This window comes from Eulemur rufifrons, chromosome 18 (genome assembly GCF_041146395.1).
Source record: "Eulemur rufifrons isolate Redbay chromosome 18, OSU_ERuf_1, whole genome shotgun sequence".
Taxonomy (NCBI): Eukaryota; Metazoa; Chordata; class Mammalia; order Primates; family Lemuridae; genus Eulemur; species Eulemur rufifrons.
Genome location: NC_091000.1, coordinates 36,749,256 through 36,893,434, shown reverse-complemented (window position 1 = coordinate 36,893,434; position 144,179 = coordinate 36,749,256). Strand labels below are relative to the sequence as shown.

At 42.6% G+C, this 144,179-nt stretch overlaps 1 protein-coding gene across 2 annotated transcripts; it reads left to right on the top strand.

Annotated features, from left to right (window-relative positions):
• Positions 1-64,072: 64,072 nt before the first annotated feature.
• GATB (glutamyl-tRNA amidotransferase subunit B) lies at positions 64,073-136,808 on the top strand. 2 transcript variants are annotated; one of them, XM_069493138.1, is made up of 13 exons: positions 64,073-64,248; positions 66,099-66,249; positions 92,943-93,056; positions 95,406-95,604; positions 96,055-96,177; positions 103,637-103,750; positions 105,358-105,442; positions 106,139-106,183; positions 108,560-108,749; positions 119,816-119,949; positions 127,762-127,840; positions 134,670-134,804; positions 136,261-136,808. In XM_069493138.1, the coding sequence occupies exons 1-13, from the start codon at positions 64,073-64,075 to the stop codon at positions 136,408-136,410; spliced, it is 1,695 nt and encodes a 564-aa protein (XP_069349239.1). In that variant the 3' UTR covers positions 136,411-136,808. The 2 variants fall into 2 exon arrangements, with proteins under 2 accessions (XP_069349239.1, XP_069349240.1); XM_069493139.1 differs by lacking the exon at positions 134,670-134,804.
• The last annotated feature ends 7,371 nt before the right edge of the window (positions 136,809-144,179 follow it).

The window sequence follows — 144,179 nt, the reverse complement described above, 5'->3', positions numbered from 1 at the left end:
AATCTGGAAGAATGTTTAGTCCTCAATAAACATGGACACACCCTACGTATCCTAGACTGTCCATCTCCAAATATTTTTTGATTAAGAAAGAAAAATATTTCCACCTTATTTAAGCTACTACTTTTTCAAGTTTCTGTTATGCATAACTTAACCTAATTCTAACTGATAATTTTAAAATACATATATACCACCATACATAGTAACAATATGGAACCAGATAAACAGAGTCAAATATATGTCCAAAAGTGAATATCAATTAACTATGGAAGAGAAGCAGGCTTCAGTGTTTCAAGTGGAACAAACAATTATAGATTTAAATTTTAACATTTGTCATGAGTGAAAGTACATATTTTCTTTTGTGGCTTTATTTTGTGTGTGTGAGTGTGGTTGTAGATTGCATTTATGGGTAGCATCATTTCTGAAAGTTGCAGTGTTTGCACTGAGTAAATTAATGAATGGTTAAACTGCTATATTAAATTGAGATATTGTTTTATGTTTTAAAACAGTTTTATAGAGCCATAAATTTCCCATTTGCATTGGGTATTCCATGGGAACATGTTTCATCTGCATTCTAGCCCCCTTTGTCTTCTTTCATCAAAGCATCAGCACCATTGAAATGCCAATGCTGCAATCCTATCCTCTTGTTAAAGCACCAAAGCTATCCTGATTTACATATTAGTTGGCATAAATTTGAATATTAATTTCAATAGGCATTGTCTCTAAATCCAGAAAATAAATACAGCTTGCTGCAATTATACAGATAACCAGTATTTAGGGCTCATGAGTGCATAAAAGTTTTAAATCTTCTATATTTAATTATACTCAGATTATACATATACTCAGACAAACTGACTCATACAGTGGCCAAATTACAGGTTATAAATTTCACAGTGAATTTATTCCCATGTGTCCAGATGTCAGTTTCCAGTTTGGAAGAACTGATAATCCAATTTGGGGAAGGTATTCATCAGGACCATTCTTTTAGCTACAAATGATAGAAAACCAACCTAAAACTGCTGTAAGCTAAACTGAATTTATTGGCTCACTGAACTTGGAAGTCCAACGGTTGTCTGATTTTGTGTACTACTGAACTCAGGTGTTCAAATGATTTCTCTCTCGCCATCTTTCCGCTCTGCCTGACTCATATGGCTTCATTTTCAAGCAGATTCCCTCTACATGTGATAGCAAGATACCCTTGCCGGTCCCAAGCCTATATTGTTCTTGCACCTTATGATTTCAGAAGAATAAAGAAGGCTCTCTTCCTCTATATCAATTGCCCCCCAAAAAATTGTTCCCAGCCAGCCTCAATTAGGTGCCCAGCCTTTATGCTTGACAGCCTTGCCAGAATCACATGCAGTTAGGAAGACATGGCTCCCAAAATGAAACAATGGGAGTAATAAAAAAAAATTAAAAAGGAATGTATACTTCTGGAGAGAAGCATGATGATCATTCACTGGCTTTTACGGATATGAGGATGAGATCATCTTTTCACTAAGCTAGAAAAGCTGTGTCCCTTCTTAGCAAGTCCAGGCTACTACTGTGGAAAAACCACTAGGAAGATGGCAGCAGATACTACTGCTTCTCACAGTTTCATGTGCAAATAAATCACCTGGAGTTTTGAAAAATACATATTCTGATTTGGTAAGTTTGTGGTAGGGCTCAACATTCTGTAGGTACCACATGTTCCCAAGTCATGCTGATGGTGCTGGACAATGGACCACACTTTGAGTAGCCAAAGTGGACCATCCATCACTACTGAACATCTGTTTTGCCCCAAGAGTGCAGCTCCCTGGCCCCCTTTCTTTGCAACTGTTTCACCACCTTCACTTTGCCACAGCCTTGGGTCCCATGGCTAAAGCTGTCTTCACTGTTACCATCCAAGGGTTAAGATGGCTAAGGTCTCTGCCTTTTTTAATCTCCTGGAGCAGTTTTGCTGTCTTCTGTTGTGGGTATAAAAGAGTCCCTGGTAGGCAAGTTCCTCGTCTGTGACTGGCACCTGTCGAAACTGATACACTATGCTGAGCAATTAGGCCTTGTCGCTGTCTGACTGCCGTTCAGTTTGCATTCTCCTAAATTATGGAGAGTTTAGAAAAACTGTACCACTGATAGCACTACTTTCTGGACATACGAAATTACTTGTTTGCATAATTTACACCAAATTCATAAGTCTTACTCAGCACCTGGGTGTTCTTGCTCATTTAGCATGCAGGTGTATAAAAGATGTATAAGACCTTCCCTGGGATGCTCTCTAGACATAATACTCATCAGCTGCATCCTGAACAAACAAGAATTTCATCTGGGCTTCCGCACAGGGACAGGAGAGTGTGAACAACAAGTGGAACTATGCATTAATTTGGCTGATGGCTACACTTCTGTGCCTCCCCTGCGGCCTTTTTCTAGACATGGCCTGATTCCCCCCTCCTCCACTCCCCAACTTAGCCCATACCCAACTTTCTGCTCATTATCTCTGTGAAAGAGCAAGAGGTGAAGGAAAAACCTAGCAGGACTGAGAAAAATCACATCAGGCGCTTTTCTCCAGCACCTATAATAGGTGAAATCAGGAGAAAATGAACTTCAAGGATGTGTCAAAGGGGAAGAGAATTCCTGAATGGCACACATGGAAGCCGAGAGAGGCAATCCTATGCATGTGACCCAGGAGATCGCCGGAGTTTACAGGCTGATTGTATGTGCAGAAGATGACAGGTCAATTTTATCTGGAGAAGCCATCTCCTTCCCCTTTCCTTTTTTCCCCTCTCTGAGTCACTACCCAGAGAGCAGACTGCTAGGAAAGAAAGCAGGAAAGGGAAGCAAAGCAGAGAACGCTCAGAGCTTGGGCAACACCAGCTGACTCCCTTGCTGCGCTCCATCCCCAGCCCTCCAGGTCAGAATTGCTTTGGCCAAACTCTTGCAAGGGTCTGTTCTGGAGTCCTAGCTCTGTACACATTGCCCAAAAAGACAAAAATGTCAGTCTAGTCAAGTGTTCGGTTGCAGGCACTTGCTTTGAGGCACAGGGCTCAATTTCCTGTACGGAAAATAAGCCGTTCTTGGGAATCGAAGACTCATACCACATTTTGCGTAAATCTGATGGGAAATTTTGTCTGGGGAAATTTCTGCAACTTAAGATATGCAAATTCACTGTTTGATTGTAATGCCAGTGCATGATCCAGTGCTACTACCCTGCCTCTTGTAAGATGAGAGGCTATAAACACCAGTATATTAAAAATATATCCACTATAGTAAAATTAGCTCTTGGCAAATACTTATTTTTCTAGAATTTTATTTCTCAGATGAATTGGTATAATTCTTAGTGGTACATATTGCCAGCCTATAATAAATATATAAGCCCATCAAAAGCTGATAGAAAAGTGCATCAGATAGTACACTGGGAACGAGGGATTAATTCTGTGCTAGCCTCTGGGGATGTACCTTGTGACCTAATAGAATGTTTCCAATTCTAATTTCTCTGGTTCTGTGAAATCAATTTTTCTATAAACTATAACCAGTACATGAGTGTTTTGCAAAAACTAATCGTATTGGCATAATAAGCGTGTCAAGTTACAGTGAAATGGACATTCTGTTGTTCTTTTATTGGAACTAATAGACTAACATTAAAAGGAGTAAAATACTGAAAAACGATAACAGTTTGTGGCTTTGATTTTTTTTTTCTAGCCCTTTAAATTTGATGGTAGAGCACTGCAGTCCCCAAACCCTGGGCAGCGCACAGGTACCCGTCCATGGCATGTTAGGAACAGCTGCTCCCCATCGCTTGCAGCACCACATAAGCTCCGCCTCCTGTCAGATCAGCGGCGGCACTAGATTCTCACAGGAGCACAAACTCTACTGTAAACCGCACATGCGGGGGATCTAGGTCCTTATGAGAACCTAATGCCTGATGATCTGAGGTGGAGCTGAGATGGTAATGCTAGCATTGGGGAACGGGTGCAAATACAGATTATCATTAGCAGAGCGGTTTCCCCAGTAAATGCAATGTGCTTGAATCATCCCAAAACTATCCTCCCCACCCCCGGTCCCTGGAAATATTGTCTTCCCTGAAACCAGTCCCTGGTGCAAAAAAGGCTGTGGACTGCTGGTATAGCATATTGGCTGTCAATCTCCTTTTATGGATATTTGAGTTTTATCCTCTTAAAAACTGACAAAGAAATGGCTAAGAAGAAGCATTTTCCCACTATCTTATCCTCAGCAGTGCAGTCAAGAAATAGCCATGCTATGGCATCTTCATCTGCAGGGTTCATATGTCAGCAGCTGCTGCTGGTTCAACGAGGGAGAAGAGTATTGAGGATAAGGCTCCCGCTTTGTAATGTTGACAAATTAGCTGATCTCAGCTCTTCATCTCAAAAATACTTCTACCCAAGGAGAATCAGATGAAATTGAAGTTGGTCGTTCCAACCCAGGATGACCTTGAGTGAAACAGATCTCTCTGTTTACCAGGCATGAAGATTACAGTGGACTCATCAATCAGGAGGCCAACAGTATCATAAATTTGCCTCATAATCTGAACTTTCCAGGCATTGGAAGCTAAAGCTTCATTGTTAATTGTTGTTGTTACTATTTAATGGCATTCAGAAGCCTCTCCCAACACAGATGGGCTTTCCTCTTTGATATTTATCACAATATGGCTGATAATTAATTTTGTGATACTATAGTCAATGTTCAACTCCCCCACTGGGCTGTAAGTGCTATGAGGACAGGAACTGTGTTCGTCCTTCTAACCTTATAGCCCCACTTGCTGGCCAGGTGCTCAGTAAGCAGAGGGACCAGCTTGCTCAGTAATAGTTTTCACCTGTTGTCCTGGCATGATAATTAAAAAATACAGTCATTCTATCACCAAAAAATGTATTAGATGGATGGATAGATGAGCCAATACTTGGACATGTTTTAGAAATGGTTCTGGGCTTAGAGTCAAGAGAAACTAGATTGGGTTCTGGCTCTGCTCTATATCAGTTACAGGACTCAAACAAGTGACTTAAGCATTCTAAGCTTCTTCACAGTGAAATGGGAAAAAGATAGATCAAATATGATGCCTATCACATTGTAACTTCTCAATAAACATTTCTTTTCTTCTTTACATAAGGCAGCACTATCCAATACAGGCCAGCCCAATCTTCAGCAACCACCACCCTGGTCAGTCAGCAACCATCAACACTGAGGCAAGACCCTCCATCAGCAAAAATAAAATAAAATAAAATAAAATTATGACTCACTGGAGGCTCAGACAATCATTAGCAATTTTGAATGATAAAGTATTTTTAAATTAAGATTAAAATATACACATTGTTTATATATACTGCTATTGCACACTTAATAGGCTACAATGTAGTATAAACATAACTTTTATATGCACTGAGGAACCAAAAGAATTTGTGTGACTTGCTTTATTGATATATTCATTGTATTCAAGTGGTGGAACCAAACCTGTATTATCTCCAAGGCATGCCTGCATGGCTTTCTGCAACAATGAAAATGTTCAGTGTCTGTGCTGTCCAATATGGTAGCCACCAGCCATAGGTGAATATTGAGCACTCGAAATGGGCCTAGTGCAATTGATGGACTGAATTTTTAATTTTATATCATTTTAGTTAAATTAAATTTAAATAGGCACATGTTGCTAGTGGCTGCTATTTTGGACAGCACAGGTGTAAGGAGCTCCACAGGTTTTAGAAGACCTAAACTGGGGAATAATACAAATAGTGAGTTTTAATGGAGTTCCCAATAACTGTTCTGGAATCTTTAGCCTCTAGAATTAATGAGTGCATTCCAGCTCCTTTTGTGAATCACATATTCTGGGGCTGACCAGTGTGCATTGTTTTAGTAAATTGTCACCATTTGGATGCTTGTTAACTTTTTTAGAACATGGAACAGTTCTCAAAATAGCACACATCTGATATAAAATGACTTTGCCTTTTCACGCATGAGAGATAGACCCCCAGAGAACCCTGACCATGCTGGGAGAACCATAATTTTACAACACCACTTGGCTCCCATCAAACTTATGCAGTCACCAAATGTTTTTTGCTTATGACATAAATCACTCATTGTTACTTGGACTTTTTCCTAGGTTTGGTGAATAATATTTTCAGCAATTTTGAATGTCAGCCCTTTTTAATTTTGGATTTAAATTTAGGGAAGGAGAGAAATAGGTTTTATTCAGTTAAGATTTCCTATGGTTGCATTAGTCTTTGAGCAATGGTGAATTGTTCACTTGAGAGGGGAGGAAAATGGCATGGTACATTTTCACTGGTTTCCAGAAAAATTAAATGCAAAAATTATTTTTGACACTATAGCTGGAAAGAGGACATCGTTTAAAAATTCAGATGACTTTTCTCCATAGCTACCATTGAAACTTGCAGCCATAAGTCATTCACTGAAAACAGCAGCAGATTGCATTGTGAGCTGATTTTTAAGGAATTATATATACATATTAATACCAGAGCTCGTGATCACTAGAGAAATCAAATATGTACTGGTTACAAAATACTCTGTATTAGAAACTTCAAAAAGCTGAAAGGAGATCGAATATGTATTTTTATAATTTGTTTGAATTAGTAGTAAAATGAAGTTTCTCTGAAGATAAAACAAATTCTTTTTTCACTGCAATAGTGTAAGGAAGGCCCAATAATACCTAATTGGACAGATTTTCAGACTGCTGCTCAAGGCAGCAAATTTATAGAAATTATCATTTTGTCCCTTTTGGGTTACCTTGCAAGTGTTTCTCTTTATGGATGCCCAGAACTGACCTTTCGGAATATGCCCAGATGAGAAAGTCATTTCGAGTCATTGTCACCACAGCTTTAGCTAAAAAATCAGCTCTGTTCCAAATCAGGGCATACTAGAAGCATAGACTTTACACAGGCAAACGCAATTTCCTAACTGGCTCTCCTCAGAAGCCATCGCGCCCAGTTGTTGGTTTCTTGCTGATGGAAAGCCAAGCCGGGAAACATGCACACCAGTGCACACCAACAGTTAATTATGAACTCCAGCAGAGAGCGGGTCATGAGATCACTGTATATGCAGTTACAACATGATTAACTCTCTGCTCATCAATTCAATTTTTTTTTATCGGAAATGTTGCTGCAAATAGGGCATAAATTTCCTGGGCACAGCGTTCAGTTTCACCTTATTATGCAGCACAGCTTTCAGAGATACAAGGTGCTATAGCTAATCTTAATTTCATTTTAGAAGAAGAAGTCAGCTCTCTGGCTTGCAAAAAGCTGCATCCCATTTCTGATGTTATCCACAACTCTAACTGAGACGGGCTAGACATACCTGTGTGAATTGTGCTACCAAAGAATAGCCCTGAATCTGGAATAAAAGTGCAGAGTCTCAGAAATTTCTTGGCATGGCCCATTCTGTGCCTGCAACAAAGGCAGCTGGACTCCACTGCATAGTTTATATGTGGTAATCAGATATTTGTACACCCTCAGAATCTACTATTCAGAGCATCACTCTGATCTGCTAGCATCTCACAATTCCCAGAACTAAGCCACTGGCCTTTCAGGAGAGAATTCGGTGTTCAGCAGAGTCCCTCTCTATTAGAGGAAATAAGTAAGTTGATGCCTTTCTAATCTGAGCAGATGCATGGAATTTCCTATGGGGGATTCTCACAAGGATGTTTATACTTGAATGTTTTTCTGCAAGAGGGAAGGAAGAGCCTGGTGTCCTCCTGGATCAAAAGCACTGGCTTTTCATTAATTTGCGATGAATATATATTAAATCCACATCCACTTTAAGAAGTGGAAATTACTCTCTTGGTTTATTGGACCAGACAGGGACTGTGAGTCTCATCAGTTCTTAACAGAGCCTCAACAACTCCATAATTAAAGAAATTCTTCCAGGACCATGGATATCATTTAGCCTTTCTATTACCTAGCATCCACACTGGGAAAATGATGTGCAAACACAAATCAGATATTCTCCTGGGATTTATTTGTTAAGTGTTGCTTGGAGAGAACTCTCACAGCATCAAAATTATGCTTGGAGAAAAAATGGAAGACTCCAAGTGAACCATGCTGTTTTTTGCAGGAACAAAGCAATATAAAAAATACAGCCTGCAACGAACTTATTTCCTCCCCATTGCTACTCTCTTTCAGTTTCTTGGCCAGCCTGCATGTAAAAGAGCTTCTCAGGCAAACACTGCTACAGTTTCTGCTTCTGAAGAACTTTAAAATATGTTGAAGCTAACAAACAAGAAGTACCAAAAATATTTATGTAGTATGTATTTGTGAGTGTGTGCATGAATATGTGCACATGTGCCTATGTGGGAGCTATGAATACCTTATGCCTTAGGTAACCCTGTTAAATGAAAATAAAATTAAGGTTAAAACACCTTAAATTAAAGCTGCTAATTTGTTCCTCCATGATTTGGGAAAAATTTGACAAAATTATCCAATTGCTTGTCTAGAAAAATAAACATTCAAGAAGAGGCAAGAAAAAAGATTTAGAAGAATAAAGGAGACTTGTGATACTAGATTTTAAAGCTTATTATAAAGGTACAATAAATAAAACAGTGTGGCGGCAGCACAAGGCTGGACCAAGGAGCATAATGAAACCATAGACCAAAAAACTATATATGGTTTCTGCTGAGAGAGAGAGAGCACGCGCGCGCACATGCATGTGTATATATTTGTGTGTGTATGATGCGTTTCGTGATAATGTTGGCATTATGTGATAAATTAGAAAGAGTATGACCTTTAGAATCAGACAAATTCAACCCTGGATTGGAATCCAGTTCTATTACTTCCTAGCTGTGCGATCTTGAGCAAGTTAACACTCACTCTTACTGAATATAAATTACCTAAAATCTAATGGAGATGATGATGCGTTTCTTTAAGGTGTGAGGATTTGAGAATCAAATGATACCCTGTGGTACCAATGAAGGTTTTTAGTTACAAGCAGCAGAGACATACTCTGGCTAATCTGGGCAACAGAGGGATTTCTTCCAGACTATTGTGCTGCCCACAAAATTTCAGAGAAGGGTGGAGAACCAGATTTGGAAAAGGGGAAGAGCAATGAAGTCTGGGCAGCAACCAGGACCTCAGAAATTCATCCCCCACAGAGCATGTGAGGACTGCCAGCCCCACCCTGTAGTCCTGGACGCCATGGTGAGCATGGCCATATGTGCTCCTGGGCAGCAGATGTTACTGGCACTGCCCATCAGAATGGCCTTGGTTTGGTCCACCGTCTTTGGATCAATAGATCCAGTTGTAAAGTCCAGAGTGGGTCCATTGATTGGTCGCTTCTAACCTAAGTGCAGAGGAAACTAGGAAAATAAGTTCTTGGCGTTTTTAAGTTTTATAATCAAGGCAAGTCCTCCTTCCCAGCAAGATTCATAAGATAGAGAATTTACCAAAAGAAGGGAAGAATTTCAGATTCTGGGTCACCTAGAAAATGCACAAATCCATTACAAAATATAGCAAAGCACCTAATACATAACAGGCATTCAGGAAATGGTAATTATGAATATTTTCACAAATCAGTGGGGAGAAAAGAACAATCCATTATTCAACAAATGGTGCTGAGACCATTAGCCATTTGGGAGGAAAGAAAAATCTGTGATTCACCAAAATAAATTCCAATTGGATCAAAGATTAAAAAGAGTTTTTTAGCCAGGCATGGTGGCTCATGCCTGTAATCCCAGCACTTTAGGAGGCCAAGGCAGGAGAATTACTTGAGGCCAGTAGTTTAAGACCAGCCCAGGCAACACAGTGAGATACCATCTCTACAAAAAAAAATTAAAAATTAGCTGGGTGTGGTGGTGCATGCCTGTAGTCCCAGCTACTCAGGAGGCTCAGGCAGGAGGATGGCTTGAGCCCAGGAATTTGAGGCTGCAATGAGCTATGGTTGCTCCAGTATACTCCAGCCTGGGTGACAGAGTGAGACCCTGTCTCAAAAAAAAAAGTTTTTAATCAAAGATTTAAATCTGTAAAAAATAACTCATCCCACTCTGCCCATCAGTTCAGCCTCCTGATCCACCCTGAAAGGACATTAATTTAAGCGCAGTGGGTTTTCTAATGGTATCTCTTCCACTTCTGGAAACACAGGAGAGGCCAACCACCTTATCACTTAGAACCAGACTCACATGTCCCACTCTTAATTTTGCATCTGCATCCTAACTGAAGCCCTCCTTTTTTATTTACTGAAAATAAAATGTTAAAATAGCTTCTCATGTAAACTTTTAAGAAACTTAACTTCTACAAGTTTCTCTTCGGGTCACCCCAGCAGTGTTGCAGGTGACGTTACCAAGAGTGCTCTGATGGCTTGGGTTCTATGTCTCCACTGGATTGTAGGTTTCAGGTAGGCGAGGGCCTTGTTTTACACGGTTTTTCCTTCCTATTATGCCTGGTACAATGCTTTGAACATAGGAGGCCCTCAGGTCATGACTGAGGAAGAAACCTGAATTGCTGGTTAGCTGTTTCAAAGTGTCTGATAATGGCTTCAGCTTTGAACACTAACTCAGGTAAAGTACCAATCTCTCTGATCTCTCCTTTCCCCTAACAGAACGAGAACACTCCCATTGCCTTTACTCCCCCAAAACTTCACGTAACATCCATTACTGATCATTTCAGGTTTCATGAAACAGTTCACAGGTGACAACTCTTAAGTTCGCAGATGGACAGCTTCCCAGAAGGTATGCTACTCTTTCCCTTCTCTTACTAATATCTATAATCCTTAGTGTTCCCAATGCCCACCTGCCCCTCCTATGTCCAGTTCTGAAAGGCTAGTCAAAGATAAGTGAGGCCAGGCCCAAATTTTTCTTTCTTAGCTGTATTTCTTGGCAGTCACATTCTTTCTCTTCATTTAGTTCCTTTCACTACTGTTAGACCAGATATGTGATCTGAAACATTAATTTGCTATGACTCGGGTGCAAGCTGCTTTCCTTGGGGCTGTCTAAAAGACCTTGATATTACTTATTTGAGAGAGCACTTTCAGTCTCTGAAATGCAAACAACTGTAAGTATGTATAGTATTGTTTCTATTGCAGAGAAGGGGAAAACTCCATTTCTTACATATATACAATATTTTTAACTTTAAATGTTTAGAGCAAAAGAAGCTATTAGCCATGATACATCCCTAAATAACACGAGTGAGAATTCGCTGTCTCTGAAAAATTCTACTCAGCTCCAGACCTGAAAGAAGGCCATTTGTCTAGCCTCTCTGATTCATCTCTGAGAATGAAAAGGACCAAAAGTCAGCTCCCTTTTTGGTACAAACTCTCTTTCATATTTTATTTGCTAATGCACATCTCATTTCTAAATTAAGAACATGCTTATAAGAAAGGTTAGGAAGTTATTCACTTCAATCCATTAGTAAGTCTGTTTTTGATTGAACTTTTAAATAACTTTTGATAATTAGTGCATCTTGGCTTTTGGATTTCAAATAAGATGAAAGAATCCATTTTCTTTTTTATTTAAAATTATGCCAGATTTAGCCCAGCCAAAAAATTCCAGAATTTCTCCCAGTGAGACAAACACTTTGGAGAATTCTTTAATTCCCCAAATACAGTGGACCATGTACTCCCATCACCAAATTTTAAATGACTGAAGTATTGAACTGTATTTGTGATTAGGTCAGGGGTCAAGAAACTTTCCCCATGAAGAGCTAGAAAGTAGGTATTTTCAGCTTTGCAGCCAAACAGTCTCTGTCGCAACGTCTCAACTCTGCCATGACAGTGCAAAAGCAGCCATAGATACACAAATGATGGAGTGTGGCTACGTTCCAATAAAACTTTACTTAAAAGCACTGACATTTGAATTTCATATAATTTTCATGTGACATGAAATACTATTCTTTTTTTGATTGTTTTCCAACATGTAAATGTCATAGCTCATGGATCATGTCAAAAGAGGTGGCAGGTCAGATTTAGCCAATGGGTCATAATTTGCTGTCCCCTGCTTTAGATGAATTGAGGACAGATTTTTTTGAGACGTTTCCACTAAATAGCATATAATATTGAATCACAAGCTTTACATATCTTCCATAATTCAAGCCCAATTTCCTTCCATTTATGCTATGCACTCATAAAAAGAATGTGGCTGTTTATGTACCGATACTGAATGTTCCCAAGGCCCACATGTGCAGTAGGTCCTCATTTGTGCCTAAAAAAAGAAAACTATATATACATGTATGCCTGCATATCCAAAGATCTCAGGAAGGGTATATCAGAAATTTGTCACAGTAGTTGCCTCCATAGGGGGGAATTAGAGGACAACAGAGGACAAGAATGAGCAGGTGACTTGATTTGCACTGCACAACATTTGGTACCTTTTGACTTTTCCACCACTTAAATGAACCTATTTTTAAAATAATAAATTAATTTTTAAAAATGTTTTAACTACTGAAAGGAATGAGTAGCCCCCCAAGGATCCTGAAACCAGTACTGAATATCCTTCTGATGGAAAGACAGGGGCTGCATTGCCAGCTCAGGACGCGTTTTATAAGACAGCGCTCTAGCAGATAAAAGGAGCTTGTACCAACCACAGAAAAACAGCCTGGGCTGAAAAGGTGAGCATCTTTATAGGTGCAGGAGATATATGGTATTTCCAAGACAAGAAACCTTTCTAAATGCAGAGGAGATATTGACCTTTTTACAACTTTAGCCTCAAATGAATTTTTTAAATCTCCTAACAACCTAAAGGAAAAATAAACACACAAAAGCAGGTCCAGTGACACTTCCTAAATCTTGTCATTAATTAGCATTTCTATACCTGAGAACTACCAGAGTCAGCAGGACATAACATTACCCACAGCTGTGCATACTTGGAATGGGTGGAGGAGGGGAGTGTCATTTGTGGGCCCCAGCACGAGTACAAATGGAGACCTTGGCCCACTGTGCACCCACTTTTCTTCCCACTCCCACTCCCTGCAGCACCATGCGAACTGGCAACTGACACACCATCGCCTGTGGATCCGAGCTCCATCCATCCCCTTGCTGCCCCATAGGTAGAGCTGTCCCTAGGCCACCTCTTGAGGGCAGGATATGCACGATATAGGAAGTTTGGGGCAAGGTATTCTGGATGCTCGGAGCCCAAGAATCTGGAGCTTGGTCTAGAGAACACTGAACTCCAGTTGGGCGATTATCTTTGATGGAACAGTTTTCTCTAAACAAGAGGGTCCCATGGATAGTACCACTTGTCATAATGGGACTACTGAAACCAACACAGAGGGCCAAAAAGACTATATGAGTATAGTACTTGTGCTTTTGCTAAAATAAATAAATAAATAAATAAATTAAGTAAGTAAATGAAGGAAGGAAATGAAAAGAAAAAAGGAAGAAAATACTTCTCTAACTTTTCTAACAAAATTCCATAGTAGGAATAAAGGGTTGAAGAGGTAGCAACAGGGGCTTGGAGATGGGTCCAAAGCTAAAAATTCAAAATGTCTTTTAAGTATGATTTTATTTTAAAACTGCATGTGATTTCCCCCATGCTTTTAATAATGCATTTTCATATTTTAAAACATTTGAAATTAGCTTCTCATTTATATTTAATTAAATTTTTTTGCCAAAAATCTTCCATTAAAAGTGATGATACAGGAAGACATACTGTTTACCCTTTGTTGTCAAGCACCCAGTTTAAAATTATAACATGACAAGCTCTATAGCCCAAACTGAAATTCAACAGATGCTTGGGCCAGGTGCCGTGGCTCACGCCTGTAATCCTAGCACTGTGGGAGGCCAAGGCGGGAGGATTGCTTGAAGTCAGGAGTTTGAGACCAGCCTAAGCAAGAGGGAGACCCCTGTCTCTACTAAAAATAGAAAAATTAGCTGAGTGTGATGGCATGTACCTGTAGTCCCAGCTACTTGGGAGGCTGAGGCAGGAGGATCGCTTGAGCCCGGGAGTTTGAGGTTGCTGTGAGCCAGGATGACACCACAGCACTCTAGTCCAGGTGACAGAGCCAGACTCCGTCTAAAAAAGAAAAGAAAAGAAAAGAAAAGAAATTCAACAGAGCCCTGACTCTGTCCCTGATTTCCAGGGTCAATCTCACCTATAAAAGTAAGATACAGGTAATACCAAAGCACAAGCATGGGTTCTTTGGGGGTGGGGGAGGATTAACTTGCTTTTGCAGTAAGAGCCCCTTGTGGTCATTTCCTTGACGGGAAAATAATGTTCACACAACAAAACAAGGCGGTGGATTTCAAAGTGCCTAGAGAGCTCCTGGCTTACAGTAGGCCCCCAAATAGATGGAACCCTCACTTGAATGTGAAGTCTGGATAAAAACCTTTACCAGTGATTATGTTTCTGGTGGTTTAGAACAGGAGTGAACAAATTACAACTCATGGGCCAAATCTAAACCAAGTCCTGGGAATAAAGAAAGAAGGAAAGAGAGGGAGAGAAAGAGGGAGAGGGAGAGAAAGAGGGAGAGGGAGAGAAAGAGGGAGAGGGAAGGGAAAAGGGAGAGGGAGGGAGGGGATGGGGGAAGAGAGAGAGAGAGAGAGAGAAGGAGATGAAATGCAACAGAGACTGTGTGTGGCCCACAGAGCCTAGAGCATTTACTGTCTGAGCCTTTACAAAGCTTGCCAACCCCTGGTTTTGGAACAACCATAAGGGTAAATAATACCTTAGAGGTCCAGTCCCTGGAAGAAATCAGGTAGCAGCCTGAGAGGTACCAATTTTCACAACAACGCCGCATAACAAACCATCCCAGTTCTCTGTGTCTTAAAATGGCAATGCCATATTTCACACACCTGTGGGGCTGTTGGGCTCGGCGGGAGCAGCTCGGCTAATCTTGGCTGACGGCACGCACGTGTGGGTTGGCTGAGTGAGGCAATGGGGGCCAGGCGGGGCTGGCAAGGTCTGCTCTACACTGCAGGTCTGCCTCCCACCCTCCTTGGAACAGTGGGCTACAAGCCAAGACGTATCCTTCTCATGGCAGTGACAGAGGCCAAAAAAGAGTGGAAAAGTGTGTCCGCTCTTAGGGGCCAAGACGTGGGACTAACACATTGTCACTTACTTACTCTGCATGCAAGCAAAGCATCAGTGACAGCAAGCCACAGGGCAGAGCCCAAGTGAAGCAGCAAGGGGGTGTTCTCCTCCAGCAGAGGAGCTGCCTGGTCACATGGCAAGGGTTTGACTAGGGAGGGTGGGGAACTTGGGCCAACAATGCAAATTGAAACGGGATTCAATACTTACTGAACACAACATGTGCCAGGCATTCTGGGTGCTGGGCGTTATCGGCAAACAAGACTGACTATCACCCCCACCGCAGGAGCTTAGTTCTAATGTGACATGGAAGGGACTTACTATTTCCATGCTCCTTGCCCATTCTGCCTCGTTTCACTGGGGGATGTGTTGTTGGCACACTGTCCCTGGCGGGCAGGCATCTCCTTGGCCTTGGCCAGGTTTGCATCCCCCAGGATTCAGCCCTGGGCCGAGGGCGAGGTGAGTGCTCCATAACAAATGAATGAGTGAACGAGTGAGTGAGTGAGGCATTTTTTTCTCTCTCCTTTCTAGAAATCACTGAATCTACAGATGGAAAGGAGGAAGATGACAGAAATTCAGATCTCCAGATTAGCAGACAATGCAAAGCTGGGACACAGAGCAAATGGCAAGTGACAGTGAGACTGGATTTAAGAGAGTTTGAATCATTAGGGCGAGAGAGCCCGCAGATGGCACATGCTGCTCGGGGTAGAAAAATGGGTCATTGCTCCCAGACCAATTACTACACAGCGGAAAAGACCCATGAGAGGAACAGAGCATTTGTGCTGCAGGCTGGCCAGGGACGAGTCTGGGTGGATTTGTGGAGACTCTGATGCTATTACGGCAGCACCTGGGTGCCGCAGGCCCACGTGGATGGTGAATCAAGCTGGAGAGAGAGTGCTGTGCCCAACGAGGTTCCTGCCTTGGGCCCTCCCTGGGTAAAATGAGGGCGGCCCCACTGCACAGCAGAGGAGGTTTGGTGAGGCTGGCCCCTGAGCATAGCGCTCCTGCCACCATGGTGCCTAAAAGCCAGAGCCTTCAGAGAACTCACATCCACCATGCTGAGGTGGCCGTGGGTGGCCACAATTGCTCTGGACAGGGAGCCGGGGGTGTTCATTCCAGCCCTGGCTCTGCTTCCTGAAAAAAAAAAAATCCCCCTGACCTCAGTTTCTTCATCTGTGAAATGGGCATTGAGATACTGGTCTATGTAGGTCACGCGATTTCAGAAAGGATTGAAAGAATCAGCAAGCACAAAAACAAACCCTCGACCAAGATAAGGCTGACTCAGGGAAAATGAGGGTTTGGTTTCATCTTGAGCAGGCCAGCGATGCTCTGTGTTTGGGGAAGGAATGAAATGCATGAGTATAAAGAAATTCTCAGAATCGTGAAAGAGATTGTTTTCAAAGTTGAAAGTAAGACATCCTTCCTGTTAGGAAAAAAAATAACGGAGGCATAATTTTTTCAAAGCTTGAAGAGTGAAAGTTTCAGAGGCCCAACTCCTCTCAGGAGGATAATAAATACGGAAAATAAGTTACTCTTGAAGATAATGGAAGCAGAGTGTGAATGAGTCCAAAATACACCTCCCTCCCTTTTGAATGAAAGGGAACCACGGAGAGATTAAGGAAAGGAGGGGTGGGGGGAGGGAGCAAAGATGCATGTTACAAAGGCCAACATGTTCTTTCCCTCAGATGGCTGTGACCTCAGACATGGGGTTGGCACTGACAGGCATGTCCCCGGCCCAGCAATTCCCCGCCAACCTGCAGCCGTACCTGCACAGGCGCCTGCCACTGGAAGGCGCCCTGCGAGCTGTCCTGTGATTGCACCTCAGCTCATCTGAGCCATCACCTGTCACTACTCTTATTTCAAGCCCACCTCTTCCTCTCCGTGACCTGTGAGATGCTAAGAGGAGGAGGGAGGGGTGTCGTAGCGGTGTGGAAGCCACTTTAAACATCCACTGGGCCGAAGGCAACAACCACCACAAAATTTATGAAATCCATGAAAGCACAGAATTGGGTAATAAAACTGGATAAATCATTTCTCTTTATAAAGCAAATTCTTGCCAACTGCCACCCAGATCATAACATATGAGGAGCGCCGCTTTTCACCTGGACGCACCTGCCCCCCTAAAACTGAAGTGCCTTGACGCCTCTGAGAATTATGCAAATGAGGGCACATGCTCTGCGTGACACATCAAGTATCAGAAGGTGTCTCCGGGCATGAGTTACAAGGCCTTTAAAAGCAATGACTCTTTTATAGGGTTTCAGATTATGGTGATTTTCCGTAAATCCTGCCCAAGTCACATAACAGGCCAAGAGCAATTAACATTAATTAAATGATCCCCATCGAGAGGTTGCCTTGCTGACACATCGCTAACCTCTGAATGCGCTTAGCCTGCAACGTTCTTCAGGGGGTTCGTTCAGCAGCACCGGGGCGCTGGGCAGGTTCCTGCTGCCCCAGCTGCTGCACACACACGTGGGGAATGCCACTCACCCCCCACACAGTCCTCTAGACCCCTCGTCACGCTGAAATGTGTGCATAAGAGCGACCTGGGAAGCTTGTTAAGACAGGATTCTGATGCAGTAGGTCAGGGTGGGACTAAGAGTCTGTATTTCTAACAGGCCCCTTGGTGATGCCAAGGCTGCTCATCCCCAGATTTCGCTTTGGAAGCAACATTGCACAAAAGCCCTGGAAACAGGCCTGGTGGGTGGGTGGCCTGGGGAAGGTTCAAGGAGAGCAACCCAAAATATCCAGTGCATTCCTAATGCATAGAAGCCGCAGGTAGAAAGTGAGTGGCGGGTGCAGCCAGGAATGGGCAAGAGTCAAACATCAGAAAAATAGCCCAAGAAGTTTGGTGGGGACTTACTGACCGTGGAGGGGTGACGGCTGTGAGGAGGTGACCCGAGTGTGGCCGCCAGCAGAAGGAAAGAGCGCTCCGTCAGGGCTGGGACAGGAAATTTAGAAAAAATAGTGCAGAGAGAGGGAAGTTAGGGAGCTATGAGGGCCCATGTCGGGGAGCAGATGTGAGGTTTGTAGCAGCCCTATAAAATCGTAGGCCAATCGGTCGTAAAATTATATTATGATAATATAATGATGCGGCTGCAGAAAGCAGCAGTAGCAATGTGTTGCCTGTGGAAGGTTTCCATTTTAATTCAGTAATGATGCGATTGAAATTAGAAGTGTGCCGTGAGTCCACAGAAAGGGGTCTGGGTACTTTTCTTAAAGTAACCTCGTAGCAACTTCCTGATTCAAAATAAATTCAAGCGTGAAAATGTTGGGGAAGGAAAAGGGAAATGTTCAATTATTGGATATCTTAGAAAAGCAAGTCACAAGAGAAGTGGGGGTGATGGCCCAGGGATTTTACGCAGAGAATTTGGGGGATTCCTTGGGAGGCTGGAGTCTTCTGACCACGAACTTTGCCCTTGAGCCTGTGGCCTTTCCTTTTTCTTCTCTCTGACACCCTTCCTCCAGAGCATTTTCAGGGCAACACAGGCCAAGTTGGCTATTTATAGAGGGAGGACAATTTTGCCACAGGGTGTGGTGTTTAATTTAAAGAGAAGTCAAAGCGCGAGGGGCAGATGGCTGAACAGGCAGTGCCTCTGAGTGACCTTGGTGGGGGCGTCCAAACCCAGTGACTCATCCTGAATCTTACAGATCCAGACATGTGCTCTGACAAATGAACCCTGAGTTGATCAAGCTTCAGGGAAGAAAGGATAAGCAGATGAGCCAGGGGCCTGCTTGTAAATTTCTAGAGGATCTCCGGGTAACTTGTGAAATGAGACCACTCATCTGTTCAGGCAATCATTTCTGGAAAGGTGTTCCATTTAATGGACTCAATTATATATCACAAATTCACTTGATTGTGGAAGATCCCAATCTTTAAAGAGAAAGAAGAAAGAAAGAAGGAAAGAAAGAAAGAAAGAAAGAAAGAGAAGGAAGAAAGAAAGCAATTGAAAGCAATTCTCACAACACTCCTTCCTCAAACCATGCTGAAAGAATGACCAATTCCTGCCTATCCCACTCTATCTTCCCATAAATTTAATGCAGACCACTCTCCTGTTAACGCATCTGTTCTTTAGCTGGTTATTTGATTGGTTTCCTAGTACCACAATTGAGTGGCTTAAAAACAGAAATTTATTGTCTCACAGTTCCAGCGGCTGGAAGTCAGAAATCAAGGTATTGGCAGAACCATGCTACCTCTGAAACCTGTAGGGAGTGCTCCCTTGCCTCTTCCCAGCTTCTGAAGCTTTGCTGGCAACTTTCGACATTCCTTGGCTTGTAGCTGCAAACTCCAGTCTCTGCCCTCGTTGGCACATGGCATTCTCCTGTGTGCCTGTCTCCAAGTTTCTTCTGTTATAAGGACACCAGTTGCAATGGATTAGGAGGCTACCTTATTCCATTATGACCTTATCCTAAATAATTACGTCTACAACAACCCTATTTCCAGATAAGGTCACATTCAGAGGTACTAGGGGTTAGGATTTCAACTTTGGGTGGCGGGGTGGACACAATTGAACCGTAACAGTGATGCCACAGCGTGGTTCAATTAAACATTAAGCATCCATTAAGCATCACTCAGACAGGTGTGGCGTTAACTATGAGGAAGGCCAGTCCTTGGCTTTTCCCACCTGGCTTCAGGATAAAGTTTAAGATGTATTGATGCTCGGGCTCTAACCCAGACCAATGAAACCAAACCCCCCAGGGCAGGACCCAGAAAGGTCAGTATATTTTAATAGCTCCCTGGGTATGATGATTAATTTTATGTGTCAACTTGGCTGGGCCACAGGGCACTCAGATATTTGATCAAATATTATTCTGAGTGTTTCTGTGAGGGAGGATGTTGGACGAGATTAACATTTAAGTGGATAGACTGAGCAAAGCAGATTGCTCTCCCCCATGTGTGGGGTGGGGGGGCTCATCCAACTAGTTGAAGGCCCAAATAGAACAAAAATGCTGATCCTCCCATGAATAAAATGGAAGTCCTCCTGCCTTGCTTGCCTTCAAGCTGGGACACTGGTGTGTTTCCTGCCTTCAGACTTTAACTGAAACATCCGTATTTCCTACATCTCGAACCCACTGGCCTTTGGATGGAAACTACACCATCGGCTGTCTTCGGTCCCCAGCTTGCCCACTGCGGATCCTGGGACTTGTCAACCTCCATAATCGTGTGAGTCAATTCCTTAGAATAAATTTATATATTTCATATATATCTCCTATTGGGTCTTCTTCTCTGGAGAGCCCTGATTAATATATACCAGGTTATTCTAATATGCAACCAATGTTAAGAACCACTGACTTTTAAATCACAGATAAGAGAATGATTAATTCTGTCTGGGGAGAAGACTTCACAAAAGCCATCACATTTGAGGTGGTCCAGAAAACATTAGCAGTATTTGCCTTGCCTTGCCAAGCAGATGGGGACAGAAGAAAGAATATTAGCAAGGGAAAGAAAGAAGAGAGCGTGGGAAGAAGGAATGAGTAACTGTAGATAAAGCTAAAATGGATGGGTAGGACCTGATTCTGCCCTGCTGCTAAGGCCATGGTTAAATAATACAGGGAACTATTGAAAAGTTTTACCCAAGGGAGTGATGTGCATTTCTGCATTTTAGAAAGACAAATCTGAAGGCCGTGTAGATGAGGCAGGGAAAGACTGAAAGTGAGGGGGGCCATAAGGGCAGAGTGTAAAAGCCTGTTTGTATAGTCCCCAAATTCACATGTTGAAGCCCTAACCCCCAATGTGATGGGATTAGGAGGTCTTTGGAAAATAACTAGGTTTAGATGCGGTCAAGAGAGTGGATGGGTTGGATGATTGCATGGTGAAAAAAAAGAGAAAACGAAAGAGAGTGGGTGGGACCCTTTTGGTGGTATTAATGCCCTTACAAGAAGAAGAAGAGCTACCAGAACATTCTGTCCCCATGTGAGGACACAGCAAGGAAGCAGCTGTCTGCAAGCCAGGACTAGGGCCCTCACTAAAAACTGAGTCTGCCCACATCTTGATCTTTGACTTCACATCCTCCAGAACTGTGAAAAATAAATGTCTATTGTTTAAACCACCCATTCCGTGGTATTTTGTTATAGCAACACAAGCTAAGCAAAGCCCAAGCAAGAGGTGGTGTGGTCCTAGCCTAGAGAACAACAGAAAGGGTTTTTTGGTGTGTTTTAGAGCTAGGTTCAACAGGATTTTGGTGACTAGTCTTGGAAACAAGGAGGAGGCCTTAACTATAAATAACCTCCAAGTTCCTAACTCAAGTGCCTGAGAGGAAAATGACATTACGATCGGGAACACAGGAGGAGAAACGGATTTTTGTGGAGAACATAATCAGTGTAGTTTTGGACATTTAAATTAGAGGTGCCACAGGGTATTTGCTTAGAGGTGTCCTTTGAACTGATCAAAATAGATTTCTGGCCCTCAATAAAGAGGTTGTGCTCTTTATAGATAAAGATTTAGGATAATCAGAATGTAAGTGATAACAGAATTCCACAGGAGCAGGTAGTGATCTAGGAAAAATATGAAGAGGGCTGAAAACAGGAGCATAGGATATATAACTGTTTAAGGCATGCATAAGGTGAGGGAAGTTATCAAAGAGATTAAGAATGAGCAATCAGTGACGAAAAAGAACAACAGGTGAGAATGGTATTGTGGAAGTTTTCTGAGTCCAATCAGCAGATAGAAGCTGTACATTCATAACAGAAGCAATTTAATATAAAACATTGGTAAGCAGTGGCAGGAGAGTAATTATAGAGAACTCTGAAGTTTATCCTAAAATTGAAGGAGAGTATCCAAGGGGGGAAAGGAATTCAGACTTCATCGAAAACTGTGCAGATAGGAAAGTACAGTCACGTGTCATTTAACAACAGGGATATATTCTGAGAAATGTGTCATTAGGCAATTTTGTTGTTGGGCAAATATCCTACAGTGCACTTACACAAACCTAGATGGCACAGCCGACTACACACCTAGGCTCTACAGTGTAGCCTGTTGCTCCCAGGCTACAAACTGTCCAGCATGTTACTGTACTGAATACCGCAAGAAATTGTAACACAGCGGTAAGTATTTGTGTATCTAAACATATCTAAACATAGAAAAGGTACAGTACAAATACAGTATAAAAGATAAAATATGGTGCACCTGTCTAGGGCACTTACCATGAATGAGCTTTCAGGACTGGAAGTTGCTCTGGGGGAGTCAGTGAGTGAGTGGTGAGTGAATGTGAAGGCCTAGGACATTCCTGTACACCACTGTAGACTTTATAAACACTGCACTTAGGCTACACTAAATTTATAAAAAATTGTTTTCTTTCTTCAATAATAAATTAAACTTAGCATACTATAAATTTTTTACTTTATAAATTTTTTACACTTTTTGACCTTTCGTAATAATACTTAGAACACATATTATACAGCTGTATAAAAATATTTCCTTTCTTTACATCCTAGTCTATAAGCATTTTTCTATTTTTAAACTTTTTTAATTTACTTTTTTACTTTTTAAATGTTTTTGTGAAAACCTAAGACATAAACACACACATTAGCCTGGGCCTACACAGGGTCAGGATCATCAACATCACTGTCTTCCACCTCCACATCTTGTCCCACTGGAAAGTCTTAAGCTGTCATCTCCTATGGTAACAATGCCTTCTTCTGGAATATCTCCTGAATGACCTGCCTGAGGCTGTTTTACAATCAATTTTTTTAATAAGTAGGAGGAGTATGCTCTAAACTAATGATAAAAAGTATAGTATAGTAAGTACATAAACCAGTAACATATAATATTATGCACTGTGCATAATTGTATGTGCTAGACTTTCATATGACTGGCAGAGCAGTAAGTTTGTTTACATCAGCATCATCACAAACACATGAGTGATTCATTAAGCTACATTAAAATGGCTATGATGATCACTAAGCATAGGAATTTTTCAGCTGCATTATAATTTTATGGGACCATTGTCGTATACGTGGTCCATCACTGACCAAAACACCATTAAATATGCGGTGCTCAACTATGTACTCTTCCCATGGAAGTCAAAGGGGAGAGATTTAATATTTTTCCAAATAATAATATAATCTAAAATTAACGGAATTATTGATATTGTCAAATCTTTCAAAAATATCCAGGAATTAGAGGAAGACAAGAAGAGAAGGGGAGGGGGAGGTGGGGAGGAGACTTTTGTCTGGCCCTGGGGTAAGTGATGAATAATATAAAACATTATGTTTTGTCTTAAAAATAACTATTAATGAATCATAGAACAGAATAAAAGTTTAGCATAATTTTTAAAAATTAAAAAGAGAATTCAAGGAAAAGTGTTCTCAGGTACTTTTATAACTAGAGCCTGCCTGCATGCATTCTTCCCCTCCGCCACTAGGGGCACTGTGATGGGAAAGTCTGTGCCGGCTGCCATCTGCTGAAGAAAGTGCTGGAAACCTCAGCTGAACTAAATACCTGGGGAGCCTAAATACCAACACAGGAATTTAGAGCAATCATAGTAGTCCAGTGACTTTTTCTTTTTCTTTTTTTTCTTTTTTTGAGAAAAAGTAAAATTTTGGAGGAGATTTGGCAGGATTCGTGAATCTTACCATTTCCCATGATTTCTTTTATTTCTTTAGAGAGAAATTATTTGGTTGTACAAAACCGTTTTTCCTACTATAAGCCTATAAAGCAAAAGAAACATCCTCCCATGGCTGACTGGGAATTCACGTAAGTGGCACTCCGGTCCTCTCATCAAGTCATTCCAGTGAGTCCTTGGTCAGGGGTGACCTGGGACTCTTTGTCTAAAAATACAGCAGTCCTGGTTCTCTGCGGCCTGATTATTGACAATTGGCCCCTACTTTTCCAAGACCTTTTTCTCTACAAAACAAGTATGGTGCCTTAACCTGTCATTTCTTGAAGAGAAAGCCCAGAGCGTTCACACAGCCCCCGCGGACGGTTATTGTCAGGACCCCAATTTCCTCACTGGGTTGGGCTACATGATCTCTAAGTTTCCCTCTGTCCCCAGGGGTCTCAGAGTCTCTGAAAGAATTGCTGGAATAAATGCTCTGTTTTGTCACAGTTCCGTCCACAGCTGGACTTTGGGAGTTTCCGCAGTTCTTGGGCTCCGGGCTTGGAGAGAGATGGCTCACGCGACGGAGCGAGAGGACAGACATTCAGCAAGTACGCGTGAAGAATTTATTGTGAGTAAAGTTTAAGGGTGCAAAGCAAAAGTACATTTCCTAAGGGGAAATGGGTCTGTCTTCAAGAGTGAGGAAGTGTCTACTTCTATGTTTTTCTTTTTATATGCCGTATGTTTAGGTAAAGGTTAGTTATAATTATTCATAACTATACGTCACTATTTTGGGGACTGAATTCTTTCCAGGTATGGACATAACTTAAAGGTTATGTTCCAGTCATTTCTTCTAGTATGTGTATGATGGGGAAAGTTCCATAACCGTTCTCCTACTGGCGGTCAGTGTTCCATGGCTTAATTACACTTTTCTTTAAGACTGAAATAACCATTCCTTTTCTTTTTTTCCTGTAACCATTTCCTCCTTATTGTTTTCCTGTAACTGTTTTCTTCTTTCTGTTTTCCTGATTTCCATTACCTCTCACTCCTTTTTCTATCCCTAATATGCTTATGATGACAGCTCATTACCCTGATGGCCCGGGCAGCACACCCTTCCTGGTACACACACCTGCTGGTAGCCATGGCCCCATGCACTCCACTCTGGGTTAGGCCTGTGACTAGCTTTAACCAAGGGAATGTAGCAGACGGGATGCTGCACCTGTTTCAGGACTCAGCCTTAGTAAGGCCTGGAAACTTCTCTATCTGCACTCTCAGGAGCCCTGAGGTGCTGTGGAAGATGTCCAGCTTCTCTGCGGGAGAGATCATTGGGAGAAGGCAAAGCCCTGAGTCTTCAAGGAGAGAGAGACACATACACAAAGAGAGATTGAGGCCCAGCCGTGCCAGCATTCCCGCTGAGCCCAGGACACAGCTGTCCAGCTAACTAAATGCAGTCATATGAGTGACCATTGGCAAGGCCAGCAAAAGAACCACCCAGTTGAGCTCAGCTCTAATTGCAGAATCACGAGCAAATAAAGCAGTTGTTGTTTCAGGTCGCTGAGTTTGGGGATAGTTTGTTACACAAAAATAGATAGCCAAGTAAGAAATAAGATTACGATCCTATAAAACAGAGGTTGTCGTTGAACAATATGCCAAAGGTCTGACCCTTTTCCATGTGGGGGTGATAAAAGGTGGTATTGCTAATTAGCCCCAACCTGTAACTGTATCAATCATGTCTTTTTAGTCTGTATTTGACTCTTAGACATCTTGGGGCCTTGCTGACCCTGAGGGACTCCCCCCCGCCCCAGGGCTAGCCATTCCTGGAGATAGTGAGCACAGGAGTTTGCTTTTCTGATGCAAAGCAATTAATCCAGAGCCCACACCCCCACCACCTCCTTCACTGAGCTCTCACACTCAGGGCCACTGTCCACCTGCCCTGATCACCCCCCCCAAGACAATCAGAAACAGCCTCTATGCCCCACTGAAGTCATTCAAACTAGCTAATCCTAAACCTGCTTATTCCCACCCGCCTCCTCCCCCAACTTCACAGAAACCACAGAAGCTCTGGGCCATGTTCTCCCCTCTCCCTCTGCCTAGGAGCAGCCCCAGCACTCCCAGGGGCCCCCCACGGTGTGGTGTGCCCCTCCTCTTGGGATCTGGAGGTATAACCACCTTTTTCATTGGCAGTTTTTCCTTTATCTGTTAGCTTTGCCATACCTGAATAATAAAATCTATACCTCAAAACAATAACTTGTGAGTATAAATGGGTGGGCAAATCTCCTAGCCAGGGTGACTCTCACAGGTGACCAACAGAAATGAGGCAGAGGTGGCTGGAAAGAACCACCCTGTAACATTGTGCCATTCAAAACAAAAACTTACTATTTTGGAATGCTCCCCATTAATCCTCAAGATAATTTTAGGAGGTGGATTTTGTCATCCCCATTATTCAGAAGTGAACATTAGGCTTTGATTAAATAATATGCCACTAGCAAGTGGCAGAACTAGGATTCCAACCCAGTTTTGCTTTAACCTGAAACCAGAATTCTTTTCCTAAGCTGTCGCAACAATCTTGGCCAGGCTCGCGTGGGTCACCAATCCTTCCTACATATTAAACAATACCTTGACAACTTTTCTGGGTCAAATTTTTAAACAAATGAGTTTTATATTTTTAATCACCTTTTTCTGATTATAAAAGTAGTAGTTCTCATTGACAATTTTAAATATAAAGAAGAAATTTAAAAATGCTCATATAAGCACTCAGAGATGACCTCTCAGCATTTTGGTGTATGTCCTTGTAATCTCTTTTCCATACATATATTGTATATATTTTACAAAACTTAGATTAAACTCACTATCTCTTATAACTTGTCTTTTTAACCCACCAATATATTGTGAGCATTTTACCATGTCATTAAATATTCTCCAAAGATAAGAAATTTAATGGCTAATTTCTAGTTTCCTAGTTTATAAATACTGTTGCTATTTGCTAATCCTCTGTTGTCATCATGTGGATTATTCCTGTTATTTTGTCATTAAAAGTGCTGTGATGAACATTATTATATGTCCTTATACATAACTCTCTGTGAGCATCTCTGATTAATACTTTAGGATAAATGCCTAGATGTAGAATTGCTGAGTCAACGGATATGCACATTTTTAAGACTTTTGGTACTTACTTGCCAAATTTCCCTCTATATATGTTGTACCTATTTCCACTTGTCCCAGAGTCCTTTGTTTTTAACATAAAATGATTTCCTACTAGAGCTTGCATGTGTGTGCATATATTAATAAAACACACCCAGGGTCCTTTCCATGCTAAGTACAAGCAGAGTTTAATCTTTGATTAGAATCTATAGTTGGTAAGTAGAGAAACTTCTTAGATTTAAAATCTTTATTCCAAAAGAGCAGCTACATTTCTCAAAAGGGCTTGCCAGCCTGAGAGCGGAATAACTATTGTTTTTCAGTCAAGTAATACTATGACACATGACTACCTATATTGCTTAAATGACAGTTTTATGTCCACTCTTCAAAGTGTATTCACATTGTGAAGAACCTGTGAACACTAGCCTGGAGAGAAGGCCACCAAGCAGTGCATCCTACTTCAATAAAGGAGGGGTGCCTGGAAGAGATGTCACTTTATCTGACTCTAAAAGAACTGGAGAGAGCCAGAGTCCTGGAATGCAAATAAAAGGCTGCATCACTCTCCTGTGTGTTTAGGCAAAGAAATACACTACCTGCCTGCTGTGATCCAAAGTGCCCCCCAAGCAGACTCATGCCCCCAAATGTCACCCCATATGCACCAGCCTTTTGTTGTGTGCCCTACCTTGGCCTTTGAGCCAAAAGGTCCCTGTGAAGATGCAAATAAATGAGCCAAAGGGTTAATACCTGACATCATCAGCAGCTTCAACAACTTAACTCAAATGAGCTTATCAGATAGCTGGTGTCACCCATAGAGGCCCCAAGGAAATGAGAGCAGACTACATGATATTGCTCATGGGCCAAAGTCAGGGTAGAATGGCAAAGAAGTGTCCTGGATGACTGGGGCAGAAGGACAGCTCTGGCAACAAAAGGGACAACATAGAGTGTTTTGGAGGACCCTGAGTTGAGAGGCTTCAGGGCAAGTGGTCAGTGGGGCTCGGGCAATTAATTGGATTTGCTGGACTGAAACCTTGAGTTCCATTCCCTGCTGGTCTCTTAACCACACCGGTTTATAGCTTCTACTTCCTGCCAACAACAGAACTCCCAGCTAACAAATTACTCCAAGTGGCCACGCCTCGTACCTCCTCTCCGCAGGTGTGTATAGGTAAGTATCCGAGGTGGGCCCTGCACAGACCGGGTCACGGCCATTAACAAGGCGCTGGTTATATCAATGGCAACCCTGAGGAGATTTCTCTCTGCTCAAGTAAGGCACTAAATATAATAGCCTCTTAACTGGCACATTGTTATCAGTATCATTATGGCTTTCCCTTCATGCCTGTCACTGGATTATGGTAATTTTTTTAGTCATGGGTTTTAATCGGAGTTGAAGTCTCTGAGTTGCTGACAGCTGGGGAGAGCCGTAAATGCTCTAAGATTGACTTCCCACTGTCACCATGTCATAACACAAGCAGAAGGCTAGAGGTTCTCTCAAGCCTCCTCCGGCCAATTAAAAACACAGCAACTTTCTAAACAGCAGGCTTCTTTGCCAGGCTCCCCACAAAAGGGGAGGGAGGCAGAGGGCACCTACTTCTGCCCTCGTCCTTCCCCCAAGGTTCAAAGCGAGGAACCGTGATCCTGGCAAAGGCAGGGCAAGAAGCAGATATTGCAATTTAGCTAATGGTATCTACAGGAAGCTAGAAATCATTCCTTTGACACGCTGTGGTATTGAAACAGCATCAGGCCTTGCTGCGTTCTCCTGACCTTGCAGCAGCTCGTCACAGACATTGTCTGTGGTCACTCATTTGAATAACCACAACAGACCCTGGGAAATGTGTCATGTTAGCTCTCCTCCGTGGAGGCTGTGAGACAGAGGCAGCGTCTCCTCTGGCCTCGCCTTCTCACCATCTCGTGTGATGTGAGTTCCAGCCTGACCAAATGGCACCGCAGCTGTGAGGCATCTAGGATTAGGCAGACAGAGATCACCAAATCTCTTTCCTGTCCCCACGGAGAAGCCATAGGAGACCACAGTACCAACCTTGGACAGACCCTGGGTATTCCTGCATTTTGCCTTCATGGTGTTTCCACTTCCTCCATTTGCAACCCTTTCCCTTCCCAGCACCATCTTCCTTGGGAATCCCATGACCAGACCATTCTGGCGTCTAACTCAGGTTAGTCCTTTGCAGCCATCCAAACCATCGTTTGCCTGAGGTCCTTGTTCTCAAGTAACTTTCACAGAAAGAGATGGCCTGAATGTATCGGTCAGGATAGACTAGGTCATGCCATAGTAATAAACAACCCTGAAATCTCAGTAGCCAAAACAAGGGCTTCTCTCTCATGCTGTACACCTAACCCAGCCAAGGGGCTCTGCTCCTAAGAGGTACTCAGTGACCCAGGCTACCATCTTAGAAGTTGCAGTCATCATCCCCAGGGGGAAAAAAAGCACTAGAGTCTTGTTCTGGCAACTAAATGCACTGGCTCAGAAATTACCTCCACTCTCAAGTCATTGGCCAGAATTAGTCACATGGCCTCATGCAATCAAAAAGGAGCCAGGAAGTACAATCTTTTGTACCTCAGAAGGGACAGAGCCAGAAATATTTGGTGCATTGCATATATGACTGACACAATAATTAATTATTTTACACTAAGGAAAAAAGAAAACAAACATTTGCAGGGTAAAGAATGACCCCCCCCACACACACACCCCCACGAGGTATGTGCTAGTACAATGGAGCTTACTTATTAAGCTCAGTTCTCTAGCACCAGGCAGGGATGGCTGGATAATGGAGAAAGGGAAACCTCTTCCCAATTCAGGCCCTATGTTTGCTTTATTTACTTGCAGTTTTCAAAGTGGTTTGCCAGAATCCAAAATTACACAAATATGTGCTGGAGATGGAAAGAATGGAAGGGAGAATGTGTCCCAAGAATACGCTAAACAATTTAAGTTTGGTGGGGAGAAGGGAGGGGCAATGGAAGGAGAAAGAATTGGAAGCCCAGACAGGAATCAGAAAGGGACAATGAGATGAGAAAAACAAAGACAGACAATGATAATTTTTGCTGCTGGCTGCTAGCTTTCTGGCAGCCTGACAATGAAAAAAGCCTGTATGATTATTGCATCAGTCTAAACACAACAGTTAAGACTTGGAACAGAGTTTCAAGGAAAGAGACATCTGAGGTTATGGTGGAGAAATAATGGATGCAAAGAGGTGATAGTGTGTGAAAGGATGGAGATGTTTGCTGGTTTTGGATCCAGGAGAACTGCTGAGCTTTAGCAGGAACACCTTGCAGTGGCAGCAAGAAGATGAGTTTCAGAAAACACAATTGGCAGCAGAATCACATTCTGGTGCCCTAGAAAATGCTATAGATGTGCCCGGGGCAAAAACCAGCAAAGGAAGATGAAACCCCTAAATATGACCAATGGTGTAGTGTTGAGCGCCCATCGTCAGAGCCAAAGCAGGAAGGAGGAGGAATCTCAAAGCTCTTCGTGCACCTTGTAGCAATTCCAGGGAAACTGGCCTGTGAGGTGAACCACATGCAATCTGTCAGCAATTCTGTTGGCTCTACCTTCAACATAAAACCAAAAGTAGAATCCATCTTAACACCTCCACCGGCCACCTTCCTCCAAGCCACTCTGATCTCTTGGCTCTATTTTTATAGTAGCCTCCCAACTGCTCTTCTTAAACCCTTACCTTCTAATTTTCTGTTTTCTATGAAGCAGCCAGAATGATCCTCTTGAAATGTAACCGTTGATCTGCTTGAAACTCTTTGCTGACTTCCCATTCCTCTCAGAAGATCCCAAGGCCTGCCCTTGACCTAGGAAGCCCTATAGGATCCAGCCTTCAAATCCTCTGGGACTTAGTGCCCCACCACTCCCCTTGTCACCCACTCACCCTGCTGCTCCCTCTGCCAAGCCTGCTGTCCCAGAACCCTTGCCCAGGCTGCCTACTGTGCCTGGAGACTCTTACCCCTAAGATCTGCACAAGGACTGTGCCCATGTCTCCTTGGGCTCTCCACTCAAATACCATTTTATCAGTGAAGTCTTTCTGATCCATTCTGTGTGAAAGAACAACACTTACTCCCAACCCCAAAGGCCCTATCCACCCTAAACTATCTTTCCTAAACTGGTTTTGTGAGTTGTTCAATGTAACATATTTTATGTTCTACTTATCTGGTTGTAGTTTAAGTAAGCTCTAAAGGGCAGGAGGGGTTTTTTCTGATTTGTTCATAGCTGGAACCCCAGCATCTAGAACAGGACCTGCCAACAGCATTGTGTTGATTTAATAGATTGGAATTGATCCCAACCCTCCTGCTACATGGATTAAGTGTCAAAGAAATATTCAAGGAACGAGGCATTTGTTTTTCTTGAAATACCCGATGAGGACTCAGGGCCTCCTTCTCCTCCTACCTGACATCAACTGCCATGGATACAGCCTTCTTAAAGGGGTCAAGGATGTGGCAGATGCTTTACATTAGCTTTTATGCCTTCCATAAAATTAACAACAAGCAGACCTTGAGTAACGAAGCTGTAATTCTGTCTCGCAATTCTGATCCGATACAAACTGTAGGAGCTTGGCTCTTGAGGCTAAAAGCTGTTTCCAGAACCCTCAATGCAATTATACCTCTGTAATTCATTTACTGTTATTCATTTTATATATGTTTATAGATAGAATGGAAAAAAATCACACAGCCAGCAGAACCAAAGAAGAAAAGATACCTAGCGGTTTTCATTTTGAAATTACAATCGTTATGTAAGAGACAATATTTTGCCACACTACAGCACTTCTAGGCTAAATAAGAAATACACTCAACAGCAAGGTAAACATAATGTGATAGCTTCTTTAAAAATGAATATTACCTTGATCTGTCTTCAGGGGTGTTATTTTCAATAACAATATCAATTCTCAAAGAAAAGAGAATAATCATGGATGTTTAGCCAATAGGACTGATATATGTAAATAAGATCAGAAGAAGTCTGGGATAGTACACTAGAGAAGCCTCTAAAGCTACTGTCCACCGCAGCTATTCTCAGCTACATGCCCCAAAACAATCCAATAAGCTTTTGTCACTTACGTCCAAGTTTCTAATGAAATAAACCTCATGAAAAATAAACAAATGTATAGATGCGCTTGGAGAGATCTGACATCAAATCTCCCTTTTATGTTTCTTTATTTCATTTCATATTTAAATAATTTAGGGTATTCAAAAGTGATTTGTTAGATAGCATTGAGGGGCAAATAACATTTCCTTGCACCAGACGTAACCTAGATAATAAGACGCATATGCTTTCCCCCACCAACAAGCTACAATGTCATTTGAGAAGGAACATCAAGGACCTAGAAGATTCTCTCATGTGGATTTCTATCCACAGGATACTTGGCTGTCATGTACAGCCTATTTCGCATTATAGGCAGCTGAACAGCCTCCAGATAGTGTGTGTAAGATTTTACAAATGTTTTTCTTGTTGCAATCAGGCATGACCTTTCCAATATATAAAACAAGAAAACCGCCCACAAGACTTCTAAAAAAAAAATAAGCAAATTCAATTGAGAAATATTTTTTGAGCACCTACTAAGCATAAAGCACCATTCTAGGTACTGAGGATACAATTGTAAACACAACAGATTAAAAATCCTTGGCATGGACAGTAAGTAAAATAAATAAATTGCATATTATCCAGTTAACAACTGCCATGGGCTATAGAGAAAAATCAAATGGAGAAATGTCGGGGAAGGTGGGTCAGGTGCAATTCTAAAGAGAATCAGGGTAGACTTCTCTGGCAAGGAGATGTTTAAGCCAAGACTTGATGGGTGCCAATATCTAGGAGAAGAACTTTCCAAGCCAAGAGAACGGCAAGTGCAAAGGTCCTGAGGTAGAAGCACACCTGGCATGTAACTGGGCACAGAGCAAGTGAGGGGGAGCAGCAGATGAGGCCAGAGAGGTTATGGGGTCACACCCTACACTAGCTCTGGCTCTGCCCCCAGTGAGGGGGGCTATGGAGAGGGCACAGGTGACATGACACGACCAATGATTTCAAAGCATCACTGGCTGCTTTGTCGGGAAGAGCTGGGCTGGGGTGGGAGGCAAAAGTAGAAGCAGGAGTCTCATTAGAAGGCTCTAGTGCCGGTGCAGGCAGGGGAGGATGGCCACCACCCTCGGACCAAGGTGGTAGCCAGCTGTGAGGATGGTACAATGTGGTCAGATTCTGGATGTATTTGGTAGATATATAAAATAGGATGGAGACTACAGGATTGGAACACTCCCAAAGGATTCTTATGGCCACTGTAAGCATGTATGGTCCTCTCCCAAATAGGGCCGGGGCAGTGTTATTTACAACATTGCTCACCCACCAAAATTTGACTGGCATCAATGGAAATCAGAAGGATAGTTCAGAAATGTGGATTCTTTGGGAAGACTAAGAACCCATGTTAGACTGAAAGGGTTAACAGAAGGTGTAATGTGTCTGCTGCTCTATCTGTGCATGCTGGTGGGGAGGGTGCCACCCTGTCTCTCCTCTAATCACCATTTTTCTTGCTGATGCACCACCATGCTAGGAGCTGTGAGCAGTAGAGCCATGGAGTACGATCTCTGTGCTCAACAATTCCCAGGCTGGTTGGGGAGGCCTATGAAACTGCCTCCTCTTCTTCTGATCTTCCTCCTCTCTGTTTTTCTCCCCCTCCTCTGCCAGGTTTCTCTGGGGCTCTCAAGGCACCAAGGACAAAGAGATACTGACTCATGCTCCTGACAATAGTGACCTCCTTGGAGACTGTGCTTGTGCTTTTCTTCCCTGTCTCCTTGTCTGCTGCCTGATGCCCATTTAAGTTCTGTGTCCCTTTCAGGAGCGGTGTGGCCCTGCCCCAGACTTTCCTGCCTTCCTTCTGTTGGCCTCTAATTAAGGTAAAGCCTCAGAGCAAACAGTACCTTCAAACTTCAAAGTCATCAACCCAAGACTATTGACAGTGTAACCTTCTGTGGGGCCTTTAACATGGATGCTCAAAATGCCACGGGCTCACTCCTCCCAGGGAGGAAGGAGAGAGAAGTAAAACATGCTGTTGTGAGCAGCTGTGCTCCATCTTCCAGGTTGCTTGGACCTTTTAATGAATGAAATCTCCCATTACCAGAGACTTGCAGAAGATCCTTATTATTTTGCTTCCTCATGCTTTGAAGATAGAGCTAAGATTTTAGACTGGAGATCATGTGGGCCAAGGAAACCTGAGTTTTACTGTCTACTTAGTTTATAAACCGTGACTTTGAAGCATATGCTGTGGCAGATGGTAGGTGATACCGGGGTGTGTTTAGTTAGATGGGATCCTTGCTAAAGCTCACCCGTCCAATATGCATTCTCTAGAGACCAGGACATAATGGTCCCTGAGCTAAGAAATCCATCAAAACCAAGAAGACATTTTAAAGGGTAAATAACTGTAATGGGTCTGTGCTGGGTGTGTGCTAATAAAAATGCAAGAGCTTCTCCACCCAGAGTGGAAAAAACCAAGCTAAACCCAGCATCAGTGATTCTTCCAGAAAGGCTGTCACAGTGATCTGCGATGTACTATCAAGATGAAATTGGAACCAAGTGTACTTTATTCAGGACATCTTTGAGATAAAAAAATATAATGCTCCTTTTCTATCTTTGTGACATTGTTCGCAAAGATGTGATTTGGCTGTTAAAACCATTTGCACTGTATCTCAAGGCTAAGGCTGACAATTCAAATAAAAGCCTCTCTCTCTCCCTTTGGTTTGTTATCTGAACCACAGCGAGCTGTCATGGCCATCTACACACTCTGGCACTGGGAAGGGGGGAGGCATCTGACTGGCCTGCTCTCGCATCCCACCTGACTCCATGCCTCTGATCTCCATTTAATTCAATTTTCTGGAAAATTTCTATTTTGTTTTGTTTAATGACCTCAAACCAGGTACAATGTTAAAAGGCAAATGATGATGTTTCATTTTTAATAATTTTATTTTATGCACCTTGAAGAAAATTTAGAATACATATTGGTACCAAAAAGAAAATAGAACTCCACCATTTTAGATTAACCCTGTGAATATTTTAATGTATTTCTTTATGATCTTTTTTCTATACATATGTGTGTGTGGTGTTTGTTTTTGTTCTTTAAAAGGGGATGGGGGAGTTTGAATAAACAATTTTGTGAATTCCTCATTAACAATTTATGATGAACATTTTCCAACAACGTTTAATTCTCAACAGATGTGGGCACACTACTTTTTGCCATCCCCATTAATCTGCAAAGAATGCCATTCCAGACAAGTATCTGTGAATTGTCATAAATCACTTTAGAATCTTCATTAAAAGAAACACTGTGGGCCGGGCGCGGTGGCTCACGCCTGTAATCCTAGCACTCTGGGAGGCCGAGGTGGGCGGATCGTTTGAGCTCAGGAGTTCGAGACCAGCCTGAGCAAGAGTGAGACCCCATCTCTACTAAAAATAGAAAGAAATTATATGGACAGCTAAAAATATATATAGAAAAAATTAGCCAGGCATGGTGGTGCATGCCTGTAGTCCCAGCTACTCGGGAGGCTGAGACAGGAGGATCGCTTGAGCTCAGGAGTTTGAGGTTGCTGTGAGCTAGGCTGACGCCACGGCACTCACTCTAGCCTGGGCAACAGAGTGAGACTCTGTCTCAAAAAAAAAAAAAAAAAGAAAGAAACACTGTGAAATGTCTCTTCCCTCAAAGATGCAATGTCACAAATGCAGAATCTTACCTAAAATACTCAAACTCACTGGCCCTTCTGAGTCTAACTCTGGAAAGCACCATATTCTTGTCTGCTCAACCTCAAGTTCCCTAGAAGCCGCAAGTCTGCCTGGTATGCAGGGCCGTCATGACCTGCAGTGGGTCCCCTCACAGTGTTCTACTTCCTACCCCTTCTCCCCCAAGAGCGCCTCTGACTTTCTGCAAAGTATATGATTCCTACAACTGAATCCAAAAGAACTCTTTCCCTATATAAAAAAAAAAAAGGCCACTTCCAGATACATATATTTGTACATTTCGCTTGGAGAAACTAGGTTATTGAATTGGTATTGAAATGTGTTGAAAGTTCGTTAAAGGATTGTGGTACTAAGAGGGTAGGGAAAGAAGAGCAGATTAAATCTGAGCAAAGAAACACTATAAAGTCACTTGCTAGGATCTGCAGTTGGTGAACAGCTATTCAGCCAGCCCCAGTGTTTGCTGTTCATTGGATTGTGACATTGTCTTTTTTTATTAATAATAACTATGGCATCTTCCCATGAAGGCACCCTCAGGGAAAACTGTAGTGGTTTGAGGAGAAGCAGTTTGGCCTCCTTGAAAGAAATTTCACTTGTGGAACAGGAAGATGGTGTGCAGTGTGCTCACTTGTCTTTCATCTCCTGAGCTTCCTGACATAAGATTCAAGCCAACTGGAGCATGGGGCTGAGATTTCCATCTTGGAGGCAAAGTGATTAGGACCAGCCAAAGGCTGCCATGGGAGCTACAGATGTCTGAGACCAAGTTTCTTGTTGAAATTGTAGGCAGAGTGGTACCTGCTTATTTTATTTTTTCTACAGTCAGCATAGACATCTGTTTCCAATTTCATACAAATTTTTTTTAACGTTTTCCGAGGTGGAGGTAGAGAAATCAAGGTATCCACATGGGCAGGAGATGAAGAAACCTTTTGTATTATGTTGCTTCCTTCCCCTTTTCTGGGTTGTGGAAGGGGAGAAAGAAGAGAGGAACTCAAACTACATTGTGACGTTGAGAAAAGTTCTGGCTAAGGTGCGGCTCAATGACTGCTAATACAAGAAGCTGCACGTGTTAAAATCTGTACTAATTTTCTCATTTAAGGGCAATTAGGAGCTTGCTATGGCTATTCCACCTCTACCCCTGATGGTTTCCTCCATTCCTTTCATCATTGTCAGCTATTTATAATAACTACTGCCATCCAATAGGTGAATCCCAGGCTTCTAAGCAAAAAGAGTTAATGTATTACATTAGGACAGACATCCTGAAGTAAACTCATTGATTGTGTGGTTAAAAATCCACAAGCACTAGTGGCAGTCTCTTAGCCAATTGATTACACTTTGTTATTATAGTTTTCATGCTAAAAATAATGGACAATCCAAGTAAAAACTGTCAATATGAGTGAGGGGAAAAAAAGCTAGAAAACAAAGCTCTCAAATATAAAAATATTGGGCTCATGGCCCAGCACAAAAATGAGAGAAAATAAAACAAAATTTCATTTTGATAGAACAGGTCAGGATCAAGGGCACTTCCATTAAAAATAATATTCCATAAGGGAAGAAATAAGCTAGTTCTTCCCAGGAAATTTTGCAAGAGCTAGGAAGAAACTCACAGGTGTTGACATCTTCACTGGGTAACAAATTCTGACCGCCAAGGAAATACATCAACAGATGCCTAACCTAGAAAAGGAGAAAAGGGAAATCTAGATGAGATTTATCTCCAGAGAGAAACGTGAACAGTTCTTGGAAACTGAGAAGCAGGGAGATGGTTGGGAAACAAGCAGAGAGGGAACTCTTCAGGGGGATCACACCCATTTAATGGTGTGAGAACAAGAGAACTATACAAAATGGTCAAGCTCACAAGACAGAAATCCCAGCCAAGTCATGTCATCAACAGTGTTTAAAGGACAATTCATTGAAAGGAATTGCCCGAGACAATAATGCAAGTGCCTCTGCCATCACCTTGAGCAGAAGACAGATTTTAAACTACAGATTGGGACAGTCATTCTCATTTCATAAAGCCTGCGCATTTGGAAAATTGGGTTCCATAAATTGAGATTTTCCTGCAGTTTCAAAGGGATAATTTATTCGAACCATTTGGAAGTCTAGAATAAGCTTGCAAGATAAAAATGCATCAAAAGTGTTAAGATTAATTGAATAAATCAATTTGATAAGTATCAAACAATATTAGTTTTTTTTTTCAGAAAAAATAAATTGCTTCTCAGTCAATAAATTTGAGATTAAATGTGGTCAATTTTCAATAATCAGTCCTAATGAAGAAAAGACAGGAACAAGAAACAAGATCCATAGAAAACCTGGAAATCTCACTTCCATTTCAATCTTTTCTTATTCTTACATTTTGATCTTTTATTAAACTAATTTGAGTTTTAAAGCTCTCTCTGTTTCCTTTCTAGTCAATAAATAAACATTTATCAAGGGCCTACTGTGTGCCAGACCCTTAAGGCATCCAGGAAAAAGAAGCCAAGGCCAAAGAGCTGACTAAGACCTTAATAATAACAGAGTTGGCTTCAGTTGTTTCCTTTTATAACCTCAGCAAAATGCACAGCATAAATTTGAATTAATAAAAAGGAAAAAAAGGCCTTAGTAAATAAGGGCATCTTTATCTCAATTCTTCTCTAAAATAGAGTTTTTCACTTGCTTTCATTCTTAATCCTGATCTATGTATGAAGAAGAAAATAGCAGCTGGGGGAAAATGGAGGTAGAACAGAAACTAGGCAAAAAGCTAAAGAAAAGTACATAGAAAATTAAGAAAAAAAATAGAAAAATCGAATATAATTCATTTATGAACAGCATTAAAGTTAGCCCCAATTTTCCCTAGTAGATAAAAAGCTATAAAATGGATTTATACATGTGAATGTTATGATTGACAAACCAGAGGATAATATGGTGAGGATAGAGGAATGAGACAGAAATGATGTCATTCCAGCAGACAGCCAGGAAGAAAAGGTCACTGGAGAGATCACTAAACAGGAGAATCTGATCTAAGTTTATTACAGAAGTGACCAGGCAAGAAAGTCTGGAACTACTGCTGAGCAATTATTGGGTTGAGAATGAAATTAAGATGAAAATCAAAAAATTCTTTGAGTTGAGCAACAAAGGGGATGCAAGCTGTCAAAGTCTTTGGGACACAGCAAAAGCATTCCTTAGGGGAAAATTCATAGCCTTAAATGCCTATATCAAAAAGACAGAAAGATCACAAATTGATAACCTAATGTCACACCTCAAGGAACTAGAAAATGAAGAACAAATGAAACCCAAAGCCAGCAGAAGAAAAGAAGTAACAAATATCAGAGCAGAACTAAATGAATTGGAAAACAACAATAAAAATACAAAGGATTAACAAAACAAAAAGATGGTTCTTTAAAAAGATAAACAAAATAGACAGATCTCTTGCTAGATTAACCAAAAACAGAAGAGAAAGCACTCAAATGAGCTCCATCAGAAAAGAAAAAGGTGACATTACAGCTGATACTGCAGAAATACAAACCATCATCCATGAATACTACGTAAATCTCTAAGTGCATAAACTAGAGAATGTAAAGGAAATGGACAAGTTCCTGGGAACACATAACCTGCCAGGATTCAACCAGTAAGAAATAGAACTCATGAACAGACCAATAACAATCAGCGAGATCAAATCAGTAGTAAAAAACCTCCCAACCAAAAAAAGCCCTGGACCAGATGGATTTACAGCCAAATTCCATCAGACCTACAAAGAAGACCTGGTACCCATACTACAAAAATTATTCCATAATATTGAGAAGGAGGAAATCCTCTCCAACTCATTCTATGAAGCCAGGATCACCTTGATACAAAAGCCAGGAAAGGGCACAACAAAAAAAAGAAAACTACAGACCAATATCCCTTATGAATGTAGATGCAAAAATCCTCAATAAAATACTTGCAAACCGAATTTAATGGCACATCAAAAAAATAATCCACCAGGACCAAGTGGGCTTCATTCCAGGGATGGAAGGATGGTTAAACACATGGAAATCAATAAATGTGATTCACCACATAAACAAAAGCAAAAACAAAGACCATATGATCATTTCACTAGATGCAAAAAAAGCATTCGACAAAATCCAGCATGCTTTCATGATAAAAATCCTCAATAAACTAGGCATAGAACAAATATATCTCAGAATTATAAAAGCCATATATGACAAACCCATAACCAACATCATACTGAATAGGGAAAAGTTGAAAGCATATGCCCTAAGAGCTGGAATGCCTACTTGTCTCTACTCCTATTCAACATAGTTAGTGCTGGAAGTCCTAGCCAGGGCAATCAGGCAAGAGAAGAATATTAAGGTATCCAAATCAGGAAAGAAGAGGTTGAACTATCACTCTTTACTGATGATATGATCTTGTATCTAGAAAAACCCAAAGATTCCACCAAGAGTGTCCTGGAGTTGATAAATAAATTCAGCAAAGTCTCAGGATACAAAAATCAATGTACATAAATCAGTAGCATTTCTATATACTAACAGTCAAGCCAAAAGTCAAATCAAAGGCTTAATACCATTCACAATAGCTACAAAGAAAATAAAATACCTAGGAATATACTTAACCAAGGAGATGAAAGATCTCTACAAGGAGAACTACTAAACTCTGAGGAAAAAAATCACAGAGGATAACAACAAATGGAAAAACATATCATGCTCATGGACAGATAAAGCCAACATTGTTAAAATGTCTGTACTACCCAGAGTGATTTACAAATTCAACGCAATCCCCATCAAGTTACCAAAATCATACTTCACAGATTTCTATGCTTCGTTTGGAACCAGAAGAGAGTCTGAATAGCCAAAGAAATCTTAAGCAAAAAGAACAAACCTAGAGCCATCACATTATCAGACTTCAGACTGTACTACACAGCTATAGTAACCAAAGCAGCATGATATTGGTACAAAAATAGAGACATAGACTAATGAGCAGAACAGAGAACCCAGACATAAAACCATCCACCTACAACCAACTGATCTTTGACAAAGCAGACAACAACATACACTGGGAAAAGAAGCCCTATTCAATAAATGGTGTTGGGAAAATTGAATAGCCACATGAAGAAGAATGAAATAGGACCCACTCAGAAAAATTAATTCAAGATGGTTAAAAGAGTTAGATCCAAGGCATGAAACCATAAGAATTCTAGAGGAAAATGTAGGAAAAACTCTTCTAGCTATCAGCATAGGCAAATAATTTTTGAAAAAGACCCCAATGGCAACCATGGTAATAACAAAAATTAATAAATTGGATTTGATTAAACTAAAAATCTTCTGCACAGCTAAGGAAACAATCAACAGAGCAAACAGACTACCTACAGAATGGGAGAAAATATTCTCAAGCTACACATCCAATAAAGAGCTTATAACCAGAATTTACAAAGAATGCAAGCAAATCAGCAAGAATAAAGCATAACAAATTTATTTGACCAAAGTTTTACATGACACAGGAGACTTCAGGGAAACAAAGACCCTAAGTCCCAGGGAAAACGGTTTATTTTTATGCGAAGCCTGATGAAAGAAGTGGAGAGTTGTAGAGAAGCATAATTGGATAAAAGCAAGTAGACCTAATGGTAATAAACTGAGGGGAACTCAGCAAGGCCCCTTTGTTTAGATTCTTTTCTGTGTCTCTGTAAGACATGGCTTCACCCCTGGATATGAGACAGGACACCTGCTACATAAGGACCAGTGAGAGGAAGGGAGTTCAGAGAACTTCCTAGGTTTCATGGCTTGCTTTTAGAGAGAGGGACTCTAGTTTCTGTGACCTGCTTAGGGGAAGAAAGGAGGGTGAGAGACAAGAGGATGGGAGAAAGTCAGAGAAACTTTCTTGCTTCTGAGGCCCTCCTGTCTTCTTCAGCTCAAAAATACTCAGCATGCCAAGGCACCATACTTTGGGACATTGTGTTCTAAGCTCCAACAATAGTACCACAAGAGATTCTATTTCTTCCTTCTCCCTTCTCCAGGTTCCACCATGAAAATGACACGTATTTAGAACATAAAATAGTTACTAGATAAGGATCTGAGAGTGTCACAAGCTTTACCCAAGACTAAATCACTAAGAAGATGCTTGTTGGTCTGAAATAACTGGGAGAAACTGTAGTGGTTGACTGGTCAAGGCAGTGGTGGAATGTGGTCCATGCCTTAATGAAGAAAACAAGGTGGGCTTTTGAGGCCTTTCCTGTACATTTTTCCCCCCTTCAAGGCTGTTTGATGGGTTGGCAAGCCCTCTGTAAACACCCACCCAGTTACTCTTGCTATCTCATCACCCAGTTGATTTCCTCTTTGGCCCTTGTCACTGAGTAACTTGTAATTACTTAGTATATTAGAAATGATATTTTGAAAATTACTTAATCAGCTTTTCCTGTTTGTTTTTGTACTTGTAGGCCCAAGGTATGCTTCTGCCTTGGAGATTAGAATTTATTGTAAAAGTAACAAAGAAAAAGGGTGGTATTCATTTCTGACATGCAAAATAGGATTATGCATCAAAACAATAGGTTTACAAGGCAGTCATTTGTATTGGGAGGATTTTCTGAATTCCTCTGATAGCCACCTTATTGGGGCCAATAATGGAGCTCTTCTGCTGTGGTAAGAAGCTACCTTTTCCCCCTAGACAGGAAAGCCAGGGAGACTTGTTGCTCAATAAGAGGAAGATATAATGGAGGGGAAGTTAAAAAAAAAAAAAAAAAGCCTGAGAAAGAGTGAGAGAGTGGGGAGGAAGAAGAGAAAAGGAGAGAGTGGGTGGACCAGCTTTGGACCAGAGAAGGGTAGTTGTTGTAAATAAATGAGGATAGTGAGATCAATGCCAAGGGCACATGTGGGCACTTGCACCCACCCTGTGCTTAGGACTCTGTAAGACAGCACTCAATTCAGGGCTTGGCTCCTTCAAATTGACCTTGAGCTGCCACCAGGCAGAGAAGACTCTGAGCTTTAGTTTTTCTGAGCCACTCTCAATTCCCATCTAACATGAATTCTGAGTTAAGTGCACAGAAACTTGACCTTTTGGTTAGCCTGTGCAGCCTTTCTCTGGATACAAGCACCACTTCTGTCAGGTTTATTGAAATACTGAAACTAGTTTTAAGAAGTCAAGCTGTAGTGTTTGTATCCACTGTAGTCAACATTCCAAAGGATAATGAATTCTAGACACCCCAGGAGTCTGGGGCCCCTGTTCTACCAAGTGCCAACATTTCCCCCACCTGGCAATTATGAATATGTATAGTTTGCTTACTCATTAATCAGTCGTTATTTATTGAGCACTGTGATGTACCAGGTGCTGGGATATATATAGCTGATAGAGAACTGTCCTCAAAGAACTCACAATGCGGTGGAAAATAGTGAAAGGTAAACAAAAATTATAATACTGCTGCAGGTTGAATTGTGTCCCCAAAATGGTGTGTTGAAGTTCTAACCCCTATACCTGTGAATGTGACCTTATTAGGAAACAGAGTCTTTGTAGATGTAATCGAGTTAAGATAAGGTCATACTGGATTAAGTTAGGGCCCTGTTACCGCCCAACTGGGTTCTTTTGCTCACTGCAGGGAGGGAAAGCCGATACATTGAGATAGCAGAGGTTGGAGGGGAGAAAGAGTTTAATTATTGCAGGGCAGTCAAGCGAGGAGACAGGAGAAATTCCTCATATCTGTCTACTGGAGAATTTGGAGTCTTCTAAGGGTTTTTTAAGGATGGTTTGGTGGGCAGGGGGCTAAGGAACTGTTACTGCTGATTGGTTGGACTGGGGAGTGAAATTGTAGGGGTGTAGAAATTGCCTTCTTGCACTGAGTCAGTTCTGGGGTGAGGGTCACAAGACCAGTTGAGTGGGTTTCTCAGTATGGGCCACTGGTCTGGTTGGGTCAGTTGGTCCACTGGAATTCAGGGTTTAGAAGGTATCTCAAAGACCAGCCTTAGGTTTCACAATGGTGATGTTATTTATGGGAGCAATTAAGAAAGCTATGGATCTTATGACTATCAGTTATGTGACTCCTGAGTAGTAAGCAGTTATAGGAAAGCAAGCTAGGGAACAATGTCTGGTTATTTTTTTTTTTTTTTTAAACTATGCTTATACCTTTGCAGAGCTCAGGCCCCTACCACAGTTTCCACCTGAAGCCCTTCATTAATTTTATAAAGGGTGGTTTCAGCCCTAATCCAATACGACTGGTGTCTTTATGAGAATAAGATCAGAGACACAGACACAAATAGCGAAGGATGCCACGTGAAGAAGTAGGTAAAGAGGGGAGCCAAGGAATGCTAAGGATTGCCAGCAACCACGGGAAGCTAGGAGACAGACAAGGAATTGCTTCTCCCTCAGAGCCTCCAGTAGGAACCAACCATGCCAACACCTTGTTGTTTTTACTTGTAGCCTCCAGAACTATACAAGAATAAGTTTCAGTTGTCTTAAGCTACTCAGTGTGTGGCAATTTTTTATGGTAGCCCTAGGAAACTATTACACATACGATGTGAGGAATACTTCCAAAGGGCATTCGCACAGTACCAGAAAGCACATGGGGAGCCAAGGCCCTCACACAGAAAGTGGGATGCTATCCATCTCTTTGGAGTGGCGCACAAGTGGCTGGGGGGAGCAGCTGCATGGTTGGTGGTAGCTCAGCCAGAACATGCAGGAGACCTAGAAAAGACCCTTCTCCACACTCAGAAACTGTATGTAGCTGCTCCAAGAGAGAACCAAGCATGTAGTGGACCAAGATGGAACTCAACCATAAGATGCCAGGAAGAAGTTCTTCAACTGTACAGATAAAGGAGATGAGGGCTCAGTGATAAAGCTTGAAAACAGGAGAAGGAACAATGTTTCTCCAAGAATGTGTGAGTGGCTTTTAGGGCCTTAAGTAAAGAAGCCCAAGGAAATGAGGCATTGGGGAGCAATGTAAATTCATAATCAACATGCAGCACAGCCAGCCACTGGTGCTCTGCAGAAAAAGGGGATGAAATGTTGCTCAATCTGTTTTCCAAAGAGATATTATCATCTTTATTATTATTACTTCCACCAAGTTGACACTTTATCTACCACGCTGATATTTCAAGAAAGGCTTTCTTAGTTGAAATGGATTCCTATCTTTTTCTACCAGGTTCCAAAAATAAATGCATACTCCAGAGAATGTGTATTTAGAATTCCAAGGGATTTTTCTATGTAAAATCTACTCTGCCATCTTTTAAAACAAATGAGTTCAGTTGCACAAATACATTCACGTCAGACCATTTCTAAAAGAAATACACTTCCAGCTCCATAGATCATATTCAGGAGGTTTGTTTTTTTTTTTTTTCCAATATTGGATGTCATTGTAAATCACAGAAAAAGTAAGGGTGAGAAAGCTTGAGCAATCATTTCACATTTCAGGAAATGTCATTTTTTTCCTAATTCCAGTTTAATTGAAATTATTGGCCGGGCGCGGTGGCTCACGCCTGTAATCCTAGCACTCTGGGAGGCCGAGGCGGGTGGATTGCTCAAGGTCAGGAGTTCGAGACCAGCCTGAGCGAGACCCCGTCTCTACTAAAAATAGAAAGACATTATATGGACACCTAAAAATCTATATAGAAAAAATTAGCCGGGCATAGTGGCGCATGCCTGTAGTCCCAGCTACTCGGGAGGCTGAGGCAGTAGGATCGCTTAAGCCCAGGAGTTTGAGGTTGCTGTGAGCTAAGCTGACGCCACGGCACTCACTCTAGCCTGGGCAACAAAGTGAGACTCTGTCTCAACAAAAAAAAAAAAAAAAAAAAAAAAAAAAAAAAAAAAAAAAAAGAAATTATTTACCAAGATAAATATGTTTACCTTGCAGGAAATGTTTTAAGACACAGGTAGGAGGAAACACATACGTTTTTCTTAATAAGACCATCGAGCAGTGTCTTTGGTAAGTCTTCTGGAAAAAAACAATTAGCTCTTAAATTTTCAGAGACTGATGATGTACATATGTCTTCTTTCCTACTACTGACCAAAGTCAGGGAGATAAGGTGGCTGGATCAGGAGCTTCCAGGTCCTTCTCAGTCCTTGCCTTTGGTATGTTTGGATTTTAAACTTTACTTCTATTAAAGGGATTTCCTTCAGAAGGAGCTATTTTATGTGCCATGGCCTAAAACCTCAGCACCCAGTAAGCAACATTCTCCTCCTCTTCTGGGAAAGGCCAGTTCTGCAAAGGGAGGGATAAATGATACTAGAGAAAAAGACCCAAAACAGAAAATCTGCATGTAATTAAGGACCCCCAAGTCCAAATGGCTGGTTTTGATTAACACACACCCTTTTCCTAATGCTAATTCATTTGTTCATTTATTGAAATTTAAAATTGCACCCTGTGCCCTCCAGCCTCAGCAAACAAAGACATAATTTAAAATACCAAGACACAAATGTGCTATTTGTTCCTGTGTAAAAGAGCCATTATTACAGTGACTTATTTTTTTCTTTTCGTCAGGAAACCAGCTCTTTTCAAGTTATTTGCCATGTTGTCAATTATTGCCATCATTAATAATGATAATGATAATCATTGAGAACTAGCAATGTGCTGAGGGATGAATGGAACACAGAGCTAGGCATGGTCCCAGCGTAGTGACACAATGATGATTTTGTTTCACCCCAGATTTCACAAAGTGGGGATGGCAGATACCAGGAAAGTCCTTACCAATTATTCAACTTCATCTTTTTCGTTTCAAAGCTCCCTTTTGCAACTCCTTGTTTATATGGCGGGTGTGAATTCACAGTCAGCCTCTTATGCATGACCTGGCACGCGGGCACCCCAGCCCTTGCCGTCCTTCAGGCTGGCACTAATTGCCACATTCCCCCCAGCTGAGAGGGACTGGATGTAAGTGCCACTGGGTGCACTATTAATGGAATCTGTTATCAAGTCACAAGACAAGATGCCAGTCTGGCACTATTCTGCGAACTGGAAATGCATGGGGGAAACACAGACACCCTGTCTGACGATGAATAGCTAAGCTGTGAAAGCAATTGACTGGGCACCTACTAGAAATTAGCCTGTCAAAAATGGTTGTACTGTATGAGGGGGCATCAAGTATGTGCATCTGTTTGTCTATCTGCATGCATGTGCTTCCTTCAGCTTCATAGATGCACGTGCAAATATAATGTATAAGGAGAGTAAATAATAACTGAAATTCTTGGGCAGTATCTTGCTTGGATTAATGTGTTCTTATAACGTTATGCACATAAATCTAAGTGAAACATTAGGGACAAGAGTAGAAATTGTATAATAGCTCCTTTCTGAGACGTAATCTCTTTGGAATAATTTATTTTCACTATTTCCATGGATGCCTAGAATAAATATGTAATTTATTTTTTTATCATTTTATGAAATTTGACTGAATACAAACTTAAAAGTACACCCCCATCCACCCAATGTCAATACTTTTCATTCCAGGGTTTTGAAGCTTAAACATGAGGATTGTGGCTATGGAAGAAAAGTAGTAGCCCTTCTTCTTTTTCTTCTACCCCCTCCTTGGCTCAGACATCTATAGAATAGACATCAGGGAAAAAAGCAGGCAGTGCTAGTGGAGGGAAGCATGGTGAGGGTGAACCTTGGTTGATGGTGCTTGTGTTCCATGGCTTCATTTGCTATTTGGCCATTTCATGGCCACCTACAGATGACTATTAAATCGCTAATCACAGAAAATCAGAAGCTACCACCACCACACAGGAACCCCTAAAACATAAATGTTTCTGAAAGCCATAGGTCAAGATTATTTAATAAGAAGGAAGGTGAGTACCTATCTTCTTAGCCTTAATTTCTACCGAACCAGTTTCTACCAGTCTGTTCAGTTCTCAGAACCTCTCTCTTCATAGGCAGCGAGGAGAGACACAGAAACACTACACATACACACAAACATTATGTGTGGATACAGAACACATGCATACATGCTAAAGATCAACTTCTGCCCTTGGAGAAACATACATTATTCTAAGATCTAAATACCACCTTTGCTTTTGTATAATTATCTCAGTGGGAGTTATCTCTGTGTATCAAAGGGTGAAATTTGGTCTAGGCTAATTAAGTTTGTTTTCCTTTTATAGTTTAGAAATGTAGAGCAGTATTTCCAAAATGTGTTTATCATGCTTTCAGAAAAAAATTTTCTTACACACACTTACGTGTTACAAGTGCCGTGGGTACCTAAAGCAAGGACTTAGTTGTCAATAGCTCTCAATTTTCTCCTCTCTGGGAGTTACAGACCTGTATCAGATTATTTCTAACACAGATGTTTTCCTTTAATTTTTAGAAGAGAGAAAGGGTGGAAGGAGTATTGAGCTTTTTTTTATTCAAATGACCTGATATTTGTGCCTTTAAACTTCCAATTACAGGGCACAGAGTTGCTATGAACCTTCTGTAAACCTATCAGTTAAAAGCCTGTACAGTTTCATGGCGTGTCACTTCCAACCTCTGATTAGCAAATTGCAGGCCAAGTTAAAACACTTCGGCGACGCTGCTGCTTGTCTCGTTCCAGAGGACTAGATCATTACAGTTCAGTAATTTAGATAAATCCTTGTGGTCTATCCTTCTTCCTTCTGTAGAGATCTGTAGCACAGGAAACACGCTCAGGCCCAAATTATACACTACATTTTCCTTATAAGAAAATGTCAACAATTTTTGATAGAATTTATGGGAGAATTTTTTGCACTCACTATCTGAAATTACCTTGTTCCTTTACTCACTCATGGGTTATCTCCCCTCTAAAATGTAAGCTCCATGAGCTCACAGACCTCATCTATCTGGAGCACTGCTATATCTCCAGATTATGGCTTGGAGTGCAACAAATATTTGTTGAATGATAAATTCATTCATTCATCTATTCCTCAGATATTACACATAACAAAAATAAGTCCCTACCTTTCAGAGGTTCATAGTTCTTTAGAGGAGACACAAACACTAAACTGCTAGAATGCAAATGCTATGAGCTGAGGGGAGGGAGCAAACCCTACATATTACCTTTAAAACTATAAGCTAGATATTGTCTTTATATAGCATATATATGCTATGCTATCAACACAGACATATTCACTATATTACCTCTTCCTCCCCCGCTGATTAGTTATTCATTCAACAAATCGTCATTGAGCACTTGGGCAATGCTGCCATCCCCATAACTTGGAAGCATGCAAGAACGTGGAGCTGGCAGTCCCAGTGCAGAGGCAGCTTAGAGTCAAAGGCAAGCCGGGGTAAAGTTGGGGCTGCTGAGTAGCTTAGGAGGTCTCTACAGTTAATCTAGTCATTGGTTGGGGTAGGCAGCTAGTATTGGGATATCTAAAGTCAGGAGGGCAACATTCAATATGTTCTATAAGTTCTCAAATTTTTTCAACAAATGGAAAGACCGTGTTGTCTAAAGCTATTTGGGATGCCCATGAAGTCTGGAAGGCTGATTAGGAGATAATTCATCTTTTGTTGTTTTCCAATTTAGGGCTTTCTTTTTCAAGATCAGAATCAGAACTTGGCCCAGAGCACTGACATCAGAATGTCTTCAAATGTTCTCACTCCCTGGCTTAAGGACCTATGGGACCAGGGACACAGGACTAGAGGCCTTTAGATAATGAGCCACCTGTTGTCAGGACAAGTAATCTCTATTTATTTATTATGTGCAAATTTGCTGTAGCACATGCTGTGGTCTGAATGTTTGTGTCCTCCCAAGATTCAAACATGACCCCCAAGTTGATGGTATTAAGATGTGGGGTCTTTGGGAGGTGATTAGGTCATGAGGGCTCTGCCCCCATGAATGGGATTAGTAACCTTATAAAAGAGACCCGAGGGAACTTGTTCATCCCTCCTGCCATGTGAAGACACATAGAAGGGACTATCTACGAGGAATGGTTCATTACCAGACACGGAATCTGCTGGTGCCTTGTTCTCAGACTACCCAGCTTCCAGAATGGTGAGCAATAAATCTTTGTGAATAAATTGTCCAATCTAAAGTATTTTGTTATAGCAGCCCAAACAGACTAAGACACCACACAAATTGTATTGCAACTTTATTTGGACTCTGAATGACTTAATGCATAGTTGAAATAATTGTCTTGTTGTTTAGTGGCCAATAACAATAGCTAATATTTGCTGAATGTTGATTATGTGTCAAGGCTCCATTCTAGACATTTTTCATTGACTAACATATTTAATATTTACAACCACCCTATGAGGTGGCTGCTGTTACTATCCCTTCTGTCAGATGAGGAAATAGGCCCAGAGAGGTTGAGTCCTTTGCCCCCAAATCACATGACTCATAAAGGGCAGAGTGAGACAGAACCCAGACAGCCTGACTCCAGAGCCCGTGGACCTCATCACTGATAGTTGCTACTATTTGTTGAATGCCGGCTCTGTGCCAGGAGGCTTTACGTTTATTTTTATCTCTGTAAGTCTATTTCTTATAGCAACACTGTAAGGTTGGTATTATTTTCCACATTTTTGCAGACAAGGACATTTACAGATAGTCCAACAAGTCCTGGAATCAGGGTGTGAATCCTGTCTGTCTGTCTGTCTGTCTGTCTCAAAGGCCTCTGCTCCATCCACTGTCCAGAGCATTCTCTACAATCTTCCTTTCCACAGATCTTCCTTCCACTATCTTACTTGATTCTTGCTTTATTTTGTTTTTCTTGGTCAAAAAAAGCAACAGTGAAATAAAAAGAAAAAGAACCAGCAACAACGAGTGCTGAGCATTCATCAAAAGGTTCTATGTTCCTTCCTGAGAATTACAGTCGTTCACATTCACGTGCCACTACACATCTTTCCAATAGTGTTCATTCACACGCCCTCATTTGTTCATCACACTCTGAGCTATAAAAGGTGGACGTTGTGGCCCCTCATTTCTGAAATGACTAAACCTTACAACAGAGAAGATGAATAACATGCCCCGTGGGCTTGCCCCTGGTCCTGCTCTACTTCCATTTACTTGCCTTTCTTTCTGCTTCATGTAAACATCCTGAAGAAAAGTTTTGATAGGTGGGAGAATCAGACCAATAAAAGAAAATCTGGCTCTCATCTCGGAGACACCATGTGGGTTTCTACAATAGCTTCCTTACCTGCAAGAAAGACATCTGAAAAGAGAACGGTGGATTCCAGTCAAATACAGAGCACCAGATACATGTATTTACCACTGCTTCTTCTTGAAATCATGTGAAAGAGACAGAAAATGCATAAAATGAAGCATAAACCCATAATAGCAAAGATATTGAGAGAGAAGATCAGTCCAGGAGCCTTAATATCCAATAGGAGCTGCAGAAAGAGAACAGGCAGGAAGGAGTTACCTGGAATGCCCAGCTCAATATATTAAAAAAGACCCACATGAAGAGACATTGTTATGAAATTTCAGAACACTAGGAATAAAGAGAAGATCCTAAAAACATTCAAAGAGAGAGAGAGAGAGAGAGAGAGAGAGAGAGAAAGACACCCAGGTGACATAAAAGGATTGGGAAGCAGGATGGCATAGCACTTGGAACAAAAGCTTAAAAAGCCTAAGAAAAAACATATATTTTTAAAGTCTGGGGGAAATTATTTCCAATCTAGAATTCTAAACCCACCTAAACTATCAATCAAGTGTGAGTCTAGAATAAAGATGTTTTCCGATATACAGTTCAAAAACTGTTACACCAAAGCGCCCTTTCTCAGGAAGATACTAGAGAATGTGCCTTAACCAAAACAAGAGAATAATCCAGGAAAGAAGACATAAAATGGGAACAAGGAAGTAGGAGCCTCAATAAGTGCAAGGAGGGAAGGAAAGGCCCAGGGTGGTGGTGATAGGACTGCTCAGAAAGAAGTTGTGCATCAGGACCAGGGAGCAACCATCCCAGATTGGAACTATAGGAAAAAGCATATCTCTAAAACAAAGATAAAATTGATAGACAAAAATATGTTTGACTATACTGAGAAGCAATTTACACTTGAATGAAAAGCTCAGGGATAAATTAGAGACATATAAAACTAAGCAAATAAAATAACAATTCAGTGAAGTTTTTTTTTAAATTTTAAGGGTATGTAATTATAATATACTCTATTACTCAGCTTTGAATAATATTAACATGGTCATAACAATATAAGCATTGAGGAAACACAATTATGACATAATTATATTGCAAGAATGGGTGGAGGGAAGTGGGAGTGGTTTGGGCATAAGTATACAAAGCAGGCAAAATCCTCATTTTATCCTATTTAAAACAAGGAAATAATGAATTAGCAGCACAATGTTGCTGCTGTCTCAATATGAAAATAAATCCTAAGAGTTACAGTTAAAAAAGGTGAAAATAGTTGCTTCTAGGGAGTGGAAATCAGAGTGAGAAGGAACATGGTTCAGGAATTCTTCATAGAACTATACCTAGCATTCTTCCCTTTGAACTTGGTAATAAAATTCCAATTTTACTGAGAATAGGAGTATGCCCAGATTAAAGGCCAGGCTTCTCAGTCACTCTTGCAGCTGGATGTGGCAATGTGACTTCATTCTGGCCAGTGAGATGTAAGCAGAAGTTATAGGATAGATATGTTTCTTTGTCCTTCCCGTTTTTTTTTTTTCCTTCCTGCTTCCTGGAATGCAAACATGAGTGGCTGGAGCTCATTGTGACTAAGGATAAATAAGCAGGAAGGTAGAAGGAGGCTTTTATTCCGTCACCCTAAAATGGGAGAGTGAGACTTGAGGAACCAGGTGATTAAAATAAGTCTGCTTCTGATCCAGAAACCTCATGTTTGCTCTCAGGACAAAATAAATAACTATATATACTAAAAAAATTTAAATCATGCTAGACACCCGCCTTCCATCCTGGGTAACTCCATCACTATCATGGTCTTCAGGACCACTTATGTCCTGATGACCCCCAAATTTATATTTGCAGTCCAGACTTCTTGATTTTCAGACTGGTATTTTCCACTATCCCTGCATACATCTGCTTAAATGTCTCACTGACACTTCAAACTCAATGTGTCCAAAATTACACTAGTATCCTCTCTCACACACCTGCTTATTTTACTATGGAGGCATCATCTCCACTCGGTCACCCATGCTAGAAACCCTGTGATCACCAAACACATGTGACAGTACAAGCAAGTAATCAGATATCATTTCAATGTTTGTAGCTGGAATGACTGAAAGAGTGGGATTGTCATGAACAGAAGAAAAATCAGCCTAGGGCAGGAACATTCCATTCGGGAGGGAAGATGCTGAGATTGCGGACGTGTCAATTTCCAGGTGCTGGCAGGGCATCCGGGTGGAGATTTCTAGCAGTCAGTTGGAAATGCCACTGTACACGACAGATCTCTGATCTTGGTTACAGAAATGAAAGCTCAAGAGCTTTTCTGAAAAGTTTAAACTGTGGTTTGACAGGAATCACACTGTTTCTAAGAGTGAAAACACTTGGAAGCACTCAGCTGTGGAGGACAGACCATAGCGAGGAAGAGAAAGAGGCGCGCTGAGAAGAAGGAGGAGTGGCATTTGGAGCAGGCTTTCCTGGCCAGTTACGGGACAGAAGCGCAAGGCACTACTAGAGGGTTCTTGGATATATGAATTCTTTCTTCTTCACTGCCTGACAAAGTCTCTTCCTTCTGTTTTCTGTTCCTTCTCTTGCTCTTTTTTTTTTCCTTTTTTTCCTTTTGCATAGCCTGGGAGTGCCTCCATGGAGGAAGGCAGTGTGAAGGACAAGGGCCTGGCTGTAGGCTTTTCACTCCACTACATTAGGAAGGCAGACAGCAAGGAACAGGCTAGCAGGAAAGATCTTCAGGCCCTGTCTGCCCTTTTTGATTTGTGCACTAATGGCGTGGAGTCGACAGCCTGCCTGGGAGGGGCTGAAGGGCTGTGTGTTTTGCATGTCTAGAATTTATTCCTTTGGCTCTGCAAGATGTGACACTGCATAATGGCCCTGAAGAAGTAATTTTGATTCTGTGTCTATCTTGGCAGAAGTTCCAGAAAGACACATGGACATAATCTTCTGGACATTTGTGGAAGAGCCTTCCCTTGGGGACTGTCCTTGCAGTCTTGCTCTCACGCCCAGGCCCGTGGCTCTCACCTTTGCTTCGTCCTGTTTCACTTAGCAGATAAAGGGCTAAATGGTTTTCAACCGAATGAACTAAAAATATTAATGTAAGAGGAAGTCATCATTATGACACATATCAATTTTTCACCTCTCAGGCAATGCACAGAAACAGGGCTCTGGATATTAACCCAGCCAGGATTAGAGAAAAAGACATCTGAATAGTTTTAGATACACACTGTGAAAACACGAGTTTTCACCCTGCTAGGATCCAGCATCTTCATCTATAAATTGACAGACAGGTGACATTGAAAAAAACAAAACTTCCTAGGAACAATGACTCGCTTATGTATTATCCTGTAACAAGCTGCTTTGCATCTGTGACCCTAAATTTCAGATATATTTGTGGAATTATTCATTTCTCATTGGAACAGATTTCAGTCTATACACATTTTTATTTTAACATACTTGAGATAACACAATAAATCCAGCTAAGCTTCTGCTAAGTTTCTGTGTATGAGGTGGGAAGTAATCATTTGTTAAATTTCAGCTTCATCTAAGCCCTTCATTTTACCCTGATCCTTGTTTCTTTTCTTGTAGAATCTAACAGGGCGATAGAAAAAACTCACAAAATAACAAGGCCGAGATCTTAGTCCATGGAAATTGACTGTGCTGTGCCCCTAAAGTTGCCCTGGAAAACTAGCTCCCTGAAGAATGCCAGTCAAGAGGTCTGCCCACAGCCAATTTTTCCTCATTTGCCAGTGTTTTGTAAATCCCCTTTGAGAAAATCCTTGGGAGTTGTACTTTTGGGAAAAGGAGAAAGAGACCAAAACTGTGAGTATGAGGGTATGAGGTCTTCTTTGCTTAGACTTCAAGTGCTTTTCCCCTAAGGCAGCACTCAGAATCATCTTGCAGTTGGAATGCTAAAAAATTGCTTTGGCTGATCGTTAGTCTTAGAGGGACAGGTTGTTTTGTTTTGTTTTTATCTCAGTGATCATGACACTATCAAGGTCTAAGCAAATTACTGTTCTATAAACCTTAGCTGAGAAAGATGAGTAATCAAGCACTTTTCTGCATTTTTACGCACGTATGGCTATGGATTAAGTCTGGCTTACAGAATCTGGTTATAGACTCAGAGAATTACAGGACTGGAAAATGCTTAAGAGGTCATCTGCTCTGGCCTCCAGAGCTTCAAAGCTAGTGGGCAGTAAGCTGCAGGTCAGCAGGAAGACTAGCAAGCTATTAGTACGTTGGATGATATTTAGGGCACGTACAAAATCCCCCTGCATGTGTCTTAGGTAGGATGAAAGGATATGTGCTCAGCACATCAACAGCTTTCTTCACATGGCTGGAAACAAGATTGCTAATAGATCCCTAGTTTTACCCAACTGGGACAATTTTTTTTTCTTAGTTCTGGTATAAATAATCAAATAAACCAGAAAAGAACTCTGATTGGTCTTATCTGGGTTAGATATTCCCTTCCCCTAGAACCCAAGAAACCATGGCTGGGGTGGTGGGGGGCAGCACAATTGGGCACAACCTGTGCAGTTGCATAGGAACCTGTGCTTAGGAGGGTCTCATATTTGGCTTAATGTGCTGTAGCCATCTACAAATTCTTAATAATTTTTGAACATGTGATCCTGCATTTTAAATTTGCATTGAACCCCAAAAATTAAGTAGACAGCCCTGGCATGGAGTATTAGCTCAATCTGGCAATCCCTGACATGGCCATGTGGATGGGGGTGGGTGGGGATGGGAAACTAGTTCCCAGGAGCAGTGGGTCAATGGTGGCCAGTACAGCCAGCATAGTTCTAAGTACTGAAAGGACACTGCAACACGAAAGGTATGGTTCTTGTCCTCAAAAAACTCTCACAGTACAGGAGGACAAATTTTATTTATGAAAGATTGTTTCTCTAATCGCCACACCAAATGAATATATTCCTTTTGAGTATGAATGGGAACATCCAACTGTTGTAGGAAAGTAAGAAATAAGAAAAGATATATAGGGAGAATGTCCATCTTTGCTTTAAACATCACAAAGACCAGTTTTATAAAGTGTAAGCTAGTCTATGATTATGGATAGAACTAAGTGTTTCCGGTACAACAAGAGTGATGCCATTCTAGTACCAGGACTTACTCTTATGAACTGTTACAAATATTCTTTTTATCAAGGTCTATAAAGAATAGGACAATGTAAGCCCTGGAACAGTGTCGGTAGCCTTGTAAGGACTCAATGAATAGACAGAATATAAATAGGAGAAGGAAGCTGAGTGAAAAAGAAACAGAAGAAATGGTGGGGAAGGAAGGAGAAAAGCTGACCATGTTAAGTTTGTCAAGGTACAGGCAGGTTGTCCAGGAAGACAGTGGGTAGAGACTATAAAATAAAGGGTAAGCCATATTTAGAGTAATAAATTTTATGAAATGTTAATTGGGTTTACTCTCAGAACTCCCCTTTTCATTGTTATGTTTAATACCAAACACTAAAAAATTAATCAAGAAATTCCATCTGGCCAAGAATTTTAATTTATGAAATTTCTTTTGCTTCAGAAGATTAAAAGCAATCCTCAGAGTGAATTGAGTATTCCAAGATGGCTCTAAACAGCCCCGAGCAAAGACTCTAGAGTATCATTTTCTTTTATATTGAAACATCTTTGAGTCACTTGCAATCTATAAATAAACTTGCATTTTATAGAAATCCCTCTACAAAAGTAGTACCATGCTCGAAGTCAACACACAAGACTATTTTTAAAAGTGTCTTGATTAAAAAAAAATTAATTATAGGCCCTAGATAACACAGGAGTTATAACTTGACTTACTACAAGTTTTATGTTGCTTAACAACTCCTTAAAACAATTCTACATCTGTGCTTTATTTTAAGCGCAATTTAAGTACAAGTACAATCTTCAATACTAATTGAAGATTTTGTTGATTATGGCTGCCCTGTTCTATAATGGAGAAAATGAAGTCAGTAATATTCTGAAATCAGTAATCAATGTTGTGTATCTTAATATATATATATATTCATTGCTCCTATTTTTAGATTTCTTGGGTTTCCCTAGTTGTAATTTAAGAATTCCCTAGTTGTAATTTAAGAAGTTATCTTATACCAAAAGGAATCTTGGAAACAAAAACCTCCCCTTAAAAGCATATAAAAGAGAAAAGCAAGAAAAATTTGGGGGCAATGTTTTCTTGACAAAAAGGTATGTGCCGGCCGGGCGCGGTGGCTCACGCCTGTAATCCTAGCTCTCTGGGAGGCCGAGGTGGGCGGATCGTTGGAGCTCAGGAGTTCGAGACCAGCCTGAGCAAGAGTGAGACCCCATCTCTACTAAAAATAGAAAGAATTATATGGACAGCTAAAAATATACATAGAAAAAATTAGCCGGGCATGGTGGTGCATGCCTGTAGTCCCAGCTACTCGGGAGGCTGAGACAGGAGGATCGCTTAAGCCCAGGAGTTTGAGGTTGCTGTGAGCTAGGCTGACGCCACGGCACTCACTCTAGCCTGGGCAACAGAGTGAGACTCTGTCTCAAAAAAAAAAAAAAAAAAAAGGTATGTGCCATGGTAAGTTTATAAAACAGTAACATTATGAATAATGAAAACTTTGGGCTGAAACATATTTGCCCAGTTGAATTTGTTAGTTGATTTTATATCAAGGGATAACAGAGAACAGTTCTTGACACAGATCAGACTTCTGTGAAACCACGTGCTGGAGAAGCATTATGGTCTTTCCCTTATTTAAAAAGGCATAGAAAGTATGATACAGAAGTTGTAGCATTTGAAAACTTTAGGCCTCAGAAAGTAAATGTTAACTTCTCTTTCAAGAGTATATGGTTTAAGAGAGGAAGTAATTCAAAGAAGAAATTTATTTCTACCTTCCTCTTAACTGACAAGGATTAAATGCCTAGGTCCTATCAGGTTTTTGCTCTAGACAAAAAAATCTTTGGGTGGTTTTCTCCTAAGAATTCCTTTGGAGAGGAGCAGACACTAGCTGTAGTAACCAGAGACAGAACAAGACCTCAGATACATTACTCTTAAAATAGAAACTAATTGCTTTTCCATAATTTGGCCTGTCTTGCCACATTATATTTCAGACAGAGTGAAAATTACCACTTCCAAGCTTGCTGTTTTTTGACAATTGAAAATGAATAACAGCATTTTTTTTTGAAAGAAGAAAGAGTAAACAGAACATTTGATTCAATGGTGCCATAGAAATCCAACCCAAAACACATACTCAATTTTATTTTTCAACTTCATGGATGACTTCTATTAACTTATACAATGAGAAGCATAGTTCCTTTGATCCACTGCACAATGGAACCAATGCAAAAGGGTATTACTACTTTGAAATAAGTGATACCTTATATCTCTGTTAGGTGAAGAGAACACAAGGGCATAAGGATAAGCCTGTTAGAAGTTTCTAGAAAGAAATAATAAACAATGTAGGTCAATAGCAAAACACTCTTTGTCTTCCCTGGGGAAGTGAGCTACTGTTCTAGTAAGGAGAATTGCTATGAGAGGGATGGTTACTTAGCAGCTAATGTCCTCTGGTCATACATTCCAAGAGGCCTCAGGCACCTAAAGGCCTCAGGCACTAAAGTAGTGGCTGGCCTAGAGAAATAAGCAAGACAAATATTTTCTTTTCTAAACTGAAGATTCTTCATTTTGACATTTACTAAGGACACTAAACTCTGAGAAATTGTGAAATGTCAAACTGACCCTCATAAACTATGAGAACATTTCATGAGATTGTGTGAGTTTCAATGTGGTAAGTAGAAGATAATGTATTTATTTAATAAATCTATATAAAATGTTAAAAATCATGGGCCCTGAATCACTGCAAAATGTTTCCCAAAGATACGATACCAATCAATATACCACGGCAGCCAAAATAAAGATAAGAGCTTTCTCGAATGAACACAAATAGGATATTAGGCTAGATGGGCTCTTGTTTGCTAGAGTGGCATTTTCTATATTCTTACTTTCTTTTGCCTTTTGAAAAACACAGTATCCAGTCTCATTCTTAACACCATTTATTTTCGTTTTTACTATATGTGAAGGGGTGAAAAATGCCTCTTAGTAGCTAAGCTGGTCTAAGTATGGAATCCACATCCACCTGAAATCACTGTTGGGCCAAGTCATCAAATCTTATTGTTGAATTAGAATCTAAAGTCAGACTCCAAGAAGACATGAATAATGTCTGTGCTGGTCTTTCCCTCCCCAATTAGTATTCATGAATCCCTGGGAATTTTTTCCTGGCGCTCTCTCTCTCTCTCTTTGTCTCTGTCTTTTTCACTTTTATCTCAGCGGTTGTTTCATTTGATTGCTGCTTGATTTTAATTCAATCAGGCACCTCTTCATGGAGCACTAAATTTCCTCTTCAATGGCTATACATTAAACTGTGGTGAGCCCTGAAGCTCTGCCACCAACAAGATTTCAGCCTTATTGCTTTGTACAGCCCATTCATTCTTGGTTCAAGGACGGCCTAGATACATTGATACCAATTCAGATATGCACAGATAATGACACCGATTACCCCGCAGGATGTGTAAGATAAGCCTTTCTGTTCTTTTCTGTACCACCCTAGTGGACTCTGATACATCTTCCCTCCAATTACCACGTAAGAGTTCATTCACTGAGAGAAAGTTCTCATCAAAGTCTATGTGTCTTGGTGGTGTAGTTCTTTAACATACTTTTCTCCTTAACATCTTCAGGCTTAAAATCAGGAGAACCATCTGATATATAAAAACATAATCTGTTTTGCAACCTAAAAGCTCCTGATTATTATTTGTGCATTATCCTGAATTAAGATATTGCTTAGAAGTGTGTGTGTGTGTGTGTGTGTGTGTGTGTGAGCTCTGTAACTTGGAAGGCTAAATACCCAATTCCAAAACACAAAAGAGAGAACTTCTTAGTGCATAGCAAGGATCTGACCACATGCAAAACAGAGTTTACAGGAACACGGAGTTTAACGTGTTTTACCATCCATTACTTACAATTCAGGAGTATCTTCTTTCAAGCAAGTGGTGAATCAAAGAGATGTGTGGAGGTGGAGCTTCTTTCTTATACATAATTCCTATTGGCTCCCAGGGATTAGCCAGATTCCTAGAACAGAAAATGCCTGGGGAAACTGCAAACCATACCCTGAGACCAGATAAAAGAGGGAAGACTGTGGAGAGATTACAGTTTATGGACCAGGCCTAACAGCAGCAATATGCGGGCTTCATCGTCCCCACGTGGCACTTCATCTCTACAAAGACATTGGACAGGGTGCTCTATTTCCTTGCATTGGAAAGCAAAAAAGAGTTATAGATTTGTTTGGCTCAAAGCAATCTTCTAGAAAAAGCAATTGTTCCCTCCACATCAGTATTTTATCAGAATCAAGACTTTAATGGTAAAATAAAAGGAAATGAATCCTGTTCTCCCAATTGCTCAGTGTGCATGTATTCCCAGTCTTTCTTTTCCCCCTAACGATACCTAACTGGATCTTAAAATGTGGTTTTCCAAGAAGGAACTTATGTTTTCAGAATGCTTTTTCAAAAATGGGACCTCTTCTAGTTCCAATGTTCTTCCTACATGAAAATGATGCTGTCAATTTTTGTCATATGTACATCACCTTAAGTGGGTTTTTGTTGTTGTTTTGGTTTTTTAGAGAATTTATGCTAACCTAGCCACCTTCCCTCTCTACCCACATGGCATAAAATTTCAAGATAGCAGGCTGAGTTCCATAGCCACAGAACAGATAGAAACCCATAGCCAACAAAGAGTTCAAACTCATAATTATGCTAAGAAATACTAAGATAACCATCCACATTCAGCTCTGTTAGACTACAAGGGGTATTTTACTGGCCTGATAAATGTTTTTTAAAATATTGCCTTTGTCTCCACAGGACAAAAAGTTAATCAAAGAATAAGTTAGTTGACACAATTTTAAGATTCAAAAATGTATACAGATAGATTTTGAGATATATTGCCATGACAGTGGAAACTATATCCTTTTAATTTTACTTGAAATTTTAATGTTTGTATTAGAATTGTTTACTTCATTTTAAAAAATGGAAACTTAGAACCACTTGTATTATTCCTCACATTGTGCCCATGTTATAAATCCTAGATCACCATGTTTTCATATTATTTCCCACATCAAAAACTAGTGAAAGGTAATGATTACAATCAAACACAACTTAAATTTGAGGGAACAAAATTTTTTGTGTTCAGAAATCATTGTGTTTTTATAGACATGTTACCGCCCAACCAGGTTTATTGCCCTCTATTCAAGAGGAAGCCAATACACTGAGATAGCAGGGGTTACAGCAGAGACAGAGTTTAATATCGCAGGCACCATGCAAGGAGATGGGAGGAATGTCTCAAATCTATCTCCTCAAGAATTTTGGGGCCAAGGTTTTAAAAGGTAGCTTGATGGGCAAAGGGCTAGGGAATTGGGTCTGCTGACTGGCTGTGGATGAACGAATAGGGTCGGGAAGCAGAAATTTTCTTCTTGTGTTGAGTCAGTGAGTCAGTTCCCAGGCCAGAAGACCAGTTGAGTTGGTTCCTCAGGAAGGGCCACTGGTCTGGTTGGGTTAGCTGGTCCTCCAGAATGCAGGGTCTGGAAGATATCTCAAAGACCAGTCTTATGTTTTACATGGGTGATGCTATCTATGGCAGCAGTGAAGAAAGCTAAGAATCTTTATGACCATCAGTTATGTGACTCCTGAGTAGTAAGCAATTATAGGACAGCAAGCTAGGGAATAATGGCTGGTTTTATATACACATTTATTATTATTATTTTTTAACTATATCTTTGCAGAGTTCAGGCCCCTACCACAGTTTCCACCTTATGGCCCTTTATTAATGTTATAAAGGGTGGCTTCAGATACCTAGGAATCTTGAATCAAATACACAGATGAGTCAGTTTATTCCAACTCTGACATTCAAAGGCCCACTGAAGAATACTAAAGAAAACCAAGTGTTATTTTGCACATTCTTTTTAACAATTGGCATTTATAAATAAAAACTCAAAATTCTGCTCCTGCTTACATATCTTTTAAAAAACTTGTTCTAAATCTATTTGTACTGTGTCAATTATGTGGATAAAATAATAGCTGAGAGACTCTCCCCTAAGAAAATGTTTTTGCTAGAAACTGTCCTGCTACCTCTGAGCTTCTTGAAAATGAAAATCTCTGTGTCTTCCAGATGACAGCCACCTTGTCGGTGGAACCAAAATAGCTCTCTCAGCTAGAGAGCTGTCTGTCAGTAAGAGTTCTGACAGATATCATATTTGGCATGCAGGAAGAAGGCAAGAAATGGTCCCACAGAGGGAGGTTTGCTGGGAACACCTGACTAGCTAAGGAGCAAGGCAGGAAGAGTGCTTGGAAAATAGTGCCCTCCTAGACAACAGACCAAGCACAAGGACACCAACAGGAATTTCTGGAAATGACAGATAGTCTTGGGGGAGAGGGGAGCCAGAGAGATGGTTGACAAGTCCCTATTTCTACCATTAGTTCTTGTGGGATTTTGAAAGGGCAATGATTCAATGTAAGATGCACCAGACTGGAAAGTTTCCATTTGTGGAAAGAAGCAAATATACTTACATGCATAGGATTTTTATCTCCCTCTAGTGGTGGGGTGAGGGCCTTTGATATGATAGCCTCTCACTGCATAATATATTTCATAAACAAAGATGAATTTCCATTATAGTGCATTTTGCCCATAATATTAGGATTTCCATTAGGTGTGCTGCTCCCTCTTAGCCAACCCTCCACGTGAGAGAGTGAATTGCCTAAGTATTGTGTGCCTTACCACTGTTAAGTGGTAAGACAGCAAGAGTCTCCCTTTTTTTGGCTAGAGATACAAGATTCCCTTGTCCTCCATAGTCCTAACAAAGGTGAAACCATGCTGTGCTCAGAGGCAACTCTCTTGAGCTCTAGTCTGGGCCAGAAAAACCCGAGGAGGTAAATGAGAAAGATAAAGCAAGCTTATCAAGAGTGAAGGTGGAAAATATGGAAACTCAGAGGAGAAACACTAGTAAAGGATCTAAAGAGTGATCCGAACCTGACATAAAGGGCAATAATTAGGGACAGATTTTGGAACAAGTCTCCACCTCAACCTTCCATCACTGTCAATTCTATCATTTTCATTCTTGCTTGTGTGAAAATACTTCTGGTGTAGCAATTTGGATTGGCAATAGTGGATGAAAAAGTAAAGATAGACCAAATAAATGATGACAATTTTAAAGAGAGAGTAACTGAAATTTCTTCCACATGAAGGGATTAAATTGCATAATACTCTACTGTACAAGAATTAATGGAAATAGAGCAAAGATTACAGCCATCTAATCAATAAGTTATTGATCAATAACTGAAAACATATCAGTGTGAAGTATGCAGAGTATGCAGCTTTTCCCCTGCTCTATACTCAGAATCAGGCATCAGTGATGCCCACATGACTTCTCCTCTTCCATGTCTCCAAAGCAACCAAACTCATAAATTTTCCCTGCAAACCTGTTCCTTTTCTGGTTTTCTTAGCTCAGCGAATAACTTCATCAGCCATCCAGTTGTGCAAGCCAGATATCTAGGAGTTACTAGACACTCACACACACACCCCAGTCTTCCACCATCATATCCAATCAATCACTGGGTCCTTCAATCTCACCTCCTAAATTCATCTCAAATAGATCAATTTCTCTTTGCCTCCACCACCACGTTAATTCATCATCTCTCTCCTAATAGATTACTACTCCAAAGGGCATCCACTCCATCCTTTGTCAAATACATTCTCCAACTGGATTACTTCATTCAATAAATATATTTGCAAGACCAACTTTGTACTCTGGAAATACTGTAGTGAACAAGACAGACAAGGAGCTTGTGGAGACAGAAAATAAGTCTCATAATTGTCATGAGCACTAAGTGGAGAATTAAGATAGAGTGATAAAATAGAGAATGGCTGAATAGTTATTCTAGACTGCATGCTCAAATATAAGAAATCAGTAGGAGTTTTAACAAAGGTTATGAGTTTTGATGCTGGAAAATGAAAGAAGTCCACTGGGATGATGGTATCTGCTATCAAGCCTTCCTAGCATATAACGAGAGTGTTTCAGATACTGGCCAAGAACAAAAAGAGAATAAATGAAAATGCACATGAATATTCAACCTAGATGTTTGTTTCCAGGCATCTCTGCTTAAATGCAGTACTTATTATTTACATGGAAGTATCTTGTTCTTGTTAACTTCTTTTCTGTATGTCTCCTTTCTCTAGAATGTAAGCTCCATGAAAATAAGGGGCGATAACTGTCTTGGTTTCTGCAGTATCTCCAGGGCCTAAGAACTGTGCCTGGCATAGCGTAGGCACACAACTAAGTATCTGTTGCATTTATGCACATATTGCTGTGTGAAGTGGGAGCGTAGACAGAAAATAACTGAGTGGGTTTGAGAGTTCAGGAAGTATTCGCAGAGATGTCAAGGTCATTTACTTCAGCACGAAAGGTTAACTGGGATTTAAAATTCAGGCCAGGCTTCTCAACTCCGGATCTCTGTCACAGCCATGAACCTTTCCTACTCCCCGCTAGGAGGAGTCACACCTCCCGACCCAGACACCCTCCCACCCTCTCCTCTACTTCTCCTTCCCTCCCTTCCCCGCGAGGGTTCCGGCAGCCTTTGAGTCGCATTGGTCCCTGGGAATAGTAGTCTTCCTGTCGGAGCCCCTAGAGTTTTTATATATTTCCAGAACTACGCTTCCCAGAGAGCTTCGCGGCAAAGGATGGCTGAGTCACCTGACCATGATTCTGGTGGTGCAATGGCGGCGCCCGTGCTACGCTGGGGCTGTCCTGGAACATGTCGGGCTTTAGCCTGGGTTTACGGCGTTTCTCGCCGTCGAAGAGGAGCTCCGACTGGGTCCACATCCAGCTGGATTAGGGGACAGAGTTCATTGGCTCAAGAGCCCCTCCACACGTCCCGGAAGCCGAGGAAAGGGTATACTGTTTCACACCATTTCTGCCTACTCAAGTGTGAGCTGGAATTGCGAGACTGGGGAGATGATGGCCATTACAGCCCAGCTTTAGACGTTTTGGTGGACGGGAGGGTGTTCGGTTATAACCTGGAGTACAGAAACCTAAATGAAAACACAGGCCCTCTATTAGCCCCGCCAGCATATATAAACTACTGTCTTCAAATAGACATATTGGGGGAACTCGCGAGTGTAAAATAGCAAGCGTTTTCTCAAGTCGAAGGCTGCATAGACAGAAGAGTGGATTCAGTCACCTTACTAATAACACCAGCAGTAGGGGCGGCGACACTAGGAGCAGGACCATATTTCGCTGACATTTATTTAGCTAAAGGGACAGGCATTGTTCTAAAGGTAAAAAGGGAGCCTTTACCTACAAGCTCTGGGTAGTGGTGGCTTAATGTTATTAGTCAGAAAACACCAGCTGTCTGTGGAGGCGTTTTATGTTGAACATGTGTGTCTAGACCTAGGAGGATGCAGCCAATAGAAGAAATACTCCTTCTGATTATGTAGTTTTGCTTATTTTTCTAGCTATCCCCTGAACAGATGTTTATGCTTCACTATATAAGATTTAAATTGTTTCTTTTTAAATACAGAAACATAAGGCACGTTTTAAATTTTTTTTTTTATTCTTTGAGATTGGTTGGCATTATTTTTGCTTTTCAGTTGGAACAGAGGGAAAATGTCCAGAAGCATTCAGTTTGTATTCCTTTCATAAATTAGATCATCTCCCTGTGAATGGAAAGTATATTTTTCTCCCATGTAATGAAACTGCAAAAACACTGAATAATGCTTTGGTGAATGCAGAACTTATGATGACTTGTTAGTTTAATGCCTCTCTCTTAGGGGCTGTGTTTCCAAATTTTACAAGGAAGGAATTGATCTTCTTGCAATATTTTAGATAATAGAATTTTGTGTGTTGAAATGATTGAAACAAAACAAAACGAAGTAAACAAGAATCTAATGACAGAAGATAGCTTGGGAGAAGATCAGGATAGGAACATAAATTGGTTTCATACGGAATAAGCACATTTGCAAGAACCCCTGTGTATAGACCTAACAGAGTAGCAATGGCTGAATATAAGAGATTAGAGCATTTAACAGCTGTTTAGATTTGATAGCAATCAAGCGTAAACAAGCAAAGTTACCTGAAATTAGATCTCTGGAGTTGGAAGTGATTTGGGGGACCAAAAAAAAAGTCACTATGTGATGATTTAATGTTTTCCTTTGCACAAAATTTTCAGGAGTGTCATTTAGTCGTAATCTATTAATTCTGTTCCACCTTTGTCATTATACTTGCAAACCATTGTTATGAAATGAATTCAAAACATGTTTGAGAATTTCCTATTTTAATAGTGAGATGTCAAACTATTTACCATTATTTCTGTAGTAGTAGAATCCTGTCATGTCAGTTCTGAATAATATGTGAAAGATCAGATTTCTTCATTTACTGAGTGATTGTGAGGTACAAGTTAATTGAAAAAATGCCTCTTCGTTGAAGTTAGCCAAGCAGTTATCACCTGATACCCATTTCTAAATTGTACTAAGATGCTACATTCTTCCTTTCTATCACCTGCCTCTTTGTACGGGGAACATCCTAGTGCCATGTTGTAAATGAATTTTAGTTTGCCAATCTCATTTTAGGTGTTCGTTATTTTTTATTTAGTCACCAATAAAATATGACACATTTTTACATGTAAAGATATAAAATTTTAATAAGTTAAAAACAAAATAGCATGTTAATGTTTGTGGTTTAAGCTCATAGAAATTCATGCATGGTGACTGATGTAACTATTAACCATTATCTTTTTCTCTTTAGTGAACACAAATGGGCTGCTGTCGTAGGTTTGGAAATTCATGCTCAGATTTCCTCCAATTCTAAACTCTTCTCTGGATCTCAAGTCTGCTTTGCAGCACCTCCAAATTCTTTGGTTTCTTTTTTTGATGCCTCTCTGCCTGGAACTTTGCCGGTAAGGTTTTTATTTAATTCTATTTCTGTTAGAAAATGTTTATCTTATATTGAACATAGAAAATGATTTCCTTGTTTTAATGTCTTGACATCACTCTTGGGAAATACTTGTTTAGGGAACTTTGAATGAAATGGGATGGACTAAATATTTTCTAAGTCTGAACATATTCATATGTGTATTTACTCATTTCACAAATGTTTAAGAATGCTTGCTGAATACCAGACATCGTGCTATGAACTGGCTCATAAAGATTAGCAAAGAACCTTACCTTTGAGGAGTTCAAAGACCAGTAGGGGAGATGTGTCTTATAAACAAATAGAGTACAGTGTGATTCCTCATGTGAAGGTTGCAGAGAATGGTTTTGGAAGCCAGAGGAGGGACACCTAATTCAGTAAAAGGAAGGACTGTTGTGAAAAATTGGGGTAGGAATACACTTGGTTAAGGAAGGGTTGGTGGAAGAGGTGGTGTCTGAGCTATTTGAGAACCCAAGTAGGAGTTAGTTAGGCAGATAAACAAAGGAGGAGGAGGAGTCTAGGCAAAGGAAAAGCATATATCACATAATATTACAGTGTAAGGCCAATAATGATTGTGGTTATTGCAAATTAAGAAATGATCAATAATGGAGAAAATAGTGAACCACAAGATGCAGTGGGTTAACTACTGTACTCATTTAACTTCTCATTTTTACTTGAGCCCAAGGAATGACTGGCCCAGTATATCTATCAGCAAGATTTTTAACACATATTTTTATATCATTGGCTGAATTTTGAAGAAAAGGTTAGAAGGAGCAGTGTAAATATTTGAGCTAATAAATAGCTTATGGTCTGTCCAGGACCTATAGTATCAACTGGGTATAGGATTTCCTGCCCTCTTTAGAGGGAATGTGTATACATGGTGGTGATTGGGAGCTGGGGGGATTGTTATGTGTGAATTCCACACTTGCAAACATTTAAACACAGGTGAAAACTGGTTGAACTGAGTATTGGAAGGCTTGCAGGTGCAGAGGTATACTTTTTTCAGTCACTGCCAGAGTAGAAGATTGTGGGCAGTGTCTTCAACGTGCCTGCCTTACCCAGGGCTTTGGTTGTATTGAGGCAGCATCTCTGTCTTGGAACTTTTTCTTTACTTGCGTTTTTTTGTCATAGAGGACTTCTATCCCTGCAAACCATATCCAAAGTCAGCTTTGATTTACTGTTGGGTCTCTCTCTGGGGAAAGACAAGTATAGAAGTATCTCTTCTCTCTCTCTCTCTCTCTCTCTCTCAGAGTATTAGAGTATCTTTCTATGGAGAAATTTGTTGTTTGAGAAGAGACAATTTTTCATTTATAAACATATGAGTTCTTTTTTGGACAGAGACTCAGATATAGTAGAAATAAAATAATATCTATTCAGGCAGATAAAATGGAAGGCAATTTATCACAACACCTCTACCTTTTTTTCCCTCAGTTCAAAACATTTTTTCCCCATATTTTGGTTAATTATCAAGAGAGTAGGCATAATCTCTGAGTTCTTTCTAAGGTTTTTTCAGTTGGGAATGTGATGTCTAGTACGGCACTTATAGTTAAATTTAGAAACAGATCCATTTGCAGATAGGCACATTTTGTATAAATAGACTCTTTAGTGGTGCTTAAGTGTGGTCAAATATTAGAGAAAACTCAAAATAACTAAAATGCCAACGTGCTTTGAAAGACTTCTTGTCATGCACCAAAGAAGAAGATGCTTGTCCAGTGATAAGCACACCAATAAAACAGTGAAGGTGTTTGGGACATTTGAGCATTGAGAGCTTGGCTTACGTTGCTTAAATGGCAGACTGAGGCTAGAAAGATAGTTTTGCGTGAGCTAGGATTTTTTTTCCTCTTCAAAGCCTACAGCGCTTATGGTTTGAGTAGCCTAAATGGGTTATTCTCTTAACAGAGCTTATCTACCTCTTTTTCAGAAATGTTTCTGTCTTTAAAGGACCTCTTTGAGTATATGAGCAAAATTATACCCAAACTCCCAGAATAAAACATTGTCACTCAAAACATTTCAAAACCCTGTGATTTACCTCTAAATAGATTTAAAATCTACTAGAACATTTGGACAGTTGTCCTTTCCTAAGCCCTGTGGAGTTGGTCTAATGACTCTGCAGCTGGTAGCTACTTTTCACAAACCAAGAGTTTGTGAGTATGTTTCTGCTTCTGAGGATTTGAGTAGAACATTATGTTTTTGTTTTGATCAGTTAAGCCAAGAAGTATGTGTGATTCATGATGATGTTTGATGCTCTCTCTGCCCAAGGCTCACACTGGTCCCTTCTCTCCTGCTGCTTCTCCTTCCTCTAACTGGCTGACTGCTCCTTCGCTCACGGCTGTTTTCCTCCACTCAGCCCTGCAATGTTAGTTTCCCATGCACCATGCGTTGGCTCTCACTTCTTCCGTTCCCTGTGTTCTCCTGAGTAATCTTTTCACCCTCAAATAAAGCTCCTCTCTCTTCTAGGTAACAAATCTCTATTACTAGCACCCTACTGTACACTTCTATCTGAATGGTTCATCAACATCTTAAATTTAGCAGTTACAGTATTGAACCTATTATCTTTTCTCCCCAAAGTTTCACTGCCTCCTGACAAAAGAATAAACCAACAAGAGGAAAAAATAATCTGCTCAGAAATGGATGTTAGGGAGAGAAAAGTGTGTGTGTGTGTAAGATATACACAGGTATATCAAAGAAGGAGCAAATATCAGTGGGAAAAATATGATTTATTCAATTGATGGTTTTGGAAAAATTGGTTAGCTATTTGAAGAAAAAATATATTTATAGCTCATTTCATATAGCAAAATAAAATTCAAATATGTGTACAATATAAATTAAATGTAAAATTAAACCTAAAAAAATACAGAAGAATATTTATTTGTCCTTGGAATGCAGAGAAACTGTAAACTTAAAAACAAGGGAAAAAATTTATCAGGCGAAGTGATAGAGATTTGAGTACCTTATTCATCCAACAAATATTTGATAGTGGAAATACAGGGTGCTTGAGGAATACATAGGAGGGTGTTCAACACAGATATAAGAAATTTGCTAAATTGGCCAAGTAAAAAGTGGATAGAATTTACAAAGACCAGGAGAAAAACAAGAAACATGTTCCATGTGTCATAGCATAGAACTTAAATATGGACATTGCAAGAGGTGAGGCTAGAGCGGAAACAGTCTGTACCATGTAAGTCCTGCTAAGGAGTGTAGATCCCATTTGCAAAGAGTTAAGAAGACAGAAGGAGAGTGCAGGGTCAGAGACTCCAAGGAAGAGAGTGTTGTGAGAAGGAAGAAGCACAAGAAAGTCAAATGCTACTGAAAGGTCAAGTGAAGTGAGCATTAGGAAGTGTCCATTGGACTTATTGACAAGGATACCCTTTGCCAGAACAGTTTCACTGGGCTAATGGGCATAGAAGGTAGGTGGCAGTATATTGAGAAATGTGGGGGACGCAGAGGAAGAAGTGAGAGAGTATGAGCAACTGTCTTAAGAAATTTGACTATGAAGGACAAGAGAATGCATCAGGTGAAAGGAGATGTGGAATCAAGGGGGAAAATGTATTGGTCATGTTTTTCTTAGTATTGGAGAGACTGGAGAATATTTAAATGCTGGTGAGTTATAGTCTCCAATAATGTACATTTAAAATTTTGTTTCGGAGGATAGATCACATGTTAAGTGTTCTTGCTGCAATAAAATAAATTAAAAGAAAAATGCTGATGAGAAGGAGCTAATGAAGAAGGGAGAGGCTTTTGATTAATATGGCAGACCAAACGCATGCCTTTTAATCCATCTCTGTCCCCAGCCCAAAGTCACCTCTCTGAAATGATAGTGAAAGAATTTAAAAGTTAAAAGCCCACAAAGAATGAGAGAGGAGACAAGAGCATGTGAAAGATAGCAGGTGGAGGAGGGCCTGACTTAGCAGAGCACCTATGTGCCTGCAGAAAGAGACACCAGGAGAACTGAGATGATGTGCCCTACACAACCTCAGAAACGTGCAGGATGTGGGAGCGTCGGGTACTGTGTGTGGAAGGCCAGGGTGAGGTGAAAACAAAGGGATTGAGTCGGAGTGTGAATACACAGCATGTAGGCCTGAGGTCCTCTCCCTGACTCTGCAGCTGCTCCACCCCCACAGGAATTTATAGTCTTTGGAGAAATTCAGCTAGTGACACACTCCCACTAGGGACACCTGGCAGAGCAAAAGGCACTGGTAAGGTGCCAGTATCTGCACTGAACTCCAGGACCTGCACATTTTCCGTGCCCGGTTTCAGGGACTCAGATGACCTAGTATGTCCATCTCTCCTCTTCTCCTCCTCTTCCACTCAAGAATCTGCAGGAACTTCTTTGGAGATTATATGTCCTTAGTGGGAAGAACTTCAGATATTGACATTTGGGGATCTCTCAATGAAAAAAGCTACCTGGTTACCTAATCGTGCTGGAGTGAAGACCACTGCTCAACAAGCCCTGGGCATTTATGTAAAACTTTTACTCAGCATTTTAGTACCTCACTTTAAAACAGAAATTGACAGCCAAAAATCACCAGACATCTGAGGAAATTCTCCAACATCATGGACAGAACCCAAAATAAAAAAGGAAGTTAAAGGAAATAGAAGGCAATAGATAATGCACAGAGTAAAAAAAAATACTTACAAAATTAAAAGTTTTTATATATATCCTCAGATAAGAGAAGGTAGCTGCATCCTTGAAAACAACACAATACTACTTTTAAAAAGCAAGCAATCGGAATGAAAATGAGCTCATAGAAATTAGAGTTATGGTGAATCTCCCCACTTCCCCCTCCCCACAGGAAACCCCAGGAGAGTTAGAGGAGAAAGTCAAGAAAATCTTCCAGGAAGCAAAACAAATGTGCAATGAACTGGGCAATAGAAGTAAAAAATAAGAAAGTTAGAGCATCAATACAGGAAGTTCAACATATGGTCAGTAAGAGTTCCATCAAGAGAGAAGAGAGAAAATAGATAAGAAAAAACTATTAAACGAAATATAAGGATTAATTTCCTAGAATTGAAGGACATTGTATCTCCAAATGGAAAGGGCCTGCCAATTAGCCAGCACTAGGAATAAAAATAGTCTCACATGCAGGCATGTCATGAAATTTATGAACAACCAGGGATAAAGATAAGATTCTAAAGCTTCCAGAGAAGAAAAAAAAGTCAGGTCTCAGGCAAAGGACCAGGAGTCAAAGAGATCAGACTTCTTAGCAGCAGTGCTTAAAGCTAGAAGAGAATGAAACAGTGTCTTAAAAATTCTTGGGGAAAAAAATCATTCTAATCTAGAATTCTGTGCCCAGCACTATCAATCAAGTGTGACAGTAGAATATGATATTTTTGGACAGGCAGACTCTCAAAAGATTTCCTACCATTATCCCAAGAACTTAGTGGAGTATGGAGATATTCCAGGTTTTCAGCTCTGCCGCAGGCCAGAAGGCCTGCTGGGAGAGGAGAAAGGATGGCTCCCAGAATACAGGATTCTAGAAACAGATGAGGAGTTGGGAATAGCAGGTATCTAATGTTTGTGTGGAAAAGAGATTTCCATATAATCTGGAGTCTTTGAGAAGAATGAATAATAGGTACCCAAAAAATGAAGCAAATGAAAAAAATACAAGACATGAATTCCAGGAAAAACAAATGTTTATGAAAGGAAATGCACTCATAGTATACTTGATAGCTCAGGAGAGAAATATATTTAAGTAATAATAATAGAAGTGCCAGCTACTGAGTTAACAAAAACTGTAATATAACTTGGATATTGGGAAATTAAAAATCTAAATTATCTATCGTAATTGAAAGTCATATTCTAAATTGACAAGGCAAGAAAAAGTAATATAAGTATATGCTTTAGGAACATTTTTGACCACTGATTAAAGGAGGCCTCTTTCTCCTTTTCAGGCCTTAAGCTAGTAGATTGGTTTTATTTTGTTTTGTTTTATTGGAGGAAGGGTGGGAGATGGGGTTCTCATTGGGTTTTGTTTTGTTTTAATCAGGCAATAAGTAAAAGATTTAGAGCTCCTAAGAGACAGATTATTAGTCAAAAGGGGTTTTTAACAAGGTTTCCTTTTATTTTATGTACAGGTTAATATTAAGTAATAATCAGATGTTATCTGTACTGGTGGTCTCAGCATTCTGCTAGTGAAATTTTTTTCTTGTTTGTTCTCAAAGTCCAAATAATGAAGCCCCCACAACCCGCCCCATCCTTGCAACTTTCACCCTTACCCTGATATTAGAAAGAATAGACTCATCCGCATTTTAGATTCATCCATACTCGAGCTCATGCATGTGTTGGGTGACTGCTTCCCTGAGGGTGAAGTGACCTACCATCCTTTCTTCTACCTGACTTTATGGACTTTAATGTTGCCCAGCTAATCATGGAGGGGCATTTAGGGCATGTTTTATTTTTGAATAGAAATAAAGTAGCAAGCATGGCTCAATTCTTATGATAGAGTAAGATATAAACATATTACAAAATGTCTCATTATTCTCAACACTGTGCAACTTATATCATTTATCTCTTGGGAATGGAATGGGCCAAGTCTTGTGGCTCCAAGTTCTAAAAACAAGTACAGAGTGTCATTGTGACAGTTTGTCAAGTCTGTATTTTTCCCAGATTAAGGAAGGCTTGTCACATGGAAAATGGCCAACAGCCTTGGCCAGCAGGTGATGAATTTTCTGAAGGTCCCCTGGAACAGCATATTATTTAAAAATAGGAAGATAAACATCAGGCAAGACAGCACAAAGGTCTGAAGGTGGCTGCTGCCCTGTAGCAGGACTGGACGTAGGAAGGGGTGGGGATGGGAGCTGCTGCTTTGCTGCTTTTCATTGTCAATTATTTTAAAATACATGCCTATAATATTTTGTTAAAAATTGAAAGTTAGGCTCAAAGGAATAAAAATATTAGGCAGAGGGAATTACTGATAGAATAAGGTTTCTGAGAAAGCAAAAGATGTCTGTTGAGCACATGGAGAAAAATCTCTGTCCCACTGTCACCCGAAGGGAAGATGTGTCCCTCCTCCCCTGGGTGCAGGTGAGTTTTGAGGTTTTATCATGGAAGGTTGAGGAAGCTCCTGTCTGATTTCTTTTCCTTTTCTAGCAAATGTCATTGTTCACATCTCGCTGTCCTTTTTGGTGCTGTTGCCTTCCTGTGTTAGTGTGTTTTACATTCTGGGTCTGTGGATGATGAACTCCCTTAGTTTGTGTGTGCCTCCAACTGTTTGTTTCTCCCTCACTCTGGAATGATAGTGTAGAATTCTAAGTTGACATTTATTTCCCCTCAGCACTTCGAAGACATCATTTCATTGTCCTTAGGCATCTATTATGGCTGAGGAGAAGTCTGCATCCTTTGTGGGTAATCTGTTTTCTCTCTCTGATAGCTTTCGCCAGGATGTGTCCAGGTGTATATTTGTTTTTATTCATTCTGCTCAGTGCTCAGTGTGATTTTTAACTTAAGGGCTGTACCCTGGGCAGTGGAGGTATCTCTATGGGATGAATTCTTGGTGGCCTCTGCCAGGGCCCATTGGGCTTTATTTACCGAACCAGTTTCTATGTTAATTTCTTAGTCCCCAGCTGCCACACAACTTAGGTAGTGCCAACGTCAAGCCCCACACCCAAGCCAGGTACAGGGTCAGGGGCTCTGATTTCTCAAGACTCTTTTTCACTCATGGCCTGAGGTGGGTGGCATCTTCCATATCCACTCCTCCCGGTGGTGGCAGATTTTCTGACTGGACCAGGATTTTTTGGCTCACAGCTCATGCAAGGAGCCATTCCAGCTCCCTCCCCATACAAACTCACAGCCTTGACTTCTGCTCCCGGGGCGCTTTAAATCAGTGACATCTGTTGCCTCTTGAGCCCATTTAACAATAATGATAGAAGTCAAATCAACTCACGTGTGCTGAGTGCTTGTTACACGGCAGGCATTGTTCTAGGTGCTTTCTGTGTGTCAGCGTATTTTAACCTCATGAGAACTCTGTGAGGCAGTTGCTATCATTGTCACAATTAGAAAGTAAGTGGAGAAGCCAGATTCAGACACAGTAGTGTGGCTTCAGAGCTCAGGCTCTTAATCCCTTTGCTGTCCTGTCTCTTCTGGTTACCCCTGGGTGTCACATGGCGGTAGATTCCCAGCAGTGCTGTAGCCCCAGGGGCTTTTCGTGCTTGCTTTGAGCTTGGCTCTGTGTGTAGGTGCCTGTGTGTACCTATAAATGTACATGTACATATCAGTGCATGTGTTTAGAAACAGAATACTTTGTTTCCATACCCTGTCTCCACCCCACTTCCCCAGCACGTCCGCACCACGTCCGCCTCTGCTTAGGCTGCTGCCTTGACCAGTAGGTACACAGCTCCCTCCGCATTCTGATTAGTGAGCCTTCTTTTGAATGGTTTTAGGACCACAGGTATTTTATTTTCTTATTTTACCTTAGTTTTAGAATTTTATGGAATCCCATCATAAATCTTCAGACTGAAAAGGTCATTCAGCTCATTTTGCTGCTTACAGGCAGGATTACAGCTACACTAAGAACAGCATCCTTTGTTTTTATTAGTAGGGATGCAGCCATGCTCATTATTTTGATCTAGTAAAACCTCTTACTGTGGTGCAAGATCTTCCTTAATTTATTAAGTAATTATTCGCCTATAGAACAGTATCCTAGGGTTGTTTGCTTAAAGTTCGTTATTTCCTATTTATCAATGTCATTATATTTCTCTGCTTATAATACTTTATATATGGATGTGAAATGGGAAGAAAAATAGGAAAGAAAAATTTTTTTGTATAAAATATCATGAGATTTACAAGTCTATTTGTTTCATAATTGGCTGAATGTTTTTAGTAATGGTGAGATTTCAGCAAAGCATCAAGTTTGTTTGAAATTTGTGCGTGCACAGACCTGTGTGTTCACACACACACACACACACACACACAGGGACATTCACTCTTTGTGCCTGCAAATGCTTGCCCCCTCCTGGTGTCAGTCCCTATGCAGGAGAAAGGGGACAGGGGACACTTGCCTCTGCTGTTGCTGACTGGTAGGAATGCTCAGTGTGGCCCAGTAGATAACTTCTGATAATCAGGCTGCGCTGCAATTAGATTAATAAGAAACGAGTGACTCTGCTCGTGTTTTCTTCTTATCTGTATGTAACACAGAACTCCCTAGCAACTGTGAATGCCCCTTGTTTCTAGAACTAGAGAGATTATAGAAGCTGTTTTTCACACATGTACGCAAGAACATTCTCTTCTTTTCTCAGGATCAGCCTGTCTAAAAAAAGTATTTGGGGCTTTCCATATCAAAGGTGTTTACAATTGGCCCTGGCAGCCATGGAATGAAAACTGGAACGTTGTTTACCACATTTTACAAAACTTTTTTTAAATTCACAACAGTATATACTATTATTAGCAAGAAGAAGGGGAAGGAAGATGGGAATAAATAGGATATGAATAAACATGATGTGATGCCTGCCCTCTGGGAACTAACAAGCAGTGCAGACACTGTGCTGTGTGCTGGAGATGCGGTCTTGAACACAGGGATACAGATTGCACCAGAAGGGGTCTTGCCTCCCCGAAGAAATGATAATGTGAATCCTTTTGTAAAGTACTTTGGGATTAATTTATTTTTAAAATTTTTTATGACAGATTTATTTAAAGCTAGATAAATCTGCAATATTGTAGCTCTCTGAATACAGCAGATATTGGTAATAACTTTTGTTCTGAAAGACTTAATAGGCTTAGAAATACTTGTCTAGAGAGCATCAGACTGAAATGCTTTCCTGACCCTTAATTCTAAACATAATTATAAAGCTGTCTTTAATTCAAAACATAAAAACGAAATTCAAGAAAACATCATTAGGGGGAAGTGTTTAAATGCATACATTTATAATCAGATCTATATTCATCCCTCTGTCCATTCATGCTTAGATGATGTTTAGTTGACTAAGAAGACAAAATGTGACAGTTTTCTATTAAATTTTTTTTCCATTTCAATGATTTGCTTTAATGTAATCTGTAGGATTTATAATTACATTGTGTTCTCAGACTTTATTCTTGCCTGTCACTCTCCTAGTCACTTTCATAGTTTTCCTTCTTTCCCTTTCAAAGAGTGGGGTGTTCTAGGAATGAGGTGCTTTTCCCTGTGACCCTTGCCCCTCTAAAAGAGGTGTGTCTATGAGCTCATACCCACAAACATGGAAAGGTTCCTTTTCAGCCCCTACACTCTCCTAATGGTCCAAACTTGCCTTATAATGTCGTTAACGGGATGCGTCCTGTGAACTCAGATGACTCATGACGATGATGGGAGTTCACGTGCAGCAGGCAGCGTGATCGCACCTCCCTTCTTCACATGGGAAGCATTTTTTTACAACCATTTTCACTTCCCCCACCTTTCTGCCAGTTTTGCATGAAATCTAACCATATTAATAATAATGCTGCTACTGTCTATCAATATCTGTTTCATCCAGTTGATTGACCATTTTTTAATGCATGTTGTTTATAGGGATTTCTGTGTTTTATTAAGATTGTAGAAAGCAGTTCCTAGATCTTTCTTGGGCCACTTGCCAGTACCTTCCATAGAACGTGTAGATAACACCCTTAAAAATATTTCAACATATACTTGTATGTGCTATGCATATTCAAGGAGTCCATATGAAAGAATTTTCTAGGTGTCTAAAATCCTTCTGATATTTTTTAACCTCTTTATGTGAATCTTTTTTTCTGGCTTTTGAATAGGGTATGTTGAACATAAAGTAGCCTTTTCTTGATTATTCAGAGTTATCAGCAATATCAGTTATTGCTCAGTGTTATAGTAGGGCCTTCAAGGGCTTTGAGGTGTGCAAAGCTATCTGATCCTGCAGTAAATGGCTAAACGTAGCCATTGTTTTTAGGCTTCATATTACAATCTTTTTATTTAATACTTGCTTTCACAGACATCTTGTCACCCTCTTTTTTAATCTACTGTCAGTGTATTTGGCTCTAGAAACCCCTTCTTGCTCATCTCCCGCTTCTCAATTATTTTTTCTGATCTGCTCTAGCCCAGAAAGTCAGATTATCACATTAAACAAGAGCAAAGCTCTGAGTAGAGAGCTATCCTACAAAATAAAGTACATGCATGGTATAAAAGCTGTTAGCATCTCAAAGCTAGAAACTATATGAGACTAGAATAGGAAGAGATCCTGGAAATCACTCAGTTCAGTCCTTTAATTTAGAGATGAGAGAACTGCTGTTGTGACTTGTCCATGGTCACAGAATTTCTTAATGTCCTACTCAGATTAGAGCCCACGTTTCTCACTTCCAATTTAATGATCAGCTTCCAGTCTGTTCTACTATAGTTGTAGTTGCTAGAAGTCTGATTTATGTAGGTGGATATTCTTTTGCAGGTATGTATATATGTGAGTATATATCTCAAAACATGAATGCCATCAACCGATGTATATGCTACATGTTTATAGATGTATACCCACATGCTTATATACATATAGAGGCATTGACTACACAGCATTGATGCCAATTGTATGCACCATGTATTACGATGTTCTCTAGGTATGAGATCTGAACCTAGGGAGACAGAAAAGAAGAAAACAGTGCTAAGTCAGAAGAAGAAATGGTTAAAGGAGATCTAACTTAATTAGCCACCAATTCAGTGCCCCATGCACTGGACTTTTCCAGACCCACCATTTAGAGAACAGCCCTGACTATGGTGAGCACTCAGCTGTACATATCACCAGGCAAATAGTGGTCACAAGGGAAAATTCTTTTAGGATCTTTTCTCTATGCTTCATTCTGGGTAATTTTCTTATGCTCTCTTCTTAGTCACCAGTTCTCCCTTTATTGTATGTGCTCTTTAACATATCCATTCAGTTTTTTATTTCACTGAGAGTGTCTTTCATTTACAGAAATTCTATTTTTGTCTATTAAATCTCTTGTCTTTTTTAAAGTATCTTGTTCCTTTTTCATGTATTCAGTTCTTTATTTCTTTAATAATTTTGTCTACTTGTTTTATAGTCTATGTTCAGTAATTCCATTACTTAAGTTCTTGGGTGATCTTATTCAGCTTTTTGTGTGTCTGCAGATTCTGGCTAATGATTTTCTTGTATGTTTTGTAATTTTGGATCATGAAGTCATGTTTTACACAGCTTCATTAGTGAGACTCTTGTTGAGAGTGAGTCCCTCCAGAGAGCTTTTACATTGGCTTTTGCCTGATGCTACAGGTCTAAGCCAGGGTCATTTTTCTTGTTTATCTCTTAGCTTGAGTGTTCCTGGATCATAGAAGTAGTAAATTTGACCCTAAACCTGTCTGAGAGCAGACTATGAATTCCTAGGGCAGACTCCCCTCACCCCCAACCAACCTGTAGTCTGGGTTGAAACTTTACTATGGTTGAAACCTTACCAGAGAGCATGACCATGTAGCTAGGGCTATGGGCAAGGCTGTAAATATGGGTGACTCAGAGACTCAGAATGGGATAGGAAAGACATCATTAAACCTCTCTCTGGCTCCCTTTCCCTCTGCCACCAAGATACCCCTCCCTTGTCGTTGCAGTTCTTCTGTGCTCTTTTGTGTGTACTGCTGTTCTTCATGCTGTTGAGGCTGAGATCCGTATGCATCACAGCTCATTTTATCTGTCCTTTTGTCACAGACATGGATCGAGTGACTGCGCTCTTTCCAAATTCCCCCAAATGTGCACGGACACACTCCCTCACCTATTGCCTTTAAAGATCATCATTTTTTAAAAAAGGCTTATCCTTAGTAAATCATTCCCTTAACCTTTGTGTAGAAATTATGATGCTATCTCATTCCTCTCAAGGAACAACACGAGCAATATGGTAGAATTGAGAGGAGCAGCCAGCTCTAGTGGGAGGAATCAGTGAGGAAGAAATGGGGAGTTCATTTTCCTCTCCACCCCAGCCTTGGAGAACCTGGGGGACTTCATCTGTTCTTCCCCCCAGGCGAATCACCTGGGTCTGCAGAGCATCCCTCGGACACAGCGGTGTCTCTTAGGAACTTTGTGCTCCTTTCCTAGTCATGGAATGTCTCCAGGCAGCATATTCATCTCCCCAGAGCTGCATTTCTGAACAAAAAAACCTTCAGTGTTGTGTTTGGGAAGGGCTTTTCTCCCCTTCCACATCCCTTTATTGGTTGGACTTCCCCTCAAAAATATTCACTTGGATGAGATATTGAGCACAATAAAAAGCCCTCATTAGGGGAGCTGGTGCTATCTTTAGAACTCTTAACTGCTCAAAGTGAATTTTATGCACTGCTACACCAAAATATCTGTAATACAGTAACACCCCCTTATCTGAGGTTTTACCTTCTTTGGTTTCAGTTACTCACAGTACAGTAAGATATTTTGAAAGAGAAAGACCACATAACTTATATAGTATATTGTTACAATCGTTCTATTTATTATTGGTTATTGTTGTTACTCTCTTACTTTGCCTAATTTATAAATTAAACTATCATAGATGTGTATGTATAGGAAAAAATAGTGTATATAGGGTTTGGTACTATGCATGGTTTCAGGCATCCACCATGTGTCTTGGAACACATCCTCCATGGGTAAAGGGGGACTACTATACTAGAAAGGGAGGTGAGAATGTGTAGAAAATAAAATATAAATGTATTACCAAAGACCCCTGGGAGTACAAAAGCTTAGGGGCCTTTTGGTGACGTAAATATGTAATAGTTAAAAAAAAAAAAAAAACTGTTTCGTGACACTATTTTTGTCTCTGCCATTCGGGTAGCTCCTACAGGCTTTGTTCTGGTGATTTATATGAGAAGGCTATGATAAAAATGCAGCCTGAAATCATGCAGCTGGGCAGCATTCATTTTCCTTCCATGGACGGTTCCAGAACTTAAAAAATTACAGCAGACCTGGAAAAGCTCTTCCTTCACAAGAAATACATGTCTGGCCATGGCAGCTGCCCTGTTGGGTTTCTTCTGCTTTATGGCATTATTGGTGATGTTGTAGGGATTTCTAGATGGGTTCTATGAGTACAGTTGCGCACTGCATAAGGACGTTTTGGTAACAGTGAACTGCAGATACAGTGGTGGCCCCATAAGATTCTAATGGAGCTGAAAAATTCCTGTGACCTATTGACATCTTAGCCATCATGTCGTCATAGCACAACACGGTACCTTTTCTATGTTTAGATATGCAATACCTACCATTGTGTTCCACTTCCCTGCAGTAGTCAATACAGTAACATGCTGTACAGGTTTGTAGCCTAGGAGCAATAGGCTACACCATAGAGCCCAGGTGTGCAGTAGGCCATACCTTGTAGGTTTGTTAAGTACCCTCTGTGACATTCGCACAATGGCACAATGGCCACACATTTCTGAGAATATATGCTTGTCATTAGGTGATGCGTGTCCTAGAAAAGAGTTTTTCAGGAAGATATTGTGCAGTTTTAGGGGGTCAATAAAAATAATACTCCCTTCCCCTCTTGAGTGAGAACCAATTGAGAAATCAGAATAGAAGTCAGACAGATGGCAGTGAACATACCAGCTTTATTACTGATAATATCAAGTTGAAAAATGCTACTTGATATGTAGCCAAATGGCTTTTAGTACTTTCTGCCTACATTGAACTCAGCTCTCCAAAACTGCAGGCTTTCCACTTGTGGGAGAAGAGCCTGCTTCTGCAGAAAGCTTATCCTGTGGCCAGAGTAGACCATACTGTCCCATCTTTGAAGGCATGCTGATCAGAAAGAGCTCATGTGGGCTTTGTGCCAACGATTTATGCTGGAAGTTTCTAATAGAAATGTTCAGCCACAAGGGGCCAACCCACATGTGCTTGGTTCCTTTTCCTGAAGTTGCTTGTCAGAAAAGTCATTACTCTTTGGGGAACAAGAGAGTATGGAGTAGAAAGAAGTGTGGGGGCAGGGGAATGAACGTTGCCTGAATTCTGCCCTCAAAAGCGTTGCATCCTGTTTGGGAGTAGATGTGAAACACTCTTTCCAGTTGGGTCCTGCGGAATTCTTTGTCCACACCACGAGTATATGCATTTGTCGTCTGAGGCCATTGGGATGGGCCTTTCTTACTTGGCCATTTTTGTATGTGTTTTCAGCTTCACATTTAGTATTGAAGGGGTAGGGGGAGAGTTGGCTATCTTCTACACTGCAGCATCTTGGGGAATTTTTTTCCTTAGCTCCTTTTAAAATCTTGGCAAAGTTAGGAAGTCATTTTGCCGTTGGCATCCCAGAGATGACAAGCGTAGGCTTGGTGATTCTGGCATAGTTAGGTGATCAGGCTGGGCTCCTCTGAAGAGCATTCTGTTCCTCATGGCACAGGGTTCTTGCTAGTGAGCCTGTGTGTTTCCCAGCCTTCCTCCACTGGGTGCATCATTAGAATAAGGACTGGAGCTGGGGCAGGGACAGTAAGTGGGAATCAAAATACATTACTGTTCCCAGGAGCCTTAAAATATTCTATTCCAAATTTTAATTCATGAATCTCCTTTCACAAGTTTAGAAGCAAGAAGCATAATCAATCAAGGGTCTTTGTCATGCTCCACAGCTTTCTTAGGAGATGCAGACAGGCAATAATATGTGAATGTCAATAGCGTTTTGAATCTCCAGTGATATTTGCCAACTCATAGGCCACCCTGGTGAGCAAGGCCATAGGCTCTAACCCCAGTTGATAGGAGAGGAAACTGATGGCCTTATTAACCTCCCCAAGGACACAGGGAGGTTAGGAGCCCAGCTAAAAATAGAAGTGAGAATTATCTCATTCCCATTCTTAGCATAAAGCACCAGGCTAAGTTCCCTTCTGCAGTATTTGCTAATTGTTCATTTCCGACAAAACGTAGCAGGGAATTTTTCTTTTATAGCTAGTTGTAAACATTTAAGATGCCTGTAGTCACTCATAACCTTTGTTTACTTAATTAGCTAGCTATCTTATTTACCTTATTTCTCATTCTCTTCCATTTTTACATCTATGCAGAGAAGTTAATATATATGAAAGCACTTCATAAACTCTCAAGTGGCACATAAATTTTATTTGGTATTATTGTAATACTCATGTTTTTAACTTTGCATCATTAAAATGTAAACACAGATACCTCCATTTCATAGTGGTCAGTACAGTTGGGCTGGGGAGGTTGCAGGTAAACATGTAACACTTTCCTGAAATAACTTAAGATGGCATGCATTCACGACAGCATGAGTAACAATTAATATGAAATTTTCAGTCTTAGATGTCTCTCAGAGAAGCACAAATTGAGAAATGCATGTGTACATTTACATAGCGAGGCAACAGAAAGGAAGCATTAATAGACAATAAAATACACATAACAACTTTAGGGGAAGCTAAAAGTGTTTTCAACCAGAAAAGATATAATTGGGGAAAATTATTTTTCTACCAGGTAAAAGAACAAATTTTCCTTTCATATTCTTGGTTATATACATATGGTGTCTATTGCAGGATTTATATGCTTCTATATAGATACTGCAGAATTCTCTATTAACAGATTTTGCTTGCACTGTACTTCATTACATATACAATGGCTTTAATATGTCCCATAACTTAATTGGATCTATGGCATAGGAAAGTTTAGATGGTTTTAACATATAGAATGTTTTCTTTCTACAACTGATTTTCAGCAACAGTAAATGGAAGCTTCAGGTGTAGGTGTGGTTTTCAAGTTAGCATCAGCTTAAATAGCTCCTGTCTCCCTTGGCCCCCCACCTCCCACCTCTATCTCTTCTCAGTTAATACATTCCTTGAGTTTTGTGTGGGAGGCTTGTAACATCTCACCCAGGCAGGAGAATTAGCTAACCCTTCCCCCTCCCCCGCATTTTTTATTTAAAAAAATTAAAAGTTACAGAAAAGCTGAAAGAATAGTACAAGAATATCTATCTGCACCTAGATTATTTTTTTCCCCCTTTGGATGAGCCATTTGAGAGTAAGTTGCAGACAGCATGGCACTTCATCTCTAAATATTTCAGCATCTACCTCCTAAGAACAAAAACAGTCTCTTACATGATCATGGTATAATTATCACACTCAGGAAAGCTAACATTGATACAATACTGTTATCTAAGACACGGTTCGTATTCATGTTTCCACAGTTGTCTCAGTATTATTATCCTTTATTTTCCCCCAATCCAGGGTAATTAAAGATTACACATTGCATGTAATTGTCATGCTACTTTCTTTTTCTTTTCTTCCGTTTTCCTTTCTTTGGCTCCCCCTCCTTCCTTCCTTTTCTTCCTTCCTTTCTTCCTTCCCTTTCTTTCCTTTCTTTCATGACATTGACATTTTTGAAATTTTATTATCCACTCTTGAAGCAAACATAATGAAGGAAATAGGGGATTTGTACTATGAAAAATTGGCCTTTTTTCTTTCTTTTTCCTTTTAACCTCCATGATTTCATGGCTTAGCAGGAAGCCTCTAACACGATCCTATATTCCTACTGGATGCATAAAATTAAAGATAGCTTTTTCTTCCTAAAAATCTATGTCCTGATAAACTGTTCCAAAGACTCATTTCTCAGGACATTCATGGGACTGATAGACACAGCAGGTGCATTTTTGACAGAATGGCATGTGTCTCTAGGAATTTGTTTCTGATAGTCACAGGCCTTGTTCCACCCTATCCTGTATCCACACCAATAGTGAATATCTAGCTGCATTTCTTTACTGAAAGTTTGGTTGTTCAAGCCAGTTGTTTTTTTTCTCAGCAATAGTCAAATCTTTCAATTTAATACTCATCTTTCATATAGAGAAGAAAGTAGGTCTCATTCTGATCATTAGAGCTTTTCAGTCATGAAATGTTTTTTTTTTTATCACTGATTACTCTTGAGGTTTCAGTGATGTAAAATAGTTTGGTATTCCATCAAATCTCTCCAGATGGAGAGTCTCATGAGTAAATTTTAGGACAGATCAGAAAAGATTTGTCAGTTTCAGTATGGGAGAAAATCTCAAACGAATGGGTTTGTACATTTTATATTTTTCAATATTTTTCTCCAGAATGTGACCTTGTTTGAAAGCCTAAATATTAATATACTTTTTTTAAAGTTATAAACAGGAGGAAGACAAATATTCAGAGTTGCAGCAGGGAAAATCTTTCTTCATTAAAGATCTATTAAAGATCTTTTATTTGAAAAAAAAAAACAATGTTTTTGATTGTTTGGTTTTGTTTTTCACTTGATTCTCATGTCCACTCTGTGGCTTTATGCATCTCTTCTTCTTCGACTGTCATTGAATTTTAAAAGCAGCTACTACCTTGGAAGACAGGAAGTGACAGATATGTGGCAGGTGACAGTGAGATGGGTGTAAAAATTGGCTCAATTAACTGGTTTATAACTTCAGCTTCTTAGAAACCAATTTCTTTCACTTGTGAATGGGAGCTTTTTCCAACCACAGGCATGAATACAGTGTTATCCAGAGAAATTTTGCTTCACTATAAAACAGAAAATGAAGTAATATAAGCTTCCTGAGACATTAAGAAATATGATCTCTGTTCCACTGGAGATAACACGGTAATTACCACAAAAGGTGTCGGTTATCATATAAGGGGGAAATATTATGTTGACATAATTTCAGCATCTGTTGTGCCTTACTATAGATTATAAATCCAGACTAATGGATCTATGGAGCTATTTAGCCCTTTTTTCATTAGATTCCATTGCCTGCTAGAAAAGTTTACATGTGAAAGATTCAATTGAGATGGGCACTTTACATTTAATAACACTACCATTCTGAAACTAGTATCACTAAATGTCTACCACGTGTGGAGTTTTTTTAAATTCACGGAACAATCCTGTAAAATAACTATGCTTCCCTTAACAGATAAGAGAACAGAGGCCTAAAGTGGTTAGGTAATTTGTACAAGGTCACACAGCTAATAAATGGTAGGAGTAGGATTCAGATCCAGGTCTTTCTGACTCAAGTTTGCCCTAGTTTGTCAATTAGTAAAAGTCTTCTCAGAGATCAAGTTAATCGCCAGTGAGTAATGCCAGATTACTAACTGTTGGGAATGTAGGAAAGAAGAATATAGACCAGTAAACCTGCACACTGAGTCTTGTCTTTTACTAGCTGCCAACTGCTCTTTTAACCTCCCTAACTGGCTAACTGGCCAACTATGAGACTCTGCAAATGAATGCTATAGCAGTTGGGCCATTGGCCCCCAATCCCAAAGTGAAACCCAAGCCAGCCAGACTGCGTCATGGGAGAACTCTTTGTACCTAGGTTAGAAGCGGGCCTAGGGCTGACATAGGCCAAAGGCTTTTTTGTCCTGTTCCTACCCCAGAGGTAAATCTCAGATCTTAGTATTCCAGTGGTCCATGGGAAAGCAAGATAGATTGCTCCCATGCCAAAAGCCAACCTGGTATAAACTGCCCATCTCATGGTGACTGTGGGCCACCCGAGCTTGCCAGGTAGGGAGGAGGACAGAATCCCAGATGAAAAAAAAGGGAGCTTCCAACACTTTGGACCAAGTAAATGTTCCGCCCTTACCCTGACCATTGCTGAGGGTTGGAATTTCACAAGGGCTGGGAATAGAGAGGCTTTGGAGCTAAGGACAGCTGAACCTGCCAGACCACACCTCTTTTCTTTGGAACAGGAGTTGCTTCCTATGCAATAAATGTTTGATCCCCCCCACCTTTGTGAAAAAGTGATTTAAACAAAAGAGGGACTACAGCATTCACTTTCTCCTTTTCCCTAGGCAATGCCCATGTTTAAGCATAGAGAACATATATATGTGGGTCTATCCATATAAATATTAATATCTGCATAAAATGAGTACCTTTTGATGGTAAAGTTCCACTTTACAAAAACTATCTTAACTAACTGACCAGTTTCAACAAGCTTAATTTTTTTTTTTTTTTTTTTTGAGACAGAGTCTCACTCTGTTGCCCGGGCTAGAGTGAGTGCCGTGGCGTCAGCCTAGCTCACAGCAACCTCAAACTCCTGGGCTTAAGCGATCCTACTGCCTCAGCCTCCCGAGTAGCTGGGACTACAGGCATGAGCCACCATGCCCGGCTAATTTTTTTTTTTTTGTATATATATATATTTTAGTTGTCCATATAATTTCTTTCTATTTTTAGTAGAGACGGGGTCTCACTCTTGCTCAGGCTGGTCTCGAACTCCTGACCTCGAGGGATCCACCCGCCTCGGCCTCCCAGAGTGCTAGGATTACAGGCGTGAGCCACCGCGCCCGGCCTACAAGCTTAATTATTATAGCACAAGAGCTTTTGTATTTGTTTTATATGATGATAAAAGGGCTGAATGGTAGGAAGCGGTGTGGGGTGAGGAAACAGGGAACACTTTTCTCCCCTGTAATGAAAACTTAATCTGTTTGGTAACTTTTGCTTTGTATATGAAGAAGAGGGAGTTCATGCTTTGAGACTAATTTATGGTTAGCAGTAAGATAAAAGCCCATTTTACTGCCTTCTTTTTACTTGATAAATCTTAATTGCTTTCTCTCCATAAATTAAAGCATTTACCATGCTGTATCCTAATTATCAGATTTGTCATATATAGCATCAGTTTCACAGAGTAATTGCCATTTGGGCTTTTTGGGAAACATCACCTAGTCTTTGTTTTAATGCTCCAGAGGAATTGCCGGCTGGATTTTCAGTGAGGACACTAGTCTTGCCATGTTGCCTCAATTTTTCAAGGAAGTCCTGATACTCTGCATTAACTTAAGGTATTAGAGCATTATGGACTCACCAGCTGAGGGCAAAGTAAGAAGGGGAGAGAAACGGTATGAAATGCAGACTATTTTGAAAGATACTCATTTTTATTCCTTTGAAGTACATCACAAGCTATTTCCCAGTGTAGATCCCAGAGACTGGTTTTCATGAATAGATTTATTTGTAATTAGTAGAATTTCTCTTAAAAGTGCTAAAATCCTAGAGAATATTTTATGTACTTAAGTAGGTCATGTAATCTTCTTTAGTCTGTTAATTTGCTTAGCAAATCCTTTCCTAGTATTTAATGTAGCTTTAGAGTTCAGTTCAACTCAGGTTGAGTTATCACAAATGTTCCGTATAAATTAGAAGCATTTCATAATCCTCAGTGCCCAGTATGTGAAAAAGAATTCCACAAAATTTTCAGTTTTATGTTGATTAGACAGGCTTGAGAATGGCATCATTTTGTTGATTAGCTATTTATGTATCAAAAGACAAAGGGACAGAAGCGAACATAAGAACATACGTATTTGTGGTGCCAGTCCTACAGACTTGGGTCCTAGTGCGCTGGGGCAGCTGGCTTCTGGCCAGGTTAGGACAACAGGAAGTTCTGATCAAAGTCTGGAGGTGGCAGGAAAGGAGCGACAGGGTATTTCTCCTTCCTTTCTGCCACCAGCAACGTCTCTGGCAGTGCCAGGGTCTTATCCAGGGCTCCAGCTTCTAGGAGCTGGGTCCGCCTTGTTTGCAGCATCCTCTGATGGCCGCACACCATGGCTCCACACTTCTTCTGCCCTGTCCCTCTGTAGGAGTGGCTTCCTGCTGTTCAAAGTCTCCTGAGTCACCTCACTGTGCCCTCCTTGCCATCTCTGTGTTAAATTTGTTCTATTTCACTTACATACCAAGAGTGGTTTCCTTTTATGACTGATGCATTTTTTTTAGAACAATTTTGCTTTTATTTCATAGCTTATAGTCTTTTGAATGTTGATAAAGGAAATGTTAACTTACTCATTATCTCAGTTAGTGTTTAATCAGCATGGTATTACATTTAGGTGATGTGGCAAAGAAGAGTAAGGCAGAATGACTTGATTGCCCTGCAGGAGTTCAGTGTGGTGGGGGAGACAGTACTTTGCCTGAGTGCCAGGGGAGCCAAGGAGAAAGAACACCTAGCCGAGGGTACTGGGGAGACAGATTTCATAAAATGGGTGACATCTGAGAGCCTTGCCAGATGCCAGGATCTTACGCAGGCAGCCGAGGAGGAAGGATGCTTACAGCAGAAGCAGCAGTTTGTACAAAAGCCTGGCTTGAGTTTGGCCGTGTGGGTGTGTTAGGGGATGGTGGAGGAAGAGGAAGCTGGGAAGGCCATCGGGCTAGATCACAAAGGCGTTGAAGACTCTACCAAGCACTTGGACTTCATCCTGTTGGTGATGGGGAGCAGTGAAGAAGGGTTTTAAGCAGAGGAATTCCGTGAACAGACTTACCTTTTAGAATGGTCATTCTTGGAAGGGATGTGGAAGAGAGACTAGAGGAGAGGCTGGAAATGGAGGAAGAGAAGCCTTCTGGCCAGAGGTTAGTTGCAGAAGGCCTGGTTGGAGGGGGTGGTATTTGAATGGAGTCCTGAATTATTCCAGAGGATATGGGGAGGAAGGAAAAGAAATCAAGTTATATTAAGAAAGTAGAATGTGTAGAACCTGGCAATTTTTTTTTTAATGTGTTGGGAATTGTCATTAAATGATGATCTGTTGTGATAAGAGATCAGGGAATGCCGGTTTGGTTAGGCTAAATAAATCTTAAAACCTGAAGACTTTCTCAAATTGAGGTCACAATGTCTCCTTGGAGGTCTCATGCACATTTCTGAGTTGTTTATGCTGGTTTGTGCACTGGATGTATTTTAGATTCCAGACAATCTATGGTTGCTGCCCTACTACTCATGCTTTACAAATAAGCCAAACAAGCAACTCCTTTTAAAAAGCATTCACTACTCCCTCACCCACCACCCCTAAGATCCTTTTCCTGGCAGTGAGCTGCCTAGTCTCTACTAGTCGTGCAGTTTCTTGGCCAGCCACTGTGTATTTATCTCATCTCCTACCTCCACATATCACAACTTTCTTATCTTCTGATTAAATATAAGAATCAACTTCTTATTTGATAAATAATTTTATGGGATGATTGATAGTGTCTAAGAGTTTCAGAAGTCCAGCAATAGGACGTCCTCTGCTAATTGAGAAAAACCTATAGGCCCACCCATTCCCCAGCCCTCACATGCCAGAGACTGGGTATTGAGTGTTCACAAAGTTAGAAGAACACAATGTTTACCCTCTGGGAGCTTATCGTCTGGAAACAAACCTCTAGAGGCAGAAACTGGTAAGAAAAAAAAACATTAGAACCTGTATCTGCTTTCAGTTATTTACAGTGGGATTTGGGTTGAGGTGCTGCTCTGGAGTTCTGGCCTGGCGTTAGTAATCTCTATAGCTAACACTAACACACTTTATTCTTTGAAGATTTAAGATAGAGCGTTAATAGTTGAGAGCCTGCGTTCTGGGGTATGATTTCCCGGCCGTGCCACTTACATGTGTCACCTTGGCCAAATTGCTTCACCTCTCTGCTTCCCTTCATTATCTGTAAGAGGAGGATCACAATAGTATCTACCATAGGATTGCTGAGAGGATTGCATGACAAGTGTATGGGACGTGCCTAGCTCGCCTCCTGACGCAGTGCCAGTGCACAATAAATACTCGCTGGTGACCATTCTTGAAGCCAAAGGGAGGCCTCCGAAGGCTCAGCTGAGACAGGCATGCCGTGTGAGTGCCAAGGACTGTTGCTTCCCTTCCACACAAGAGCTGTTTTGGCTGACCCAGAGAGCCTTTGTAGGCACTTAAGTTAATTACAAAGAAAATTCTGGGACATGCTTTCTTCAGGACAAGTTAGTCTTTTGAGTTTTCAAGTTACCTGTTTGATCACATCACACATGCTCAGTTGTCACTTGAACACACTTCCAGAAACACGTTGGAAGGCCAGCATTTGGCAGGCAATGCCATAGAGGAGACCCAGGCATCATGGCCTCTGTGAAACCTTCCCCCAATACCCACCATCTCTCTCCTCTTTTGAGTTTAACACACATTAATTAAGCAGCATTATTTTTCAGGTTCTGTATTAGGCTCCAGGGATACAGGGATGAACAGACAGTTCCCATCCACATGAGTTTTACAATCGCATGGAAATATATGTGAACAAATTCAATCCACTATGACACAAGCCCAAATGGAAGGAAGTAGAAGGTCAGAAGAGGTACACAAAAAGGACAATAAGGAAGGCTTCACAGAGGTGGGGACATCTCACTGCGGTTTTGAAGGGATTAAGAATAGGGAGAGTCAGAAGGTCAGCATGGTTGTGCAGGAGACCTGGACCATAGGTGCATGGGGATGTGGTAGGAGATGAAATTGATGAAGGCAGGAGCTAGATCCTGTAAGAGCTTGGTGTTTATCATGGGAACATTGGGGGCTATTGTGGGATTTTGGGCAACAGAATGTCACAAGGTTTGCATTTTTGCAGGATCACCCTAGTATGGAAGACAAACTTGGAAAGGACATTGGAGATGCTGGCAGGTTCATGTCACCACTGCAGATTCATTGAGGGCAGGGACAGAGTCCTATTTATTTCTGTATCCCTAGGTTTAGTACGTTATAGACATTTAAGAAATGTTTTGGAAGGGAGACAGCCCAAGCTGAATTTTCCAATTCTGCATCCTATCCTCAGAACATGCTGACCGGGACCTCCATCTGTCACAAGCAGCTTGACTAAGATCCTAATAAATTCTTTTTTTCTTGGCATTCTTTTAACTGGCACTCTCTGTTTACTAGCCCCTCTGTGCAACTGTACTGTGTGATGATTGATGCTTATAATTCTGACCCTGAAGTGCTTCATGCCTTCTAAATCATCAAAAAAAGATTAAAGTATTCGGTATCGCAGTAATGTTTGTGTGTTTTACTGCATTCTTATCTTCTGGAAAGTGACGGTTTATCAAGTGCCTGTGCACTTGTGTGCACACAGGCACAGCGAGAGTCTGTGGTCACCCGCAGCTCTTCACGCCCTCACAGTGCCAGGCACAGGAAAGTTACAGGTGCTCAAAAACAGATGAGCAGGATAACCTGGGTTCTCTTCGTGCCTGGGAGGAGGCAGGTTGGCCCCAAAGGCCCAGATTGGACCAAAATGGGAAAAAAAGCCGTGGATAGGAAGGCAGAGGGAGTGAGAAAGCAGAGCTGTGCAGACAGGGCGTCAGGCAATTTACAGTGAGCCCCTGCTGCAGCCCTCCACCCCCCCACCCCCACCCCCTGAGGAGCAAAGCTCAGGGCTGGGACTCCAGCTTCATGTTCTGTGTACCTTGACCCAAGTCACTGGGCTTGGATTTGGCAGGATTCTCCACCAGCTATATTTGTATTGCAGTAACAACTGTTCAGTAAGATGCCAAACATTAGCAAGTGAAAACATCAATAATTAGAGCATCCTGTTCCCCACACACATCTTTTCTTGAAAACCTTTATTGCTGCAGAGCTGACAACATCATTAGGTGCAGAATGAAGAACTCTGAATAGAAACTGAGATGGCTCCATATTGTAACCTGAGTTACAAAAAAGAGGGATGTGACGTTGTCAATAGGAGGGAGATTTGTTTGGGTTTTCTTTTGGGGGGTTGTATATCTCAGTAAGTAGAGATGTCCCTTACATTTTGTCATACAAATTTGTTCTTAAAATCTGTGTGTTTGGTCGGTACTCTTCATCCCAGCTCAGAGAGCCAGTCCCTGAACCACAGAAATTCTGTTTGCCACCCTCTGGGCAGGGGAACGTGTGGGCTCTGCAGCTGGCTTTACCACTTGCCCACTCTGTGGATTTGGGCAAGTTTCTTAGTCTCTTTGGGTCTTAGTTTTTGTTTTTTGTTGTCTTTTTTTTTTTTTTTTCAATCTGACATTGGAATAAGTCAAATTCCTTCTTTCACAGGATTGCTGTGAGACTGTAATAAAATGGTGGATGTGAAAATGCTTAACTAGAAAGCCTTATCCATATAAGCAATAGTATACTAAATACACCAAAGAACATCATAAATATTCTAATAAAATATATTTCCTCAGCAAACACAACATCCTCAAAAATTTCCCCAAAACAGAGTAGGGAAATGAACTGTTGTCCCTACTGTCCGGCAGGTGTTCTAGCTGTTGCGTTATCCACTCTGCGAGATAAGTATTGAATCCCTGTTTCAGACAGGAGGAAGCTGAGGCTCCTAGTCACACACATAGCGGAAGTGGGGTTTGGTCCTGACTGGAGATCTTATGCTTTCTCTTGTACCACATTACCTCTAGTTGTCTATGAGGTTCCAAACTCCCACAGTTGTTAAAAGCTGTTCACGTCCTTTGGGGCTGGGAAGTTTGCTAGCCTTTTCTTGGCCCTTCACTCCTGAAAGTGGGACAGGGTGGGGTCCGGAAGGAGCCGAAGCTCTGGGCACCCCTGGAGAGGCCAGCAGCATGGGACAGTCAGTGTGGGCACTCAGTCTGGCCAGGTGTGGACTGAAAGCCAGGAGACAGCTGTCCCACAAGTCCCAGCCCTTGAGGAAATGGCTGCAGCCTTGTCGTTTTCAGATGTTAAGTTCTTTTTCTGTCAAAGTGAAGCGACCCCTCCTCAAGACTCACCTCTCAGAAATCGGTGCCTCTCATGTATCCTGACCGGCTCCTTGTGCTGTTTGCAGAGGGAGTGGGATTAGGTTTATTCTATGTGTTAACCATTCTACTAAGCTTTTCTGGGGCTCTTCCTGTTAACTTTGGTGCCACGTATTAGAGGAGAGGGTCCCTTGTGTGGCAGTTCATTAGGTGCCCAGTGGGACCCAGTGCTGCAGGCATTTTCTTTTTTATAGCATGTCCTTGATTCACAGACAAACAGAGTGAGCTTGTGAGCTGGAGCTGCCCACCCGGAGAACCAGAGATAATGCCTGATGAAGGGCCAAGTTGAATATTCAGTGAGGATGTCTGTGTGGGAGAAGCGTTTGTTCAGCCTGTGGTTCTGAGAGGAACTGTGTGCCGTGTTCCCATAGGTTCTCAACAGGAGGTGTGTAGAAGCGGCTGTGATGACAGGCCTGGCTCTGAACTGCCACATAAACAAGAAGTCCTTGTTTGACAGGAAGCACTACTTCTATGCAGACCTCCCTGTAAGTATGCTTTGTGATCCACCCTGGTAAGTCTGGAAGCTGGGCCGGCCCTGCCGTGGGGGTTGGGGTGGGGAAGAGGGGCTGTGCCTCTGGTATTTCCAGTCAGCACTCTGTCCATCTCGGCAGGGAGCGCTGCCGGGGCCCTGACGAAGGCAGGTACCCCCCAACGTTCACTAGATTGGATGCAGTTGTCCTGATTGCTGACTCCTTGCTTAGCCTCATGCTTCTGGTAGCTGGCTCATAATTGCACAGGGAGTAGAAGCCAGTGTTCTCAGGCTCAGCCTAGCCGTGGTATTTGCTGCTAATTGCCTGGTAGCACAAAAGCTAGCTCTGTGGCCGATGCAACGGTAAATGCGTACTGTAGCTCTGTAGGCATGGTGAGAGCTTCTCACTTTTAAGTTGAAGTTCCCATCATAGGGTCATCTCCATTGGAGACATTTCTGTCATCTCACAAGGAACAATTAAGTGGACAATAATAAGCAAAAACGTGAACCAGAAACCTGGACTAACAACAGTAATCGAGCAGTGGACTCAATATTTACCTACTTTTTTCTTAACATTAAAAAGTTTCTTTGAGTCATGCCAGTGTGAATCAGAGCCAATTTTTCATACTTTTGAACTGGAACAAAACTGAAATGTTGACTGGACTCCCCAAAATAATGTTGTGTTTAATCCGAGCCTCTAAAAGTGAGTGTGACTCTCCTTTAGATTTAGAGGAACAACAGTGAGAATATTGTTTCACCTCATTCTCCTCGAACCGAAGATTGGGGTGAGCTGTTTTTTAGTGAGTGAGGGCAGGAACAGAATTAAAATATGTATGTGTAAGTAAGACCCAAGTTCTACAATTGCTGCTGCCTTTCGCCCCTGGCTGCCAGCCTTTTAGCAAGTCTGCTTGGTAGGGTGGAAAGACTTAAACTGCATTTCTTCATCTTTTAAGAGTGACAGACACTTTGGTTAAGGCGAGCGTCTTAGCAATATGTGACTAAAATGAGATGTTTGGCTTTCTGTCCTTTCTGTCTCTGGCTTTCTGTCCTTTCTGGCCCAGACGGTTCAGATAACTCAGAGTTGGTATTATGAGAAATACTTACACTAAAGTATTTGTTGATTATCTGAAATTCAGATTTAGCTGGGCATCCTGTATTTTATCTGGCAACCCTACCCAGAGCTTAGTTTTGCAAATTGAGACTTCCTATCTCCGCATAGAAAACAAATTAGCCTCATGCAGCATTCTCAAGGTGTGGTCCCCAGGCCACTAGCATCTCCTGGGAACTAGAAATATGAATTCCCAGCCTCCCCCAACTCCCAACCCTAGACCTACTGAATCAGAAACCCTTGTGGTAGAGCCAAGCTGTCTGTGTTTTGACAGGCACACTGGTATTTCTGATGCAGCTAAAGTTTAAAAACTGCTGGCTGGCCTAGTGACTAGGAGCAGACTCTGGAGCTGTGGCTTTGGACAAGGCTCTTAACCCCTCTGTGCATGGTACCTCCTTTGTGGGTTGTTGTGGGACTGAGTGTAAGACACTGAGAACAGCATCTGGGACCTAGCGAGCACTGCAGGTGCCTTAGCTGCCACCCTCTGTCCTGTAGCTCTCCTCATTGACTTGCCGTCTCTTCAGTGTGTGTGTGTGTGTGTGTGTGTGTGTGTGTGTATGCACATGTGCACCTGAAAGTAATTCCTCCTTTCCACTTAGAAGGATGTGAGGGAGTCCTTGTGAGATCCATCAGTATTTTAGCGCTATGTGCTTTCCATTAGCTGAGTGCGAGGATCACAGCATTTTCTGGCTAGAAGAGCCAGGAAAGTTGGGTCAGGGAGGGCAGCTGGCATGATTGGTTCACTTAAAGAGCAGAAACAAAACAAGCTCAAACACACCAGCAACTGCTGTTGGCTGTGTTGGAAGACGATGGCAAAGTGCTTAGCCAGCGTTTCCTAAAAAGGAGGGTCTGTCAGGAGCCCAGTAATGAGATGCAGGGTTTAGGCTAATGAGCTAAATGGAAACAATAAATTCTTTTCTTAGGGGCCCCTGACAATGAGATTATTATTATTCCCCAAAACAGCACTTCGGTAAGGACGAGGGGATTCGTGGTGGTTGCTGCATTGAAATTGGGAGTGGGGGCTCGGGGAGGGCCAGGGGGTGACAGCCAGAGCAAAAGCAGCTGGGCTGAATTGAGGCTGCAGTGCCTCAATGCATGAACTGATTGTTCTCCTCCTTTTCTTTTTTTCTTTTATACTTTGTATTGTTTTGTTTTTGTTTAAAGTTAGGCTATAGTTGTGTGACATTAAGAGGAATAGGAAAGTGGATCCCCACTTTTATTCGTGGACTGGTGACTGTGGCCCACATTTGTGTGCAGGCAGGCTACCAAATCACCCAGCAGAGGCTGCCGATCGCGGTGAATGGGAGCCTGACATATGGCATCTGCGAGGGGAAGAGGCGGAGTCAGGTGACCACCAGGACGGTGAGGGTCAAGCAGATCCAGCTGGAGCAAGACAGTGGCAAAAGCCTCCACGACGACCTGAGGTCCCAGACGCTCGTTGATTTGAACAGGGCGGGTAGGCTTGGAGTGTTCTCATTACTTCTCCTTGCAGCCACCTCAGTTCTTGGGTTTTAGGCAACTTTCTTCCCCTCTAGAGTTTTCTCAAACTAAGTGAGAAAGCACACAGGAGCCTGACAGATGGAGATCAAAATATCAGCATTGGTATTGGCAGTGAGCACGGCTCGAACTGTGATTACTGTGGGGCTCGCGAATAATTCTCCCCTAAAATTAGACAGACTTATCCACCCAGTCACGGGCCCAACAGCTGGATAACTTAAGCAGACATTAAAAGAAATGAACCGAAGTTAAAACTCAAAAAGTGGGAGGAAAGAGAGAAGTGATTGAGAGGCTGGAACCACTTTGAGAGTCCTTCAGCAATGCAGGGTTTTCCTAAGACTTCAGCCTAATGTATCTGCTGGTATGATTGGAGAGCTCTAGTCGGGCTGACTGTGCTTCTCTTTGGTAGGAGTTGGCCTTCTGGAATTGGTCCTGGAGCCCGACCTGTCCTGTGGAGAAGAGGCGGCAACAGCTGTCAGGGAGCTGCAGCTGATACTTCAAGTCCTGGGGACCAGCCAGGCAAATATGGCAGGTAGAAGCCACAGAAGCAAAGTCCTTGTCCCTTCTCCCTTCTCCCTTTCTGATTGCTGGCGCTCTCTGACTTGAGTTTTGTTGTTTTGCTATCACTTATATTGATATTGTTTATATCCTCCCGCCCCAGCCTTTTGCACTCCTGTTTTTTTTCCTTAGAATTTTCCTTGGATTCTTTTCTGGGCCCCAAACCAAATATAAACACACACAACAGCAGTGCAGAGACACTGAGCCCATAATGAAATAATGGGTTTGATCTTTAATCTTTCTCAGGAAGAAGACGTGTGCTTATTGAGAATAATTCTGAGTTTGTGAGTTCTGTATAGGTAGCACTTAGTTGCTAGTTGCTGCTTTTCTTTTCAGTTTGTTTCTTTTCCTTCTTTTGTAGAATTTTCATCCATGTACAGCTGAAGCCAGATTATATTGACTATAACCCAAGATTATGATTGCACAAAACTTTAACCTTAGATAAAATCTTAAATTCAGTAGAAATATAGTAGGAAACTAAAACAAACAAAAGAAACACTTGCACCCTTGGGACCAAGAAAACAGATGTGAATCACAAGTGTTGGTCAAGTACAATTTCTTCTTGGCTCTTGCCTAGTGCTGCATTGCCCTCCTGTACGTCCCTAAAGGCTGGTCTCTCCCATGGTTTTCCTCTATTTTCTGTTCCCAGGGACTTTTTAAAAATTTGTGCCACCCTCAGGGCACTCGCTGACGGAGTGGGGACAGAATTCAGGTTCTGGATATGCAATTGTATTTTTCCCTAGCACAGAACAGTGGTCACGGGGGGTGCCTGGGAGATGCCATCAGTGGTGATGTTCATCTCCCTGCTAGTTCATAATATTATTTACCAACCTTAGCATGTCACATAATGTATTTGCATGTTACAGAGGGACTTCTGGATCTGTAATGCAACATTTGTCACATAGGACATTTTACAAGTAAGAAATTGTAACATCAGAGCCCTGGTACAAGTTGAATCTGAAGACAGAACTTGCTTATTTGCTCTCTGCTTTCAGCTAAAGACTGGAAAAGCACAGGCACATGAGTTTGAATGGCATAAAGGTTAGCTGCGTACAAGTTTGCTTTATAGAGATGCTTCTCTGTTTTAGAGTAAGATGCTTCTCCATTTTAGATTTATCACTCATGCTGCTTTTTTTACCCACCAAACATAAATGAAATATGGGCAGGTTGGATGGTTATCCACTTATGCTCCAAATGTTGATTCTCTATTGCTTTAAGAAAGTTTTTATTATCCCATTCTTCCTCAAAACAACTGTGATTCCTACCAACCCTATGGGATAATAAATAGGCCACCTGTTAGCTGAGAAATACTCCCATCTGGGTCCTTGCCAAGAGATAAACCATAATGGCAAGAACTCATCAGTCAGTGACAGCTGAGAGTGTTCATTAAATCTCATTTGTTGTGACATTTTTTTGTTTCTTTTAAATACAAATCCAACAGCTTTGCTTCTAGCACAGCAGCCGAATGGCTTTGGTTGTTCTAAAGTGCTATGCAGAGTTGAGGTCTGCAGTGAGTTTGCAGGGGGCCGGCTTCTTGGTGCTGGTAGCATTTTATCAGCCCCATCTCCTTTGCCCATTCTTCTGTCCCATCCCCGTAGGACCACTGTGTTGGCATCAGAGCCTGCAGCTGGGGAGCTGAGGGCCACCCTGAAGAGGTGACACCGAAGACTAGTGGACACCCAGGGTGCTTTTGGAATGAGGCCTAAATTGTTCTGGGCTGTGATTCAATGAATTCCTGATGGTTTTGCTAATGAGTGCGGACCAGCTCAGCCCAGGTTCCAAGTCATTTCCTTCTCAGTGGACAGCATTTTGCCACCGTTGAAGAGATCCTCAGAGCAGCTTATGGAGTTGAATGTACAGATGTGGACATAATAAGTGTTTCAATACTAATAATATCTCCCAGGTGGAACATTTAGTATGTGCTCATCAGTTCACCAAGCATTTTCACAGTAATTTATCATCACATTTAAATTTTACGACATTTCTGAGAAATAGGTGGTATCAGGCCTGTTTGCAGATGAGGAAACTGAAGCTTAGAGAGGTTGGGTTGTTTGCCCAGGGCTCACAAGAAGTGACAGAGCTGGGATAGCTGGGATTTGAGTCCAGGTGCATCTAACTACAGAAGCCCTTTAAGCAGGGCATCACACTGCTTCCTAGTGGCAGCCATGTCAGTGCCATGACTGCCACAGATGTCACCTTAGGCTGTCTGGCAGAGTGTGGATGCTGAGGGCTCTGAGGTCCCAGGCCCTGGTCGGAATCCTGTCCTGCAACTTCTAGCTGCAGGAGCCTAGGCAAGTTATTTGATTTCTCTGAGCCTCACTTTCCACACTTACAAAAGCGAGTTCCCAAGTAATTGTGTCTAGAAAGGGAAAAGAAGAAACCAAAGAGGAAAGGAAGTCATCAGATAGAGTTGGGGGAGCTGCATGAGGGGAATGACTTTGGGAGAAAATCTGGAATTCCATTTTGGATATATTAAGTTTGAAATGCCTCAGGAATATCTAAGTGGCTTTGTCATTAAGCTGTATCGCAGGGGATGAATGTGATAATGAATATAAAACTTAGCACAGGGTCTGGCAAAGAGCCCCTGCTGGGTAAATGTGATGTGCTTTCATTAACAATAATAAGTAGTAGTACTTTTATGGAATCACCACTCATCTGGATGAATAACCTTTGTGAAATATAGGCAATAAAATTTGGTCACGTTATTTTCTTGTCAAACCTTGTTACTTCAGTTTTGGAGCCTGTTCAGCGATCAGAACGAGATAGCTCAGTAGACCTTCCCACCATATCCTCAGGACCCTGCTGTTTGCAGAAACAGTTTTCTATCCTGATGTTCTATTACTGTTGTGTAAATGTGTTTTAGAGAAAAATATGAAACTGCACTGTATCACTGTGCTCAGTGGTATAGTTTTTTAGTTTTGCTGTTACGAATCTCTTCTTCTAGAAGACAGAAATTGAGCTTGAGAACATTCTCATGATGTGTGAATGAGGGCTCTCCCTCAGTGGTACAGAATGCATTGAAGTAAACCCAACTGGTAAGGCTTTTGTGCACCTGAGGCAATTTAACTTAATTTGTTTAAAAGGTATTTTGTCTTCACTGGTTAGCATGTCTTTTGTTAATGCTTGATACTACATTTGAATCAAGGCTAGCGAACTCTCTTTCAACACTGCAGGATACTAAACGATTCCTCTCAGATATTTATGTAGTATGGTCTTCTCTGGGAGAGACTGAAATTCATACTTTCATTCCTCTTCCAAATTAGAATTCTAAATTGTGAGAGATGGTTTCATTTTAAAAGCAGGTGAGGTCCAATTCATGGTTCCCTGAGTTCAAAAACAGTTGTCTCCCAAGTATTGAGATTTGGTTGAGCAGAGCTCAGGATACTTTGAAAGTTTTCCTTTGAGCTTAATGGCCCTTTCAGATGATTCCAACTGTAGATTAGTCCTATTCAGACAGAATTTTAGAACTTATCAGGAACCTACAGTGGCATAGAAACCCGTCTGCTTACTCATTGTTCGGGAAAATACCAGTTTGGGCATTCATTATTCAATAATGTTTAATTTATTGAACAATCACCATGTGCCAGACACAGCCCTAGGTTCTGAAAAAGACACTCTTCCTGCCACGGAGAGCTGTAAGCATGAGCAAGACAAATACATAAACAAATAAAATAATTATAGTGACAAGTGCTTCAAGGAAATAAATGGGGTCCCGTTATACAGAATAACTCTGGAAGGTGATGATGTTTTTTAAGGCCTCTCAGAGGAGGTGACTTTATTTAAGACCTGCAGAATGACTCACAGCCCCAGACAGCACGGAACCAGGGGTGAGCATTCCAGGGAACTGCTGAGGGAAAGGCCCTGAGCTGAGAGAGTTTAGAATGAGAGGTGAGCAAGGTACAAGGCCACTGTGGGGAAACCTAAGAGGCGGTGGCATCAGATGACACTGTGTGAAGGTAGGCAAGGGGTAGATTACAGATAACAGCAAGAAGGTTAGATTTCAACCTAAGTGCGATGCGAAATCACTGAAAGGTTTTTTAAGCAAGGGAATGATGTAGTCTGATTAACGTTTTGGAAAACCACTCTGGCCACTCTGTGGGAAGTGGATTTCAGAAGGGCAAGAATAGAAGCCATGATACCAGTTGAGAATCTTTTGCAGTAGTTTAGATGGAAGATGATGCTGTTTTGGATGGTGCTGGTGGCAGTGAAGATGGAGAGATGTGTAGATTCAAGATGGTTTTTAGAAATAACAGGATTTTGTAACAGGCTGGTATGGGAGGTAAGAGACAGGAAAAAGCAAGGATGCCTTCAAGGAAGTGTGGAGAGCTATGGTGATGCTGTTTACTGAAATCGGAAGATAAGGACAAGATTGTCTTTGTGAAGGGTTTATTTTTGGTAATTGAGATCCCTGTGAGGCCTCCAAGTGGAGGCGTCAAGTGGATGTTGGAGGTGTAAGTGTGGAGCCCAGAGAGGTCTGGGCAGAGGAGAGAGATTGCGGCATCATTGGCACGAAGGTGGGGTTTAAAACCACATACCCCTGCATAGGCCGTCTAAGCAAGGAAGAGGACCCTGAGTTTGGATGGGAAAGAAGGCACTAGCAAGGGAAAAGGAAATACCATCCAGGGAGGTAGGAGGAAAACCAAGAGAGCAAAAGGCCACAGAAACTAAGATAGGACGGTATTTCAAGAAGGAAGGATTAGAGGCCAAGCAGGGAGGATCAGTTGGGCCCAGGTGCTCAAGACCAGCCTGGGCAACTTAGCAAGATCTCATCTCTATAAAAAATTTTTTAAAAATTAGCGAAGTGTGGTAGCATGTGCCTGTAATCCCAGCTATTTGGGAGGCTGAGGCAGGAGGAACCCTCGAGCCCAGGAGTTCGTGGTTACAGCAAGCTATGATTTCACCACTTCACTCCAGCCTGAGTGACAGAGTGAGACCCTGTCTCTAAAAAGATAAAAAAAGAAGGAAGGATTAGTTGATACATCACATGCAGCTGAGGTATCCAGTAAAGTGAAGACACACATGTCCTGTGTCCATTGTATTTGGCAGCTGGGAGGTTGTTGGCGATTCTGACAAGGGCATTTTCAGAGAGGTGGGACAGAAGCCAGGCTGAGGTGGGTTTAGGAGTAAATGGGAGATGAGACAGTGGAGCCAATATATGCAAACAAAACTTGTTTGAGAAACTTTGCCAAAAAGGAAACGAGGGAAACGATAGGAGAATGACCAATGGATTGAGAATTGAGTTCAAGAGAGTAGGTTTTGGGATTTTCGTTTGTTTTTAAAATGAGACATATTATTGCATGTGTCTATATCAGAGGGAATGCTGAGGAAGAGGTTAGTGCCTGATGTGGGGTAACTGAAAGAGTGCTATCCCTGAGAAAGCAAGAGGGAATTAAAATCTGGCCTGGTCCTCAGGGCCCTCCCATTCTGGTCTGAAAGAAAAGGCTCATGCACAGTAGACTAGAGTCACGGACTAAGTTCTGTGGTATAGACTGTGTGTCTTCTAGGGGTTCCGAGGACCCGCCAGTGGAGGCTAGCTTATTGGTGAAGGTTTCAGGAGAAGGAGGTAACAAACCTTGAAGGGTGAGCAGAGGTTGAAGAGAAGACAGTAACGCTGATGGGAGTAGACAGAGAGTTGTGTGCAGAAGGCTGCCCTGACTGGAGGAGAGCTTTCTCCCGGAATGAGTATTGGGAAAATATAGATTGTGTCACCTGAGACCAGATGAGGGCTCTTGTATACCAAGCAGAAATAATCCAGTGAAACTGCTTGTGTGCTTGAGTAAGCAACAGGAATGATGAAAACTGTTGTGGCAGGGTGGCAGTCGCAGCCATGTTGCGGGTGACTGGACAAGGAGGCGTTGCCACGTTGAGTCAGGATGCGATCCTGTAACCTAGGCCTGCCGTTCCGAGACCTGCAGTGGAAATGGAAAGGAAGTGACAGATATGAGGGATGTTTGGAGGGAAGACCGGATAGGTTCTAATTGTCAGTATGGATTTAAGGGGCAAAGAGAACAAAGAAGTGGAGGATGACTTCAGGGTTCCCAGACCAAGAGTCCGATGGTATGGGGAATAGTTAGGACTTCTTGAGATTCAGATAAGCACAACTTGTCCACAAGGTGTTTAAAATAAGGGGCTACAGAATTTTTGTAAAAATGTTGAGAAGTCAGTGCTAAAGATACAGCTAGAGTCATTTCTGAGCTGAAAGGCGTCTTTTCCCTGACTGTCCCTAGTGGCCTTTGGAGCCATGCAGGGTGTGAGTGGGGCGAAGGGCAGGCCGCAAGTTGGTGCAGGCTTGAGCCCCGCAGCTCACGCTGGGAGAATGACACAGAACCAGTTCCAAAGGTCTCCTTTTCTTGGCATGGAATTTTTTTATACTATTTTATTATTTTAATATATTTTTGCTTTGAAATCTTGGAAATTGAATTTATTCAGCCCATCAGGACACTCAGGTTTGGCAGATTACTTCATAAAAACTTACCTAGGAAAATAAAATCCAGGATTTTAATGTTGTAATGAAATTAGAGACTAGAACATCTGAGCGTTACTTTGTAAGGTGCAAAATGTGGATTATTTCTTATCTTCATCTCTCTCTTTGTCTTGGGATTTTTCCCTCTCTCTCATCCTCAAGAGCCTTTTAGTCCTCTCCACGTGTTACCTGCTTCTTTAGGAGTCGTTGCTCCTAATCCGAAGGGGCTTTCGGGGTCAGAGAAGGTGCTCCCGGGATGGGGTCAGCCCCCTTCTGAGTCCCACCGTAGACCCCCTACTTCCTAGCAGCGCCGTCTTTCTGCTGCGGCAGATCCTTGCAGTGATCAGAAAGGATGCAGAGTCGTGTTTGTGGAAGGAAGAGATTATTACAGTACCTGGGGGAAAGAGGAGGGAAAAAGCCTAGGTTTCAGCTCTTACCCTTGAGCTGTAAATTCTCAAGGACTCTCTCCTAAATCTCCTGGAATCACTGTTAGAAATCCGCATTCCTTTGGAGAGCAGGGTAAGGTTATCAGATAATCAATCATTTTTGAGGCCTTCCTCCCAACTCAGCTTTGATACTTTGAAAAAAACTTCAAAATAAAACTGCAGAGTAAATCTCCCTTTTAATAGTGTTGTTTTTCTTATTTAGCACAAAAGAAATTAGATCCTCCCAACTGTTATATCCAAAAATTTTCTTCTCTCCTGTGTGTGATGTACATGACAAACACATACGTCAATGTACACACACATACAGGCACACGCCTCAGATGCCTTAAGGCTGTAACTCCTCCAGATGGACAGAAGTACCAGCCGTGGCCTTCAGAACCAGCCGCGCCTTCTCTAAAGCTAGGTTGCTGTAATGACATAGTACATAGAGTGAGATATTGCTTACTTCCACACTCTCCCACTTTAAAAAAGACTAAGTTGCCTCAGATAATTTCTAAAGAGCTGTTTTTTCCCTCACCTTCCAGAGGGCCAGTTGAGAGTGGATGCCAACGTATCCGTGCATCACCCTGGGGAGCCTTTGGGCGTTCGAACGGAGGTGAAGAATCTCAACAGTATCCGGTTCTTGGCCAAAGCCATAGGTGAGTGCCAGCTCTTACCTCCAGCTGTACTTTGCATCATCTGTCTCTTGCTGTGTAACAGGCCACCCCAAAATCTTGTGGTTCACACAATAACCATTTTCAGTTTCACAGTTCTCTGGATTGGGTGGTTCTTCTGCTGGTCCTGCCTCGGCTCACTCATGCGGCTGTGGGAAACCGGCCGCCAGCTGACACAAAGGGTGTGGCAGCCTCACGGATGGGACCTTGGGGCCAGGTGTCTGCCAGGCTTCTTTACCCACGTGGTCTTCCTTCATTCACTTGCCTAGCTGGGGCTTTCTTATGTGGCTGTGGGAGCCTTCCAGGAGGACAAAGGCCTTAAGGCCTCTTGAGTCCTAAGCTGTAGAACTCACAGCTACCATTCCAACACATTCTCTTCAAAGCAAGTTGAATTCAAAGCCAATTCCAGGGGAGGGGAAATAGACTTCTAGGGGGAAGGGAAGGAGAGGGTCCCCATATGAAGACAGACTGCAGACGGTGAACTCTTCTGGCTCTGAAAGGGGCCACAATCTATGTTTCTGAAGCCATGAAAGGTTTGAGTCAGGGAAAACTCTTATAACCCAAGTTTTGGAGGGGGAAGCTTAGAACAGATGGAAGAAAGTTCTACTTCACCTTAAAGGTGGTAGTGTTTTGGGACCGATTATTTTAAGAGGCAGTGAAGGTAACCTAAAAAAAAACCAAGCAAACAGATTTGGGATAGATTAATCTGTAATGAGTTACGAAGGAGACCCCTGGCATGTTTTTGGCTGTCCCCACCCTTCTCTTATCCTCTGAAGTACTCTTTGGAGGAACAGTCTGAGAGAGAATCTCCCTGTGGTCTGACTCAGACTGGAAGAACCGAAGCTTTACTATCATGGGCTGACTTCTCCAAGCCTGTGATTTTTCCACCACCTTTTTCTCCCTTAGTTGGGCCTTTTGGTCATCATCTCCTGCCAACCAAGGACAGCATTGGAGTCGGGGAGATGAGGAGCAAAAACTGACACATTTTGGCGTTGCTACTGCTTAGCAGCTGAGATAAAAGGGTTTGGATTTGGGCGAGGGAGCGTGGTGCATGGTGAGATGGGGAGTTAAGGGGAGACTCAAGCTGTTTTCTCAAAGAAGCTTAGCAAGTGTGGCCATGTTTTGATGATCACAGCCTGCGTTGTTCAGTGGTGCAGGAACATGTCTTGGAGCTGTTGTTCTTAATCGTTTAGGGTTATAAATCCCTTTGAAAATAGAATGGAAATTCTGGACTCTCTCCAAAAGATATACATACACACACCCCTGCATTTTGTATATAATCTCAGAGGGTACCAGAACCTTTTGAAGCTCACCCATGGATCCCAGGGTAAGAACCCTTGGTAGAGGCAGCATTCCTAGATCTGAACCTGAGCTGTCTCAAAAACTCAGGGAACAGGGCTGCCCAAGGCCCTTCCCAGCACCAATATTCTATGATGGCAGTGAGAAGAAAATACAGCGTATAAGGGACAGATTATTCTAAACAATCCTCTTCCTGATTATTTTTTAACTTAAAGATTGAGAAAGGTAATTATTGCTTAACTGGATAAAAGGTATAATCAAAATATGTGACTAAATTACTATGTTTTTCTTAGACTATGAAATTCAGAGGCAAATCAAAGAACTTGAGAATGGAGGTGAAATTCTGAATGAAACGCGCTCATTTGATTACAAGCTGGGGTGAGTTTTCATTGAGAGCATCTTGACCACAGCCAGGTGGGGCACAAGAGGTCTGGGCTCAGCCACAGACCAGCCATGGGATCTTGAAGAAGGTATTTAGCTTCTCTGCACTGTGGTTTCCTCACTAGTAAAATTAGAAAAATACTGTATCCTAAAGGGATAGAAAACACCCTCTGAGGCTGTTAGGAGATTCGAACTGACCCAAATAGGACATGAGCGCTTTGTCTGAGGGCCTGGGCCTTCCCTTACTTCCAGCTTGCCTGCTCTGTGGCAGGAATTTTTACTTCCTTAAATAATGTATCAGACATCTACCAGCATAAGCTAGAGGTAGGAGAGAGCGAAGGCCTGGTTGTAGAGAGGCCTTTTTTTGGTTTAGATAACTTTGACCCTAATTTTCTGACTCAGAATTTTGAGGATTTTATACTTTAAACAGAATGCGGGAAAAAAGCTCAAAAGCCTGGAATTTGAGCTGGCTAAAAGCTGCAGATATTAGCTACATCTCCTTTTTTTCTTTTTTAATTGTCATCCTAAACATGTCTCTTTCCTTTATAATTTTTTCATGTATTCATATACACATCTGTAGAAAGCTGAAGAGCTTGGATTTGTGTCCCTTATTGGCAGGGGAAACCTCTGCATGTAGGCGAGCCAGTGCTGTGTGCGGTGTTTGTTTAATGTGTTCTTATTTAACTATCGTAGGTGCACCGTGCCGATGAGAGACAAAGAAGGAAAACAGGACTACAGGTGGGTTACTCTCATGGCAAAATACCATTACATATTTGGGGTTGGGGCAAATTTCAAATCCATTTAAAGATCAGCATAATAATCCTGAATAGTGTTTAGGAATCACTTTTTGTTACAGTTATAAGATAGAATATCTAGACTTCCTATGTTACGTGTATACTGGGAGAAGTATTATTTTTGTGATTTGGTAGCTCAGAGTGTCTTGACAGGATTCAACTGTTGGAATACACTTGTTCACTCATTTCTGTGTCAAAGTTATGTAGCTGAGCTAAGAGGATGGCATTTGAGGTTGGGGCTTAGGCTGTTCTTATTCTTACATTAAATGACAAATTCAGTAATATGCTTAAATTCCTCCATAAGAAATGAAAAAAGAGATGTATATGTTAATGGCAGCTCCCTTCAAACCTCAGATGATGCTACTTCATTGATAAATTAAACAAGTTGGACTTAATATGAGACCCACAGATAATATAGCAAATAATGATAGGCTTAAGATAAATGGAACCTTTTATTTTTCCCATCGAGTTTAGCAGATTGCCAAGATTGAGGTTTTATGCAACGGAGTTGTTGAGATTAGCCCACCTTTCCTTTGTGCAATGCAGAAAGATGTAAGTGTAGCTGTTGCTGTCAATGAGGATCAAATGTAGCATCATTATGTAGGAAATAAGAAACTCACAAACCCTTGGAGTGAACCTCACCCCAAGGACGCCTATCATGCGTCTGTCAAACTCAAAATTATTTTAATTACTGTGATCTCCCAGTTTTAGTCTGTTCTTCCCAACAACCTTCTTTGTTCTTTAATGTTGCTCCCTACGCTTTGTGCTGCTTTCCTACCGAGCATGGAATTTGGCTTTTAACTCAGCCAGTGGCTTCCGCTCCATCTCTCGAGTTAATTGTGAGTTTCGCAAAGCCTCCCTTTTGCTTCCTCTTGCCTTCAGAAGTCAGACTGATCCGTAGCAGAGATTTGGCACTGAGGTGATGGTTTGCTTGCACTTCTTATCTGTTACCTTCAAGCCACCATTTACTGTGCATTACCTGCTTTGACATAAGCCCTTCGACAAATAGGAAGGAGCAAAGAGAAAATGTTAGTACCGGAATAGAACAGGGAGAGACATCTTTTTTCCGTAAGATTATATGCAGTGGTGCAGCCTCCACATTTTAAAAAAAATAATTGCCTTTATTTTTTAGAGCAGTTTTAGGTTTACAGCAAAACTGAGCAGAAAGTACCAAGAGTTCTCACATACTCCCTCCCCTCTCCACACGTACGCACAAATTCTCCCGTTATTAACATCTTGCTTTACTGTGGTACATTTGTTACAAGGATGAACCAATACTGATACCTTATTATTGACTAAAGTCTATAGTTTACATTAGAGTTCACTCTTTGCCTTATACATTTTGATGGGTTTTGACATGTGTATAAATGACATGTGTCCACCATCACAGTGTCATACAGAGTAGTTCCGCTTCCCTAAAAATGCCATGTGCTCCACCTGTTCTCCCCACTCCCATCTGGCCTCCACATTGTATTTGGGCAAAATCCATTCATTTCTTCTACCGCTTAAGAAAGTAAGTTTTTTTCTGTGACTTTTTATTTATTATATTAATACAAATAATGCTAAAAATAGTAGAAATTTTAAAATGAGAGAAGTCATCTTTTTTCCGAATAAGTAAATTGTTCTTTATTTGGTCCTATTTTTTCTAGTCTATGTCTTTATGACTTTATAGTCATGCACTGTAAAGTGATGTTTCTATCAGTGTCGGACTGCATACGTGGTGGTGGTCCCATGAGACTGTAACACTGTATTTTTACTGTACCTTTTCTATGTTTAGGTACACAGATATTTACCATTGTATTACAGTTGCCTAGACTATCAGTACAGTAACATGCTCCACTGGTTTGTAGCCTAGAGCAGCAATAGGCTATACCATACAGCCTAGGTGTGTGGTAGGCTGTGCCATCTAGGTTTGTGTAAGCGCATTCTAGGATGTTCGCACAACAACAAAATCACCTGATGACACATTTCTCAGGGTGCATCCCTGTCACTAAGTGACATACGACCGTATACCCAGTTCTCTGTGAATTGTGGAATGGATTATCCACAACTGTAAGTCATAGTGTGGCTTCAACCATGTGTTATGCTTATTTCACTCATCATTACTATTACTGTGTAAGCATGGAGAGTGGTGGGTTTGCTGGTTTTTACACTCGTGCAGAGACTTTCCTGGGAAACAGAGTTGATGTAATAGGACACTAGAAAATATTTGCAAGTAACATGGCATCTAAACACAGAAACATTCATAATTAATGGTAGAATTTATTCTTCCCATTAATCCACATACTCCAGATTCATATCCGGTCTCCTCTTTGCCTAGGTTCATGCCGGAACCCAACCTGCCTCCCCTGTGGCTCTACGATACCACATCTCTGCCTGCAGGTGCAGACTCACAGCAAGTGATCAACGTTGACCAGATTCGGGAGAAACTCCCTGAGCTCCCCAGTGTGACGCGAGAGAGGCTCATTCAGCAGTATGGGATGTTGCCGGAGCACAGCTTCACTTTGCTGGTAGGTATTGATCAGATGCGGCAGACTGCAGACTGGGTGGTGCTCTGCGGGGGCCTCCACGCACAGTGGGCGGCTGGGGGCTGTGAGTGGAGCGGGCAGGTTGCTTCAGTTGTGCTCTCGATGCTGCTGACAAGAATGGGCACAGTTACTTGTGCTCACTCCCCTTTATGGTAAATGCTCCTCATGACACTGGAAAATGAAACTCACTCTCGTATTAGTCGTTTCTTCATTGTAGAAACAAACACCTGCTCACGGTAGCCATGGAGACTTCTTAAAGACAGTCCAAATGTTATGGATGAGTGTTTTCCCGTGTGTCTGAAAGACAAAGGGAATTCAACGTATAGGGTTTCTGGATGTCTAGCACTATTGAACCATGACAGGGTCTGGCAGGATGTTAGAGTCTCAAAAGCCAGCCAGTTGTTTTACCAATCATAGAAGAAAACATGTATTCCACACGAAATGCTGAAAACTCTGACTAAAGTGTCCGTCCTTTGAGGCTTGAGGATGCATCTGAAGGGGCCTGTAGAGCGTCTGACACTACTGAGCTCTGCTTAGGGATTTTCCATCCTTTTCAAAGCTGTTTGGGGCTTTGCAGTTTTCTTTGTCATGGCAACATGAAAGTGACATGGCATCAGTGAGCGTCGCGTTTTGTCACAGTTGTCTTGTTCCCGTCTGTGAGGGAGGAGGTGGAAAGTTTTGTTGCTGCGTCTTTCAGGGAGTAGGTATATGCCGCACTCATCTTTCAGAGCAGCAGAATCTGTGGAAATTCTGGATTTTTTTGCTTTTTAAATGGCCAATAACTACATAGGGATGTTAGAATGTACATATTTATATGTATATTGATATACCTCAGTAACAGCATCCTAGCAGTTTATAGTATAAGGTAGGTAATGAAATGTGTGTTGAATGAATGATTCTCTGTTTAGCATCCATAAATCCTTTACTTTGAGAAGCAGAGTTGCTCACTGCCTCTTATGGGCTGCTGTTGTATCTTATTCATACCTCTGTGATTATATCACTATTTTAATTATTTATTCGTTTATCTTGTTCAGCATCTCGAAGGCAAGGACCGTTTCATCTTCTCTGTTACTCAGCACAGATTAGCACACCAGCAGTGCTTAATGTCATGTCTTTGACTGTGAATCGGTCAGCATTCAATACAGAACACCTCGTAACATGAAGCCTCTTACAATGTGTATAGTTTTCCTAGGGTGAGGTAACAAAACTGATTTTTAGTCTTACACATCTTTCCCACCATCTTGACCACTTTAATTTCCAGCCTACTTGAAATACATACTGAATTCCAGAACAGCATTTTATTACTATTTGCCAGATTACACAGGGGATGGGAGGGCAGGGACCAAGCTACTCAGCCTCAGAGACATCAGCCACTGCTCTCCATGTGGCGTGAGGTAGTGCATGCTGAACCAACATTCCTTGGCTGTTTCTTTGCTCAAGGCTGTGATTTCAGAGAAGAATGCACTAAATATGTTACTTTTCTTTGTTTTGTATATCCACTTTCTCAATAAGAGAAGTGAAAGGACCTTTCAGAATCTCCTCTCAAGGAAATGACTATTTGTGTTCAAGGCACTGTCTGAAAATATATGCCCCCTTCAGAGGACATCTCCAGTGGATTGTCACACTTGGTCTTCGATGAACGTATGATGAGGACATATACACCTCACTGAGCATAAGCTCCGTGAGGGCAGGGACATTTCTGCATTTGTGTTTATGTCCCAGTCTTCATTCATTTCTCCTCTATGGTGCCAAAACCTAGTGGGCCTTGGATAAATGTTTGCTAAGGGGTAGCAAATGAGTGAATCTCTGTTTTAATAGTTTAAGGCCCTATGTAGAGAAACTTACCTTTGATTATGGAATTCAGTATTATTATTAGCATCTCCTGCGTAGTAGGTACTGAGACAGAGACAAAAAAAGAATCTAAGAGTTTATATATATATATTTATATGTATATATATATATATTTATATATATATATATTTATATATATATATTTATATATATATATATTTTTATATATATATATATTTATATATACATGACACTATAGCTAGCCAACCCCTAGACAGATTGCAATATGCAATATGCAATAGATAGATGTATAAGGTAGGATCAGAGCCTAGAGGAGGTAGCAATTAACTTGATTGGGATGAAAAAGGAAAACTTCAAGAAGGAGGTGATTTTTTTAGCCATTTTTGAAATGACTTATTTTTTAATATCCTAAGAACACGCTTACTTTTATAGCTTGCAGATAATGTATTGGGTGATTAGTTGTTTTTTTTTTAAGGGCTAATACTTCAAATTTCCAAGATGAGTGAGAATGGAAAGAGATGGAAATGGAAAGAGAACGACGGTTCAGACAAATTGTTTTCCTGAAATTAGGCAGCCTGAGTCCTTTATGACTTTGTAATCATTGGAAGCTGAGTTACTCATACCCGAAAATGATATGTTCGTGTTTTTTCCTGCCTTCATCAGAAACACAACAGATTGCTGAGAAGGGCAGATGCACAAATCTAATGAACCATCTTTCAATTTAAAGAGTACCCAGGAGTATTCATTAAATAAATAGCAGTGGTGGAGGTGAGCTCTGCAGAGCTTCACTCCGGCTCCGTGCCTTCCGATGGCTTATTAAATTAAGCACTACGCACATTCCCACCCCCACACACATGCTCTACCCACAAATAATAAAAACATTTCAGAATTTAACTCTAGTCTTTAAGTTATCTCATTATTTTATTATGCCATCGGCACTGAATTATGTGTTATTAACATTATCCTTGATATTTACAGAACTCTAACATCATACCTGAGCATCTGTCACAAGATCTGGCACACAGTAGGCACTCAGTGCCCGGGTGAATGAACAGGGCGCTGTTGAGTGCACAGGAAAAATCCCAGGAGAAGTAGTGTTCCTGGTAAAAGCAACCCTGTTTCCAAAGGGCAGGTCCATAAACCACCCTTTGACAACCCAGAGAATCAGGGAGTGTTACACGTGTCATTGAACTCTGGTGAGGAGGCCTGGAAGTACTGTGACCATGTGTATCACTTGGTCTCTCTGACTCCTGCATTCCAAACTGGTTTCATTAAGACATTAAATCAAATCAACATTCTGATTTTCTCTCCTAGACCCTCCTGATAATCCCTTCCCAACAGAAAACCTGTATTACTGTTCTTTCCTCTGGCCACATAAATATCTTGCCCCACCTAAAACTTCAACCTATTTGGCCAACCTCGCTTCTCTGTCTTACATAAAATTGCCTTAATTTCTGATCTCATGTGTCAAGATTAAGGAATAGAAATGTGGAAGGTGAGATCCAGGTATTAGGATTCTGAAAAACAAGAGATTCTAATAGCATAACAAGTTTTTCTCTGAGTCAGTATTTCCAGGAGTAATTATTAGAAGGATCGGGATTATATGCAGGTGCATTTTTCTCAGCCAGATCTTCCCAGGCTGGTTTCTGTGGGGACATCTCTTCCTAAACTCTGTGCCTTACTTCACTCTGAGAACGCAAAGGAATTGCAGCCGTTTGCCCAAGCAGCACGTACAAAGGGCTTGCAGCATGCTCTGCAGTCTACCTTGTACCACTGTTTAACATGCCCTTATGACAGCCGTCTGGGGCAGGTATTGTTGCTGTCCCCATTGACAGGTGTGCAGATGTAACTGCTTTGGTTAAGTGACTTTCCCAACCCCGTGTCGGAGCCCAGTTCAGACCAGGCTGACTTCAGGGCCCGGCTCTGCATCCGTAAGCTCCACTGCCTGTTTGCACGTCTGACGTGCTGCAGTGTCACATGGAGATAAAGCTTTTAGTTAACTGCTGTTTGGGTTCGCTTTTGCTTTATTAGTAGAGAAAACAGAGTTTTTACTTTTGTTGCTATTTATGCTTTATACAGTCCCACTAATGTTTCCTAAAGCCCAATCACAGAACATAGATTCATTTAAAAATTTTTGTCACTCCTGTTGGTTTGTAAGAGGCCAGACTGGCCCTATAAATAAACATAAAGTGCTGTCTCCTAAATCTGGTGAAAATCAGTCAACACCAATGAAAAGCAGAAATCATGTCTATTTTGTAAGTGGAAAAATTAAGTCAGAAGAAAAGTAATATATGCTGTCCTCTGCAGTTTGATTTATTTTGTTTTAAAAATTTTCTGCTGTAGGCACTTGGCTTCTTCTGTCTGAATCACAGAAAAGTGTCTCCACATATGTAGGGTAGAGTTTGTGGGGTCTGGGGGATGCTTTTGCCTAGGGCCTCATGTCCTTCAGCCTGGCACAAACAGGTACTTGGTGAGGAACAGAGATGAGCTTGCAGGGCAACTGGCTGTGTATGAAGGCAACAGATGGAAAGCCCTGCAGCCCGTCTCGTGTGGGAGATCTCCATGGAGGGACCGCAGAGCGTTCCCAGTGGAGTGATTCGTGAGGGCCTGCCACACTCACCACGGTGCCCTGTGCTGTTTTCAGGTGTAAGTGCTTCAGCTTTTCCATGTTGCTTCTAACTGTCCTGAGTAGGCCTGCAGGGCAGTGAGTTAAAACACTGACTCAGGGACAGACTCTTAGTTCCAGATCTCACCTCTGACACTGAGGAGCTGAGAGGGCTCTGCCAGGGTAACCAGAGCTGTTTGCCTCCCCAGCTGGAAGAGGAGGGATGACTCACTCACCCCGATCATGATAGACATGGCAGAATCTTCACCGAATCTAAAAAAATCTAAACACAGCCAGGCAGGCTCCCAAGAATATGCGGCCAGGGAGAAGAGTACTGACACCAAGCAACGCGCTAAACGGTACATTAAGAGACACGCAAGGCAGAATTGTAGAAAAACCCAGCAAGGCCCCCGTGAGGCTATAAGAAAATGTGATTGTGAACCCTCGAGTTGTCACCTGTGCTGCTGCGTGTGTGTATGTATGTGTCTTTGTATTCAGCCTCAAGACATGTGGTCTTATTTGAACAACTTCATTTTCTCCAGCTGGTTCTTGCCTATTTAAAGTCATAATCGTTTGTTTCTGACATCATGGAAAAGGTTAAGTTGTCTCCAAGGGACAAAGAAACAGAAAAGATACCATGACTACAGCTGGGTGTTAAATGGATTATTTTTCAAGAATTTTATTCTAAGTCTCTAGTACGCTAGAAATGACCTGGTTTGCTGTATGGATGAATTGCCTATAAAATAATTTCCCATGATAAATATCCATATATCCCACATGTAATACTACTTTAAAGCTAATAGTTTGAAATAATATCTGAAACCATGTTGACTGGTTTTAGACTGGCCAAACTTACTGAGGTGCAAAGTACTCACCTTCTAACTGCTGTTGAAGGAAAATCCATTTGGTCAACATTGTCGTGCACCATATTTCAGCTCCATGCAATTTTCAAAATCGATTTTATTCTTCATTTCATAAAAATTGCATCCAGTGCTTGCCAGCTTAAGGGTGCTTTTACACTTAGTCTATATACTGGAAAAATAACCAATATTTTATTCTGGTAAAGTTGAATAAAAAGATGCATTTTCTGACTCTATTCCTGCAAAACCGGCAATTCACTTCTGTCAATGCAAGTGAAGAGGTGCTTTGGGAGGTGAGGATGCTCTGTGCTCAGAGACATGTGACCCCTCAGGAACCTGGCCACTGGGGACAAAGTGCAGGGAGGAGCTGAAGTCCTGTGTGCCCAGCCTTGGGGACCCAGAGGGGGTTCTGTCTCCAACCCCTCCTGAATACTGATTTTCCTATGTATGGAATAATTGCTTTTATGGGACAAATAAAATGTATTGTTTCAAGTTTCATTCAGGCAGATCTTGGGGAAATGAGCACATCCACACTGTCTTCGTTGCTGTTTTTACGCTGCAGCCAGAAAGCTCCTATTGAGCAACACAGTTCTCTCCATGTTGGGACTATTTGACAGTAGTGGTTTTAGGTACACTGAAGTGTGACTACCATCAGAACTGATTTCTTGACAGTATACTTCTTGTGTCCCATTCTTGCAGATACCGTCTTTTAACTATGCCGGTCTTCTGTGAACTTTTATTACCTGAATTATTTGGATTTTGACTATTCAAGGGGAATTCTTATTCCCAAATTGGTTTCTTTCAGCACCTCTCCTAGAGTTAATACATGTCAGAGAAGGTAAAGTCATTTTCACATTAGTCTAGACACGCCCCGAACAGAACTGGTGCCGCGAGTTGAACTCAAGATGTGTCTACATACTTTCAGTATGTCTTTGCTGGGAACATAGCACAAGTGAAGTTGTTGGGACCAGAGTTTTACTCAGATTTTAGGGGCTTCCGAGCACTGCTGGGAACATGACCCTGGAGTGGAAATTGCGGGGACCACAGCAGGACCATAGACTTCTCGTTGCCCGTTCCCTGGGACAGCGTGGAGAGCACACCCGTGTGCTAGTCTTGCAGGCAGCAGTGGTGGTTCAGGATCCCCCTGGCTTTCTCCTGACACACTCAGGTGGAAGGTTGTGTCTCCTGCGCCAGCCAATTAACCACCAGTTAACTCCCTTTTGTTTTTCCCCACTGAAGAATCCTCTCTCGCTGAGTAGTGTTTCTGCCCACAGGGGCACTCGCTGAAAGATTTTCACAGCCACTTCCTGTTTCTATGAAAAGCGAGGGAGGACTCGTTCACATGTCCCACCCAAGCCACTGCCCCACTGAATGTTCTGATCCTTAATCCTGCCGTGACTTCTGCTGTCTGCCCTGTCGCCGTCCGTCTCTCGCGCCTCTGCTTCATTTCCATCCCCAACACCATTTCCATTGGTGTTTCTTTCCGGACCATTTTGTACATGGCTGTTAGGTTTGAGTTTTGGTTTTCTCACTTTGTAAGAATGCGCACACTCACAGGACTAGGAGGGAACCCAGAGCCCCACGGATATGCAGCTGGCGGGCCTCTTCCAGTGTCTGCACAGATGCTCGGCGGCTGCTCTCCCCAGCACGCCTGCGGCGCAGTCGATGGCACAACTCCAGTTTGTGCCTTTGCAAAATGACACGTTATGGCGTGCATGAGCCTCGCCCGGATGACACCACTGCCATTCGGTCTGCACATGTGGGGCCTCTTCGGTCAGCTGCTCTCACCACAGGCATGACCTGCCCAATTAGGTGTGAGTTCCCCATATTAGAGGAATTAGAATGCAATCATAAGTCAAATACAGGCTGCTTGACACCAAAACTGTATGAGAAACAATGGAATTTGTCTTGTTCTGGGTCTAGGCATGCTCACGCTGCCTTCTCTGGGGCAGGGGTAGGGGATGCAGAAGCCAAGCAGGGCTCTGGCCAGCCTCTGTCCCCTGGAACCCAGTATGGCATGGGTGGCGCCGTGCCACTGTCTTCCTCCCTGATCTGGGAACAGGTGTGTGTCATGCCACAGCTGAGTGCCTGGGGGTAGGCTGACAAAAGCAGAAAATGAACTTGCCATTTTCTCCTCCTAATTTCTAAGCTAATTTCCTTGTAACATTTTTAATATGTGAAGAACCTTTGAACAGCTGGCAGCTATCAAATAAAATAATGGAGGTGGTGGGAAAATGCTTTCTCTTGAGCTCCTTGTCTCACATTGCGCCTGGCACTGATAGGTGCTCAGTTTCAGTCCCCGGGAAGTCAGGGACCATGACCTTTCCTTCATCAAAGGCAGTGCCACACAGAGGTGAAGAGCACAGACTGCATAGGTTCGAATCCCAGCTCTGCAGCTTTCTGGCTGTGTGACCTCAAGCAAGTTAGTGCCTCAGTGTCCTCCTCTGTAAAAGAGAGTCCCAGTAGGACTTAGCTCATAGGGCAGTTGTTGGATTTAAATGAGTTAATGTCGAGAAGGTGCTTAGAGCAATGCCTGGCACCTAGCACCGTACCTGCTGGAACTATGGTTTTCATTAGCAGCAGCAGTGGCCTCATGCAGCCGCCCACGGGGCCGGTTGCTGATCTCTGTGGCAAGCAGGTATCAGTAAATACTCGTGAGAGCCTTTGAGTGGCCCAGGATTGCTAATGCAGGGTTCCTTGTAGCTACTAGGACACTCCCTGTCACGTGAACGACTGTTCCACAACTTGCATTTTGTGGGCTGCTGCATCCTCTCGGAGGCCGCCTCCGGGCAGCTGCCACTCTCAGGTTTCACCCTCCTTATAAATATAGTCCAGCCTCACTCTCTGGCCTTTCATCATCTTCACAGGGTGTGTGTGACTTAGAACAAGAAATGCATTTGAGAAATCAGCCTTCATCCTATTCCAAGTGGAGAGTCTTCTGACATTTTATCATCTCCGAGGGTAGAATGCAGAAGGCAGCTTCGGGGCAGATGGCTTCCAGGACCCAACGCAAGGGTGAACTGAGGCTCCTTCCCTGCACGGCTGTGGAGGCCGGGTGACCCCTCTGCCTTGCCTCACGCCGACAGTGACCATTGATAGATCCATTGAGGGCTCCTGTTAGCCTCTGCAAGGCTGAGCTGGCTCGGGCTCCAGTGTAATTGAATGTTTTGGGAAATGTGACTAACATGTGAAAAAGCTGCTTCCCAGTCCTAGAGCTGTAAAGACTGTGTGGTGTTATACAAAAGCCAGGACCAGTTGTCCCTGCCACTTGAGCCATCTTTGAAGGAACAATTACAGTCACCATCAGCCAGGAGGCTTGACTCGCTGTGTAGCTGAAGTTGCAGTTCTGGCCATGCAGGATGGATTAGTCCTGAGTCGAATGCCTGCTTATTGCTTTTGAGGAGGACGTTAGAGGTCCCCTAATGCTGTGGCCTTTCTGTGTTGCTCTTAATATGATTTTTATGTAAGGGAATTACTGGCTCACTGTTTTTCTGAGAAAACCAGATGGCTGCACTGACATGTTCACCAGAGACTTCCGAGATTTGTGCCAAGCTTATTAGCATTTGCCAATCTCATGGAAAAACTAAGAAAACTAGAATGCGTGTGAGGTTTTTTTTTTTTCCTCCCCCCCCCCTGAAAAGTGGGCTTCTGCTCTGAAGAGCCAGAGCTGGCAGCCCATGTGCAACTTTTATTGATCCATCATTCCCTGGGCGGCGGCAGCTCAGCCTCCTCCAGCCCCGCTCCCTGTAGCTCGCCCCATCGCAGCCGCAGATACTCATGTCTGCTTTAAATTGTGGACTGAAACCATGTATCCCCCAGCGAAGTGCAGTTCCAGCTCAGAGAGGCTCCATCACAGCACTGACGTGAAAAGACAAACAGAAATCTGACTTGCCGTGTAATCCATCCAATAAAAAAACCACCCAAGGGTAGAGGAATAGATATTCATCACATCCCAGCAACTCAGCCAAGCCTGGGAGTTTAAGTGCAGTATTTCTAGGTGGATTTAGAAAACCTTTCCTTGGCAAAGCAAAGAGTTCTCCTCCTGACAGCTCATTTCACCAGTGGGCCAGCCTGTTTGCGTTAGAACAAAGGGAATTCTGCCCGTCTGATTTGGGCCAGATAGCGGTTTTCTGCGTCCCCAGTGACTCGTGTACCATTGTGGAAGTTTGGATACTTTTCCATAAGTTAAACAGAACTTCCTCTTCATGTTCCTGCATTTGCCTTTATCTGCAGTCAAGCTTTGGCTGCCGAGCTGGCCTTTGCCCTGGGTTAGCATGAGCAGAATAATAGCATTGGCTTGAAAAGAGATTCAAGAGATGATTATGGGATTATTCAGTAGGCTTATCACTGGAGAATTTATCTGTTACAAAGGACATGTAGGTTTTTTTTTTATTGTTATGGAATTTCTGCTTTAGTAACTGTGTGCCTGTGTGTATATTATAGCATCTACAATCACTAAACTTTGAGAGCACTTTTGTTAGTATATCTTGCTTCTTCCCAGTATCTTCTTTTTCTAGAAAGTTCTTTTGGTTAATGAAGGGTCTCTGAAAGGAGCCGAGGTGGGAGCCTTCACTGCAGTATGAACTTAAAAAGGAATATTTCAAGGAAAATGTGGTCTGATGGGAATTTCAACAGGTAAAGGAAATCTACTTAAAATGTATACCCTCTGTATTAGGAAATTTCAGCGTCCCCTACCTGGGTGGAACAGGTTTTTATTTTTCTTACTGAAATATTAGGTGTGGACTTAGCTAAATTTCTTGGTTCTGTCAAATCTATCTAAGCCTCCATAGAGTATAACTGAACGCGTGCCTCAGGGTCGGCTGTGCATATAGCTGTGGCAATTCCAGTGTTTAAAGGTGAACGTGGTATGGTAAAGATCAGGCTCGTGTGTGATTTACACAAACACTCACTGATGGGAGACCTTCGTTCCGTCTGCTGATACTTAGTGAGCACTGACTTAGCTGAGGTTATAAAGTGAACAAGGGCGGCATGGCCCTGACCACCGGAGCTGACGGGCCAGAGGGGGAGAAACAGTACAGTGTTCTTGGTGCGCCACCCAGCTGCTCGCTTCCCCGGAGCAAGCTGAGGGACAGAGCCAGCTGTGCCCGGCTCCACTCAGGAGGCCTGGAAGCTGCTTCCTCCACCAGTTCCGTGGTCTAAGTGGGCTCCTGTGCCCGTGTTCTCCCTCATTTTGGAAACATTCCAGAACCATTCCTGTCCACCTCTTGGGATGATGGGAAGATGAATACAGTTATGATCCACTTTTGATTTTTCAGAGGTAGAGTATTCTGTTTGTTCTTTCTGGATTTGCTTTGTTTCGTACGTTTTTTTCCAGCAATCACTAGGACTTCCTGCAGAGGACAGGCCTGAAAAAAGAAAGGGCACTAACCTCAGGCCAAACATTGTGGCCCCAGGTTGCAGCTCGAGGATAAAGGTGGTGGGCTACACAAGGCCGACACTGGGAAGGCCAGCGAGTTTGGGGCATGTTGCATTTCACCGTTCTCTGGTCTGCAAAGCCAAGGCTCCCTAAAATGTGTTTATTCTTTTGAGAAAATGTTATACAAATGCTGCATAGTGACAGTAGTAGAAGTAGAATACTTGCTGTCAGCTGGAAGTGATCAGAATTTTCTGGTGACATCTCAGTGTTTAGCAAAGAAAAAGTAGCTGTCTCAGAGGAGGCAAAGGGCGACAGTTTCAGATTTGCCTTCAGAATGCTGATCTTTCATTTTTTTTGGAAGGTTTTATATAATTTTTTTTTCTTTTTTTAACAGAATGAAGTTGGCCTACTGGAGTTCTTCCAAAATGTGATAAAAGAAACTAGGGCAGAGCCAAAAAAGGTGACTAGTTGGGTCCTCAACACTTTTCTGGGCTATTTAAAGCAACAGAACCTTGCTGTGAGGGAAAGGTGAGTGCGGTGGGGATTTCTTTCTCCCTCTGTGGTGAGCTCTGTGTCAGCGGCAGAAACGGGGCAGGGCCCGGTTTTGGCTCTCCCTGTTCTCCCTTAGGATCTCCTGACGAGACACAGACGCCCCCTGTGAATTCCAGATTCTAAATATGTTCTCTGTCCCGTGTGAAAATGCATTTATTTGTTCAACTCCCTGTGCATGATGTCCTTTGCTCTGTGCTGGGGCCAGGGGTTGAAAGATGAGTAAGATAAGATGTTTACAAATTTGGGAAGGACACAGGCCTGTGAGAAAACAGTCCCCTCGGTCTGATCCTGTCACGCCAGAGGTGTGCACGGGCGCTGTGAGTGCACAAAAGGGAAAGGGACCCGAAGGGAGGCGGGGAGATCCAGATCGGCCAGGGTTTCCCTCAGGCGATGCTGGAGCCAAGCCCCAAAGAACAGCAGGGGTTGCCAGAGGGGAGGGAGGCAGTGCGGTGCCAGAGACAAGCAGGCCTGCCAGCCCTGGGACACCCAGGAACGCCGGGGGCTAAAGCAGGCAGGGAAGATGGGGACAAAGGTGATCCAGGGCCATCTGGAGGGCTGTGTATGCCGTTATCAACAGCTCTTGGAAGCTGTAGATTACAAGCTTGTGCCCTGCTGGTTTCACACTGGAGGAATGCAGTGTGTCTTAGTCAGCTCAGACATAACGAAATACCCCACACTGGGTGACTTAAACAACAGACATTTATTCCCCATAGTTCTGGAGGCTGAGAAGTCCAAGATCAAGGTGCTAGCTGATCCGGCCCTTGGCAAGGGCCTCTTCCTGGTTTGCAGGCGGCTGTCTTCCTGCCATGTCCTCACATGGTGGGTGGAGGGAGGGGGAAGGAAGGGGAGCACAGAAGGGAGCCAGTGAGGGAGAGAAAGCCCTCTGGTCTCTTCTTACAACAGCACCTATCCCATCATGGGGACTCCACCCTCCTGACCTCTTCTAAGCCTAATTACCTCCCAAAGGCCCCATCTCCTAATACCATCACATTGGGGGTTACGGCTTCAATGTAGGAATTGGGGGGCGGGGTGTGCAAACATTCCATCCCTAACAGAGTGGAAGAACAGACTAGAGGCAGGAATTCTCTCTGGGAACGTCCTGCAGGAATGCCCCAGGCCTGCGCTGCGGTGGCAGTGGCCGGGCTGAAGTGAAGCAGGCCAAGTCTAGAGCAACCGTCGCACGTGGGCATGACTCCAGATTGCTTGCTTGGGCAATGAGGTGCGGTGGAGGACAGACTCCTCAGTCTAGTAAGAGGGAAAGGAAGAGGAGTAAGGTTAGAGGGAAGGGGCAAGGAGGATGCCATATTCCATTTGGACATGCTAAGTTCATGGGGGCTGCGGCAGGATGATGTCCGTGTAGGCAGGATACACGGATCTGCAGCTGACAGGGGATCTCCAGAAGGTATAAATCTGAGCGTTCTTGTTTGTTCATTGTTCAGCTCATGTTTATGTAGACCCTGCTGTGTGCTGAGCTCTGTGCTAAGCATGGGGAGGTGCGGTCCGCACAGGCCGAGCTCGCATAGGGCAGGCATCTAGAAGTGGCGATTACAGCAGTGACGGATTCTCGTAGAGGGGAAGAAAGTAGCAGCTAAGCTGAGACGTGAGCATAGGACAAGTAGGATTAGGCTGAGGCCAAGGGATAAAAGTGTTCCAGGCATGGGGACAGCATGTGTAAGAACTGTAAGGTGAGTTGGGCGTGACAGTTTGGGGACACAGGTACATGGTGCAGCAGAAGTGGAACAGGGACTTAGCGGCGTAGCAGCGGTACTCGAAGTTGCTGGATAGATGAGAACCATCAAGCATGCGAGAGCGGCCGAGGGAGGGACCCATGGCTCTCTAGCCTGTGACTGAGAAGCCTGGGCAGAGAAGGAGGAAACGGAGACGAGACGGCAGAGAAGTAGGAGGAAAACTAGGACAGCGTTGGTGTCGCAGAAGCCAAAGAAAAGGCAAGTTTCAAGAAGGAAAGTGTCAGCTTCATGTTCGGCCTCTTGCTCTCCATGTGTTACTGTGGTCAGGTGGGGTTAGGTCACCCCCTGACTCGGCTGATTACCGGCAGTGATCTTGGACGAGTTCCCCTCTCTGACCCTCTGCTTCCTTGCTGTGAAATGACAATGACAGTGCCTGCTTCAGAGGGCTTTCGAGAGGAAGATGACAATGCCTGGCACACGGGCCTCAGTGTCAGCGCCTCCTTCTCTTTGCCATGTTGCCAAGTTCAAACCAGTGGCCACCTTCAGTCTCCTGAACTCCTGTGGCATCTGTAGCCTTTTTGTCTTTCACCCCCGTCCTCCCAGGTTTAACCTTTCCATTCGGAAATTGCCTATTTACACTATTACACTGAAAACACTGTGGCTACGAACACCGCTGTGCGGTGCACCTGGGGGTGAGCAGGACCGTGCCAGCCCCCGAGACGCTGTCAGGCTCCTGGGGAGGACTAGACTTGCGCATCAGAGTTTTAATTCAAGCAAAATGGGACGCTTCCCATTTAGGACTCTGCACAGCGCAGTGGGGACAGAGAGGAGGGAGAGTCACATTAGCCAGGAGAATCCTGGGAGGCTTCAAGAAGATGAGTTGTTTGCTTCTGGAAGAAATACAAATCTCTTAGCTTTAAACTTACCATTTTCCATGTTGTTGGTTATAATTCATGGAATTGCTGAACTTTAGTCTTAGAAGAGACCGTAGTATCTTCTGGTTCATCTAGCCGACGAGCTCCTAAGAGATCAGGTGACTTAGCACAGGTGGCGCAAGGACCGGAAGCCAAGTCGCCTGACTTTTGGGTCAGTTTCCTCATACGTTGGTCTGTGAAGTTGGGGGTTTGCTTCACAACCACACTGGTGGCTTCTCAAGGAGCCGTGGGATAAATCAGCCTGTTGAGTGAACTTGGAGCTCCTGGGATTTACCCAAAAATTCAACAATTTGGGGTGAAATTACCCAAAAAGCACTCAGGTTTTAAGAACCCAAAGAGCACCCAATTCTAAATAAAATTATGTTTAGTTCCCAAATCAAGAGGAAGTAGGCAACAGTTCTGTTTTACAGTTTAAGTGGAATAGGAGCTGAGGAGCCAAAACCAAGCTGTGGCAGCTCTGTTCCCACGTAGTTCAAAGGACTTTGGCCGGACTGATGCACCAGCCCGCCCGTGGAGCAAACAGTAATTAGTGAACAGCCTCAGCTACTAGGGCTCACGTCTCCAAAGCTGCAAAACGAGCTACAGTCTCATAATGACACCCAGGCAATGAGCCTCTAGAGATCAAATTGGCAAGGACTGATTTTGTGATTAGCATTCATCTTTAAAGACCTCTCAGACGACTGAGGTTTAAAGGGTCCAACCAGAAAAGCTCTTGTTGAACTTGGCTTTTTAATTGTTTTGAGTATATTGCTTTGAAAGTTTTGTTTGGGGTTTTTGTATTAAACTTTTTCTAAATTATTACTAACAGATTTGATTTAGTGAAGATGGTGGAAATTATAGCTTTCCTGACCACGTGCTTTGTGGTAGCCTCAGACAGGTGCAGCTGTCTACCCAGTTGTCCCGCCGAGTGCCCCCACCTCCCAGGTCAGCGGTGGCAGCAGCTCCTGAGCACTGGGGAGCCAGGGAAGGCGTCTGAGCCGAGCAGGGGCTGTGGGAACAGGAAGATTAGCACAGCTGCGTGTCTCACGGGACAGCGTCCAGGAGGGGCCACAGGCATCGGAAGCCTGTTGGAGGTACGATGGCCACAGTCACAGTGGTGTCAATAAATGTTTTGAAGGATCACTACGATTTGGTAGTAAGGGACTAGATTTGCAGGGAGTAGGTGGTGCATAAAGCAAAGACAACATGAGAAGCAGTTGAGACAGAAGACGGAGTGGGGGGGTGGTTAACGGCAGGGGGCTGCTCTGGGAGGAAAAGTTTGGTTTAGGATTAGGCTTGGGAAACTGTGGTGTGTAGACCCATGGCCTATTTTTGTATAGCCTGTGACTAGCGATGGCTTTCGCTTTTTTAAAAAAGAAAAAAGGATATGTGACAGAGACCATGGATGGCCCACAAAGCCTCAAACATTTACTGTCTGGCTCTTTCTAGAAGTTTGCTGTCCTGGTTTAGAACATGCTGTCAGGGTGAGAGTGAGGCCTCTGTGCAGAGCAGCGGCAGCCCTGGGCACGCATGTGCTCTCCTCTCAGACGGGGGTGAAGGCGGAGAACCGAGGAAGGTGGCACCAGAGCCACCCAGAGTGACAGGCATGGAGTAGAAGGGGGACAGCCAAGGAGAAGGTGCTTTACTGGCACCCAGGAGTCAGGGGCAGCAGGATGGGGAGAAGCTGTGTCTGGCAACAGGTGAGGGGGGTGATTTTTAAGAGAGGAGCTCTCATGGAGGGGCAGGTGAGGAATCTGTCGGGACAGAGGGCAGATGGTAACCACTGATGCTGGATTGTTATTGACAAAATAAGGTAAGAAACCGGCCAGAAGTAAGTAATTGTAAGAGCTGCAGAAGGCATTTTCAAAATGGGAGAAATCTGAGCACTGGTAAAGTGTGAGATGAACGCTGCGGAACAAGCCAGGCCTGGTGGCTCACGTCTGCAGTCCTGGAAGACTGAGGCGGGAGGGTGGCTTGAGCACGAGAGTTCAAGGCTGCAGGGAGCTGTGATCACACCATGCACTCCAGCCTGGGCGACAGCAAGACCCTGTCTCTAATTTAAAAAAAAAAAAATGCAGAACAGAGGAAATAAGCATCTGAGGAAGGTTCGTAGGAGTGGAAAGTGGTGGGGCTCAGAGCGCGGGTGGAGGGGTTGTTTGATGGAGGAGGAAGAACAAGACACCCTAGAAAATTCTGGCGCTGGCCTCAGCTGATGTCATTGTGAAGAGGGAGGTGAGGGCATGTGCTGAGAAGGCAGGTGGGAAGGAGACGGTCTAGAGCGGTCACTCAGGTGGGGCACCAGGTATGGGCACCAAGAAGTCGATGAGATGAACACCAGGATTAGTGCACAGCACGTGCCACCAGGCGTCTAAGTCCAGTATGTTCCTCCTCCTCGTGTCCTGTTCTAACAGAAGGTGGACTTTGGGGCCCAGACAGGCTTGGGCGTTGAGACCGGCAGCACGTTTCACTGGGGCGGGGAGGGGCTGTAGAAGTGTCAGGGCGTCTGCTCTGGAGCTGTGGTCCTGCGAGCTCTGAGGGACTGGACAAAGTTGGAGGATTTGAAAGATCCCATCCCCTCCTCTGTAGACACGCTGGGCTCACGGAATCGGGGAAGAGAGACCAGCACACAGAGCTGGGGCCTGCGACGTCAGAGGCTTTGCTGGAGACACGTTCGCTGTCCAGAAACCAGTGTTACCTGACAGTGGCAAATTAGTAGCTTGTGCTGCTGCCACCATTGTTTCAAGTCTGTTGCTTGGTGTGCTTAGCTGATGAGTGGGCTCGGTCTTTCAGGCTGGTGTGACAGTACTGATCTTTGTCATCGTCTTGTTCAAGGTTAGCCCCAGCATATCTGGAACTAGCATGTGCGGTGGACCAGAGACCCCTGCTGGTAGGAGGCATCCTGTGACACAAACATTAATGACCTACTGTGTGTCAAGCACTGTGGGAACAAAAAGGGGATTGAGAAATCCCAGGTGCTGTTAGATCAGTGGAGAGATTTTACAGTGTAAATTTATGACCCAACTGATAAATTAAGGTCATTAGATGAATTTCTCTAAGGCAGAGTATTTTTAGTTATTTTGTGTTCTTTTTCAGTCCCTCTCCACCCCCGTGTCCTTCATTTCATTGCTGTGGTCTGATATGTTGGTCAAAATTCATATGTTGAAATCCTAACCCCCAAGGTGATGGTATTAGGAGGGTGGGGCCTTTGGTGGGTGATTTGATCATGAGGGGAGGAGTCCTCATGGATAGGATTAGCTCCCTTATAAAGGGAAACTTCAGAGAACTCCCTCAGGCCTTCCACCATGTGAGGACACAGCAAGAAAGCGCCGTCAGTGAGAAAGCAGGCCCTCGCTAGACACAGAGTCTGCCTGCGCCTTGGACTTGTACTTCCCAGCCTCTAGAACGGTGAGAAATACATTTCTGTTGTTTATAAGCCCCCTAGGCTCTGGTGTTCTGTTACGGCAGCACAAACGGACCAACACAAGCATCGGCTCGTATAGGGGTAGGGACCCTCTCTTTTGCATGCTCTAGAAATCCAGGTCAACCTCAGTGCTCATTTGGGTTCTACACACAGAAGATAATTGGCCATTGCATTTTCTAAGATTGCAGAACATCTACACTTTTAGAAAAACCTGCCATCCTATTACTTGTCAGTAAATGATAGGGGGTTAGAAAAGGATAGTAGTTTATTCCTCGGCCCTCTGCCCCTCTTCCTTCTGAGAGTCAGTCAGGGTGGCTCACAGATGTTCTGAATGCCAATTTAGAAACACCAGACACTCTCCAGACCTAATTTTCACTTGGAATTACCTTTTATCCATACTTTGGAATAAACACTTAGAGGATGATGGGCTGCCTCATTATGTCAGCTGTTTTAAATGAACAACCCTAATAATGTTTCACTGTACTTGAATTAGAGCACAGTAAGTCATACCTGGTTAACTTGCACTCCACTGGTTTGAAGTTCATGGAAACTGGCATAGGACTAAGCTGTAGTTTCCTTTTTATTATCTAAGAGCATCCAAAGAAATTAGCAGTGAATGATAGGAACCAAGACTTAAACAGAAGGTGTTTTCAAGTGGCATTAAGCATTTCAGAAGCCTTCATTTACATAGACACACCAATGTGCTATTTATAAGTCATTCCTATCTATTGAAACCTCGTCCCCTAATGACCCCAGATAGATGGCATTTCATTAGCCTAGTTGTTGCATGTATAGGTTGAGTATCCCTAATCCAGAAATCCAGAATGCTCCGAAATCTGGACTTTTTGAGTGCTGACATGACACTCAAAGGAAATGCTTATTGTAGCATTTCGGATTTCAGATTTTCAGATAAGGGATGCTGAACAAGGATAATATAAATATTTCAAAATCTGAAACAGTCCAAAATTCGAAACACTCTGGTCCCGAGCATTTCATATAAGACATACCCAACCTGTATTTAGAGTAGCAAAACCATATATTTTAAAAGAAATAGTCCATAATTCAGTCTTGCTTTTACCATAATCTAGGCATGCACCCTAATGTGAATAAATGACACTTTACTGTGTCTGGTTGCCCTGTCCTTCTTGGCAAAGAAGTCACAGAAGTATGAGTGTAATAGATTCTGGGCCCTTCTGTGTCCAGAAAGCTGTTGTGAGCCTGCCGAAGAGAAGGGGGTACGTGGCGGGGCCATGAGGTGAGGTTGAATGAAGACATGGCTGGTAGTCAGGTGACTTCCCTCACAGAAAGTCTCTTGCAATTAAAAGGAATTGATATTTGCACAGAAACACTCAGAAAAGTGGCTTTGTTAGCCGTTTTGTTTGAAGTAATTTTTAGGCTGATCTCTTAGTCAGAAATATTTAATTACTGGACTTTATTTTCCTTTTTCTTGTCATGGTTCATGAGTTTTGCAGCCACCTCCTTTTCTTGACTAATTACACCGAGCAGTTGTCTGTTGCTACAAGTTCTGCCAAACAGCTGTTATTGTTGGGTGATAAGAGGAAGAAAAAGCACTAGTCACAAAAATTTGTTATATCCTAAAAAATAAATAAAATAAAAAGAGAGCCCAGTTGGCCTGTTATCTTCATCCCTACAAGGTTTAAATAATTAGACCACGAGGTCTAGTGTCCTGATTCTGCATAACCGCTCATGCATTCCCTGATGGTGCACAATGTAAACTTGTCTTCTCTCCTTTTGGGGACACTAGTCCTGTCACAGCCTCTGCACTTGCTGAGCTTCTTGACCTGCTGGACAGCAAAGCGATTTCTTCATCAGCTGCTAAACAGGTATGTGCACACCCCCTAGAGCTCCCGACTGCCCGACTGTCCAGTAAATGTTTTCTGTGACACCGAAATGCCATCACTAAGTGACTTCCATCATGGAAGTATTAAATGCTTGCAGTGAGGTTTTTATGCTGAAAGGTAGGAACATTCCACGTGGGCAGGATGTAAAGCCAGCCTGTGTGATGCAGGCAGTTTGCTTCTTGTCCTTGCTGACCCGGGGAAGTAGTTACTGTTTGGCTTGCCCTGAGTGTCCCCCCAAGGCTTTGACACGGGGGCTGCAGACTGTGAGCAGTTTTCCGATGTCCAGGGCAGCCTCATCTCCGCTCCCCCCAGCCCCAGGGCCTCCTCTGCCTCTGCCACGTGAAAACTCAGAGAAGCAGCATTGTCCTGGGTCTCCTTTTGTCTCATCTGCACCTCCACCTAACAGTCCTGGGTGGGTGGAAGATTCTGGGAATTCAGAAAATTCTTACACATAAGTACCCAGAAAGATAAAGAACACCTAGGCAGCTGCCTCATCTCAACTTCAGAGATCGCAGCTGTCAATGCTTCAGCCAGAAACTTAATGTTATTTTAATGGTGCCTTTGCATTTAATATTAATCTGCACCGACAGTAGTGGCAGGTTACAAAGTGAGGCTTTGGGAAAGTGGCTGCTTTTGGCTAACTATGAGGCACCGTGGAGCATACACTGGGCTCTGCTGTGAAACTGGAGACAGGAACTAATAAAGGCTCTGTTTACCCACCTCACGTGGGACTGTCAACCACAGGGACCTCGCCACATTTAGGAACGGCTTCTGGTTGTCTGCATGTCAGAGGAATACAAATGTTTATGACAATGCTCAGTGGTTGCAGAAAGATTAGATGTCCTGAGGGCAGAAAAAAACTATATATATATATATATACATAAGAGCAGATGAATTATAGCATTTGAAATGAAAGAGGAAAAAAAATCTTCCACTTCTTCCTTCCCATCCTGCCCCACAAACAAAACAAAACAAAACAAAAAAACCTAGTACAGTGAATAAGACAGTTCCAGTGGGAAGAAATGGAAAATGCTGGAAGATACTGACAGCTAGGTTCAGATACGGAGACACTTTCAGATTTTATCAACTTCCAACATGTTTAAAGGAGGAGGGTGAGTCCTGGCTTCTGTGAGGCAATCAAACTAAAATAAAAGCCTGATTAGAAAGGTGTTTAGTGTGTGCTATGTAAGGGAATCTTCTGTATCATTGCCTTGGGGGGGTTGCTTTTTTATTTTCTACTTTTTGTTTTCTGCTTTTAGGAAAATCATTGATTTTCTGGGGAAAAATAATATATGTTATAAAGAATTTAAATAATGCAGAAAAATACAAAGATTCTTAAATTCTACCATCTTGAAATAACTACCATTGATATTAGGTGAATATCATTCCGGGCATATATACGGAAGGAAGGAAAGGAAGGAAGATGGATGAGTAGACATGAGGTTAGACAGATAATGACTTTAAAAAATATGAGGTTTTAATGTTCTTTTTTAAGTTTTATTTTTACATATACAGTTCATTGGTTTTTATTTAGTATATTCACAAAGTTGTACAACCATCGCCACCATCTATTCCAGAACATTTTTATCAGTGCAGAAAAGAAACCCTGTGCTCATTACTCCTCATTAACCCCTTCCCTAGGGAACCACTAATACACATAATCTGTGTTCTGTTTCTATGGATTTGCCTGTTCTGGACTCATACGATATGTGGCCTTTTGTGTCTGGCTTCTTTCACTAACATAATGTTTTCAAGATTTATCCATGTTTTAGCATGTAGGGTACTTCACTCCTTTTTTATGGCTAAATATATTCCATTGTATGGAATATACTGGTTTTTTGTTTGTTTTGGTGACAGGGTCTTGTTCTGTCACCCAGGCTGGAGTGCAGTCGTGTTATCATAGCTCACTGCAACCTCCAACTCCTGGGCTCAAGCAATGCTCCTGCCTCAGCCTCCTGAGTAGATGGGACTACAGGCACGCACTACCACACCCCAGCTACTTTTTCTATTTTTTGTAGAGACAGTATTTCACTATGTTCCTCAGGCTGGTCTTGAACTCTTGGCCTCAAGCAATCCTCCCATCTGAGCCTCCCAAAATGCTGGGATTACAGGTGTGAGCTTGGCCAGTATACCACATTTTGTCTATCCATTTATCAATTGATGGACAGTTGAGTGGCTTCTACATTTTGGCTGTTATGAACAATGCAGCTTTGAACATTCATGTGCAAGTTTGTGTGTGAGCATATGTTTTCAGAGTTCTTGGGCATATACCTGTAGGAATGGAACTTCTGGGTCATATGGTAATTCTGTGTTTAACATTTTGAAGAAATGCCAAACCATTTTCCAAAACGGCTGCACCATTCTACATTGCAGCCTGTGGTGTACATGGGTTCCAGTTTCTCCACGTCCTTGCCAGCATTTGTTACTGTCCATCTTTTTGATTGTAGCCATCCTAGTGCATATGAAGTAGTATCTCACTGTGGATTTGATTTGCATTTCCATAATGACTAATTATGTTGAGGGTATTTTTTGTGTCTTGTTTTTTATGCTGTCCTTTTTAAAAAAAAAAAAAAAAAAATGTGTTGCCATTGATTTTTTCTGAATTTAACAGAAGAGTCCAAGTATGCCTTAGATTTCAGAAACCTGGGAGCCAGAGCAGAGAGACTCTGATTCCACTGGTTATTGGTGTTGACAGGATGGAAAGAGGCTCCATTAAGTGATTAGATGGCGAGGGGGTGAGGAAAGGTGACTGAGTGTCATCCTAGGGAGACAGATACACAGAAAGAATCATCCTTTCCTGAGACCATTCTGAAATCCAAAGACTCTCCCACTTTGTTTTCTAATTTGTTATTAGTCTGTCTGTCACCACCTGTCTGCCACTGGCCCATTATTTTCATTCCTTACACGTTTCGCTGCACCCTCCTCCCGGGTGTCCCAGCAGTGCCTCAGAGATTTACAAGCCTCGTCCCTTCAGCACGCCAGGGCCAGGGGAGTTAAGGGGTTGCTGCCATGAAGCAGCCCTGTTTTCCAGAAACAGAAATAGAAACTGGAAGGTTCTTTGTCATCATGAGCAACCTCCTGGTAACTGTAGACAAAAGCATCCTGCGTTCCTCTCACCAGACCCAGGGCTGTGTATTTGAAGTGGCGAGTGGCAGTCCCCATCGCCTCCCCTCACTGGAGGCAGGGCCCGCTGCGACACATCAGACTCTCAGACCCGTCGGACTCACAGCTAACCTGAACGCAGCCTCTGGGATTCCTCTGGGGACACTGAGGCCCCGGATGCCCAGGCTGCTGGTCAGGTCAGGGCTGGAGGGGAACGGTGCAGGGTGTACACGGGTGTACAGGGTGTCTGTGCATGCGTGGAAACAGATGGGGATGATCCCGTCTCCAAGGACCGTCCAGCTAATGTTCCAATGGCACTGGGCTGGATCGGGTTCCGTAGCGATGGAAATCTCATTAATGCCATTTACCCAGTCTCCTCTTTGAAGAGAAATCACCAAAAACCTTTTAATGTAGAAATGTTACTTCATGTGCTAAAGCTGCGTTACAAATGACTTGATGTCCTTTTCCCTTTGTGCTTCAGTTTGCATGTCACTGTGCCCTGCTCTGAGGGGCTTGGATTGATGTCTGTGCCTTTCGAGAAGAGAATGACCTTTCTCAGCCCTTGCCTTTGACCACAGAGAGGGTCTCTGTGACCACAGAGGGGTCTCCTTTCTCTGTAATTGTCATAGCTCCCTCCCTGCCACCAGCAGGTCTTTCTTCCACACCCTGACCTTGGAAGTCTGGGGCAGGCAGGGGCCTATGTGCTTTCCTTCGAGAGACTTTGAAAATAGCGTGAGCTGGAGAGACAGTGGGTGGCAGTGACGAAGAGGGGGTGTGAATCCAGTCCCCAGGGAACCAGAGGCTGAGCCTGCCCCATCGGCAGAGCTGGCTGCAGTGTGTGTGTGTGACTGGGGCTCCCAGCCTGCATCACCCCGTGCTTTCGGTGCCGCTTACTGACACACAGGAGCAGCAGCGCACTAGAAATCCTTGCTAGGTGTGTTTGCCTTGGGTGGGCAGCAGCAGGGGCTGGGAGCTGCACTCCTGGCCAGAAACCATCGCGCTTGGGTAGCACCTCCCAGGGTGTGACTAAACACAGACAAAAGCTGAGGATTTATGCCACGCCACAAGGCTCAGCAGCCGCAGAGGCCATTATGGGAGCGACAGGAGAGTCTGGCCAGGACACAGGGCCTGCCCTCCCCTATGGCTCCCACCCTGCTGGCTCCAGCCAGGACTGCACAGTCCTTGTCTTAAACAGGAATGAGCAGTGGATGGGACAGCTGGGGTCGGCTGTGTCAGCCCAGGGAGCTGGGGGTCTGCGCGGTAATGGCCGCTGCACTAATTGTGAAGTTAAGCTGATATGCCCTGACTCTGGGAGGAAAGAGCATTTCTGCCACCAGGCTCCCCTTTGTTCCTGCAGGCTGCTGAATGATGTTTGTGTGGCGTCACTGCTTTGTGCCCCACCCCACCTGTCCCACCTTCTCAGGGAGCAGCCAGCCTCTCTGCGTTTAAAAAGAATCCGTCCTAGCGGCACACTGTGTTTCCTTCTGAGCGGTGTGGGTTGGAAGTGCCCCAAGCACACTGCCACCATCCTGGTGGTTTGGGCCCAGGCAGATCCAACTAGCATTTGAGCCGTCGGGCCGCAGCCGTACCAGGGCCAGGCAGAGGCTGACTGCTCAGCTCAGGGTGTGCCCTGTGCGTCCAGCCCGCAGCAGGCTGGGAGAATCACCCCGAGTGCACACGGTCTCAGGCCCAGGGGCTGCCCGGCCTCCAGCCGTGGCTGCGTCTGCTGAGCTCCTCCGCCCCGTGTTGCTGGCAAGAGTTGCTGTGTAGATTCTTTACGAGCAAGTCCTCACTGGTGGTTTCTGTTTTGAGCCAGGTTTTGAGACCTCTCTCTTCCTAAATGTTGGACATTTTCAACCAGGAGCTTTTTTGGGAGTCTGTGTAGATGAACAAAATGAACACTGGTCAAAGCCTAGATACTTACCAGTAGGGGAGAATTTAAGTTATGATAATATATCTGATTGATATTAGATTTTTTTAATATAAGAAAGTATTTCCGTAGTAAGTGGTAGGGGGAGGAAGGACACAAATTTTATGTACTTCATCTACAAAACAGAAAGAAAAAGATGGGAAGGAAAAACACAAAAATATTAACATTGGTTGTCTTAAAGGAACAGGAATGCAGGTGATTTCTTTTTATCTTTTCTGTATTTCCTTATTTTCTGCAGTGAACATGTATTAACTTATAATTAGAAAAATGTTTTTAAAAATTTAAGTCTCAGTTCAAGAAGAATAAACATATAAGGGTAAGAGGGCAGAGAGTCTCTTCAGACTTGCCACGGGGCAGCTCCCGAGCGTACACTGCATTAGACATTGTTCTGGTCCCCGTCTGCGCGCTGCTCACACGCCATTAACAAGCGTGCTGAGGGCAGGGAAAGTTCTTTCCTGCCGTGTGCGCCTCTCTCTCAGCGCCTTCCTCGTTGTCAGGCTTCGTGAATATATGATGAGCTGAGTTGGAGGCATGTGTGTCCTGCACTTTGCAAGCACAGGGGCAGGCTTTCCCTGAGCAGGAAGGGCTGGGCAGCGGCGGCCAGAGGGGTGCCCATGGGGGGCTGGCACAAGGACCCACCAAGCACCCCTCCCTGCCACAGTCGCTGCACGCCCTAACGAGCAGAGCCAAAGGTGCGGTACTGTTGTAGCTGTGATAAATATTTGTGGTTGTTTTGATTTCGATTGGGGGAAACTTTGAGCCCTGCTGAGACTCAGAGCATCTCCCCCTTCGTGGCTTTGCTGCACGTGCTAATTTTTGAAGAGCGCTGTGTTTCCAGGAGGGATGAATGGCTCGCGGTTGGGCCGTCCTGGCCGGGGCAAGGTAGCAGGCAGGGCTGCAGGCTGAGGGGGAGCCCGTGCCAGCAGGAGGCTGACAGAGGACACCCCCACTCTGGCTGACACTAGAGAACAAGAGGAATGAGGAAAACAAGCACCCTAGGAAATGCCTTCCTTAAAAATGTTTTCCTTTTCTCCCAGGTTCGATCAGTTGTGGGATTTGTCATTTTTTAAGCAGAAAACCACACAGACTATTAACTGTGCATTATCCTAGTCAGATTTGGATCAGCTCTACCTGTAGGAGATAGTGTGGTAGGCCACGGCCCCCCTGGATTGTAGTGTAGGTTTTTAGTTATTCTCCATTTTGTATCTTCATTATGGGGCTACTTTCCTCTTTCTGCCCCCTCCCAGTCATGTTCCCCAGCAGGCCGAGCTTCTGGACTTTATTTAAGTGCAGCCTGTGGAGCCCCATCCTTCACCAAAATGTCACCTCAATTAATTAATTCGGGGGACGCGAGACAGATCCATCACGGCCCTCTGACTCCTGTGAGCAGGCGTCTGTGAATGATGGTCATGCCCGTGCCAGGGAGCAGCGGGTCTGAGTCAGCAGCTGGGGGAGACTCACCGTCTCCCTGGGCACGGTGGGCACCTGGCTGACCCCAAGTCCTCCATGCTCTGAACCGAGGGAGAAGTTCAGCATCAGGAGGAAACTGCGGGTTTGTTTATCTCCATCTAGCGTGGCCTCGTTCCCGGCCCTGCGGTCAGGGACACTTCCGGACAGACAGGGCACCAGCGGGGCAGCGAGGCGCCCTTTCCCCCTAGGGCCAGGCCCGCACAGCTGGGTCTTAATTGAATCCGCTCATTCCTGCCCCGGCTGCACAGACCACGGCAGCAGCACATGTTGCTGGCGGAAAAGCTGACTCCTCTCTCCTCTGGCCTGTAGGTGTTTGAGGAGTTGTGGAAGAATGAAGGGAAGACTCCAGCGCAGATTGTTTCAGAAAAGAAGCTTGAACTGATGCAAGACCAAGAGGCACTGGAACAGCTTTGCCGCTCCGTGACGCAGGGACATCCTGAAGTGGTGACTATCACGGGCAGCGGGGCTGGGGCCAGGGCAGCCTGCAGGGCCAGCCCAGAGACCCGGCCAAGAGCCTTTCCTCCGCTCCTCGTTGCAGCCCAGAGGCTCTTCCTAATGATGGGGGGCCCGGTTTCATCAATAATTCCCTAATTGCTTTTGTCAGCTTTTTAGTTAAGGTCAAAAGAGATGAAATTAGGTGAATAATGGGAAAATGCAACTTCTTTTCCTTTAAGAAGTCGTCCCACTCTGGAGTTTACTCCCCACAGAGGTGTGGTTGAAAGGGGCATTAGCCAAGCTCATGAAATCCAGGATTTCGCCCTCCTAGCGTGTTGCCCTCTCCCAGGGGCGGCACTTCGAATCTGGTGTGGCCACCTCTACTTTGGAAGGACGACCTCTCGCTGATAAACCAGCAGGCAGTGCTGCAGAGGAGCAGGGAAGACAGGGAAACCACAACTTCCTGCCTTTAAGAGGTGGGAAGAAAGGCAGAAAGGAAAAGGATCTGTAAATTGTGGAGAAAATCCTTGACAGGAGCATGGCTGAAAACCAAGTCATTTTGTGTTCTTAGCACAAGACAGGAAAGTGCAACGAGGCTCCCTCCCTCCGCAAGTCTAATCATATTGTCTAGTCGTATTTTTTGTTGGGGAAAAAAATTGTTAGTATCTCTTTCAGAATAATACCCACCCACCCATCAGCCTGCCAGGGACACTAACAGCTCCGTAAAGAGCTCTTGATAAGGAAAATGAGCCTGCGCGGGGTCTCGGCAATCTCCATCTCCTGCCTCTGTAGCGACTGATAAAGACAGGCTTTCACTCGCAGACCCGTCCTGCGACCCAGTGCAGACCGTGCCTTTCACTGCCGCCCAGACGCTGCAGCGCAGGAGGTCGGGGCTGCAGCGCAGGAGGTCGGGGCGGGCGGCCTGATAGTCGGGGCTATTGGACAGGAACTCGGCGCCCTCTGCCTTCATCACTCCCCCACCCACTGGCTCCGCCAGTTCATAGATTTGCTTTCTTATAAAGGGATCTTGCCAGGCAGCGAGGGGAGAAGGAAAGCTGCGCGCTTCCGCAGCTGCTGAACGCACTGGAGAATCAGAGAGCCGTCCTCACCGCCTGGGCTCATGACTCATCTCCAGGGCATTATGCACTTAGGAGATGTGTCCTCGTGTCACTGTGGCACCCCAAAGGACAGTGTCCTGGTTCCTGCACGCCAGCTTCTCTAGCTGTCGGCAGTCACCTCTCATTCATTTTAATCAGAAGGCAGAGGGGCAAAAGCCTCCTCTGACAGGAGCCTGGAAACCCCCTCAGAAGGGGCCCTGACCCCCTTTGTCCTTTCCTCATTTTATAGCTAGTACTAACAGGAAGAAGAAACTGAATTTAATTTTCAGTAAACTTAAACTTTAGTTTGGGATGTCTAGGTGTAAGTCTCTTCATTTTCTTCTCTTAAACAATGTCCATCTTCAAAGGTAACAGATGTGAAGAAGGGAAATCCCAGAGCCATCAATAGACTGATTGGGTTGGTCCGGAAGGCGACGCTCAGCCGAGCAGATCCAGCTGTGATAAAGGCAATTCTGGAGAAGCAGCTGTCCCGCCACGGTTCCTGTCCCCCGGCCTGAGGGAGAACAGTGCAGCGCCCCCTGAGAAAGCTGACGTCCTGTGCCCTGGGATTGCTCAGTCCCCAGCCCGAGCCGCACCTGCCACAAGGCTGTGTTCTGCCCAAGTCCTCGCCCTGTGGACCCCATGCCTGGGACGCGGCCTCCACGGAGAACACAGCTGCGCCCCCGTTTGTTTCACTGACAGCACCAGGGTTCCATGACGGCCACGGCAGTGGTTAGGGAATAGCACACTTTTGTTTAGTAATTCTTTTTTTTTTTTTTTCTCCAGCATACTATGGGGGTACAAAAGTTTAGGTTATGTATATTGCCCATGCCCCCCACCCCCCCAAGTCAGAGCTTCAAGCGTGCCCATTCCCCAGACAGTGCGCATCACACTCATTATGTAGGTATACACCCATCCCCTATCCCGCCCCGCCACATCTGCCTGACACTTGATTAATGTTATTCCTGAATATGCTCTTAGGTGATGATCAGTGAAACAATTTGATGGTGAGTACATGTGGTGCTTATTTTTCCATTCTGGGGATACTTCACTTAGTAGAAGGGATTCCAGCTCTATCCAGGAGAACATAAGAGATGCTACATCCCCATTATTTCTAATGGCTAATACTCCATGGTATACATATACCACATTTTATTAATCCACTCGTGTATTGATGGGCACTTGGGTTGTTTCCACATCTTTGCAATTGCCAATTGTGCTGCTATAAACATTCAGGTGCAGGTGTCTTTTTTATAGAATGTCTTTTGTTCTTTTGGGTAGATGCCCAATAATGGGATTGCTGGATTGAATGGTAGGTCTACTTGAATCTGTTTAAGGTATCTCCATATTGCTTTCCACAGGGGTTGCACTAGTTTGCAGTCCCACCAGCAGTGTGTAAGTGTTCCTATCTCTCCGCATCCATGCCAACATGTAATGTTATGGGACTTTTTGATAAAGGCCATTCTCACTGGAGTTTTGATTTGCATTTCCCTGATGATTAGAGATGTTGAGCATTTTTTCATATGTTTGTTGGCCATTCTTCTGTCTTCTTTTGAAAATTTTCTGTTCCTGTCCTTTGCCCACTTTTTGCTAGGGTTGTTTGATTTTTTTTCTTGCCAATTTTTCCTGAGTGCTAGGGTAGTATAGACATTTTACCAATGTTGATTCTTCTGATCCATGAACATGGTATGGTTTTCCACCTGTTTACGTGCTCTGCGGTTTCCTTCCTCAGTGTTTCATAGTTCTCCCTGTAGAGGTCTTTTACCTCCTTAGTTAAATATGTTCTTAAGTATTTTATTTTCTTTGTTGCTATTGTGAAGGGTATCAAGTCCTTAATTTGATTCTCCGTTTGACTGTTACTGGCATATATGAATGTCTCTGATTTGCGTGTATTGATTTTGTATCCTGAGACTTTACTGAATTCATTGATCAATTCCAGGAGTCTCTTGGTTGAATCCTTGGGGTTTTCTAGATAGAATATCTCATCAGCAAAAAGTGAGAGTTTGATCTCTTCTGTCCCTATTTGGGCACCCTTGATTCTGCTCTCTTGCCTGATTGCTCTCGCAAGGACGTCCAGCACTATGTTGAAAAGTAATGGGGACAGTGAGCAGCCTTGTCTTGTTCCAGTTCTGAGTGAGAATGCCTTCAGTTTTTCCCCATTCAGTATGATGTTGGCTGTGGGTTTGTCATATATGGCTTGTATCATTTTTAGATAGGCCCCGTCTATGCCTATTTTGTTAAGCGTTCTTATCATAAAAGGATGTTGAATTTTGTCAAATGCTTTTTCTGCATCTCTTGAGAGGATCATATGGTCTTTGTTTTTGCTTTTATTTATGTGGTGAATTACATTTATAGATTTGCGTATGTTGAACCATCCCTGCATCTCTGAGATGAAGCCCACTTGGTCGTGATGGATTATTTTCTTGATAAGCACCTGGATTCAATTTGCTAGGATTTTATTGAGAATTTTTGCATCTATATTCATGAGGGATATTGGTCTGTAGCTTTCTTTTTTTGTTGCATCCTTTCCTGGTTTTGGTATCAGAGTTATGTTGGCTTCATAAAATGTGTTGGGGAGAATTTCATGCTTCTCGATGTTGTAGAATAACTTTTGTAGGATAGGCACCAGTTCTTCTTTGTAGGTGTGGTAAAATTCTGGTGTGAAACCATCTGGTCTGGGACTTTTCTTTTTGGAAAGGTTTTTTATTGCTGTTTCGATTTCAGTTCTTGATATTGGTCTGTTCAGGAATTCTATTTCTTCCTGGTTGAGCCTAGGGAGGCTGGCTGTTCCTAAAAATTTGTACATTTCCTCCACATTTTCCAGTTTGTGTGCATAAAGGTTTTTGTAGAATTCATAGATGATATCTTGTATCTCTGTAGCATCAGTTGTGATTTCTCCTTTCATGTTCCTGATGGAGGTTATTAGAGATTTTTCTTTTCTGCTCTTGGTTAGTCTAGCCAGAGGCGTGTCAATTCTATTTATCTTTTCAAAGAACCAACTTTTTGTTTTATTAATCTCCCATATGGTTTTTCTGTTGTCCATTTCATTTAGTTCTGATTTGATCTTATTAATTTCTCTCCTTCTGCTGGGTTTGGGGTCAGTCTGTTCTTCTTTCTCCAGCTCTTTGAGTCTATTCATTAGGTTGTCTATTTGTAAGTTTTCTGTCTTTTTGATACAGGCATTTATGGAAATAAATTTTCCTCTCAGGACTGCTTTAGCTGTGTCCCACAGATTTTGATAACTTGTGTCTCCTTTGTCATTTAGTTCAAAGAATCTTTTGATTTCCGGCTTGTTTTCTTCATTTATAAAATAATCGTTTAGAAGGAGGTTGTTTAGCTTCCATGACTTTGAGTAGAAATGAGAATTTCTGTTAGGGTTAATTTCTACTTTTATTCCACTGTGATCTGAGAAGATGCATGGTGTAATTTCTATTTTTTTAAATTTTTTAAGACACACTTTGTGTCCTAGGATATGGTCAATCTTAGAGAATGTCTCATGAGCTGATGAGAAGATTGTATATTCAGTGGATTTTTGATAGAATGTCTTGTAATTGTCAGTCAGGCCCATTTGTTCTAGCATTCTGTTTAAGTCCATTATTTATTTATTTATTTTCTGTTTGGAGGATCTGTCCTGTGCTGTCAGCAGGGTGTTGAAGTCTCCGGCTATTATGGTGTTGCTGTTTATCATTTGATTTAGATCAAGGAGGGTTTGCTTTATGAATCTGGGTGCACCTAAGTTGGGTGCATACATATTAAGTATAGTTATGTCTTCTTGTTGAACTGTACTCTTCACCAGTATATAGTGAACATCTTTGTCTTTCATTACTTTTGCTGATTTAAAAACTAAGTTATCTGAGATTAAAACCGCCACACCAGCCTTCTTTTGGCTTCTGTTTTCTTGAAATATCAATTTCCACCCTTTTATCTTCAGTCTAAATGCATCTTTTCGGGTTAGATGAGTTTTCTGGAGACAGCAGATACTTGGCTTGTGTTTTTTTATCCATTGGGCCAGCCTATGTCTCCTGAGTGGAGAATTCAAGCCATTCACATTTATTGAGAGAACTGATAGGTGGGGCAGATTTCTGTTCATCCTGTTGGATAGAACTTCATTGCTATATATTCTCTCTTGAGCCATTGTGGTATCTGGCCTTTGATCTTTAGCTCTTGCATTCGTGGGTCTTTCCTGTGCTGGTCCGTTTGCAACTCTGTTTTTAGTACTTCTTGGAGGGCTGGTCTTGTCTTGGTGAATTCCCTCAGTCTTTGTTTATCTGAGAATGTCTTAATTTCTCCTTCGTATACAAAACTTAGCTTTCCTGGGTACAAGATTTTAGGCAGGGCATTATTCTGTTTCAGAAGAGTGAGGATGGGCCCCAGTCTCTTCTTGCTTATAAGGTTTCAGTTGAGACATCTCGTGTTATTCAGATGTAATCCATGTTTGAAATTCTTCCTGTGACATTTTAGTGTTCTGAATCTGATTAATGTCCATTGCTAGAGAGCTGCTGTTCCTCTTTGGGGATGTGTTTTCCATTTGATTCTTTATGCTTTCAGAGTTCTTTCGCTGAGCCTTTCCCCTCTGGATCAGTGGTTGCTTCCCCCCTTTCAGCTTTCATCTGGAAAGTAACATGCCTTGTGCTCTGTTCCTAGGCTGCCTAACAGCCTAGGTGTGTTGCTTCCTTTGTCACTAGGGGGAGCCACTTATGTGTCGTTCAGGGTTCTTCTACCACAGTTGGGGGGCTGCTCCTGGTGGGTCCAGCCCCAGAGTATTGATTTGACCTAAAACCAGCCTGATGAGTTAAGTCACTGGGCTGACTTTTGATCTGCAGCCAAGATTCACACTGGTTGTAGAGAGAAAGTGGCTTTTTCTTGTCTCTCCCTCTCCAGAGGTGGTATCTGCCACTTTCCACGTGAAAGATGCTGGCTAGGGGGAGGGGGTGGTGCTACTGTTCGCCCAGCGGCTGCAGATCCTGTGGGCGATGGTCAGTCCTGCCCCAGTGCCTGCAAAGTCCACGCGCTAATCTCTCACAACTGGGGGAGCACTCAGAGTTCACACATCAAAACGGGACCGCTGGCCATGGTCGCACAAGGGCAGAGCTCGTAGCGAGAGTCCACGGGCTGGAGGAAGGGAGCCGCCCGGCACCTTACCGCACCACAGCGGCTAGGCTGTGGACCCCGAAATGGCGACTGCCCGCCTGCAGATCGCCAGCACTGGGGCTGATTGTTCAGGGGTTGGCAGGTGCCAGGTCAGGGGGCTGTGTCATCAGGATGCCCCATTGTCTCATTTATGACACCCTCCCACAATCTCACGCCTGTGCAGCAGGAGCTCTCAGTCTCTCTGATCCATCCTGAGTGGGCCTAATAGCCCGCAACGGTTTCCAGGTTAGAGTCCCCTAATTAGTTTTCACCTCTGTCACTCTGGACTCGCTGAGTGGTGGAGGCAATTTACCTGTCTCCTAACTGCCTCCAGCAGTAGCCCAGACCCGTCTCTCCCCGGCCAAGCACAGTCCTGGCACAGAGCTCGGGAGTTCAAGATGCTTCCCGCTATTGTCTCCTCTCCACAGAGCCCCACGTCTCCCGCGGTGATTCTGCACCGCCTGAGTGGTTGTGGAGGCCAGTGGGGAAGCAAGACGTTCTCCTGTAGGTCTGATCCCACCTCACTCGCTGGCCAGGTGGGCACAGCCGTCCCACGTTCTACTCTCTATTGTTTGTTCCACACTCTCCAGATTTCACGATCTTATCTCTCGTTCACCTTTTCTTTTTCTTGCTTTTTTGTGTCCCACGTTGATTCCCCATGGATTCATAGTGCTGTTCTTGCAGGGGAGCGATCCACTCATGTGTAGCAGGTCAAGATCTACGCCTTCCTCTCTGGGAGCAGGAATCCAGGAGGTTACCTCCACTCCGCCATCTTTTCTTCCTCTGTTTAGTAATTCTAAACTAAATAAAACATGTTTCAAATACTGTTACCGTTCTAAGAACATTTCATTCTGTGGTTCATTCAACAAATAATTTTCAGCACTTGCTAAGGGCTGGCCATTGTTCTAGGTGCTGGGCATTAGCAGGTTTGCAGTGATCAAGAGACTATAATTTGGGTGCAGTATATTTAGACCTAAAAATAGGTAAATGAAGATGAAAACATCATAAATTGGCACAGTGCAAACACATGTTTAAGGAGGTCTTAAGAGGGTGCGGGAGGAGGATGTTGTTACCAGTATTAATATCAGGTGTTTATTTGTGGTAACCAGCTGATGCACTGAGTAAAGTAAGATCCTAGAAGGCACAGATCTGAGAACAAATGAATTTTTTTTAAAAGACAACAGAAGTTTTCAAATAAATTTAATGAATAAAATATATACTGAAATATCACATAAAAATTAACTTACACTTCAAAGATTGTGCAGGTAACAACGCCCCTCACTCCCCCCATAACTCCCTCCAATCCTCAGGCCACAAAAGATAAACAGAAAAAAACCTGTAACATCAAACTGATTTGTTTTGCATGGAAAGAATAATATTTTAAACTAGTAAATCCAAATCATGACCTTTAACAATAATCCTGGTGCAGCTGACAGCATCACAGTGAAGGCCGGGCTGCCCGCTCCTGTCCTCGTGACTGTACTGTGTCTCTTGCACTGGAGCGCTCACTCCTTTGTTATGTACCTGCCTTACCTCTGACTCACATGCTTACTTAAAGACCGGTTTTGCAAATGCTGTTTTTTAAAAGCATCTTAAAAGCATACTTGTCACAAACTGTGACACAAGCAAGAGAACAAGCTCTTTGGAGGCCCTGATTCTGAGCTGTGGATTCTCCAGCCTACTAAGGACAGCAGAAACGTTTCTGTTGTGACGGGGGCTCCAGTGGCAGCTGGGGAACCAGAGGAAAGTGGGCACCCCCCCCCATTACCAATTTAGCGACTAACGGTTCCTGGCTTGCAGTGTTTCAGGACTTCCCTAACGAAGAGTGATGAGAAAAGTGTCCCTCTTGCCCAGCCAAAAAGGGAGAGAAAGGGAGGAAACCAGTTGTGTGGTTTATTTTAGACGAGGAGGAGGTGGCATTTTTTAAAAATAACGTTTTAAAAAATTATTTACTTTGAATTGTAAGAAAATATGTTATGTCATCCAAGAAGACAACTGTTCCATGATCTGTTGCAGTACTGAAAACCACTGGGTCTAAAAGTAATTTTTACCAGACCTCTCTATAAGAGAGAAAGGTAAAACCAGCTCTACTTGCTCAGCAAGTCACTGAATTACACAAGGGCAAAGGTGATCTGAGATTGCAATCTGGCAGGATCTTTATTTTCTAAGAAACAAGTTTCAGTTTTATTTTAGAAATTCCATTTTCACCAAAAGTTCTGGCTTCTTGGTGATTAAACCATACAGAAAGCACTGAAGAATCAATCTTTCCAGACTGTTTGACATTAAGGGCTTACTTAAACAGGGATGCAGCCAGATAAAGACGGTTCACCAAAACTATTACACTGAATGAAAACCATATTATGGACTGATCATTCCCAGAGAAAAATGCCATCACTGAAACGCTTGATCTTTACATACTAATTCTCATTCAGCTCGGACAACTGCCTGTTGTCTTGAATGCCAGCTTCTGAAATCCTGAAAACTGGACTTTGTATGTTACCACTGCTACTAGAAGAAAACTAGAACACAGCCCTGACTAGAACCTGATGAGATAATTGTGAGATACGTTTACGTAACAGCCTAAAAAATTCACAGAGTATAGCTCTGCTCATAAAGGGCCTCAGTGAAATACAATTTTACATTTTTTGTGAGTCTGAATTTAGTCTAGTCATGGGTTTACTATTCTGGGGGAAATCTCATTAAAATGTACGAGTTGGCCTCATAGAGAAGCCATTGCCATCTGTCATTGGAATCCACACACCTGTAGGCCGGGTGTATAATGCCGAGGGTCTGACTGAAAGGAAAATGTGCTGGAAAACTGGCTTGAACCAGCTCTGCCTGGTCAGGCCCAACCGCGTGTGTGCTGCTTGAAGAGGAGGCTGGTTGGTGGGACGTTCCAGCGGGAAGGTAGGAACGTCAGCCGCAGCACTCGCACACTACCCAGCATAGAGGAAGTTTTCAGCAAAGGTTCACTCACTTTGTGAAACAAATTAATGGACAGCCATTTGTGGGGCCCTTTTGAAAGAGAGGCTGGTGATACCAACTGCTGACTAGGCTTTTACATTCTGGGTCATGCCGATCTAGAAAGCTATTTATCTCTGTCCAGTTTATGCATCAAAGTGAACTTCTGTTCCTGTCTTTCAAGGTGTAGGTGTCC

What these genes read in the sequence shown, in the direction of transcription:
- GATB (XM_069493138.1), top strand. Translation starts at nt 64,073, where the DNA reads ATGGCGGCGCCCGTGCTACGCTGGGGCTGTCCTGGAACATGTCGGGCT. An exon ending in ACTTCTATGCAGACCTCCCT is followed by an intron (nt 93,057 to 95,405) that starts GTAAGTATGCTT and finishes ATTTGTGTGCAG; the next exon opens with GCAGGCTACCAAATCACCCA. An exon ending in AACCTTGCTGTGAGGGAAAG is followed by an intron (nt 119,950 to 127,761) that starts GTGAGTGCGGTG and finishes TGGGGACACTAG; the next exon opens with TCCTGTCACAGCCTCTGCAC.